This window comes from Coptis chinensis, chromosome 1, assembly GCF_015680905.1.
Source record: "Coptis chinensis isolate HL-2020 chromosome 1, ASM1568090v1, whole genome shotgun sequence".
Classification (NCBI taxonomy): domain Eukaryota; kingdom Viridiplantae; phylum Streptophyta; class Magnoliopsida; order Ranunculales; family Ranunculaceae; genus Coptis; species Coptis chinensis.
The window spans coordinates 4,331,448-4,450,041 of NC_141456.1; the positions used below are offsets into that span (position 1 = coordinate 4,331,448).

Consider the following 118,594-nt stretch of genomic DNA (forward strand, 5'->3'; position numbering starts at 1 on the left):
AATCTTCTTATCTCTTCTCTACACTATATGATAGCCGGATCTTTAGGAGGAAAATTTCTCAACCAAACTGTGTATTTGTAATCTCTCTATTTTTTGATTTTAGAACCACCTCTCTTAATTATTCTAATCAGCTCCCTCCTTTTTAAACAATTTACCAAAAACTCTCTCACTAATTTTATGATTTTAGAACCACCTCCCTTAATTATTCTAATCAGCTCCCTTCTTTTTAAACAATTTACCAAAAACTCTCTCACTTTATTGAAATTAGAATTAGCTTCATATTATTTAAAATAATTTAGAAAACCTTATTCACATCACTCAAATTATATTCAACTCCTCCTAATGTTTTTATATTATTTTTTAGATTATAACTAGAATTCAAAAAATCATACTATCAGAGAGATGTTAGAGGGGCAGGTTTAAAGATTTGAAAAAACACCGATGCGTAGCACGGTTCGCATACTTGTATATATAGATAGATAAGTTCGACCCATATGATTGTCCGTGAAGCCATTATATGTTATGTTATTGGAGTGTGATTGCAACCACCAGCACATGAAGCCTTATCCAAATCGGTTTTGGTTTTGATAACCATTAGTTCATGGATTTGGTTATGTACTAGGACTCTATAAGCGGAGTTGGTTATCATAACCAACTACTACACATGATCCTTATCTCAATCAGTTTTAGTTTCCCTTTTGCTTTAGGACTTGTATTCGATGGGAGCCTATAAATAGGACTCATCCTTAGAGTTTTATAATCACACATTAGAGAGAAACTTGAGAGCATAGATTACAAATTAGGTGAGCTATTTTGTGAGTGCTTTGTGTGAGATTGATTGAGAGAGATATATTAGTATTTTTAACTACTTTTTGATAATAGTGAATTGTGGTGCGCGCTTGTGGATTAAGGCAATTGCCTAACCACGTATATCTGTGTGTTCCTCTTCTTTGTTTATTTTTTATGAGTTTTCTAGATTCTAAATTTGTCGTGTTGGTTGGGGTAGATCTCTAACAACTGGTACCGGAGCGTAAGGTTGTACTATGGATCTTGAGTACGTTCATGTGTGAGCAATGACGAATGACGAAGGAAAGCTGAAGATCAAAAAGTTTGACGGAACAATTTTTGGATTTTGGAAGATGCAAATTGAAGATCATCTATATCAGAAAGATCTATATCTTCCATTGATGGGATCCAAACCTGAAGCAATGACTGTGGATGTTTGGAACCTGCTTGACAGAAAGGTACTTGGTACAATTCGGTTATCTCTAGGGAAGTCAGTAGCATTCAATATCAAGACTGAGAAGACCACTGTGGATCTCATGAATGCTCTCTCTATTATGTATGAACAAACCCTCTACCGCTAATAAGGTACATCTTATTATAAAGCTCTTTACTTTAAGGATGTCTGTAGGAAATTCGTTCAAGGAACATCTCAATAAGTTCAATGAGACTAGGGATCAGTTAGAGTCTGTTGAAATATCTTTTAGTGATGAAGTTAGAGCTTTGGCCATTCTTGGTCAGATGCCAGCAAGCTGGAAAGCTACAGTTGCTGCCATCAGTGGCTCTGCAAGTAAACACTACACCATAATAGGATATTTGCAACACGCACCTTTTTTGATTTGCAACGGTTATTTACCATTAGTAAGTTTCCAATGTTAAATAAGCGTTGACAATGCTGTAAAGCGTTGCTTTATTTGGGTGAATTTCCAAAATTAATTGCTAACGCTTAAAAAGTGTTGGAGAAGTGTTACAAATTAAAAACTTGAAATTTCGCAAAATAGGGAAACGAAAAAAATCGAAATATAAAACACAACTTTTTTTCTCTCCTCTCTCTCTCTCTCACCGCCGCATTCCAAGATCCCTAAAATCTTCATCAAAACTAAAATCCAACTAATTTTCGCACTCTTCAAAATTAATTTTCGGTGGATTAAAACTTTAAAGTTCTAGCTGTTATTCAATTTCTAGAGAGAGGAAAAAAAAGAGAGGAGGGAATCAAATTCTATATTGACCGAGTCAGTCGTTACTAGTAAAGAAAGAAGAAGAAGAAGAAGAAGAAGAAAACAAGGAGGAGACATTCATTCCTTGTATTTTCTTGCAGTTTGAGGCTAGATCTCAAGTCTTGTACGTTCTTCTTTTGAGGTAATAATCTTTCATTTTCTTTCTACTTAATAAGATGGAAATATTATTATTATTATTATTATATATATATATATATATATATAGGAAGCACTTGGTTTATGTATTCACAGATAATGTCAAATAATAGAAAAAAACATCCTTAAATTTGGAATTCACTTGTAATTTTAATGACCAGATTTATTGTCTACAGGTGGGTGATGGAACCACTAGAGTAGTTCTTTCTGTGGGAGAGTTTTTAAAGGAGGCCAAGCCTTTCATTGAGGATGGTGTCCACTCAAAGTCTTATATGTAGTTTTCGAGCTGCTTCCGGCCAATTTGGTAAGAAATTTGGATCTTTTGGTTTGATTGGATGGATATGTTCATGACAAATTGTTCTAGAAGCCATGAGTTTGCTACTTGTATTTCAGGCAATTAGCAAAATTAAGGAACTTGCTGCGAGTATAGAGGGGAAAAGTATGGAAGAAAAGAAGAGTTTGTTGGCAAAGTGTGCTGCTACCACTCTCTTCAAAGCTGATTGGTGGTGAAAAATTGAATTTTTCACATTTATGGTTGCAGACTCAGTTATTTCAATTGGCACGATGATACATTGTTTATTGTATTATTGTATTCATTGTTTATTGTAGGTTTAGCTGGTCTCGCTACAAAATATGAGATTTTTTTTTATTAGCAACCCATCAGCAACGGTTTATAACCGTTACAAACGAATTTTAAATTATTTTTTTAAAATTAACTAACAATTTTGCAACGGTTACAAACCGTTGGTAAAATTTTTAACAAATTACCAACGCTTAAAAAGCGTTTGTGAAATAAAAAACCGTTGCAAAGGTTTTAAATTTGTGCACGAAATAATTATAATAAGCGTTGGAAAGTTCTGTTTGCAACGATTAATAACCGTTGGAAATTTTTGTTTGCAACGCTTTTTAAGCGTTGCAAATATTTCCAACACTTTACCCACGCCATATTTGCAACGCTTAAAAAGCGTTGCGAAAATTATTAGCAACGCTTTTTTGCCGTTGCAAATAGCCTATTATGGTGTAGTGAAAACTAAGTTAGAACTCCTAAGGCAGAGAGGCAATGTTACTATTGTGCCACCAAGGGCAACTTCAGATATGAGTGCAGAACACTGAAGAGGGATGAGAAGAATAACTGTGTACATTAAGACATAGTCTGAAACGTAAACACAGCGGAGATACTACCGCACTAGTTGACGACCTAGTGGGAATTGTGTCAGATTGTGGTGTGTGCTGTCTTAATACCTCATGTTAGGATACAGAGTGGGTGATAGATACATGAGCATCCTATCACGTCACACCGCACAGGGAATTCTTCACTACCTACAGCTGTGGTGAATATGGTGAAGTGAAGGTGGGTAACGGTGGTGTCTCGAAGATTATAGACATTGGTGATGTTCATGTAGAAACCAATGTCGGCTACACCTTGACACTCAAGGATGTAAGACATGTCCCTGATATACGGCTAAGCCTAATTTCGGCTGGGAAGTTAGATGACTATGGCTTTGTAAACTCGTTTGGTAATAGGGTATGGAAACTGAGCAGAGGTTCCATTGTAGCAGCCAGAGGGAAGAAAACTTGCTCTCTTTACAAAACACAGGCTAGTTTGTGTAAAGCAGAAGTGAATGCGGTAGAAGAAGAAGCTTCCTCCGAACTGTGGCACAAGAGACTGTGTCATATGGGCATAAAAGGGATGGAAGTTCTTGCTAAGCAAAAGGTTTTGCCAGACATCAAAGGTACACATTTAAATATATGTACTCACTGTTTGGTAGGAAAGCAACACAAGGTGTCTTTCCAAAGATTCCCGTCTTACAGAAAGGACAATGTCCTTGAACTAGTGCACACAGACTTATGTGGTCCTATAAAAGTGAAGTCCCACGGGGGAGTTTCATACTTCATGACCTTCATTGATGATGTGTCAAGAAAGGTATGAACATATAGTCTGAAGACCAAGGATGAAGTACTTGGCCTGTTTGAGAAATTCCACAGCATGGTGGAAAGAGAGACTGGAAAGTTGTTGAAGTGTATTCGCTCAGATAATGAGGGTGAGTACATTGGGCCGTTTGAAGAGTACTGCCAGAGTCATGGGATTCGTCATGAGCAGATCGTTCCTAAGACACCACAACATAATAGAATAGCAGAGAGAATAAATCGTACAATTGTAGAGAGGATGAGATGCATGCTATCTCACTCTAAGCTACCTAGAACCTACTAGGTATAAGCAATGCATACAACTGTGCATGTGATCAACCTATCGCCATCAAAGCCTCTGAATAGTGATTATCCAGATAAAGTATGGTCAGGCAGAGATGTTTATTATGGATACTTGAGGGTATTTGGGTGTAGGGCATTTGTGCATATTTCGAAAGATGAGAGATCTAAGCTTGATGACAAAACCAAGCAGTGCATTTTTCTGGGTTATGGAAATGAAAAGTTTGGTTACAAACTCGATGATCCGATTAACAAGAAGGTAATCCGAAGTCGAGATGTTGTGTTCCCCGGAAGACCAAACCATAGCAGGACTTTGAGGAGGGTGAGAAGCTCTGAGGCTTTCACCAATGATCTTGTTGATTCGAGAACCGAAGTTCCCACCGTGGAGCGTCGCGAAGGGCATTGAGAATGCAGAGAACCATGAGTTTGAAGCTCATGATGAGAATCCTATTGCTCGTGATAGGATAGAACCTATTGGTATAGAAGATGTAGATGAAGTGCATGAACCACCACCAGAGCAAGCAGAAGTGCATCTTCCTGAGGCACCAGCAGATGGGGCAAGGAGGTCAAACAGAGAGAGATTAGCTTCAACCAGGTATCCACCACATACGTACGTTCTACTATCGGATGGTGGAGAACGTAACCTATGTACTATCAAGAGGCACTTGAAGGTACAGACAAAGAGAAGTGGTTGAAGGTCTTGCATGATGAGATGGATTCTTTGCATAAGAATCACACTTATGAGTTAGTTGAGAAACCGCAAGGATGAAAAATTCTCAAGAATAAGTAGATATACAAAGTCAAGCATGAGGAGAACAATCCTCACCCAAGGCACAAAGCTCGCCTTGTTGTGAAGGGATTCGGTCAAAGGAAAGGGATTGACTTTGATGAGATTTTCTCTCTTGTAGTGAAGATGACTTCTATCCGGGTGGTATTAGGTATGACCGCAAGTATGAACCTAAAGGTTGAGCAGCTAGATGTTAAGACAACCTTATTTCTTCATAAAGACCTTGAAGAAGATGTCTACATAGACCAGCCAGAGGGGTTTTAGGTCAAAGGCAAGGAACACCTAGTATGCAAACTGATAAAGAGCTTGTATAGGTTGAAGTAGACATCGAGGCAGTGGTACATAAAGTTTGATTCCTTTATGGCGAAGCAAGGATACAAAAAGTCTGCTTCCAATCATTGTTTGTTTGTTCAGAGATTTCCATATGGGGATTTCATTGTGCTCTTGTTGTACGTGGATGATATGTTGATAGTTGGCCCAAACATCAACAAGATATCCAAGCTGAAGAAAGACTTGAGTAAGTCTTTTTGAGATGAAGGATTTAGGTCAAGCAAAGCGAGATACTTGGGATCACGGATCACTTTCGTGACATAAAGAGTGGGAAGTTATGGCTTTCAAGAAAGCTACATTGAGAAGGTGTTGAAGAGATTAAACATGGATCAAACGCGAAGCCCGGTCGGTTATCCGCTTGGTGGCGATTCGCATGACCAAATAGATGTGTCCAAAGGGTGAGCATGAGCAGAGTCAGATGGAAAAGATTCCTTATGCATCCGCAGTGGGCAGCTTGATATATGCAATGATGTGTACAAGACCGGATATTACTTTCGTCGTTGGTGTTGTAAGCCAATTTCTATCAAATTCGGAGAAAGAGCATTGGGAAGGTGTTAAGTGGATATTGAGATATCTCAAGGGCACTTCCAAATCGTGTTTGTGTTTTGGTGGAAGTAAGCCCTTACTTGAAGGTTACACAGATGCAGACCAGGTGATGTTGACTCGATGAAGTCTACCTCCGGTTATCTGGTTACTTTTGCAGGGGGAGCAGTTTCTTGGCAATCTAAGTTACAAAAGTGTGTTGCCCTCTCCACTACAGAAGCCGAATATATTGCAGCCACTGAGTATTGCAAAGAGATGCTATGGATGAAGAGGTTCTTCGACGAACTAGGGCTAAAGCAAAAACAGTTTGTAGTTCTATGTGACAGTCAGAGTGCCATCCATTTGAGCAAGAATCCGAGTTTCCATTCTAGATCCAAGCACATACATGTGCGCTATCATTGTATTAGAGAAGTACTCAAAGACAAGCATTAGTGTATCAAGAATATCCATACCGACAAGAATGGGTCGGATATGATGACCAAAGTCTTACCGAAAGGTAAGTTAGAAATTTGCTGTGCTATCTTCGGAATGGTAGCAGACTCTTCTTGTTGATTTGGAAATGGCATAAAGGTATCCCCCATCACTGTTTGGGAGGGGGAGATTGTTGGAGTTATCCCTCACACGAGGAGAGGAGAGAAATCAGTTCAGCTTGTGTGGAAAAGTAAAGAAGCCCATCCCTCCGCGAGCCGATTCGAGCCCCCAGCGCTAAAGTATCTGGACATCGTCCAAGGCAAGAACGCGCCCCGCGCCTTCCACAGACAAATCTGAAGCGCGCCTGGACATCGTCTAAGGCAAGAGCGCGCCCCGCGCCCATTTCAACACAAGTCCAAGTGCGCCCGCGCCCATGCCTATTTTGGCAGGATTCTATTTTTGCAGAACCGCGAGTTTGGCACGATATGTTTGGGTTTTTTGGCAAAACCAAACACACGAGAGACAATACAAAAGTCAGAGAAAACCAAATCTTGAAAGCTATCAAGATTGAGATAACCTTTACAGAGATACAACCCTGTAAAGAGAGAGGAGTAATCTAGTAAGGTGAGAGACTGCAAGGAGTGATTGTAATCTTCCTTCCCACTTTATATAAGGACTAGCTCTTGTGGAAGTAGGCACTAATGGCCGAACCACGGTATATCTTTGTGTTGTGGTTTGCTTTTACTGCTTTACATTATTATCTGTTGTTAATAGTTGTTTAGCGAATTGGGCATATTAGTTTGGTTGTAGGGAATAATTAGATTGTTGTCTAGAGTTGAATTGAGTTCAAATACAAGTTATCTGTGTAGTGGGGATCGATTGGTATTGGTATTAACCCCAACACATTGTACAAGAAAACTTACACTATCAGTATTCACGACACCCATCTAGAAGGGAAGAGGTTTAACAGTATACAAGTACATGCTTGCAAAAATGGTTGGTTTCTACTGTCTCATTTCGATGATTCTACTTACAAACAATTGTTCTTATTTAGTCCCTTTTGCAATGGTAGAATCATTGATTTACCTCGATTAGATTCTAACTTCCAAATCGCAACATTATCTACTGTTGTAAATATAACACTGCGGAAACAATGTTACTCACTACAATAGATCAATCCTACATAAGGATCGATCTTTCTTACTAGACAAGACTTCAACACCCTCCAAAGTAATCCCAACACTTCTCAATATCAAATAACAAGTATCTAAAGTAAAACAATTAATATAAAAGAAGAACAAACCACAAGACGAGATATATCGTGGTTCGACAATTTGCCTACGTCCACACTGCGAGTTCCAAGCTTTACTAGATGTCCGGAGTAACATATTACAAGTCTCTCAATTCACTCACAAAGAATGAACACTCAACTCACAAAGAATTGCTCACTTATAATCTCTCTCTTTCTTTGTTTTGGAAAAGTTAGGTTTTTACAGAAAAAACCTATATTTATACTATTTCAAAAAACTTTCGAAAAAGGGCAAATTCGTGCTGAAATAAGGTGGAGCGCGGGTCGCGCCCTCAACCAGGCAAAGTTGAGCGCGGGTCGTGCTGAAGAGCTTGTAAGTCCCCAAAGTCATGAGTGCGGGTGTAAAGTCCTGAATTCTTATTAAGGGTAAATTAGTAAAAGACACGTGAACCTTAGGGATGATTACGTACGTGGCCAGTCGGATAGACGTTTAGCCTAACGTAACGTAAATTAATTTAACACCGACTGAGAAACCAAGTTAGTTAAGGAAAACCACTTGAAAAATTCTAAGGTTTCATATCATTAGTTACCTAGAATATACGAAAATAAAAAAAGAAGATAAATAATAAGTGATAAAATAATTCGATACATGGTAAATTCGTGTGTGCATAACTAAATACTCGCATAGTCAATACGAGTCTGTCGCCTATAAACCCGAAAAATTTAGAACTGGACAAGTCATTTGACGACAGCTTAGTAATTACTGGACAACGTGCGCTAACTTAGACCATTACACGCGAGAGCATGGGAGCAAACCTTGATTGATAATAGCTAACAAAGTAAGGGTAGGATGGTCTTATTACAAAAACCTTAGCTAATACCCATAGAAATCGCACCAAACTTATCGCACCAAATTTCTTTTCTTCTCCATTTCGCCAACTTAGAACCCTAAGAGAGAGGAAACCCAATTCGCCCAATTTCCATTGATCCAAACCTAAGGTTTTCACACCTAATCCTTAGAAACACTAGATTCAAGTGTGAAGATTCAAAATTTCTTGGAATTGCGTCGTATCACAGTGAAAGGTGAGTTTAATGTCGTCTCAAATAGATATTTAGACTTAATTTCGAGGGATTTGGGTGTATTGATGAAAATAATTGAATTTGGTGTGTTGAATTTCGACAGTAGCTAGTTGGTGAAGATAGAGTGGAGTGAAATTGGTGGAGCAGAAAGCTAAGGAGCTATTCTTACTGACTTGGTAAGAATTATTATATACTCACTCTAATTTAGAGAAATTTATGTTAGTTTCACACTTTGTTTAAGATCAGGTTGATTAATGATTGATTGAGAAGGAACACAACCGTAATTATTACTAGATTTAATGTGAATTGAAGGGTGTGGAATTGGTTTGTAGTTGGAGTTGGGAAAAATCTTAATCGTTAGTGGAATTGATATGATTGGTGTTGGCATAAGGTCCTACAGTGGCTGTAAATGGACTGCAGAGACCTGTCGGAAGAATATGCTAGAAATGACCTGTAACCGATGTTAACTGTAGTTAGAGGAAAAGTTGCTTGAAACCAAATTCTCAGCGTCGAGATTTCTTCTCGGCTTACGTTAGATAAGAATTTCTCGTTAATTTGATAAATTATAATAGCATACTTATGTATATGATGTTATAGGAGTTAAATAAGAGTGGATTCGGTTAAGTGGGGCTTGAGGAGAATGGAGCTGGCTAAGGTAAGAACTTACATACCAATATCTAGCATGCTTATTTTCATGCATGATTTGATTGGTTTAAATTGGTAAAAGATAGTTGCTTATCAACCATGCATATATATGTGATATTCATGTTTTGCATTCGTATTTTTCCTCGATAAAAACTAGATATATAGAGATAGCTTTTGGGTGAAAAATGAGTTTTGTGAAATCTGGGTAGTGGGGATTGTTTTCTTTTGTTAAAAGAGCAAAACTGGTTTTGGGAAGGGCTCTCATCTCTTGTCTCAGTAAGGAGACAGAGAGATGGATTTTGTAATGTGGGTAAGGATTACCCGGGTGTTTGTAACTATGTGTGAGGTTCTGGATTGTTCCATGGATATAGTTCGTTGTTATTTTCTATGATTCGCCGTTTGGGAATCATAGGTTGTCATTTACTATGACTGGCCCGTTTGGGAGTCATAGGTTGTATTTAATTGATTGTTGGAAATCCAGGAACTCACACATACAGAACCAGGAGTTTTAAAGGAAAACTAAATATGTATTTATAGTATTTGGAAATAACCGGTAATACGAGTATATATTACTATGCTTATCATGAGGGGATTTAGAAAAGAAATTGTGAATTCCTATAAATAAGGAATTGTTGTCGCATTTCCGGAGACGGCAATTCATTCTAGGATTACAACTGTGGTGTACACCTTTCGAGATGGTGGGCCATCTTTAAAGGGATGCATCACAGGATGTAGCTAGTCCAGGAGTTCCCTTTCTACTTTTCTAGATAACCATGCTTGTACGTGTCACGCTGTATGGTGTTTAGCTTGTGTGAGGTTACATGTTATCTCGATGAGGTTTAGACGCGAGGAGTGAGAGTTTAGTCTACTCCTGGACGTGTGTCAAGATCCTGAGCAGTTTGCAGTCGTCGAACGGTTGACCACCGTAAGTTAGGTGACAGCCTGTATGGGGGTCGTGGCCATAGGGCCCACCTGAGCCCTAAAAGTTTTGGGTTTTGTGTGTAAGATCACAACGACATTTCAGCTCCCTACCAGTAAAATCAGGAAAACAACGGTGCATGGTTCACACTGGGAAGTCTTGGCCGAGATATGCACAGGGCCGGGTTTGAGTACCCGGTCGTTTCACCATTCTAATAGGATGCAGCGACCACAATAGTTGTATGATGATTGTGAAAACTCTATTTTGAATATTAAAGAAGCATGCCGAAATGATTTCTACTAGTTAGTAATGTATTATATAGTCACGATATTTTGATATTATTATGGAAACCCTGCATGTTTTAAATGGTTTGCTATAAGTAGACTATTTATTGGTTTTGTGCGTTTCTACTGGGCATAGTTGTTTTGCTCATATTGCATTAACATTTTCAGATGAACCAGTTGCGGAGGAGACTATCCCTACCACTAGTGATGATGGTTATGGGGATTTGGGTGGTTTTCCTTATGCTTGACGAGGGACAGAGTCAAGTTATTTTGTTGTATAGGGCGAATCTAGCTCATTTTGTTGTATAGAGAGAGTATAGTTCATTTTTGGTTGTATAAAGAGAGTTCAGTTCATTTTGATGTAATACCCGATGTATTTGAGTAATAGTTACACTTAAACATTTTGTGGATATATATATATACATCACTGTTGTGTATAAAGTTGGTTTAATATAGATATGGTTGTTGGAAGGATGTAGTATATGATTCCAGGTTATGACAGGTTTTAAGTATACGAAACGTTGATTAAACAAAGGAAACTCCGCCGAAATTTCAATAGAATTGTGATAGTGACTACCTCGAGATTCATCTCCACATCCTCGGGATGTGTGATAGGTCTCGGCGTGACAATGAATTCGGCGCCTTGCCAGTGTAAATGGAAGCCGCTGGTCGCTACTCTTCACACCAAAATGAGAAAACATCTTTTTGCTCTACAATTTTCCACCTCGGTGAAGTTTTAACACATAAAACCGAGCCGAACACATCCAGCAAGAAACTCGCAGTCAACCGCCCCGAAGGGCCATGCCCACAAAGGGCTCATTCAAGCATGTAGGATTTGGAGTAAGTCCAAACAGTGTTGGAACTTAACTCCGGTGACAACCTTTGTCAACATATCAACAGGATTGTCATGGGTGTCCACTTTCTCAAGTGCTACATCACCATCCTCAACGACATCCCATATAAAGTGATAACGGACATCAATATGCTTGGTTCGAGCATGATGAACCTGGTTCTTAGCCAAATGAATAACACTCTGACTATCACAATACAAAGCAACATTGTTCTGCTCAATACCCATATCATCCAGAAGACCTCGAAGCCATAATGCCTCTTTCACTGCCATATACTCTGCCTCAGTAGTAGATAGAGCAATCAGAGCACCAGCATAGACCTCCAACCAACCGGTGCACCATACATTATAAACACATAACCATGTAGTCGATCGTCGCTCTATCTAGATCACTGCATAATCTGAATCCACATACCCAATTGACATAACAAGTGCCTCCACCATAAACTAATCCCACATCCAAGGTACCCTTCAAGTACCTCAATACCCATTTCATTTGCTTCCCAATCTTTGCTTCCCGGGATTAGCCATATACCGCTTACAACACTAATCGCTTTTGGAAATGTCCGGTGCGTAGCACACCATAGCATACATCAAACCGCCCACGGCACTTGCATAAGGAACATTTGCCATATGCTTTTGTTCCTCCAATCAACTAGGGAGAGAACTTAGTGAAAGCCTAAAATGCCCAAACTAAAGGTGTAGAAACCGACTTTGCATTCTCCATACCAAAACGAAATTATTTTACGAAGGTATTTCTTACGAGATACAACTATCCGGTAAACTTCTTCCTATCTCTGTCAATCTCCATGCCCAGTATCTTCTTGGCTCCACCTAAGTCTTTCATCTCAAACTCAGAGCTAAGTTAAGATTTCAACTTGTCTATCTCCACCATGCTTTTGGAAGCAATAAGCATGTCATCCATATAAAGCAGGAGATAGATGAAGTCATTACCACGAAGACTACGAAAGTAGACACAACAGTTATACTTACTTCGGGTGTACTCATGTTGCATCATGAATGTGTCAAAACGCCTGTACCATTGCCTGGGCGATTGCTTTAACCCATACAGTGACCGATTCAATTTGCATACATGATCTTCTTTCTCAGCAACAACAAACCCTTCAGGTTGTCTCATATAGATCTCTTCCTCCAAGTCCCTATGCAAACAAGTAGTTTTAACATCAAGTTGCTCTAACTCCAAGTTGAAGTGAGCAACTAAACTCAATAACACACGAATGGAAGTATGTTTGACTATCGGGAAAAATACCTCATTGTAGTCAACTCCTTCCTTCTGTGAGACCCCTTTGCTACTACTCTTGCCTTGTACCCAGTACTGTCGGACTCAGGAAAGACCTCTTTCTTTCTGAACACCCATTTACTGCCGATAATCCTTTTGCCCTTTGGCAATAAACTAGGTCCCATATGTGATTTTTATCAAGAGACTCCATCTCTTCTTGCATAGCAACCAACCAATCTCCATAATGAGCATCTCTAACAGCTTCCTTGAAGCTATCTGGCTCATCATCTTCGATATTCAGTGCATATGCCACTATATCCACGACCATAGTGTTTTCACCAGCTTCGTTGCCCATACTTGTGCACTTCTTTAACTTGTCTCTTTGGCCTGTGGTCACCAATACAAGTTCATGGATGCTCATGCTCTTTTTTTCCGTTCTTTGTGTGGTTTCATGATTTGGTACCTCATCATAAACCAACCAATCATCGATCTGCTGCATCAAACAACTCAAGCTCAGTGGCTTGAACTTCTAAAGACTCACCATTCTGCCCAGCTCCTTCCGACTTACTGAAAGATAACACGGAAGTATCATCAAAGGTAACATCTCTGTTGACCAGGAACTTGTGGTTTTCTAGACACCACAATCTGTATCCCTTTACCCCATTTGCGAAGCCTAAGAATATGGCTTTCTTAGCTCTAGGATCTAGCTTGCTCTCCCTCACATGGTAGTAAGTCAGTCGATCTAAACACTCACAAAATACTATAATCACTTTGGGTTACGACCACACCTCATAAGGTGTCTTGCAATCTATAGCCTTTGAACCGGTGACCTATTATACGTAACACGCCTATGGACACCGTGATCGCCTTAATACTCTTTGCCTAGGACCGCATTAGACAACAAACATCTTACTCTTTCAAGCTAGGTTCTATTCATCCTCTCTCTCGCCATTCCATTATCTTTGAGGTGCCCCTGACTGTCGGTGTTTTGGCAACTCCCCATTGCATTACAAAAACTTTTGGAAAGGCCCATAGGTATACTCAGTACCATTGTCAGACCCTAGTGTCTTTACATTCCTATCTGTGCGATTTTCGTTCAACCCTTGCCTTCCACTTCTTAAATGTCTCAAACACTTCATCTTTCATTTTAACACATAGCAGGTATGATCATCAATGAATGAGACATAATAACGGTTACCTCCCTTTGAAGCCACCCTAGAGGGTCCCTAAACATCCGTATGCACATAGTCAAGGATGCCTGTTGTCGTGTGCTTGCTTGACTTGAACTTAACTCTGCACTGCTTCCCATAGACGCAATGCTTACAGAACCCCATACTTGGTTTCTTCAAATTCTTCAAAAACCCTCGCTTGCACAACTAAGACAAACCCTTTTCACTCATATGCCCTAAACGCATATGTCATATCTTAGTGCACTCAGAATCATTACTACATTCACCCACTGCTACATCGCCTATCACCGTACTACCTATCAGAGTATACAAGGTTCCATGTTTTTGACCCTTTATAACAACTAAAGAGCCATTAACAATATTTAGGACTCCACCTTTGCCCACAAACTTGTGGCCTTTGGAATCCAAAGTACCAAGAGAAATAAGACTTTTCTTTAGCTCAGGAACATGTCTCACATCGGTTAAAGTCCTCACTACACCATCATATATCTTGACCCATATAGTTCCAATTCCTACCGTCTTACAAGCAACGTCATTACCCATCAAAATGGAACCACCATCAATGCTCTCATAAGAAGTAAACCACTTTCTATTCGGGCACATATGATAGGAACATCCGAAATCAAGAATCCACATTTCGGTCATATAGTCTTGTGTGGACACACAGAGACTGAACTCATCCCCTTCAGAGCCTGAAGCATAACTTGCCTCAATTTTTGCCTTACCTTTCTTCCCCATCTCTCTTTGTTCTCTTTTTCTTGGTGAGGACAATTACTTTATGTAATGTCCCTTTTCATTGCAATTGTAAAGACGTACATGTTTTAAAGGCTTCTTTGACTTGGACCTAGAATTCTCATTGCTTGTAGAATTCTGTTCATACGAATTTCCTCTTACCACTAGCCCCTGTCCTGCATCAATGATATTCTCAACTCGTGTCTTCTTCATCAACTCATAAGAAAGAAGCGCAGTTTGAACTTCATCGAGATCTACATCTTCTCTATTCATAAAGTTAGTCATTAGATGCTCATAGCTTTCTGGCAAAGAGAATATTAAACATGCCGCTTGATCCTCATCATCCATCTCCATGCTAACATTCAAATAATCCGCTAGGCGTCGACAGAACTCACTAATATGCTCTTGGATCGTTGAACCATCCACCATCATGTACCGATAAAGACGTTTCTTAAGGTACATCTTGTTAGTCATGCTCTTGGTCATATACATAGACTCTAGCTTGAGCCAAATACCGGCAGCGGTATCTTCTCCCATCACACTATACATAACCTCATTAGCAAGACACAACCGGATTGATGAACAAGCCTGTAGATCAAACTCTTCCCAATCATCATCACTCATACTTTCGCCGCGCCGATTTAATCCCTTTTAAAGCCTTATGCAAACCTTGTTGGATGAGGATGTCCCTTACTTGGATTCTCCAAATCCCAAAATTATTCTTCCCATTAAACTTCTCTACTTCAAACTTAGCATTTGACATCTTGGGAGCCATTTTTTCAAGTTACACACAATAACCAAAAAAAAAAACTTTAACTCAGGAATTTAATCGAACACCTTGTCTACCCAAATTCCTAAGTCGTAAACCCACGCTCTGATACCAATTGTTGTGAATATAACATTGCGGAAATAACGTTACCCACTACAATAGATCAATCCTACACAAGGATCGATCCTTCTTACTAGACAAAACTTCAACACCCTCCAAAGTAATCCCAACACTTCTCAATATCAAATAATAAGTATCTAAAGTAAAATAATTAATATAAAAGAAGAACAAACCACAAGACGAGATATATCGTGGTTCTGACGAATTTGCCTCGGTCCACACTTTGAGTTCCAAACTTTACTAGATGTCCAGAGTAACAGATTACAAGTCTCTCAATTCACTCACAAAGAATGAACACTCAACTCACAAAGAATTGCTCACTTATAATCTCTTTCTTTTTTTGTTTTGGAAAAGTTAGGTTTCTATAGAAAAAACCTATATTTATACTATTTCATAAAACTTCCGAAAAAGGACAAATTCGTGCTGAAATAAGGTGGAGCGCCCGATTCGGCCGCTCGACCCGGAGCAAAGTTGAGTAGCAGTCGCTATTTGAAGAGCCTAAGTCACCAAAGTCATGAGCGCGGGTCGTGCCTTGCCCAAGTGTAAATGGAGCACGGGTCGCGCCGTTCACAACAGAATGAGAAAACATCTTTTTTCTCTACATCTAACAATCCTACTGATCCAGACTGTTCTTTTATGTTCCTCACAACCTAGTAGCTCTATGGTTAAAATCAGCATTTGTCGTTGTAATGACAAGACATGGATTGATATCAATAAAGTTCTTTCGTGCAGCTCATCCCTTTCTTGTTTTGTTAATGTTGTGTATGTGGAAGGTACATTCTATTGTTCAACTACATCAGGAACAGTGGCTGCATACATCCTTGCTCAACAAAAGTTGCGAGTGCGTGTCATACACGAAGTTCTTAGGTCGTATAAGTGAAACTTATTTAGTCAGTTGTGATGGAGAGATTTTACTAATTGGCCTGTATTCTTACAACAATACTTCTCTGAACGCACCACATCAACATCAGATTTTCAAGCTTGATATTTCAAACTTGAGTTGGACGAGAATAAGAAGCTTGGGTGATCGAGTATTGTTTCTCGGTGGTAGCAATGCATGCCTTCCAGGGAAACGGGCAGGGAGAAAGCTAGAGGGAAAATTTGTGAATAGGATTTATTACTGTCGGGGCATTATCACAAAGTATTTCAGTGTTGATCCAAGTCCTTCTCGTAATACAAGAAGCTATCCATGTTCCAGGTATTATGGATCTCTTGCTAAAGAGAATTGCAAAAAGATTTGGATTGAAGCTCCTCAATAGGCCACCATAACTATGTCCATATTGCACTAATTTCAGTTACATCTACAGCCTTTCATCATGTACGTTTTCCTATCTAGATATAATTATATAACACCAAAATATCCATGATTGTCATTATGTTAGGTTATAGGTTTATGGTGATTGACTTATACATGAGTTCATAGATTCTATTCAAGAGAAGCGCACTTCTATCTATCTTTCAGCGAATTAGTTGCTAGTGTCCAACTACTGAAGAACTTATGCTATCAGTCATCAAATCAAACTCCCATAGTCTATCTCCACTTTCAAGTTTTATTAACACAAGTGACTACTCTCTGCAGCGCAAGTGCGTGATGATGATAGTCTAGGCTACTTATCAAGAATATATAACAGAACATTTTTATAGTTGAGACAATATTTTGCCCAAGTAACTGTAGATTGACGAAATCCCATCCCTTTATTTAAGAAAGAACTCTTAAATACTTTTTACGTGCAGCCGATAAGTAGGAACAACAAGCAGCGGATTGATCCTTGGCACTACTAAGCCAAAGCTCTCCTTTATGTCAATATCCTTAGGTGACATTCCATGTGGAAGCTCCAAATCAAAGCAATGCACAAACTGAGCAAGTACAAGTTGAACTGCTTTTAGACCCATTTCAATTCCTGGGCACTTTCTGCGACCTGATCCGAATGGTATAAGTTGCATATCACTTCCTCGAACATCTATATCGGTGTTGATGAACCTCTCTGGGTAGAATTTTTCTGCATCAGTCCACATATTGGGATCTCGTCCAATTGCGTATGCATTTATAATGATCCGCGACTTCTTTGGTATGTGGAATCCTTTTATTGAGATATATTCTATGGATTCGCGTGGGGCTAGCAGTGGTGCAACTGGATGAAGCCTCATGACTTCTTTCACAACAATGTTGAGGTAAGCCACTTTTGCCAAATCAGTCTCTTCGACCATACGATCCAACCCAACTACATTAACCAGCTCGTCTTGAACCTTCTCCATTATGTGTGGATGCCGTAGGAGTTCTGCTAAGGCCCAGTCAATTGTTGTAGCTGATGTATCCATTGCAGCTGCCAGCATGTCCACTATTATTGCTTTGATGTTGGTCCTATCAAGCTTCACTTCATATCCATCGTCGGATTTCATCAAGGACAACAGTATAGCAATGAAGTCCTTATGATGCTCTTGCTCGCCAGTAGTACCTTGTTCATATTCATCAATGATCTTCTCTAGGAAGTTGTCCATGGTTTTGTTAGCGTCCTTCATGTGGAGTGTCAATCCCTAAACACAATATATTGCAATTAGTGTTTGGAAACAGAGAATCATCACAAGAAAGAAAGTAAACCCACACATACCAATTATGGTAGTGATCGATGGGGAGGAGTCTATCAAAACTTGTACTCGTAACTTATTTATGGGAATAACAAAACTTTGCTACAAATAAAATAGTACCTGAATATCAAAGGCCCTCATAAATGGGATAAAATCAGCTGTGTTGATAGCTCCAATCAACAACAATGCCTCTTGTATACATGGTCTGAAGTCGAACCTTTCTTTGTATACACTACCAAATATCGTTCCATAACTAATTTTCTCAATCACGGTTCGCACTTCGGTACTAATATTCACAACTTCACCCTCAGCTGCTCCTACTCTCTTTATGAAATTCCTTACTTCCTCTTTTCTCAAAGGCCTAAAAGATTCAATCTTTTGGATACTAAGAAGATGTATGGTGCATAATTTGCGTAGACTACGCCAGTAAGGTCCATATTCAGAAAAACCCACTCCTCGGCTTCCATATAATAAGTATTCTGAAGCTAGAATCTTTGGTCTACTTGCAAAGTTTATGTCATGTGTTTTGAGGAACAACTCAGCCGCTTCACTCGTTGAGACAACCACCGTCGGGACAAGTCCTAGTCTTACCTGCATAATAGGACCGTATTTTTGTGACAATTTGTTAAGAGAGTGATGAGGAAGATCGCCCAACATATGAAGGTGACCGATAATTGGTAGTCCTAGGGGACCTGGGGGCAATTGGCCTGTATCATTTTTGTGTTTTGATTGCATAAAGTATAAGATGTAGGTGAAAGACCAGAAACCTACAAGGATCACTAACAAGAACAACATAGAAACCCAAGAAAACATTGGCAAAAGTCCTACAACTTCCATTTACCAGATAACTATGTAGTTTTTCTTTTTGTAGACGATCTTAAGAACCAAGGCTTCTCTTTACATATATATCTCTTGCGTGAGATGTTTGTCAATATGACTTATGAATTGGGTGGCTAATATTCTCCCCGCCCAAATCTATAAGCTCATTATGCCCCTCTATTCAATACCACTGAAACCAGCCGCATCTCATCTTCTTTCACTTTTGATATTCTGTCAGTTTCTTAAGTAGAGCACCTAGTTGGAATAATGAATTTTGTTGCTTCTCTTCTCTTGAACCCCATTTGACATCGATCACTCTCCAAAACACAGTTCCAAAATTGTAATGTAGTGATCTCTAATAAGAATAATTACTCATCTAATCTATCACTATCCGAACAACTCAGTTGTTAAAATTTGGGAAATTGGTTTTTCGAAACTATATAAACCAATTCAGACATTAACTGTGTTTTCCTAAGGCAAATTTTTCTTTTATTTGTTATTCAACCTATCACTATCCAAAAGTGTATATTTTGTTGATTTAAATTTGGGAAATTGAGGCTTCTTTCTTAAACAATATAAACCAATGATTCAGACATTAAGTTATACAATTTTGTTTACTTGATCAAATTCTTCAACTAGCCAATATCATGTCAATACAAAATGATTAACTTTTAATGGAAGGAAAATTGTGTATATTTTTTTGATTTTTGGGGCGGGAGCTTTGTTAGATTTGTGCATTGGTCTTGCCCATAACCAACTCTACATCCCTACATGATAACCTCTGTAATGATTAAAAATTCGGAGGTGAGAGACAATTTTGTTTAATAAAAATTGAAAAGCTAGTTGCAACAAACATCCCAGCAATTTAAAAAAAATCTAAAAAACCGAAAATGGAGACAATACAAAACGGATTTTTTTAAAATGACGAACTTTTAATGTTCAAGGAGAAGATCGCTGTTAGAAGGTTTCAACTTTTGGTATAATTGGTATTTTAGCTTTTGGGGCGGGGAGGTTATCAACTTGAGGGGCGAGAATATTAACACCATATGAATTTTAACATGATTTTGACTTCTCCGTGCAAGACAAGTAGATGAAACCGTTTGAATGTGTTGTTTTACATTAAGACAAAATAGTATATGTAGGTGCCCTCCACTCTCAAACACTTGTGTGGCAGACCACGTGTCTAGACTACAAACAGATCGTACATACGATCTAAAGTCAGATCGTCTAAACTGACCTAGGAAATGTAACCACTGCAAGCTAGTCAACAACATCATTAATGAGATATCATTATTTCGTAACGGAAGGAATAAAAGTAATCATCAAGACAGTGCAAAAGGGGATCTACGCCTATAAAAGGAGGCGTCTTCTCCATTCTCAAGGGAGGCCAATTCTCCATCTTCTCGATCAGCTATCTCCATCTCCCATCCAATCAACCAATCAAAAGCTGGAACTACGTCCGACTTGATTCGAGTTCACTAAAGAACTTGAGACGTAGGCAGTTCGACATAACCGAGTTCAGTCGAAAAAATACTACCTCTACATTGGCGCCGTCTGCCGGTTCGTCTTCTTGAGAAAAAACATTCAAACCATTTTTTCAAACCCACGAAACTTGGTAAAACCACTATGGAAGAACAGCTCAAAGTTTTAGCCGATCAAATGAAAACTCTCCAAGATTCTTTTACGACAAGCACATCATTGAAGTTTCCATGACGCTGGTGTTTATTATCAATGGCGGCAAGCGAAAAGTCAGCGTTCTAATAGATAAGTCTACATTCAACTATTCTTCATTTATACTAATCTTTAATATTTGGATCAGTTCGGATAATCTGTGCACACTTCTATGTTGCAAGATATACTTCTCACTTACATATCACTTGCAGTCGATCCAAGATCGCCGGCCGTGGTCTGCAACATTACTACTATATCACACGCCTTTTACAAATAATCGGTGATAATACAAATCCAGAATCCGAATTTTAGTGTCGCCTCCTTACCAGGTCAACTAAGGTGTTGGTTCAACCAATAATCTCAAACAGAAATTTCAGAGCATGTTAATCTATGGACCTATATCTATGAGGAGAAGCACACACCAACACAACTCATCATAGAGCTATATCAAAACCTCAGCCAAATCTCATGCAAAGACCTCTGCCAGTCGTCCATTAGCCAGGTCGTCATCAGTCATGTCGTCCTCCTCCAGGTCGTCCTCAACTAGGTCGTCCATCAGATCAGCACATCATCAGCTCAGGTCGGACAAAAATAGAAAAAGCAAGAGAAAATAGTGGATTTTGACCTCAAAATGGTCGCCATCGACGGTCTTGTATACCGAGATCTTTCCGAATTGGGGTCACACGCGTGATTCTGACAACTGTAGCCAAAATACCAAAACGCATCCAAACTTACTCCAATTAGCTAAAGATCACGATTACTTACCATCTTTGCGCTTATCCGCCAACTCATGATACTTTAGTACTATCAATGTGCAATCTGACAACTCAACATCATCTGACTCAGATCCTCCCCATCACTTTCGGCCAGTCGTCCAATAGATCGGTAGCATCACTTTCGGCCAGTCGTCCATCATCGGTAGCGTCATCAAGTCAGATCATCCTCAGATCAGCTCATCCTCAAGTCAGGTCATATTCAGATCAAGTCATCCTCAGATCAGCTCATCTTCAAGTCAGGTCGTGCTCAGATCAACTCATCCTCAAGTGAGGTCGCCCTCAGGTCATTCTCATTCTCCCTCGACTTAGGTCATTCTCAGATCAGCTCATCCTCAAGTCAGGTCGTCCTCAGACCAGGTCATCCTTAGATCAGGTCATCCTCATATTAGCTCATCCTCTGATCAGGTCGTCCTCAGCTCAGGTTATCCTCAGGTCAGGTCGTCCTCAGATCAAGTCATCCTCAAGTCAGTCGAGGCGGTCTCTACAACCGGAAGAAGCAACCAATATTCCAACTATCGGTTTAACTTTCGAACCATCATCATCGCCGGCCAAACGTACACGCCAATGTTGTCATCAGTTTATTGGAGCTTGAATGAACATCAATATTCCAGGTCGTCCCAGACTGACCACACCGCAAAGCTCACATCGATGATGTCAATCAATCTAAAAAGCTCGCTCGTCATGGAGTTATACCACACACAAAGGTTGCCAGCATATCTATCATCAATTGAAATAACAAATCAAAGGAAACAATACTTAATTTGTCGAATCAAGAAATCAACAATTCCAAACCGAGAAGCATCTAAATGTTCATGAATCAGATATAACAATTCAAAACATGTAGTTCCCTCCTCGACAGTTTGCAAATACTACAAACCAGTGAGTCACTCGAATTGCAAAATGGAAGTTCACTCCCTTGCAGTTTATTGCAAGCCAATCAAGCTGAGGGGCAAGCCATAGCCATCTCCAAACTATGACAAGTTATTGCCATCTAAACATGTCAATCAAGCTCCAACACTGGGGCTAAACAACATTAACACCCACAAAGGGCTGCTTCTGCTACGAACTGGGGGCTAGCTACAACCATCTCCGACCTGGTCGCTCAACGCTCCAAACCTGGGCCTAACAACATATAGACAATTCAAGACTAATAACCATAGTGACGCCCCCAAAAGGCTAGCTATCAACTATAGTGACGCCCCCAAAGGCTAACTATCAATAAAAATGCCCCCAAAAGGCGTACAAATCAACTTAACACCAACGCCATGGTTAAACTTGATTCAACTGTAATTACCACTCAAAGGCTAATTATCAGTCAAATCCAATCCACGATACCCCCAAAAGGACTACAAATCAACTTAAGGCCTCTGATATGGTTAAACTTGATTCAACTGTAATTACCACTCAAAGGCTAATTATCAGTCAAATCCAATCTACGCACTACGACATACGATTTACGATCTACGCACTACGAGCTACGATTTGCGCACTACGACATAGGACCTACCACATCAACTCACAAGAAAGCTCTAAGCAACAAACGACATCCAGCCTACAAACACAGAAAATTCAATTCGCAAAAATCTCAATTTTCAACCAAGTAAGACACTCCTTATTATTTCTTTACAAATTCAATGATATAAAGAAAGGGGGTCGGTACCCTCCACTCTCAAACACTTTCGTATGGACCGTGTCCAGACTACAAGCAGGTCGTGCATACGACCTAAGGTCAGGTTGTCCAAATGACCTAGGAAACGTAACCGCTGCAAGCTAGTCAACAACATCATTAATGAGAGATCATTACTTTCTAACGGAAGGAGTAAAACAATCATCAATAATCAAGGGGATCTACGTATGCCTATAAAAGGAGGTGTCTTCTCCATTCTCAAGGGAGGCCAATTCTCTATCTTCTCAATCAACTATCTCCATCTCCCATCCAATCAACCAATCAAAAACTTGAACTACGTCTGATTTGATTCGAGTTTACTAAAGAACTCGATATGTAGGCAACTCGATATAACCGAGTTCAGTCGAACAAATACCACATCTACAATATATAAGACAAAATATACTATAACTTGTTTTACATTATACTAGCATACACTATCCATATTCCATAAAGCCAGTAGAAATTGTTGACTTGAAAAGAATTACATTTTAATGACATTTATACCCCTTTTAAATACCATAATTTACATCTTAGACCGAGCATAGGAGGCCGTAAATAGAAAATAACAATGAGGATAATTTAGAAAACTAAAAAATCAAGTCGACCGACCCAGTATAGGAGGCTGTAAATAGAAAATAGCAATGAGGATAATTTAGGAAACTAAAAAATCTAGTCGACTACGCGAGCAATTTTCTTTACAGAGGATAGATTATGTTAATAGCAGTTCTAGAGTACGTTTGCTGCACCGGTACACACATGCATCTGGGCTCTTGCACAGTACTTCGTGATGCAATACACACACACCTTTTGCTGTGATGAGTGGTCTCGATTGACTACACCACTCTCTCTCCTGCGCACAGTAGATTTTCTCTTATGTTAATTTTCGTTCATGCCTGACCTAATGGGTTCTAATTAGTCCTTCGAAGATTGGACTAACCTTTGATGACTTTAAGATAATCTTAGCTATTTTGATATTGACCGAAATTTTGATCAGTTTGGGTTTGAGCTAGATTTTGTAAGATGGAGGAGATATAGAACAACAACTGAACAAGTACTCTGTTTATATATTTAAAGCTGAAGAACTTTAACATTCATACAGTACCATATACCTGTAGTCTAGGCTACTTATCAAGAATATATAACAGAACACCTTCGTAGTTGAGACAATATTTTGCCCAAGTAACTGTAGATTGACGAAATCCCATCCCTTTATTTAAGAAAGAACTCTTAAATACTTTTTACGTGCAGCCGATAAGTAGGAACAACAAGCAGTGGATTGACCCGTGGCACTACTATGCCAAAGCTCTCCTTCATGTCAATATCCTTAGGTGACATTCCATGTGGAAGCTCCAAATTGAAGCAATGCACAAACTGAGCAAGTACAAGTTGAACTGCTTTTAGACCCATTTCAATCCCTGGGCACTTTCTGCGACCTGATCCGAATGGTATAAGTTGCATATCACTTCCTCGAACATCTATATCGGTGTTGATGAACCTCTCTGGGTAGAATTCTTCTGCATCAGTCCACATATTGGGATCTCGTCCAATTGCGTATGCATTTATAATGATCCGCGACTTCTTTGGTATGTGGAATCCTTTTATTGAGATATCTTCTATGGATTCGCGTGGGGCTAGCAGTGGTGCAACTGGATGAAGCCTCATGACTTCCTTCACAACAATGTTGAGGTAAGCCAATTTTTCCAAATCAGTCTCTTCGACCATACGATCCAACCCAACGACATTAACCAGCTCATCTTGAACCTTCTCCATTATGTGTGGATGCCGTAGGAGTTCTGCTAAGGCCCAGTCAATTGTTGTAGCTGATGTATCCATTGCAGCTGCCAGCATGTCTACTATTATTGCTTTGATGTTGGTCCTATCAAGCTTCACTTCATATCCATCATCGGATTTCATCAAGGACAACAGTATAGCAATGAAGTCCTTATGATGCTCTTGCTCGCCAGTAGTACCTTGTTCATGTTCATCAATGATCTTCTCTAGGAAGTTGTCCATGGTTTTGTTAGCGTCCTTCATGCGGCGTGTCAATCCCTAAACACAATATATTGCAATTAGCGTTTGGAAACAGAGAATCATTACAAGAAAGAAAGTAAACCCGCACATACCAATTATGGTAGTGATCGATAGGGATGAGTCTATCAAAACTTGTACTCAGTAACTTATTTATGGGAATAACAAAACTTTGCTACTAATAAAATAGTACCTGAAGATCAAAGGCCCTCATAAATGGGATAAAATCAGTTATGTTCATAGCTCCAATCAACAACAATGCCTCTTGTATACATGGTCTGAAGTCGAACCTTTCTTTGTATACACTACCAAATATCATTCCATAACTAATTTTCTCAATCACGGTTCGCACTTCGGTACTAATATTCACAACTTCACCCTCAGCTGCTCCTACTCTCTTTATAAAATTCCTTACTTCCTCTTTTCTCAAAGGCCTAAAAGATTCAATCTTTGAGATACTAAGAAGATGTATGGTGCATAATTTGCGTAGACTACGCCAGTAAGGTCCATATTCAGAAAAACCCACTCCTCGGCTTCCATATGATATGTATTCTGAAGCTAGAATCTTCGGTCTACTTGCAAAGTTTATGTCATGTGTTTTGAGGAACAACTCAGCAGCTTCACTCGTTGAGACAACCACCGTCGGGACAAGTCCTAGTCTTAACTGCATAATAGGACCGTATTTTTGTGACAATTTGTTAAGAGAGTGATGAGGAAGATCGCCCAACATATGAAGATGACCGATAATTGGTAGTCCTAGGGGACCTGGGGGCAATTGGCCTGCATTATTTTTGTGTTTTGATTGCATAAAGTATAAGATGTAGGTGAAAGACCAGAAACCTACAAGGATCACTAACAAGAACAACATAGAAACCCAAGAAAACATTGGCAAAAGTCCTACAGCTTCCATTTACCAGATAACTATGTAGTTTTTCTTTATGTAGACGATCTTAAGAACCAAGGCTTCTCTTTACATATATATATATATATATATATATCTCTCTTGCGTGAGATGTTTGTCTATATGACCCTTAACATTTGTTTATGAATTGAGTCGCGATCAATTTTCTTTAGAGGAAAGATTATGTTATTAGCAGTTCTAGAGTACACTAGATTTTCTCTTTGTGATGTTAATTTTCGTTCATGCCGGCTGCACCGGTACGCATGCATCTGGGCTCTTGCACAGTATTTCGTGATGCCGACGTAATGAGTGGCCTTTTTTTTTTTGCTGGGTCGTAATGAGTGGCCTCGATTGACTACACCACTCTCTCCTACACCCACACTAGATTTTCTCTGTGATGTTAATTTTCGTTCATGCCTGACGTAATGGGTTCTAATTAGTCCTTTGAAGATTGGACTTGCCTTTGATGACTTTAAGATAATCTTATTAGCTATTTAATTTATTTTGTTCGTCTGTCACTCTCCCTCATCTGTAGTATCCACTAAAATTCATTAAACTGCAATGAGTTGCACGCCTCCTTAATAGACTAATAGTATGATTATTGAAGGGGAGTCAAGGAGGTTGACTGCAGAAATACTAAGCTACAACAATCTTTGCAATCACAACGCACTCATGAAAACATACCCACTACGCTACCACGCAATAACATCGCATACACCATTACACCAGGTTGTTATATGCCCCGAAGTTAAGACTCAACCAGCTTTTGGCCAAGTTGTCCCGGTTTCATTATAGACCGCCGTCAGACTTTTAAAATCTCAGCATATATTGATATATACCGATTCCATGAACTGAGAATATATCCAAACTAACACACTTAAAAAATATATCCAAACTTATAAACGTCCCATACAAAATTTCTTCAGATTTTAGCATATATCACAAAGTACCGTGACATTTCGCGATACTTCAAATAACAAATTCCATTAGGATTAGGTAGTTGATCCCTTAGGTATATTATACCTAACACCCTCATATCCCATATATATGTTTGCCTTATTTCTTCGTCTGTGTTATTATTGAAGAGGGTGTTTTTAGTTTCTAACTTGTTCCTTTGAGATTTTCCTTTTTTCCGGCCTGTCCAAATCATATTGATAAAGAAAAGAAGAGGATTATGTCTAATCTCAACGACGATGTGATTTTCGATATATTCAGTAGAATCCCAGGTTATATACTTGAAACTAATTTCAAATACGAATGTAAGAATTGGTTTAACATGATCTCAAGTTCAGTTTTCATCAAAACTCACCTCCTTCATCAAACCAAAGATGGTATTCTTCAACAAGTCACCACGGGTGGAATTGTGAAATTGATGTTCATTAACTTGAATGCCATGGAAGCTAATAAGGCACTGGAATTAATCACACTTCCAGAAAAATCTCATGTCGCGCGCAGTTGTAATGGTTTACTTTTGTGCCTAGATTCAACTTCTAAGAACATGTATGTCACAAATCCTGTGACAAACGAAACCGTAGCACTTCGACCATGTAATCATGAACTTCACTATGGTGTAGAAGTGCGGTATGATTTTGTGTATGTTCCTTCTACTGAGAAGTACAAAGTAGTAGAGTTATACTATGATTACGCGAACCATCATCCTGTGTTTCACATACAAACCTTGGGTGTTAATGGTTTAAGTGATTCATACAGACGGATTGAAGAACCAGCTTTTAAGTCAGCATTGCAGTACATAAGTTACTATGAAAGCATATCGGTTAGTGGAGTCCTGTATATTCTTGTTGGTTCAGGGAAGATAATATGCTTTGATGTCGGTGACGAGACAACAATCAAATTGTTGTCCCTACCCACTTGTTATAGCAACGACAATGGTGTCGATCTCACAGAGATTGCAGGTTCCTTGTCCTTCATATGTGGTACTCGTTACGATGGATTTGATGTTTGGAGTCTGAAGGATGTTAATGAAGGAGAATGGGTAAAACAATTCAAAATTTGCAAATTGCCTGCAAATATTAACAATAGAGTCCCACCCTATGTTAATTTAGTTGTTTTGGGGAGTTTGAATGACGGAGAAGTAATTACTTTTCGTGATGATAGAACAAATGTCTATGGTCAGAGAAGTATACAAATTCTCGTGTGAAGACAATGCAGTGGAAGCTGATGAATACCACGAATAGTTTTCAAGCAACACCTATGGTATACAAATCAACAGCCACACGTATCTCCGGAAAAGCTCCAATGACTTAACTTAATTAGTTGATTGTGGTCTTATGGGTTATGGGTAAGTTGCCTAAGTTTTCTCTTGCTTATTAAGAAACTGTTATAAGAGAAACACTGGTTGTTCTATTATATTAAAACTCCTTTTAAAATTTCTTAATATGGAGGACTCCGAAGTTGCCATCTTCTTATATATATATAGATAGATAAGTTCGACCCATATGATTGTCCGTGAAGCCATTGTAATTCTCCAACTTGGTTCTGAGGTATATATAGCTGCTGATATTGTTCGCAAATTTCATTACAATTTTTTTGTTAGTTCTGAAATAATAAACATAAAGATGAATATGGTTGCTAAGAGAGCAAGAACTAGAAGATGGAATACCAGCAAAAAGAAGAGAGAGAGTGCACAGTGGTCTAGTCTTCCTCTAGATCTGATGGAAAAAATCATGCGATGTCTATTCTACACTGATCATATTCGCCTACGAGCAGTTTGTAAGGATTGGTGTTCGATGTATGAAGTTTCACCACTAAAACAATTACCATTGCTGATGGCCTTCAATGAGGATTCATGGAGCACATGCAAACTCTTTGACCCATTGTACAAGAAAACTTACACTATCAGTATTGACGACACCCATCTAAAAGGGAAGAGCTTTAACAGTATACAAGTACATGCTTGCAAAAATGGTTGGTTTCTACTGTCTCATTCCGATGATCCTACTTACAAACAATTGTTCTTATTTAGTCCCTTTTGCAATGATAGAATCATTGATTTACCTCGATTAGATTCTAACTTCCAAATCGCAACATTCTCTACCAATCCTACTGATCCAGACTGTGTGTTCTTTGTATTATCCTCACAACCTAGTAGCTCTATGGTTAAAATCAGCATTTGTCGTTGTAATGACAAGACGTGGATTGATATCAACAAAGTTCTTTGGTGCAGCTCATCCCTTGCTTGTTTTGTTAATGTTGTGTATATGGAAGGTACATTCTATTGTTCAACTACATCAGGAACAGTGATTGCATACACCCTTGCTCAACAAAAGTTGCGAGTGCCTGTACACGAGCTCTTAGGTGGTATAAGTGAAACTTATTTAGTCAGTTGTGATGGAGAGATTTTACTAATTGGCCTGTATTCTTACAACAATACTTCTCTGAACGCACCACATCAACAGATTTTCAAGCTTGATATTTCAAACTTGAGTTGGACGAGAATAAGAAGCTTGGGTGATCGAGTATTGTTTCTCGGTGGTAGCGATGCATGCCTTCCAGGGAAACGGGCAGGGAGAAAGCTAGAGGGAAAATTTGTGAATAGGATTTATTACTGTCGGGGCATTATCACAAAGTATTTCAGTGCTGATCCAAGTCCTTCTCGTAATACAAGAAGCTATCCATGTTCCAGGTATTATGGATCTCTTGCTAAAGAGAATTGCAAAAAGATTTGGATTGAAGCTCCTTAGGCCACCATATTGCATTAATTTCAGTAACATCTACAGCCTTTCATTCTGTACGTTTTCCTATCTAGATATAATTATATAACACCAAAATATCCATGATTGTCATTATGTTAGGTTATAGGTTTATGGTGATTGACTTATACATGAGTTCATAGATTCTATTCAAGAGAAGCGCACTTCTATCTATCTTTCAGCGAATTAGTTGCTAGTGTCCAACTACTGAAGAACTTATGCTATCAGTCATCAAATCAAACTCCGATAGTCTATCTCCATTTTCAAGTTTTATTAACACAAGTGACTACTCTCCACAGTGCAAGTGCGTGATGATGGCATTCTTTTTGTTAGCCATGTGTAATGCATTCATCATGTTCATGCAGTATCTCATTCTAGATTTCCAGGCTATCCACTTCCAACTTCCAAGAATTCTTTGCAGAGGGGCATTCCCAAATTAAGTTGTAGATATCTTCTGATCCTGTTCTCAATGCACTTATGCCAGTAAGTTTAGTCCTTTTTGGGGCATGTATTTGGTCAGCGGCAGCAGAACTATTATACAACATGCGTCTACATTGATCTAACTGGAATCCCTGATCTAACTGCCCTGGGTGCACATGTTTTCCTATATAAGCCCTGATGTACTCAAATACTGCAGGAACAGATCGAGGAGCTTGCCTTTGATGTCTAGAAAACATTCAAAATTAGCTTGTAGTCTTCAAATGCAATACATAAACCAAATTCGGTTCCCACGTCCGTCACAGTTAGGGGTATTTAAATGTACGTGGTGACTAGATAGCGGATTTTTTTTCCCGTATTGCTATATTTATGTCAAAGTGAAAAGTGCTAATGTTTCAAGGAATTACAGTTTATGATATCTTATTACCAATAATTAAACAGCATTAGCAAAACAGTATGCATTATTCATTTGCATTGTGAAATTGTGATGGCAAGTTCACTCTTTTTTCTGGAGTTTATTTGTTCAGGGCGCAGCATCAGACAACATGCATCTTTAATTCTTCATTGCTGTAAACTTCCCTGGGTGCATATCTCACAAGTGCAGATCATATCCAACTTTACTTTTATTTTAGCCCTGATGCACTCAGAGATTGCAGGAACAGAGGAACTTGGCTTTGATGTCTGGAAAAAATAAATAAATCAGCTAGTACTTTTCAAATGCATGACAAAGTAAACTAAATCCGGTTTCCACATCAGTCAAACTTGGGGAAATTTGAATACGTTCTCTTCAGGAGAGCCCCTGGTAGCACTATTCACATGCGTTCTGCGTACACAAAACACGGTCAACTCAATACCCCATTCCCCCTAATAGATCATCACTATACACACTAATGTATTTTCATTACATCACTACTAGTGATGATCTATTACCCCCACCACCACCCCTACACAACTCAATTTGACTTTTTTTTTTTTGTGTATTTCCTACGGGCTGAAAGATAAGGATATCGTAAACACAAAATTAGGCCCATAAACACAAATTGAAGAATAGTTATGGCTCTACACTTATAATTATGGTTTTATGACAAAGTTAATTAGTCAAACTCTTCAATAATGGTTTTAGAACATTTTCGGGCTGAAATCATTATGTTTTTTTTTTTTTTTTTTTTTTTGGGTAAGTTAAATTGTATTAAAAAGAAAACAAAAAAAGGACAAAAAGTGTTTAGGGAGGCAACAGACTGCCTCTCTAAGGTCAGACTCAATCAAGCATCCATTACTTCCATTTATAACTATGGAGTAACCGAGTAAGGTACATTTCACTGAAATCTATAGAAAGTTTGGAAAGACCCTTCCCATTTGTGAATCCACTCTGGTCTGCCTTCACAAACAACTCTCTCATTCTCTGTAAGGGTTGTAGCAGTCTTTGCCAAGGTGTCGGCCCGATGAGATTGCCTTCCCTAAAGATAGTGGTTATCTTAAGTTGATGTGTGGCAGCTGTGCAGTTTCGTCCATCTTGCTTGGAGTTGCCATGGCACGTTACCACTGTAAAAGCTTTCGAGGCGACTTGAGTCCGTTTCTACCCAAAGCCCGAGCCATCCTCTAGATATGGCAGTTTCCACCCCTTCAAGGATAGCTAAACACTCTGCCCGAAACTTGTTGCAGTCCCAATACTTTTCCACATTGTCGACTTTGAAGTCTCCCATATTTCCTCTGTAAGAAACACCAATACCCTTGGGGCTGGATTGCCCGACGCCGCACCATCTCGTATTCAGTTTGATTACATCGGGTTAAGGGGGATCCAAATACATGTTTTGATCTTTGGTGCACCCTTTGCTCTAGGTTTGACATCCCAAAACTACTGAATTGAGCATTCAAAGCGAGAGTTGTAGCTATGGCTTCCGGACAGATTTCCTGTGATCTTTACTTGAGTTCTAACATAGTACTTGCAATCTACTATATTAGGTCCCTTTTCTTCAAACAAAACCTTATTCCTTTGCTTCCATATGCTAGCCAAAGACGACCACTATACATGCATTCCACATTTGCTTCAAATGAGGACTCCATTCTTTGTTCAGTATTCATAGCATCTTCACGGCTCATAACTAGATTCTTCTTGAAAAACTGCGAGAGATCCACTTGCCACAAAGATTTGGGAGAAGGAACGATTACCGAAAAAGATGGTCATTTGTCTCAGTTTCATTTCTACACAAGCTACAACGAGATGCCAAATGCACACCGACTTTTCGAACTCTTTCATCATTTGTCTCAGTTTTTTCTTTTGTTTAATACCAATTATGACATTTTTCTCCAACCAACAAAAATAAAATAAAATAAAAACTAAACTTGTAATATTTTTGAGATCTAGTTGTTTCCTTTTTTAAGATAGTTTATTTGTGTGTTGTGATTAATGATTTAATATATGAGAAAAACATTTACTTTCTGTTCCATCTAGCAAAAAAAAAACTCCAGCTCAAAACTTATAAATTTTTTCGAGATCTAGTTGTTTCCATATTTGAGCCAGCTGATTTGTATATTTAGATTAGTGATTTAAAATAGGAGAAAACATCTTATTCTCTCATGACAAACATTCTAACTTCTCCCTTTGCAATCTACTTTTTCACTTTTCAATTCTATGTTATTGTTAATTAAATAATAATTAGATCGATTTCAACACCGGTTCGACAAGCAATTGAATAACTATTGAATTTCCTCTTTTCAAATCCTTGAATCTTATGCTAATAAATCGTGTGATTTATCTTGATTTCAATATTATTATCATCGATAATATTTTTAAGTTGGGACTTGGGTGTAATAGTCCGATACACATGCACACACCACTATGCATGTATGACATGCACTCCATGTATATACCATTATGCATGTGTATACCACACATGCACACATCATGCATCATACATGTGTATAACACATACACTGCAACATACACATGTAAACATCATTATGCATGTGTGTTATACACATATACATAATTATGCATGTCTAACACACATATCATGTAAAGTTGCATTCTAAATTATTGTATTTATTTTTTAAAATTTTAATTGTCTTGAAAATTATTTTTAATTTTCATAAATTTCAAATATTTGTCGATGTTTAATATCTTGGTTAAATATTATTAAATCAAAATTGCAAAAAAAATTCATTTTGTGATTTTTTTTTTTTTTTTTTTTTTTTTTGTTTTTTAAAGTCTTTCTAGTAGGAGAGAGGAGAGGAGAGAAAGAGAGTGAGGAGACACTTAGAAGGCAAAGGATTTCTGTGTCGTAAATACAGAGGTCAAGACTTAAGAAGCCCACGTTTAAGAGCATTCCCAATGCAAGTGAATATCAAGGGGATGTAACAATATTCACCTCCAAATGGTCAAAAACTTTTGTCCAATGCAAAAGTAAATATCAAGGTGACTATTTTCCCAAGTCAAAACGAGAGTGAAATCTTCAACCGATCGAGATAGTGGTTGAGTTATGAACTTCGGATGGGATGTTGGATTCCGTCTCGTGTGTTTTTTAAAAAAAAAATCGGTTTTTTTTTCAAACGGAATGTTTCATTCCGTCTCACGTGTGTTTTTTACTTTTTTTTTGTTTTGTTTTTTAAACTTCAGACGGATGTTTCATTCCGTCCGGCTCGTTTTTTCGATTTTTACATTCAGTTGGAAATTCGGAATCCAACTTCCCGCCCAAGATTAATATTCACCTTTGCATTGGGCAGCCTCACCTTACTTTTCACCAAAACGGTGGAAAAAATGGAAAATTGAGCCTACGTGGAAGTGATCGAATAACATTGACATGCATTGGGAATGTTCTAAGGAGTGATTTTTTGCTCCCAGCGTTGGTTCCTCCAAGCGGATTTATCAGCCATACACGTTTCGTTTTTTCCACCAAAAAAGGGATGTTATAGCTCGCATAAAATCTTCAAAATTTAGGATTGTACTTGTTTGTCCCTCATAATATAATTAGAAAGGAAATAAAACGGAAAAATAAAAAGAAAAAAGAAGTATGATTAATATCAAAACACGATGGAAAAAAAAGAAAGAGTTGGAAGTTGGAACCAAAAAAACCGCCTCAAACCTCTCAAGTCTTCTTCACGTACTCTCTCTCAAAAAAAGAAAAGAAAAATACACACACATTGCTCCGCTCTCTGGTTTATTCTTATACTAGATAGAAAATGATGGTGTTATGGATTATGCATCTGATGAAAGTAATGACGAAGTGGATGTGGACTTTCGAAACAAGGATAACAAATATTCAGATAATCAAATTCCTGCAGTTGGGATGTTATTGGATAGCGATACAGAGGCATATAGTTTCTATAACAGATATGCAAAGACTGTCGGATTTAGTGTTAGGCCATGAATAATTTTACCTATTTAAATAATTTTAGTGTTTAGATAATTTTAAATAAATTTAAGCCATGAAGTTGAAGATACTGCCGCACAAGAAGGAACACGTTGGTTTATTCCACTTTCCTTTTTATTTTTATTTTTCTTTTTATTTCTTTTCTAATTATATTATGAGGGACAAACAAGTAAAATCTAAAATTTTGAAGATTTTATACAGGTGGAAAAAATGAAACGTGTATCCCTTGGAGCGCTTGGAGGAACCAACGCGAGCAAAAAATCGCTCTGTTCTAAGCTAACTTAAAAAGAGAAATGGGAAAAGTTTTCTCTCTTCATCATTTGATTCATTTCCCACGTCTTCACTAAATAGACTCGTTACTATCGTTAGTCATGCAGACATGCAGTCCAACGTATTTCCCTCGATTCACCGCCAGTCCGTAACCAGTTACACACTTACACCAATCTGGTGACTCCATTTAATTTGCAACCCGGGTGATTGGAATCCTCCTCAAAGAGGTCCTTTATATATTTTTTGCGACTACCGAGAATGGAAGAGACAGCTGCGGTATGGGTCGTTGTATGTTCACACTTTTGAAAACCTGTATGGACTTTAATACCGAGCAAGCGTTGTTTGATCATTATATCAAAACTAGTTTTTGAACCCGTCTTACAAACGGGTTGTGTTTTTTAATATTGTTTTCATAAAAAGTTATTTTTAATTATTTAATTAATAAATAATCATTAACATAATCTTCTTTGATTTTTTGTTTTCCTACACTATTATTTAACTAAAATGAAAAGAAAACAATACTTGTATACAACACACAATTCATTAGTGGTAGAATACTTTAGTTTGCACGCAATTAATTCCATTAGTGAGTTTTGTCCCATGATCAGAATGAGCTTGTTGTCATGAAGAAATGTGCATGAAAGCTATATATGTTTAATTAAATATGTTTAGACACTTGTTAGCGTGTTTTGTCTGTGAACTGCATTGCTTTTTTATTTTATTTATTTCTACTATTTATTCTGTGTTATCTAATATCATTTTTTTTTCATTATGGCTTTGCCATTATTATTTTTATTTACTTTCTATTATATATTTTGTAACGATAATTAAAAATACAGTTTATTTTATTTTTTTTGGTAAAAGTTTAAAAAATATTTATAGGTCGGTCCTGCTACATTGATAGTTAATGATCCAAAGCCCCCAAAGTCCACTTGAAAAAATAATATATGTACATTGATTGTTAATGGCTCAATAGACCAAAGTCCAATTGAATTAATAATCTATGTATTGATTTTTGAAGTATACTCCATTGATTGGGTTTTTGGTTTTAAAATTATTATTGTTTTTTAAAATTATTTTTGAAGTACAATGTGGTCGGGCATGTTTTTTTTTTCAAATCTATTATTTATTGGCCTGTTAATTTTTAGGCTTTTAATTTTGTTTGATGTGCTTAATGCATAAGCCCATTTGTTTGTATAATGAACACATGGTAAGATTTGATTTATTCCACATAAAGATAACACGTGTAAACTCACACTTTATTCTTAAAAAAAATTCACTAATAATACCTTCATCTGCATCTGCCCATCGTTGATTGTACTGCAAATTTCCTTGTTTGATTTTTATAGAGTTATTTTATTTTATATTTTTTGTTTTTATTTATTTATTTATTTTATGAATAATTGATTTGAGTGTGCAGGAAGGATTTGCTTCTGTCAATAAACTTTTTTTTTTCTTTTGTAATGCTTGAAAAAATTGATCGTTTAACACATGACACTTTTGCTAAATGTATTTTCTTTAGTTGATTTTGAAATTGTATTTTTACTATATATAATTATCGCACTGAGCTGTATGGCAGACTTAAATTAATTTATTCGAATACTTTCACGTTGGTTCCTAATTGATGGGGGTTTTACCTTTACTCACCATAGTGTCTTTTATGTAATAGGTGGATTTTTTCTATCTCAATGGTTGATTGCCTGTGTCAGTAATGATTTTTATTCGTCACCTGAACTTAAATAATTATCCTAAATTATCGCATTCAAGGGTAGTGGTATCTCTATTGCATGTTTATGTTAAGGAATATTTACCCGGCCATTGAGGAGGCTCAGTCTGTTGTGTAGCTTTGCAATACTATTTTCTTCTTTTTCCCGAAGATTCGCATGTCGTAACTCATAAGCTATCACTCAACACCCCCTGAATTCTTAAGAGTAGATTAAGGATGAATTTGAATACTGAAAAACTTGATTTAGATATGGAACACTTAAAGTAGCTCAAGGTTTCAAGAAGACTTGTTCAGATATATTTGCTATGTTCATAAATTATATTTCCCATGATTGGCTCAAGGGATGCAATGAATGCGTTCAAACTTAACACTTGCTTCTTATATTAGTACATGTATTTTGATTAGATATCATTTCTTCACCCAATCCTAAATGAGTGGTGTGTAGATATATATCCATAACATGTAACCCTAAACACCTATGACTTTAACCTCATGCACACCCATTTTTTTTATTAGTATATATTAAGGCTACTTGGGCAGCTTTTAAGTTATGCCTCTTCCACATCTCTAGCTCAATATCTTCTGTGAGCAGCTCCTTGTCCTGATGATCTGTCAATGACATGGCAACATCAATTAAAACATGCATAAGCTCTTGCATTGTGTATATCTTAAGCTGCATGCCTGCATGTCATGCAATCACTGCATTCCAAACTTTATATCTTGGATATACCATTGCTCACAAAAAAAAAATCAAATTTTCAGAGATGGCATAACTTATATAAATGCAAAAATATATATAAAAAAAAAACAAATCAATTAACGAAAACCAATTTCATCACTAAATTGCACGAAATAGGACAGACAAAATTCATACAATGAGTAGAGATGCTTTTCCAAATCCAAAGAGCACCAACCTTATTATTGATAGTGCTAAATTTTGGTTTTAGGTATGTTTAATCAATTTGCAAACAACCAAGAAATATTTTACGATGTGTATATAAGGCTATAAGCAATGGAAGTATCAAAAGTGTTCAAACTTCAACTGCGAACCATTTAGCAAAGCAACAGTATCAATAGTAACCACATAATACAAAACAATACAATTATCCAACACTTTCAGAAAGAAGAAGAAGAGAAAAAAAAAATCTTATGTTTTATATTATTTTTACCCAAATTAGTACAACTCACTATTATCAAATAAATCATACATAAGCTAAAAAGCCAAAATCTCATACCCATTGCTTATTAATCTATGTAAATCACTGGAGAAATGAAGAGAGAGGTTGAGTTTAATCTACTTAGCTTAAAGCCCTAAAAAGTTTAATCTAATTCGGAACCTGCCTATTTTATAAAAAGAAAAGAGGTGTGAGACCATAGTTCAGAACGACACATTGATTTTAAGTACTATTCAAATACAAAACCATAACAAAATTTAGGCCACCACTACACTGTCACGAAGGGAAATAATTTGGAGCTTTGAAATCTTGACAGGTTGTGCATTTTCTTTTTTTGGTAAATTGTATTTCTATGTCGACTATCTCTGTTTTGCCATACATGCATACTCTAGTTTAAGGACACTAAATACTCAAAAATGTGAAGAACCCGTGTCCTTTATAATGAAAAAAAAAATGAGGATTTATTTTGGTAACTAATGGAAATCTAAGCTATTTTCCATTCGTGCACATCCTATAAACAAATTATTCTAAGCTATTTTCCATTCGTGGGCATCCTACGACTTCCATTAATTTTATCAGACACATACCCGAATGAAGTGATCTAAAATAACCACTCAAATTAAAAGCAAACCCTCATCATCGTCGTACATCAACTCCAAGGTAGGAGGACCTATTCAAAATTAAGAAAAAAAGAAGAAGTAAATAATTAGGATGAATAGCTAAAGTACATGTTTTCTCCTATACCAAACTATCAATATTTGGTGCATTTCAACCATGCTAGCCTATTATTAATGAGTCGTTGAGGTGACATTAGGATATAAAAAACCTAACTGATTAAACAATGAGACGCCGACTTGAATAAATCCTAGTATAGATATCGCTCGATGTCCCTTCTTAATCCCTCAGTTAAAACTTTGATTAGCTCCATCTCATCTTCTATACCCATTTCCCATTTTTGTTGTTCAAAATGACGTGCTCTATGTCTCAAGTGAGATTGCAATTGCCTAAAACATCAAAGATCACTTTCCTCAGATTGGTGATATCTCAACCCCTCTCCTCAATTGCATTTTCCTCTTTTCCCCATGACTACATGCAAAATTACCTACAACATAATGGGTAATCCCTATTATTAGCTGATTTGAGTTACATGATTCAATAATACCATCTTTTTATTAAGATTCAATAGAATCTCACCTGAATATTTCCCATCTTATAGACTAAAGAGTAACAATCCACTGAGTACAATAATAAAACTGAATATTACCCCCCTACCAATGACTTGTTGGTTTCACCAAAATGATGCGGCTGAAAAGAGAATAACACATAATAATTAGTTTACAGATACATAGAGTAGAGGCCTAGTTGTAAGAAAGAGCAGCAATGTCATGAATACAAAAGAACAACTACAGAAATATTTAAATTTAAAATTAGTAGTAGTAGGATTTAATGTCCCTTTTTATTATTTGAAGTCAAAAGTTCTAATATGGTAAAGTTCTTTTATTAGTAGATGGTGAAGAAAATCCTTCCTAGCATGGTACACCATTCAAAGGAGAAATCCAACTTGCATCTTGGTAGGCTAATAGAGTGGGACCTAATTTTATGAGCAATAGTTGGTCATGGGCAGGATCCATTTCATATTTTAATTCCCATCCAATTCCAATTTAAAATTGAGCTCAGCTAAAATGCATCAAGTTTTACTTGTTGTAGAGCTGTAGAGATGAAGGCATTGATCTCCATGTTTAAGCATGTAGCACCGATGGCTCTAGAGTTGATCCATGCCCATTGTCAACCCACTACAAAAGTTATATGTGCCTACATAAAAAGGACAATGTACAAAGGTCTTTGAGAAGTGAAGGAAAATAGAAGGAACCTTACCTAACAGTTATTATACCCCTAAAAATATGGTAGAGGACCTTAACATCAACGGAATAGCTACAAACCACATGCGTGAAGTGCTCACTGCTAGACCCCATATCTTACAACTTTATGCACTTCTTTCAGGTATGCTATTTCTTACTTTTTACTAAGGTAATACAAAAAAGTCATTGATCGAATTATACCTAATGGAGGTTGATTACACGCTTGATCTGAGCTTCTAAAAGGATACTTTCTTATACTGTAGTATGAACCCAATATTAGCCTTTTTTTTTTATCGTTTCTCTATTGATTCTAGAAAAAATTACACCTCTATAAGACCAATGATGGAGCAGCTACACAGAAGCATTACAACTTTTTTACCTGTGAGACACCTCTTTTTACCTGAGTTTCATAAAGATCTGAGCCCTAACATGATACTTTCTTATACCGTTAATGTGGTTAAGCTATAACCAGACCATGTGTGTCTTACCATATACTTTATCATATGCGGCACAAAAGCTACTTTAAGCTACAAATGGAAGTATCTTAGTCGCAGTTTACCTGCATGTCAGAGTCATAATTTGAAAATAGATCGATTGCAGAATCATAGAGACCAACTGATTCGGTTTTCCAAAGTTTAGTCTGTTGAGCAAGCGTCTCACTTCCTGATAAACAATATTGGCTAAAGATTAGGTGTGTATCTCAATCAGTTAAAAAAAGAAGTCCAACTGAATAGGCTAATTAAGAAGAAAACGCGTGGAATATATATAATTTGGACAGAGAAGAATTAAAGTTAGAAAACCACCATCCCAGAATTCTATGAACACAATGAATAGTAGACATACGCAAAAAAACCAATTTTGGAGTTTTATAGAAACTGCTTAAAAATTCATTTGCACATATACATAATAGGGATTAAAATAATTACTTATTAAGCCTGTAATGAGTTCTCATAAGAGTGAAAAAAGAAAATCAAGCTTCTAGCTAGGATGTACTTCTAGAAAATCAAAAGGCTTTCTTGAGCAACCAAAATCTCCTAAGATAGAAAATAATGGCAAAAGCTTCTAGGGATATTGTTTACATTAGACTTTGACAATCATTCGGGAAAGAAGCCGTGGAATCAATTCGAGTTGATCATACATGTTAACTTCTTAATGTGCATTGTGATAGCTGAGATTCCATGTAATCTAGTGCATTAGTCCAAATTTATTTATTTCATAACCTACACAAACAACTTAGCAGCTTAACATATATGTTCCTAATATTACCATACCCTAGCTCAATTAACCTATCAAGTTCTAGAGTTTGAGAAACTGTATCAATAACTTATATATGCACCACTAATTCTTATAAATGTATCCATGTCTTGTGATTATTGTACTCTATCGCAGGAATAGATGTACTCAAGCTTCACATTATACTAATAGAAAAAACACAGTAACCACCTTTCATTTGTCTAGCTCTAATCTATTAAACTATAGATTCAATCCTTCAAGCTTTCTAGCTTCTAAAACTGAATAAATATAACGTAGCACCCATGTAGAGTATAGAAAAACATATCGACTCGCACAAAAAGTAAAGCAAGACCACTGGACATTATATAATAGCTGAAAATAAAGAATTGTACCTTCAAGCCATCGCTAAATTCGTAAACTAATCAAATCATTTCAATAGATAATAACCAATAAAAAAAAAAAAAAAAAAAAAAAAAAACTACCTAAGGTTTCCAAACCTAGAACACTTGATCACTGAATACGACCGTTGGTGAAAAACAGCTTCATTGCCAAGATTGATAAATCCCAGAATAACTTACAGTGACATTCCCTAACATTATTGCAAGTTCAGTTGCTGGCAATCATGTTTGTGGAGGAGGTAACATAAATCTTTTTTTCCTACAACCAAGGTATTAGGAATACAATTAAGTATTGTTGATTGAAGTAGAGCAATACATATATGAAATGACTTTCAATATAACCTTGAAAGACGAATTTCGAACTCTGAAATCTGCAAAAGGCTTCAAATATAAACAATAGCAGATTCGATTGAAAAACATGGATGATAAACCAAAACCTTCATGGATGATTTCATTCCTTGCGAAATTCATGAAGAAGACCCTCGCTTGAATCAAAACCCTAACTTCTTAAACCCAAACCTCGTTTTTCAATTGGGAACTTGCAAAAAACCAAAACTTCTAAATATTTGTGTGATATTCGTGGGAAACATGTACCAAATTTACAAACAAACTATCGACATAGAAGATGAGTGTTGAGACGATAGGGTAAATTAGGTAGTGTTGCAGTTGCGGGTTTTTTGTTTCCAAATTAAATAAAATACGTTAGAGTTGGGGGTTTTGACCGTATGAAAACTTTTAATTTTGCACTCCCACTTTTTCATAATACCCCTATGACATGGATAGCCTCAGAGAGCTCCAAAAGGGACTGCTAGTATATATATAAGATTCTGTAACAAAGAGACTATCTATTTTCTAACATGATGTACTATATAATCACATCGAATGTAACTATATTGGAAGATGTACTTCTACTGTTATTGATAATCTTATTATCATTTTTCATTGACTTACTATAAGAAAATACACTAATCATGAGAATTTTACAATAACAATTTGAATATTTATGTTACTTGTAGAGTGTACAACTGTAGAGTGTCATGATCTGGTTTCATATGGTTGTGTGGTTGTGTTCATGTAAAACACCCAGTCACCTACCCATCTATAAGTTTTATTTATATATATTTTTTAAATATTTTTGTGACTTTAGCATCAACAGGTTTGATGTTAGAATGCAAGAGAAGATGGGGTTTGGGGATAGTAATTGTTCACAGAGGATCAGGAAAATAAGCATGTTAGGCAATACTATGGAGAAATGGCTATACACATTCTTGTCTACATATTTTTTTCGTGCAAAATACATTTCACGTCCTTCAATAACCTTTTGATATTTTGTTAATCGTTTACCCTAACCCTCAATATATAATAGTCAGTAATATGAAAGTTTAAACTCAACTATAGCATAATAGAACAAAGCCATATATAGAAATGTGGCTATTTCACCAATATCCACTCTCTCAAGTTTAACCAAAGTAACAATATCAAATTAAAGCCTAAACATGTATCACCAATTGGAGAAAAAACATGCAATATCAAAGACTTATTACCAAAGCATTCTGAAGAAACCGATTGGAGATGATCCCTTCTCTCCTGTGAGTGCAGTGAAGGACTCTCGCCTCGCCCGTTTGACTTATGGCATCATCTACTTGTTTTATTCCTTTCTTTCTTTTTTACTTCATTTTATCTTGATAATGTGATAATTGTCCTTATGCTTAAAACGATTCGCCAAATGCTTGATTGAAAGAAAGAAAAAGTCAAAAGCATTATGAAGAAACCTTACAGTTCGTTGTCAGAATCCTCATGTAGAAAGCTAGGGTATTGAAAACTGGTCCAACTATTTCTTTAGCAGAGAGACTACTTGCCTCATAATTGATCACCTTCTTTATTCTTCTGCATATCAATTCTTAAGCAATTAAAAGAAAAGAATGTAACAAATTGCACAAACACATACAAACACCGAGAACAAAAAATTACGTATTTAAAAACTCAATGGTAAGAACTTACAGAAGTACGTAGAACCTTTTGTCTAAGAAAGATATAACTCAGCAACAATCGAAATATAGTGACACATTGCTTCTTCCACATCCATATCACCTAATTAATCTCTGCCATACATCACTTAATCAATATTCAGTGACAAAAAAAAACCTATGCTAACCAATAAAAAGATGGTTTGCAAACATCATTGCATTACCACAATTATCATTAAAAAAAAGGAACTTATGAAAAGGAACTTACTTCTGTCTCATTTGGTCTCACTTCTAAGTTACATGCTTTGTAGGTCACACTTCAAACAATGAGTGCACGTTAGGCTCTTCTTTCATTCCATTTTAATGGGTTTTAACTTAGAAGGAAAGATGAGTAAGTTAAATTATATGTTATGCATCACTTCTTCAATGTATTTCTCTAATATGGACAACTACGAACTATAAAAATCTGAAAAGGGGTAACCCTGTTTCATTTCTCTAGGTTACCCCAAAGCTACTAAACACAAAGGCATCGCAATGATCTCACTATAGCATTATATCATGTAGCTAAATTTATAGATAATGTACTAAATGTACCTCATCACGACACATATCCAAGCACTCCAAAACTTGGATAGCCTCTCCTTTCTCCCATACCCAAAAGATTCATTGACCTTATAGACATTTTAAAGAACTATAATGAAAGCAGGCACAACACAATGGATGTCCAATATAAATAACAAATAAAGCAAGTAAATGCAGTTTAAACTTAAAGAGGTTATACCTTTGCGCTTCCAATGATTGATAAACAACTTTCGATCTTTCAGGCCATTCCTAGCTCGAATCCCTTTCCTGTGAAATACCATCCCCAAAACCAAATGCACATGTGTCTTTAGCACTCGCCTAATGGTGCAAGAGAGATTAATGTACCTAAAATGTAGATTTAAAAGAAAAGGAGAATCATATCCTTTGATTCAAACACTTTGCTTTTGTTTTAGTTGATCATGACAGGTGAGATATCAAGACAACAGTCTGATTGAATACAATTCTAAAAATATTATTGAGCTAAATCATCTAATAAGATGAACTACCAACTTACGCAAGCACCACCAAATTCATGGTAAATACAATCACAATGGTAACTCACTGATTTTGTCTTGCTTAGATGGCAACAATGAGTACTTATTTTGGACTTGGGCAACAAAAGCACAGGTAAATATAGAAGTCCTCAAGCACTGTGCAACTGTGTTCCTTGCAACAGTGCATAGAGCAACTTAATTTTGGTTTTACCTAAGTTGTGATTTAATTTATACAATCAGCAATAAAATTTTCCCAACAATCTCTAGGATCTTTAAATAGAGTGTTAAATAAACACCAATAACAATGGATACCTCAAGAGAATTTTAGACTAAGCTACACTAACAATTGCAAACACATTAACAATGAGGGAATATGGAACATGTGAACTGCCAATATTCATATGTTGATGTTAATAAAAGCAAACATGAAGTTAGAATTGTACTTCCATATAAAGAAAACCCAAACAAAATACATTGATAGAAATAAAATAAAATGAATGGCATAGAAGCATACCTTCAAACACTTGTAGAAGTTGAATATGTTCCTAAGATGCCAAACCCATTGCTAGCTTTGATGAGCTAACTAATTTTGTGATCCTTCAGCCTCCAAAAACTCAGGACCATTGACACTTGATATATCTCTCGTTTATCGAGTATCCACAATTGTTTCCTTGGAAAACGATATAATTGGTGATTAAGGTTAAATGTAGACTTATATCTAGTAGAGTTTTTATATAATTCAACATCTTTAATCATTTCTAAACAATCCAATGACTGTTGAAGATGTGCATATAAAAAACCGCATGGATAAGAGCTTGAAGGAGCGGCATAGTTCAACCTTTAAAATTTTAATTGATGGAAGAGAATATATTTACACTGGGTCATTCGGTCAAGAAAACCGAATCAATTGGCTTTATGCCCAGCGATGCCTCCAACTCGAAATTTTGATTCATAGAACATGCCAGAGTTTCTTACATATATTCATGAGAAACATTGAGAACAAATATACGTCCTACTTGGATTGATTTCTAACTGAATTGAAGGGCTTTAAAACAATGCCTCGAGCCTATGTTCAAGCTGGGAATACCAGGGATATGAATTCCGCTTTTCAGGTTTTGTGTGGCCCCTAACTCCCGAAACTCTCGGTTCATCAAACCCGTCGAAAGGCCGATTCATTATTTATCAAAGACGGGTAGGAATCTTTACTGAGTAGTGAGATAAGTGTCCTGCCCTTGCAATCATTCTAACAATTCTATAACAACGCTCTGTGCACACACCGAAAGGAGAATAAAAAACTTACTTTCAATAGTGATTTCTGATTTCTCGTGCTCCAGTTTGACATAATCAGCAAGTTTGTTGATGAGAATTGAGGGGAAAAAAAGTGATTCAACAATCTTACCCTTTGATCTTCGTTCTACTCTTGAAAAAACTGATGAAGTGGAGAAGCGTTTTTGGGGTTTTGACGTGGGTTAAAAAAAGTACGTGTACGGTGTATCGGTTTGGTAAAGTTGTTTCACTATTTCTCCTTCCTTTCCCGAAATTGCTTTTTCCTAAATTATCGCCAAAATAACGTGTTTTTTTCTACGTGAAGAAGAAAGTCGGATTTTGTGGAGTCAAGTTCCGCTTTTTTCGTAATCCCCCTGTGATGTGGACACCCTCAGAGCGCTGGAAAAGGGATATATATATAGCTATTGGGTTACTTGTATATATATATAGTTATTGGGTTACTTGTAAGTGCACAACAGCATACCATCCTGGTGGAATTGGAGGGGGGGGGGGAGGGAGGGAGTGAATACCATTGATTGAGGGGTGGGGTTACAAACATAGTGCTTCCTTAAAGAATGACAAAGAAACTAACTAAACCATTGGAGGAGCCAGAGAACCCCCACTACGAGGGCAGAGAGAAACCAAGCGGATCACGTTCAATATAATCAATTTCTCGTCGTCATTTCATTTCAAGGAAAACTACTTGGTTATCAATGGTATTCAAATCAGGAGAAAAAAACTGCTGATAAAAAAGATAAACTAAATAGGAAGTAATAGTCCCAATTAATTACGATCAAGAAACCCATTTAAAACCCAATGATCTAGAAAAAATACTCCTTTTTGCTAAGGTTTATATATAACGCACATCCCAAGCGTACGAAGTTTGGTATAGAAAGGAGACTGACCAAACAAATTCTCTTAGAAGAAATGGGTAGAAAGGCAATTGATAAGATAAAACAAAGTATAAATATATCAACCCAAAGGTTTAAGCATAGTTCAATAAGTTAATTGGTAAAACCAACTCGTATCCAATAAACGCAACAACTATAGAAAACATGTTGAACTTTTACAATCAAAAGACAGCGCACGGATCAAATATCTGAATTTCGTAATTTCAATTAGGTTTCTAAAAAGCACATTTATACTGAATTTGGCATTCACATGATATTAACCAAACCTCAAATCAAACAATCGATTTACAGGTAAAACAATAATGAAATTGGAAAAGAAGCACCTTCAAACAGTAATCAAGGAGTTCTGAAGACCCCAATCTACATGCGGCACCCTTGAGAGCACGCCATGGCACCCAGCAAGACCCGCCAGCTACTTGGAGCACTTTGATCATGGATTGTTGTACACATAGAATGTCTTCTCTTGTCCACGTGCACATCACCAATGAACATGTCTCATAGTTCTTGCCTTTACTTGTGATCTGCAACTGCTTAGTTTTGTGGAACGGCCCCATCAGGAAGCAGAAGAGATCCTTTATAGTCAAGAGCTGACACTCTGAAAGGGCCTGGTAGAAGGTAATTACATCCTGGAGGCTAGTTCGGGGAGTTCGTGCTTGATAGAAAAGGGACAAAGGTATTTCTGACAGGTAGTCGACTGCTTTCCTATAGTCGTGATGAAAGAGAGAGAAGTTGGGAGGCTGGATCGTACGAAGGATTTATCTTTTGTACTTTCGACTTTTGACATTAGAAAACATAATTAACTGGACTCTTAGTTCGGCAGTTTTTTTCTCCACCTTTCTCATAATCCCCCTGGTGACGTGGATAGCCTCAGAGAACTTGAAAAGGGGCTGCTATTATATATATAATACTTGATGAATAACGTATCAAACCTGAAGTAGAATTCAATCTGGTCGTTAATGGCATCGCAGAGTTTGTACTCTAAATCTTGCAAATTACTTGGGTGGGGAGTCTGTGGAACGAATGCTACTCCTCCTATAGTATTCATGAAGCAATGCATTTTAGTGTGTAACACTTGAACTACACACCTTCGAACGTGGTGAGCATTAACATTAGAGGAAATTATAAAAATTTATTATAAATCTAGGAGTGAAGACCAATACAAAAAAATTTGCATTACCTTGGAAGTAAGGATTGTCGTTATACCCAACCGGCATACCATAACCTGGATAATAGATCCAATGAAGAGCATAAAAAGGAATAGGCGGAAAAGGCACATTGGCATCCAGAGGATGATTGTTCATCATGAATGCAAAATGAGGGTGTAGATATGGAGAATGTGGTGGCAGAGGCAACAGTCCATGAAATCCAAAATGATCATAGACATATCCAGGCATATGGCTCTGCCAATTTACAGGAGCTGGTGGGGCATTATTGTGTCCCCTATTAAAATTCCTGTCATTATATATCCATTGTTGGTGACCCTTATTTGAGTATCTTTGCTTCTGATGATAACCAAAATTGTACGATGAATTGTGGGTTGGTCTTGGTCTATGTCCAGGTGGATTACTTAAAGAATGCTTCTGTGCAACGAAATCTCGACCAAAACTATTTTGTTTCTCTGTGTTAGGCTGAGGGTCATCACGATTCTTATCGCTTGTAGCTCCCTCAGTTTCCTGCAATGTATCCTAAACACCCAAAGAAAAATCATTAGGAAAAAACAAAAACTATTAAAATTAAACCTTACAATTTTTAGAAGAAACAGTTCAAAACAACCCTATTAAACGAAGTAAATCACAATGAAGTTAATATAATACAAACACATCAATCCAGTAAACAAACCTGAGATGAAGACAAAGCAGCGAAATTCTCTTTAAAAACCGCCAGTGCATCATCCACAATAGCACTATTTTCACTATTCATTTCAACACTACAGGAACAGTCCATTAAAGCTTCTCCCATTGCATCCTATCACACCCAAAACGAAATAGGAAAAAACCTAATGTTATTTTCATTCAAACAAAAAAACCCTACTTTACATAAATATTTGGTTTTTTAATTTTATCTTTGAACTTTAAATCTTGGGTTTTGAGACAAACCTGAATAGAGCATGGTTCCTTGGAAGCATCAGAAAGAGATGGCAAAAAAGGACAACCCACAACAGCTATTGGTTGTGGGCTGTTGGATGATTCATTAAGTTTCTTCCATGGGGAACCTCCGGAAAAGGTTTTGGGGTTTTTGAGGATTGGGAATTTTTTTTAGGGTCGCGGAAGAGAAAAGAAGAAAGGTTTTGGTTTTTTAAATCGCGGGCTTTTTTTTCGGGTTTAGATTTCTATTTGAGTGGGAGACTTGAGGGCCAGTTTATCGGGCAGTTTTTTTCTCCACCTTTCTCGTAATCCCCCTGTGGACGTGGACACCTTTACATGGCTTGAAAAGGGACTGCTATTATATATATATAAAGACTATAGCTTGTGTCGTTGGAAGCGAAGAAGAGGCAAAAAAGAGAATATACTTCGCATCGTGCGAGTTAGGGATGGGGCTTGGTTTTGGATGGAGTAACTGTAAGCACTTTTATCGTCAAATAAGAGTGCCGGGTGTTCTTCAAATTGAAGAAGATTTATGTATTGAAGATAGGAGCAACATGAGTCCCCAGTCAGTCGCCCAACGATTCACTCCAGTCAATCAGAATGGCTCATTAATATCTTCAGTTATCATCATCTTTCTGAAAGGAAGTTGAACTGGAATCATTAATATAAAGAAACCTGAAAGAGATGCATTATAATATTTTACGTTTGATTTGCGCTTGTGTTAAAACGTTAGCGGGTGTTATTGGTGATATATATGAAGCTCAAAACAGAATCTACATATTAGAATCTACATAACGCGGTTGTCCGATCACATTGGGTTTGGCGCTGAAATTGATGAAGAGATGGCAAATAATCGTAAAGGTCTGCCTAATGTTCTAAATATGCTTCCGGATTTTGCATTTGATGCTAAGAAGCAGATTCATGGTTGCCTACATATATGCTGAGGGAAATCTGGTTGGGGTTGTTTGAACATTAGCCCGTGTCAAATGCTTAACAAGTACTATACTGATGACAGCTTGGAAGAATTAATTGATCAGAATTAATTGCTTCCACGCTACAGATTGATTGCTACTCGTAAAACTCTAGCTACTGTTCTTTGAAACCGTAGAGAAGCCGAGGACATAATTTACGGGATTGGATGCAAGTGACTTAATTGTTTTGCCCCGAAAATTGCCTAGGATACAGCACATACTCCAAATAGCTTAAAACCATGCCCAGTGTTGTTACTGTTTTTCGGGAAGATAAATATACTATGATCTAAATGACTAATAAATGTTTTTCGAGTGGCCTATCTGGTTTTCTTGCCAATAGCCCAATACCAAGAATTTCCTCGGCGAAATACCTTTTGCAATCCTGTTAAGAGAACTAAGAGTCCACTTCAGAATTGCAGAGTCAAACAGAATTCTGTCAATATTATGTTCGTCCAATTAGGGCATCTCCAATGGGGGTGTAAAATTACACCTCCACCTAGGCTCCACGTAGGTGTCATTAGGATTTTATACCTCTAATTGTATAGTATTGTATAGCTCATAAATATCCACACTCTATACTCTCCAATGGAAGAGTGTAAAAAAAATAGATTTTAAACTCGGACGTCACTCCAAGTGACGTCCCTCCAAGTGACGTCCGAGTTAAAAAATAAAGCTTCAAACGTGTGTTGAAATAACGTCCGAGTTTTTAAGTTAAACAGACGTTATTTTAAGTGATGTCCGGGCTTTTTATTAACTAATAGCGAGAGGGAGAATTCCCCACCCTCTCTATTAGCTAATACACTATTACCTACGGTTTAGCACCCCCATTGGAAAGAGTTTTTTTTATTTTGAGGTGTAAAATTTCCACTCTATACGGTTTACACCCCTCATTGGAGATGCCCTTAGGGGAAAGTTACCACTAATAAGCACAAAATTTCAGCACAGATAGCAATTTGCATTTGCATCTTAAAGCGATCAATAACTGTTAGTTGTTTATTGTACATTTGTACTAAGTAATGTAACAGGAAAATTAAAAGAAAATCTCTGGTGAAATCACGTTTCATGTTACTTCACAAGGAATGCAAAAGCATTCCCTTGTGCTACAACAAATGAATAAGTTTATGCCATGCCTAATTGTTACTCTATAACGCTCTGACAACACAACTGTAGCAAATTACTGGTGTAAAAGCTACGTTTTCCTTTTGATGAAAATAAAAATGTTTCATTAATATGCACTCATAATCATACATGTACAATACATATTCAGATTACAAGAAGGATGGACTACAGACACTACGTATTTACAACTATACAAACTGTGAAGCTGGAATGAAGTGAGCTATTAATCCTTAATCTCATGAAATTCATTATCAACCACAAAAGAATATAAAACCGTTGTACATGAACAATCAAAATACTTTCCTGTTGAAGACAACACCAACTTGGAATTTGGAGTCACTGATGCCCCGTTCCAGATCTCTGCTACATTCACTGACTTAGCACAACCAATCTGAGAGTGGGCCAAGTGGTAAAGAGATGCAGATGGAAGCTTTCATCTTGTTGCCATTTAGGATTCACCATACGCATACGTCATTTGAATCTTAATCCTCACTATCACAATTCTTTATTTCTGCTTTACAACTCATAATATCATCCTGATTCTGATTATCGGTCTTCTTTTTAGTAATACCTTTGTCTATAATATACTCATTACTAATTAGATCGTGCTCGTCATGTGTCACCCCATCAACATTCTCAATGCAATGGGGTCCTGAAGTGTTAGTATGTTGATAATGTGCTCCCAAATTGACATCCTCCAAGCATTGGGGTTCTGAAACATCTTGACCGTGTTCACTATGTATTGCTGCATCTGAATCCTCATTGCGCTGGGGTTCTGAAGTGTATATATCGTTCCTATAATCGACGTCTTTCGCCATACGTTGACATCCATTTTCTGGGGATAGTGCATTGACATTTGGCTCTTCTGCAGTCTTAAGAGGTAGGGAATTTGACGCTACATGATACTTTCCACCCATTTCACTGTCTAAAGGCCTATGTTGTATGTCTTCTTCGGAGTTATCACCACATAATTCCTCTCTGCCACCAACATTTTCAACTTCAGGGGATATCTGAGAAACATGGTCCTCATTTCTTTCTGCCTCCTCATACCCATCCCAATGGAGAACAGATGGCTCAAACACACCCTCAGACAGTGAAGCCTCGTTCAACTCTGCAACATCTACCTGTTCGCTCTGGCCCCTTAGTATTGTCTCTGCACCACTTTCATAATGTTGTGCATCACTGAACTCTTTGACGTCTCTCAGACATTGAGGACTAGAGTACTCTTGAAAATCATCAGTGGAATCAAAATTACGCCCCAAATTGGTAGAAATATCAACTGAATTTAGTTCTGCTGAAATCCCTTCCATTTGTGAATTTGCATCAGCAGTGGCAGGAAATGACTGGAAAGCATCCCAATCTTCCTCTCCATCCGAGCTGCTCTCAACAGGGAGCATTTTAGAAGATGCCGGAGCAGAAGCTTGATACTCATCCTTCTTACTTTGCTCGTTTTGCACTGGTATCTTAATGATAAGAGGAAGACTAGGCTTTGCCATTGATGAATTATCCACAGTAACAGAAGCACGAATTATTTCCTGGAACGGTAGCAACTTATTTAGATATTTTTGCACCCTTGGAGTAAAAGCACACAGAAAATGTCATGTACTTCAGGAACGAAGAAAACTAGTCATGAAACATATGCAGTGTAGATTATAATACAATAGTCAAAACTAGGCGATCACAAATATTAGATGTTCAACTACAATCATGGATGACATAAATTCGGAAAAATATTACTTAGCTAAAAGAAACACAATAGCTAATGATTAGGATCAATCTATCAGATGGTAATTGTGCTGCCACGTTCAAGTCCCAATCTTCAGTGAGTTGTATCCCCTTTTCTAGGGCATCCTATCTGAGCATCTCAAGTATACAAAATAATACTGGACTGTGCAACTGCAAGATGTATACTACACCAAATACATGTTATTTTAGGCACCTCATTTAAAAAAACCAACAAACAAACTGCAGCCAACCTTTCTATTATAAGCTTTTCCACAACCAGTATAAGTTTTTTCAAGATGCCGGTCATGTCATGTATATCAGTAGGTGTCACAACCACTTCATAACGTTAAAATATTCTAGTGTTTGTCTTAATTCAGTCATGGTCTTAGTGCTTGTGACTAAGATATACGAATCCTGCCAACAACTTACGTCTATCTGGGGAATTGATCAAAGCTAGGCTAAAAAGAGTTGGATTTAATAAGGAAGTAATTGCGTTATATTTTAAAAGAACACCTGAAGTTTCTCCCTACGGTTGACAGGCATAGCTAACAAAACATCCTTGAAATGATCAGCTGAGGAAGGAATTTGAGCAAGATGAGAGACAAGCCTCAGTGCAGTGCTCCTGATCTCATTGAGTTCCTGAGTAAGTAGGAACAATGCCGGGAATAAAAAAGACTTTACAAATAAGTAAAGGCGAGAAATTTAAGGTAACAATTTGAAAGAGTAACAACACTCCTCACTGCACCTGTGAAAAAGGCTCAGAAGATTCAGAAACAATTATAACTATGATATCCAGCAGAAGATTCATAATCTCTTTTTGACATTCACCAACTTTAGACGATGTCTGCAGTAGGACTAACAGTCTCAAAGATTCCCCAGCCATAGCCACTGATTCCCTGGTTACTGGCTTCTGCAAATTACAGTATAACATGGCTCCTTTAGGAGTGTCTGAAAGAAATGTTGATATTTGACATAACTAAACAAGAAACTACCTTTATCATCTTCAGGACAAGGTGAACAATGTCCCCCAAAATCTCTCCAGTGAAAAACATAAAGAAATGGTAGTTTTCCGCTTGTGACCCTTCACCAAGTTCCGTCTGGGCCAAGCTTTTCAGAACGTGTAAACTAACTGTTTGAACCTAAACCAGGAAGCATATCAGTACAGAATAAGTGACACAGGAGGAAATAGTTATTGAAAAAAAGTCGGATTACCTGCATTTCAAAGTCACTCAGGGTCATCTTGAAGCATCTAATGCAGTGTTTGTAAACTTCATAAAGACTTTGGTTTTTGTCTTTGTTTTCTCGAAGATGTTGACTTTCATGAGACAGTCTGACAAGTGAAAAGGTATGCTCGAGACAAAAGGAAAGCTTCTTTTTCAATAGTTTGGACACATCTGTCTTCTTATTCTCCAGCAAATGTATGTTCCTAATGCAATCCTGCGTCAATGTAGCATTCACATTTTGCCAAGCTCCCAAGAATGTTCTCAACTGATTCAAACCATCACCCTCACATATGATTTTATCTGCAGTAGAAATTTGATACCTCTTCCATTGAGTTTATCTTACTTGATATTATGTAGAAGTTATTAAGTATATTTTCTTACTTGATATTACGTAGAAGTTATTAAGCACATGCACTTTAGCTGTTGATGATAGTAAATTCAAAATTAATAGAAAACTATGGCTTTATAATAGGAAATCAAACACATTACAGCATGTGGGAGAATTACAATGTTTATTCAACCAATGAGAAGAAATGCATGAATGATATCTTCCTGACTTCCTTTAGCAGGGATGATAGGACCATTGCATATATTTTACTGAAATAACCAATACAAAGAGTAAAAAAAATTTAATTCAATTTCTTTTAAACTTCAAGGGCTACAGTCAACCAGGAATATATGTTTTCTTCACCAATATCCTTACCAATATACTTCTTCAATAAAGGTTCAGTATTATGGACAAATGCAACAGCTTTTGAGAAGGATGATTCAGTTGAAGCTCCCCTAAGACAATTATAACTAGTCATCAGGAATGCCAGCATAGTTGAAACTTGCATCTGCATTTTAAAAATAAGTTATTTATTGTCTTATGTACCAGGGATACAAATTTGACATTAGAGAAGTAAAACAAGATATCAACAAGAAAGTCATCCTATCTCCATAGAAGAAGTCTTAAAATTTCATGTCATTTTAGTATTTTCAGTATGTATATCTACTGATGCTTTTTCAGCCAAAAGAAAATCCTATATCAAAATGTTATTCGGAGAATGTTAAATATCAAGATGTCTCAGCTGAATAGGGAATGGAAACTGATTATAAAACATGTCGGTAAATAATCTCAATCCAAAGAAAAGACTTGCATGATAATTGTAGGAAGATTTTCAACACAACATCCAGGTCAAACATGCATTGGAGGCGTATGAAAACTAAACACACCTGAGGCCTGTAACGCTCTAGTAGTGTCTTCAATGTCATAAATAAAGCGGAAACCAAATCTTCATCATTATGGTGATCATGTGAAATGGCGCCACTTCTGTAATAAAATAGTGAAAACTATCGGTAAATATTTAAAGCATAGACATAAATACAAATTAATGTCTAGAGAGAAGAATCTGCTTGGATGTTTTCATCAGGTTTTATGAAAAAAAAGTATATATTCATGCCACAGTGGTACCTCTGGCATAGCTTCTGAACATACGCAACACAAAGTTCCATTGCCAAAGATCCAAAACCTTCTGATTCAAAAAACTCATCAGGGCACACCTGAACAATCTGTTTAAACAGGAAACATCATTACACAACCAATTCCATGCTAATAAGAGATGTAGTTCAAAATATTAACCCTTAACTGGGCTAATAAATTTAGACGAAATAGGATAAAGTGAATTGAAAGTTCTTTAGATGGCAGACACACTCAACAGTTTCACTTGTTATAAATACAAGGACACCTAACAGGAAAGTGCCGACAAGACATGACAATGGCATATAGCGACTACCGACTCTTACATTCTCATACATATACAAAACCCAAAAAACTAACTGCAATAAATTAAAAATGTATGGTTGCTACACATCAGCTAATTTTGGGTTCTCAAAGGCTCCAAGATTTCATCAGAAAAGCAATTCTCTCGATACAAACTTGAAGGACTTGCGTGCAATGAATGGACATAATGCAAAGAAGAATCACAAACTGGCTGCTTGCGAGCCACTACGGTTGTTGTGCCCAACAAGTGGACTTGCAACCCACAATGGAAGAAGGGAATCACAAAAGAAACCTTGCAATCAATTAAACAAATTTACACACGAAGAGAAAACCTTTCTCACCCAAACACAATTTAATAATCAATCAACCAAGTATGGCCAAAGGCCTACAACTCAATACACAGGCTAAAGGAGCCATGAAATCTGAAACTAGCCTTCTAATTCATATTAAGAAACTGAAAAAAACCTAATTTATAAAATTAAAAATAATCCTAAAAAATTGCAATTAAACAGGCTTTGGCCAATATGAGATCCAAACAAGGGTTTGGAACCCTTGGATACATCAAGACTAAGGCTGTGATTGTTCACAGGGATAAAATTTCTGGAAAATGAGACAAGGAGAGAAGAAGAGTGAAAAAGTAAAAGTTACTCCAGCTCTTGTGGAAAAGTAAGTAATTACCTTCAAATCATTTAAAAGAAGTGTTGTTTTCCTTTAATTTCATGTTGAAAACCACTTGCTCTAAAACTCAAACATGTAGAAAGGGCAAATTCCAAGAACATCAAGAGGGGGCTCGGGGATGACATAGGTAGGACACACTGGTGAAATAATCTAAAAACTCCGCCTCAGCAGGACAAGCGGGAAATAGGTGGGAACTTCTTTTTCATTTATTTACTTTGTGCAACTGCACCTGGCAAGACTCGACCTCTTATAACCTGAGCAATGATACCAAGTCAATTGTTCATTACTCTATAAGCTCGAATTTGTGAAGGGGGGGGGGGGACTTTGACAATGTATATCAAGGGTCAAACAAATGATAGGCACAAACCGCACCACAAACATGGAGTGGACTCTGTTAACATTCTCACATATTGGTATCGCGGGTCACACACATCTGACTACATTTCATACCCTTGAAAAAAAAGTTGTCATCCATTTGGGTTCCTCTCTTAAAATCTACATATGATATTGTTTACAATCTCTACCCATGATTTCACTTGTATGTTCTATCTTTACAAAACTACACTTGATTTTCCAAGAGTCTTAATTTTTGGTATCAAATTCAGCCCAAGTTTCTCACCTCACAATAATATGTTTTGCAAGAATTTTTTCGGTAAATACACCAGTAAGTGGAACACTCTCAACTTCAGCTGTTACACACCTCAAACAAATCCTACAAAATAAAGAAACTGGCCGAAATATCCCTCAGAGGGTTCTTCTTCACATCAACCTTATCGATTTCACATATAAAAGAATATGGATTTAGTTTACATCAAGTTGGTAGTGCGCATTGCTTTCTTTTAGGAAACAACCTAATGTTTTACGATTTCTGGGCAAGCTAAAAATACTAACCTAACAGGTTTGTCCCCACTTAAGCTTAATTAATGAGCGGTCACCCCATGCAAGAAATCGCACCCAGATTTGAGTAATAATTTGATAGTGATTATATTTATTACTAGTGTTATTACCTGCATACAGTTGCACACAACAGCTTACTAGATCTAACCAATAATTGTTTCCATAATGGGTATGGTATACTTGAGTTTGCTCCTATTCTTCTTCAACTAGTGATGCAATTTCAAATAGAAATGTGATATACTTCATATATAGAGAAATAATCAAGACCAATATGATTGCAGAAATGGTTATGGTATATTCATCTTGACCCTTCAGAAGAAATTCTCCACAGTACCTGTGATAATACAGGAATCACATGATTGGTCCACGAATGTTCCGTCTGGATGTCATGAGCAAATACCTACACCAATTATATAGATGAAAGTAAGATGAAATGGTATACTTTATGAGTGAAAAAGAGTCATCAGAATTTCCTAATTAATACTGGACCCGATAGATATAAATTATAAAATTATAAATATTTCTGGTATATCAATGTAAATGGATGTGGTCATGCAATTGAATGCATATGCAAAGAATTTCGTAGTTGAGCATAACTTTCTTGTTTCTAGCAAATGAATGTCCTAGACAGTTGGCATGCAAATTCTAGTACTTTTAACATAAATTACTTGTTTCTAGCAAATGAAGGTTCCAAACCATCAGCATGCAAATTCTAGTATTTAAACATAACTCTCTTGTTATGACTGTCAGGGAAAATGATGAAAAAAATAGATGGCCAACTCAGACATGACTTTGATATTATCTCCTGCCCATCTAGCACTGTAACCAGAATATATTGACTAACTATTCAGGGAAGGATACACAAAAAGCCAATAGAACTGCGAAAAGCATATAAAACCCCTAAGAAGTTGGCATCCACGGAGACAAAGTTCTGCTCAGTGTGAGGACGAAAGTGATGGCAACTTCGAACAGTAATAAAGGTTTGGGTCTCCTTAACCCAATAACTTCAAAAAAAAAACTTAGAACAGTGACAGGCGCACATAATAGTTGAGAATTTTCTGATGCAACTTGGTCTTTGACACAAGACAAAAGCAAATAGTGACAGTAATAGCAACACCGCAACCAGAGTGATAACCTACTCTAGAAAGGACAAAACTCAGTTCCTTATTCTGTGATTACTAAATTAACATCTCTACTGGGGATGTTGCATTTTATTTATTGACTTAAAAAAGGTAGATTTCATAAGTGGCAGTTTTCTGATAGAAATAAACTCCCAAACGATAAATTTTGTTGTGTAAATGTTTGTCCATCTTGCATCTTCTGATCTTCACAAGGCCAAGACATGATGTTAATAAGTGCAAACAAGACTTTTGGGGAACACAACTGGGTCAAAGCAAATTATTACAAGGCGTAAGTACATATGAAGCAAAGCAGTTAAAAGGGCCAATACAACAGTTGTTAGAGAATTAGCACTAAACAATAAGGACCCAGAAATTAAAAATAGATTATAGAATCTGTAATCAGGTCCCTTATTTTTTTACTAGGTTACATTGACACGCCGTATTGGACACGGATACGAATTGTCGGACACGGCAAAATATCAAAATTCGAGGTAAATTACATGCAATATGTGTCCGACACGGACACGTGGATACGTATCTGATACGAATTTTTTTCAAAATATGGCGTGTCCATGTAACCTAGTTTTTTTATATTTTTTTTGTAGTGTATAACATGGGAATGCTAAATGACAAATTCCAATACTTCAGAACATAGATTTTGGTTTTTGGTAAAGTAAAATATCGTCGTTAAATAAAAGAAAGAGATGATAGAGGTACACCAATACGGTAATACCTGCAGTAACTCTTTACATCTGTCCAGAGTAAGAAATCCCGATCTAAAAAATGCTTCTGTTGATAGTGACTGTAATACCATGAGTGCAATTTCGCAGCACCTTGAACCAAGAAGAGTTGATTCTTCAAGCATTAAACCTTCACTTAATTGAAGTTCAGGATCAATGCGCGGAATCACTTGCCTGCTTATAACTGAATTTTTCCCCTGAAAAAGTATAAATAGTGCTAAGCCCCAAAGAAATTGATATTCTTTTGTCTCCAGCTCGACCATTCTATATCCAGATATTAGAGTACTTTCTGTTTCAATTTCATCAACTGCAGCAGAAGAGACATCTATTCCGTGCTTCACTGGAACAGCATCTAGTGCAGCTGCTTGCAGAAGTACAGGCCAGGCTTCTTCTAGACATCGCTGCAACTTTGAAAAAACCAACGGCGATTGAATACCTTCGAGAAATGGTTTAGACTGTGATGGAGAAAATTACCATATTAGGTAGTCAAAAAAAGATACATCCAAAGTATTTTGCTAGTTGATCGAACTTGATTATTAAAAGATTCAACTTACAATGTTATTATCTTGCAAGTGGAAGCAAGTATAACTATAGTCCTTTAGAATCCAAATCCAGTACTTCCCCAGCACACTTGAACTTTGTGAAAACTGTGGTATGAGCGCTAAGTACTCGTCTGGAACTCTGCAATTTTGTCTCCTCAAGAATGCATACACATAAGATTTGACTGAAGCGTGGGCAGCCAAAAGTCTCACCTTGATCTAGGATGAGTTATAAAGCTTTAGTTAGAACTTTCTTGTGTGAGAAAATGAAAAACAGAAAGATGGTGCACAAGGGAGAAATTTACAGCTATTACAAGTATGGAAAAGATAAACATTAAACACATGGTGAAACTGAAGAGTTTCGAAGACCTAATACAATTTAAAAACCATGCACGCATACCATACCTTGCACGCAACCCATTCAGCAAAGGACGGATAATAGAGGTCCTTGAAATCATTTAATGGGCGCGATATCAGTGAGAATATACGTTTAACTGCAGCTTGATCCCCACTGATAATACTGCTAGTTAAGATCTGTACATTAAATATCCAAATCAACTTCACACGACAAACTAACTAACAATTCAGAAACCTGAAACTAAGAACTATCCACTTCCAAACCTTGGTAGCAAGGTGCAGCCCTGCTTCCAAGAGTAGAGGACTGGAGCATGTGTCTAAGGAAGTGCGTACTGCAGAAACAAGCTGAGCCTGGAACCATCACACAGATGATGAATTTACTCCCAGGTAAGAATATTCTCTATACGATAAAACATCTCATGATATTTAGAACCATCAATATTTATGTGAAGGAAATTATGAATGAAAAGACCAACTGAAAGAAGGTGAAAGTTGAAATAAATCGTCAGATGAACCTGATACTGTTCCATGAGAAAGTGTCCTGGAAATTCTGGATCTGGTATGTTTTCAAACTGAAAGATAAAATAATAAAGAGATGAGATCTTATGATAGTTGTGGTAGTGAATATATTGAAGATAACCTTGTAATAAACATCCAGGAGGGAATAAAAATGTTTTTATTAGCCACTAGCATATTAAGTGAAGTGGTTGGTGGAGCATTTACCTATAGCTATTGCTTGGAAATAATGGAGGTAGAGAAATATGAGAATCTGTTTTTAACAATAAGAAAAGGATTTGCACAAGATAGTGGGGGTCAAGGGAACCTCGTTCTATTGGCATGCCTATCTTCATGTTTCTGAGTAAATTTTGTTGACTCTGTGTCGTTGGTATTTTTTACATGATTGTAGCGGAAGGGTGTGCCTTGGATGGCTTTGTAGCATGTTGATTAAAGACAAGAAAAAATAATTAATAATAACAAGAGTTGACTTTGGCGGATGGAGCGTGAGTCAATGGAACCACAGTAGGAACAGAAGAACATATGTCTGGAATCATGCACCTGGATCTGGTTTCAGAAAATTTTAAAAAATAAATAAAAATAACAAAAGAATGCTCCAGAGACTGAAGAATTGTACCTTGTCCATAATGGTGCAAAGAAGTTCAACACCAATTGGTTGCATGTTCTCAAACTGGATTGTGCTTACCTAAAACAGAGAAGATGTAATATCAGAAAATCAGTATTACTTCTTAATATAAAGATCAATGCCCAATACAATTAAGACACCATAGTAAAATTAAGTCTACAACTTTGGACAGACCTGATAAGCAATTGCAATAAGCTCCTGTATGTGCAATACCAACCAATCACTGTTGGCTTGCCCTTTAGCAGACAACCTCCTTGCTAAAGAGAGATCAAAATGAGCAGGTTCCTTTCCAACAGCAACAGGGACATGGCTCAAACACCTAAAATTAACAACTTTATCAAAAGACAAAAAATAAAAACGAATGCAGAATAGTTTACAGTTGCCTGATAGTTTACAGTTGCCTGACTTGCTGATATGGATCTTGATGCTACTACTTCCACCGCTAAAGTATGTATGATGCTTACAAGTGACATGATTCATGCTTATTAACTCACATGTTTTATGCTTATAAGTCAAAGAAATTCAAGCAATACGTACACAAAATAAAAGCTCATTAACTAAGTAGGAAATTTCCTCGCTTCTGAATTGGCAAAGGAGTCAAAAATTATTTCCTGATAACTGCAATTAAACCAAGCTACAATAGTATAACTAGGCCTATAACAGATAATCACATCCCTCGAGACTGCCCCCTCTTTGTGATAGATTTTTCATTGATGATTTCTGAAATTTTTCTTACAAAAAACTTTGGGGCGGGCGAAAAATACAGACTATCTAGGCATTTAACATAACAAATAATGCATTTAATACTGAAGTATATCTAAGATCAGCAAGCTTAACAAGGCATGCTTGTTCCTTGCAGATCACTGATTGTGCATGACATTTCAAAGCATGACCTCCCTCAATTTTAACATAGTTTAGCCATTACATTCACATCTCACATCAACCCAACTATCAAACCTTTAGTAGGGAGTCTAGGAGGACTGGGCCTTTGATGAATATCTTTATAAGCCGATAAGGAAACCATATGAAGGTAATATACCAAATCATATTGCAAGTTACCTACAGAACTCATAATTAACGCTTCCCACATGCCGACAACACATCTTAGTAACCTCATTATAATTGCATTTAGAGTGAGTTGTTGTTCGAGGCAGGGACATTTACATTTATGAAACAGACATAGTAGCCTAATAATCATATGTAGGTAAACAGCTGAAACCAAGATCTTATAAAGTACTAAAGAGCAAACTGAGTTTTGAGATAAAGTCATGTCACGAATATCAAGTTACATACTCTGCAGCGAATACCCTAGTTCGATACCGAAGATGATTTTCTCGTTTACGATCAATGCCCAAAACATCAGTAGTGGAAAGTTTTATCTTTCGGTCCTGTGCACTTGCAACCATGTTTTCATCATCTTCGCCAAAATATATGCCAGAATCACCCTCTGAGCCAATTGGAGGATCATTTCCTGATCTGGTATTTATTGTTGTTGACGTAGCAAGAATCTGGAAAGAGTATTAAGAATCCTGTTAAATTACAGATCATATTAACATCAGATACTAAATAAAAACAACCACATTCGGTTGAAAAGTTATAAAGAAAAACATGTCTTCAAATCTTGAATAACAGTTTTCTAACTTACTTTTCCAGGCATACATTGGGCTGGGGGTTGTAATTTGTTGTTTTGGAATAAAGATCCCCCAAAGAACACGATAGCATTTTCAAGATAGAGTTAACCATGAGTTTTTATTTGAAAAATATCGGATTCAAGATGATCCATATCAATATGTTGTCATCACATACATAGTAAAAATAAAGAAAAACGCTATTCGTATGTGGTGGTTCGTAATCAGAGTCGAAAATTCCAATAACCATGTCGTATTTTTCTTTTAAAAAAAGGATGGAAAATCAATGGGTGGTAACACTGGATATTTGCTGAAACTACGTAAAAACTAAAAAGAGAGGAGACACCGAACTCACGAAAGAGAGATAAAAGCTACTTGTCTTCTTCCTTTGCAATTACTTTTTCTTTATAAATTTGATCTAATAGATCTTAAATAAAAAGTTCCTTAGCAATATATCTAGAACAATACAACTCTAGTCCTTGAAAAGTATTATTTATTGCAAATACACTAAAAGAACTGTGTACAGTACACTAAAGAAAAGTAAGATAAATTTTGTCAGTGGAAGTATTTGAATTTTAAAGCTCAAGAATAATGATGTCAGCAAGAGATTTGAATGATGTAAAGATACGAAAATTACCATGTTCCGGCATATTGATATCCAATGTGATGGGCATGAAGAGCAAGAGGTATAAAGCAACCGAGTTATAGTGGCACGCACCAAATTTCCAATCCTACATAACACAAATAAAAAAAAAATTAAACTCAAGTACTTACAGAAATCAAAACCAATGATAATAATTATTACCTTCATGGTTGTAAAACTGTAAATAATTATCCAACTTTGTATACGTGTATAATTCCACGCTTCTAGAAAAGCATAGATCACTATAATTGGAAAGATAAATTGTTTTTTCTTTTTTCCTTTTTAATACCAGTTAATAACCTATTCCCTGAGCCCCTAAATCCCCTTTACCCTGATGAAGGTGGGATTCAATCCCAAAGACCAAGGGCTGAACCTCCCAAGACTTGACCAGTAAGCCACTGAACACCTTACATTGATGTTAAAAAAATATTGAGCCAAGACTCGACCATTGTAAAGTACTAAGTCAATGTTGAATTTGTCAGCAAGCCAAAGGAGAAACAAATCCACAGTTGAGAACGTATAAAAATTAAGGGTTGAGTAAAGATACAAATAATTGAGGCAAAGGCTCATACTCTCCCAAATTAAACCACAGACGACCTTCTCCATTTGTGGTCATGCTCCTTTGTGGACATTAAGGGTGTTTCCTGTTGCTATGTGGGTGATTTTGGGGAGGGGGGGTGTTAAGCCTCTTCATAGGCTCTGCTGGTGGGAATTTTGATGCAATTTGCTTTGTACTTGTAGAATATCTAAACCTCCATTTCCTTTTCATTTCACAGTTTTCTACTTGATTGTTAAAATAAAAACATGGAGCAAAAAGAATGCAGTCATGGTTGATAAACTTCAACTGTGGTGATAAAATATTGAGCAAACATCACGAAGCTAACACAGAACTTTCTCTTCCTTTTCAAAAAAATTCACAAAAGAAGAAAGCAATGGAAGAAACGAAGCAAGTAAAGTCTGACAAAATCCAATTTCTACATCCACTTGCACTGGTCATATTATTAATTATATCAAAACCATCAACATGTATAAAACATGTCATTGTTTCTTCTATACCATCTAATTTAAAACTTTTTTACTATTTCCTCCTCAGTTAAGGAACGCCAAATAATCTTGTGCTCTACCAAGCTAGGAAACATTATTCCTAAAGCATTTCTTTCACAATTATCTGTCTCAAAACTCAAAATGCAGGGGGTTTCGACGCATTTCGTGTTCTTTGTATAGTTAAAATAATAAAATGCCTTGCTCCAACAAAGGGAATAGTACGACCCTACAACTGACAATCAGGTGTACTGTTTGAGGACTTTGTCCAATTAGTATTAAGAAATAGGGTATGGACCAATTCAAACTTGTACTAAATATCAATCAGATAATAGACACTCACAATAACATAAGAACATCAGACAAAAACAAAGAAAACAACAACACAACAAAGGATTGTGTTTTAACCTAGGTTACATGGACACGCCATATTTTGAAAAAAATCAGTGTCGGATATGTATCCACGCGTCCGTGTCGGACACATATTGCATGTAATTTACCTCGAATTTTGATATTTTGCCATGTCCGACAATTCGTATCCGTGTCTGATACGGTGTGTCAATGTAACCTAGGTTTTAACATAACAAATGCAACTTTTAACTACAATTATAAACATTTTAACATAGATATAGCTGTACATACTCAGGATCCGTTTCTTCATCAAGCATACAGAATAAGTCCTCCTCTATTTTCTGAGCAATAATGGCAACCTGAAAAGTAAATGTCAGTTCTTGTTCTTAAATCCGGACAAATATCAAGCAAAAAAAAAACTTCACAAGTTAGATAGTTTCAACGTAAGTATTTTTCTGATTGTGAGTCGTATATATATGGGGGGAGGGATAGAGCCACTCCCGAGCCACTCCATCGACTTACAAATTAAATTAAGACCTGATTTTTTGTGGATATGATGTTCTCACAATAGATAGCATGCCTACAAAATTTCATTCTATTTGGATGTCTAACCTTGCGAAAACTAGTGTTCAATTTTGAACATTTATCTAACGGTCCAGAATTTTCCAATTTCATAATAATATTTGATTAAGTTAAAGATATTTGAATGGGCCGAAATTTTGTGGGCATGTTATTCATGGTGGGAGATCATCTCTACAAAATATCGGCCCTTAATTCAATTGATAGGATGAGATATGGTTTTGTATGTTTTGGGAGTGGCTATAACTGGAGTGGCTATATCCCTCCCTATATATATATATATATATATATATATATATATATATATATATATATATATATGTGTGTGTGTGTGTGTGTGTGTGTGTGTGTGTGAATGTAACGTTCACCGAGAGGCTTATTTATGTGGAGTTTGTACTATCTGGTCTTCCTCTCATGATACGAAAATTATGGAGGTTTAACAAGGAAAGAAGCTTTTGTGAGACATAAAATCTCGTTAAAGAAAAAAAGAAAACTTGTTAAGTTTTGTGCAGCTTCCAGCTAAGAGCCACAAAAGTTTTGATAAAACAACTCATTAAGTTCGATGGTATCTTCCAAGAGAAATATCGTTAATACAAAAAGGGAAAGCACAAAAAACATTCAGTTTCCTCACCGGATCTTTTTCAATCAGATGCCGCAGAGTGGAAACAGCTAGATGCCTAAGTATTGGCTGTAAAAGGCAAAATCAAACTGTTTAGTGCTCATTGGCTCCAAAGTAAATAAATAAAGTAGAAGGTGTATATAAGTTTTTGAAATTGCAGAATTACCTGTCTTGAGGAAAGAGTAGGAAGAAGTGTACACACATGGGAGTGCATAGAAACAGCTTGTGGGGCGAAAAGAGCAAGTTGTTGGGTGAACCTAACACTCCTACAAAATTGATGGAGGTCACCAAACTATGCCAAAAGAATCAGAACTTAGTAGGAGAGAATTATTTGACAGACATACTCAAGTAGTGTCGAAGTTTCTTTCCCTGAACTTATTTCTGCTACAACAGACTGAAAAGAAAAGGAAAAAAAAAAAGAACGATATAAACATTATCAATGACAATCACACAATACAAAGAAAAGCTTAAAAGAGAACAAGCCAAAATAAAATTTTGAATTGCTGAAAGTCATTAATTTTGACATTGTGTTGGACAAGAGCAGCACAATATGAATGTTTCACAGCGATGCAATGTAGTTGTGTTTTCATATATATGTATTTTTAAAAAAAAAAAAAAAAAAAAAAAAAAAAAAAAAAAAAAAAAAAAGTAGTCATAAAAAGCAGTAAATAATTGACCTTGCAACGTGAAAAGAAAATGCTTCCAGGAGAAAGCTCGGGACCAAGAACAGCAACAATAGCATTTATAAGGCGGCCTATCCCCTGCCGAAGATCAACCCATCCATTCTCCTCAGATAATAGGATTTCCATAGCAAGTAAGAGTGTTGCCTACATTGATCAAAGTTAAAAGGCGTGAATAACTGAAGTACTATCACAACATCATGAAGTAGAACAGGAGAAAACCAGTACAATAGCATGGTATAATTTTTGTAGTGGAAAATAGATGAAAAGTTTTCGCTAAATGTATGAAAATGAATCTGACAATCTGCCAAAAGCTCTTAATAAGTGGCCCCCACTAACAAGGGAGGATGGCAAAAAAGATGCAGACAATAAGTGGTTCTCAAATTTTAAAAGAAGAAAAGCAAATAAGCAATAAGGTATAGAATTGTGATACTTCAATACTACTTTTGGCAGAGAGAAATGTTACACTGGTTTCAGTAAAAACATGTTACCATTTCACTCAGTTTGAAGAATAATTTAACTTAAGCCTAAGGTAATTGCAACCGCAAAGTAAAGCTTTTCCAGGAGTTCAGTTTAATTTTGTGTATAGTGAAAGAAAGTTGTTTACATGCAAAGAAAGAAAGTGTATAAATCCGGCCTCAACAAGAAGAAAGAAAGAGGGAGACATAAAGAATAGATAGGAAAAAGAATACGGCCTTAATAAGTTTTGGCCCATCTCACACACATAGATACAACCTAATAACTTCGGATCATGGGTGATAGACAAGGCCTTCGGATGCTCTTTGGCAAATCTCCCATACATTAATAGAACTCTAACATAAAGGATATAACAGATTGCTAAGTAAAGACTAATGATGCTCAGAGAGGATGATAATTCTGGTTTCTTTCAAGGCTAATAATTGGACAACTGCTACACTTGGCTTTGTCAGGAGTATGTCCTCCAGTGTGAATATTTACCAGGACTTAAGCACCAACTTCATAAGAATGATTTTGGAAATGTGCAATGTTAGTTTTCTAGTATAAATTTTCTTAATGAATGCAATCCTATTTAAAGCATATCGCTTCAACAACAAAAAAATGCAATGGATTACTAAGATAGTCCCCTCCATATATGAGATGGAGTAACCCCTTTTTACAGAAAGAAATTATACAGAAAAGATTGTGCAACAGAAGTTCAACCAATATCTCACTAATTCCTACGTACCTGCACTTGGGACACAAAGGACAAGCCAGCAGCCTCTATTGTCAAAAGAAGTCCATGCAAGGACCAGATTTGCAAGGAAGCATTGTGACTTTTAGCCAATAATGATATTGAGCTCACAGTTGCAGGCACCAATATTGACAACGCCATTCCTCCTGCACTGCACCCAAAATAGTTCAAATGAACCTAATAAACTATTAATCATTACTCTCAAACAAGAAGAACAGAAAGTGGGAAAGGCATTATCAGTGGCACAAACAAACAGCTATGGTCACAAATCCTGGTTGCCAGGGAGGAAAAAAGTAAAAATGAATATGCAAGACAAAGAAAGTGTCTTGCCCCTATAACTTTTTATCCATTCCATAGCTGGAACATAATAAATAAATAAATAGTGATTTGTGATGAACGAAGATCCTCTTCAAATAACATGTACACATGGATAACCAGAATATAGATCAATGGCTTGTACTACTCAGTGAAAAGTTGAAACTCACCTGCAGTGAATGCAACCAAGTGAGAGTGCAATGGATCCCGTAAAGTTCGAATCAGTTGCTCCAATTAGATCCCCAAGCAAAGACCGCGTCTGTGTATCACTACAACAATTCAGCTAGGAACGTAAAAGTGAGAGAATAAATTGTTTGAAATGGTGGAAATTTTCTTTTTTCTTTCTCTTGATTTAATATAATGACAAAGTTTACCAAACCTAGGACCAACAGACCCAACTCGACACCCCCACACATAGAAAGCTAAAAGAAAGACCACAAGGACACAAAGCATCAACAAAGAACAGTAAGAGAGCCCGGGGGGTGGATTAAAACAGATAGTAAAAAACACAGATAGTAAAAAACAATGAACACATAAAATTAGAGGGAGGTCATGGCTCCTAGCAATTTGTGTATCACTGATCTTAACTTGTAAGAAAACATAGTTGCTACACTAACGAAAATATTATTATCAAAATATCCTAATGTGGAACACACCAGCCTAGCTGTATAGATGTCATTCCCAAGGCGAGCTAATAGACCAAGACCTTCCGATGACGCTCGGCGTTGGGCTGCACAAATGTCCCCCTCTGAGAGAATACCCTGCAGTAATTGAAACAATTATATACGGACAAAGGACTAAAAATGAAAGAAAGAAAAAGAAACCAAAAAACAAAAACAATCTGAGAAGCCCATAACTGGAAATCAACCTGGAAAATAGCCTGCACAGAACTTAATATATCCACTCCCAAGGGTTGAGGTCGTAGAGCAAGCAGTGCCTGAATAAGGACAGGGAGCCTTCAGACAAACATAAACAACCATTTCAAATGCACAAAGAATAACCAATGCTGATAAGTACCTTCAACCCAGCAAGTAATCCCACACATGCATTGGTGACACTCGCTGAGTGCCATGATTGCTTTTTACCAGATTTTAAACATTGTTCAATCAGTCCAAGAAGTGAGAGCTTTCCACCACTATCCTGAGACAAATCCTCAAGTATTAGCTGGACATAACCCCAACCATGCCCCTAAAATAATTATGACACTAAGGATTCTGCCCATTTACCTGAGTAGCAAAGAGGATCCCAAAGCAAAGAAGCATCTGGTTCACCAACATCTTGATTGTAGTCTCCGGCTTCAATATCAATTCCAAATTAGCAATCATTTAGAACAAAATGAAAATTAATATTGTAACGGAAGGCATCTCTGCAGAAGCACTGAACTACAGTTCAAGTATGGAAAACATGTACAGAACAGTATATAGAATAGTGGCCAATGGAGAACTACTATCCTTTATTATTATTTCCTGCTTCTAGTTGTGCCCCACCTATTATCATTCTACGGGCCTCCTTTCGATATCAGAAAATTCGAGTTTTCACAGTAATCAGAGATTTAACATGGAAGGAGAATTATTGAGACTTACTATTACAATCCACTTCTAGGTGTGTTACACACTTCTACCTATGTTCTACCCCCAGATAAAATTTCACTCGTTAGAAGGTGAAGCTTTAAACAGGTAACTTAGTGTATTGGGGGTTTAGCTGTTTCGAAGAGTATTTACCCTCCACAAAAGACATTGGATTCTTTCATTTTTTTTTTTGGGACCAGAAAACAAAAAGCACGAATTTCATCCAGAATCACATTACATCCCTATATGGAAGCATAATGCATGTTGCATCCACAGTTCTTTATGAAAAACTTTGTTGTTTTTAAGTTAAGAAAAAGCATTTTTGGAGTGAAAATCACTTTGGACTTAGATTATTTATTTTAGCATTAAGCATCCATCTCACAACAGCCTTGCATCCAGGTAGCCTGGTGCAACATGCATGTTGCATCCATCTAACCTGTGTGCATGTTGCCTAATGAACACAAAAACATATTTACACTGAGAATATTAATATTGGCGGAAAGAGATATGTAGAATACATTTGTACCAAGAGGCGCACAAAAAGCACCATAGAGATATTTCCATAATTATGTGTTACTGTGTTTTAATGAAATATGGAGAACATCAACATGGAATGAGATCTATAAAACCCCATATTTACAAAGAGATGAACAAAAACAAAATAGATGAGAATTCCATAATGTGTCAGAGAGACTTGTTACCACCTGAGGAAAAGTAGACAATTCATTCTCCCATACACAGGGCATCAAGCCATCCTTCCCTCCTTGAAATGCTCGAAGTTCATCTTCAAACCAATCCCTGTGTAAAATCATATGGCGTTGTCAACAGCATCAGACAGCTTATATTTTTCCCAAGTTAAGAAGACATTGGCAATCAAACTTCACAGAAGAACGAGCATGAATAAACGGATTAAAATTTGATTGAATCTAGTGTGGGAATTTGTGTCACCTTCCAGGGATCCAAGGACCCAAACATGCATCTCTTTTGTCCAACAGCAACCTCAGACATGAGCTTTCTTCACATCCAGAAGGATCTCTTTTTTGTTCAAGCATTACAAAATATCCCGACCAGAAAACATAAACAAAACTTTATCAGTTTTCACACTGTCACACATTTAATGAGATAATTCCTTACTGCAATAAGCATCTTATCAGAATTCCACAGCTCTGTGTATACTAAGCTACTATGAGTCAGAAAATATATCTCAATTACCTAAAAGGAGTGGTACATATTTGAATAATCTGAGGGTGGTCGCTTTTATAAGCCATAGGATCAGAAAGAGACTGATAAGCTATTAATATTCTGATAATAAACAGGTCCAGCGCAGGCTTCACTTCTGACAGTTGTTTCACTGCTAACAATGATATATAAGACAAAGCCCTGCTTACAAAGAATATATCAAAAAATCCACAAAAGGGTGACCAAGAATGGATAATGAAATGAAGACATTACATTATGAGAGTTCTCAAGACCACAGCATACAGGAATGCAGGAAAAAGTTAAACAAAACAATTCTCATAATGGAACCTTACCTGCCAAGGTACACTAGCACTGGTTGAAGCAAAATCCCATTATTAAAATCCACCATGTTTGGAAAAATGAAGCACTTTATAAACGATGTCAGCGCATCAACTGCAGCAGACCATACCCTACATAGAAATATCACAAAAAGGTCAAAGTCTTCATTATTTTTAGACGGCCAAAAAAATATTGAGTAGTTCTAGGCAGTCATCTTTATGCATTAATATTGTCTTTATCCATGAGTAAAACTAACTGAATACTTGAGTTAAACCATATAGCTGTAAAAAGTTATCAATATCGTGAAAAATAAATTTCTTGGGTTGAAATTAAACTACTTGTCAATCACAAGAACATAAAACAAGATCCAAAGCCAACTTGAGACAGCATCATCTTGCTTATACAACCATAAAGTCAACAGATGGAACAGAAGATTTTTAATAAAATTATGAAAAATATAATAAAGAACCAACCGTATTTCAGAAGATAAATCTTCTCCTTCCTTCAATAGATAGTCAGAAATTCCACCAAAAAGAGGAGCCCAAAGTGACAAGATATCAAACACCTGGTCTTCAAGTTCCTGTACACAGCACAAAAGCCCCTATGAATCAGAAAGACCTAAGGTGTCCAGTGACCTACAGGTCAAGAATCAAGACTATGGAGGTTGGGCCAAGGCCTTGGTTCGATTCCCACCTTCACCAAGGAAAGGAGTTTAAGAGTGTGTGTGTGTGTGTGGGAGATGACAGTTATACAAATACAAGAAGATGAGTAGGTACCTCCTTTGGCATAGAGGCTATAAGTGATGCCAAAAGCAACCATCCAGCTTCCTTCTCCACAAATGAAGCTACTGGGTTCCGACTAAATTCAGTCAACATCTTCTTTGAAACTTCAAGCACTGACTGAGGCAATCTGGGTATGTCAATGTTGCAAAAACATAACCATTAAGGAGAAGAAAATCCGGAAGGGGATTCAAGACTCTATGCACTTCAGGCTTCCCCAATACCTCTAGATGAAAAACAACTTAATGATTAATGACATACAGAAACAGATAAATAGTAACGATTGTTATTGTTGTCATTAATATTATTATTATTACTGTAATTATGATTACTACATTTTTTTTGTATCGGTGAACTGAAAGAGTATATTAAAAATAAAGAAGTAGGTCGAGAAAACCTACAATTACTATTAAAGAAAGAAAGAAAGAAAGAAAGAAAAAGACTGCATTCTTATTATATTGTTATTGTTACTATCATTATTAGTATTATTACGATAAAATGGCATTTAAGACACAGACAACAATCAATCAATCAATGAGAACAAACTTCAATAAGCATATAAAACGATCAATTTCGTACAGTAAGTCTTGTAGATATAGGCATGAAAAGAAGACTGCTAGTAAAGAGGTTTCCAAAATCACACCACAGGCTTAAAGCAAAAGGGGATACATCAAAGAGAAAAGAACATATATATACAAAAATAATCTAAAACAGAGAAAAGCATACGCCTAGCCTAGAGAAGTAAAGAAACATTTTGCGTTTTGAAGTCACTGAATAAGAAACATTGGCTAATATAAATTTGTGCATCTTGTACAGAAAGGAAGCATCCACTGAGGCACCATAATCCCTTTGTGAATCTCTTCAATCCCCCAACTCTCCAAAAAAGACTGGGTCATACCATAATATCCACTGAGGCACTCGGAAAACAAGGGCGCAACAAAACAAAAACCAAGAGTGAAAAAACAAACAAACAGGGACGCAGCATATAACAAGAACCATGCAGTGATGTGAAAGGAAGTATCTACTTTAACTGAAAAACAAATAAACAAATAATAAATAACAGAGAAGAAACTTTTGCATGGTATATCACTACCTATTTAATAAGCTAGGGTTTTTTTGGGCACTAGAAGACAATAATAAACAAAGGATGCTCCAGATCGATTCTAGCACCATAAAACGGCTCCTGTGTGCTTATTTTCCTCAAGATATGTGTGATCATTAATAAAAGTCTCCTACATATCGCGAAAGTTCCTTAGTACCAGCGGTCCGTTGGGCGGTTCACAGGCCCGGGTTCGAGTTGTTCTATTGTCTTTTTTGTTTTTCTTTTAATTTTTTTCTATTCCATTTATGATCAAAAGTTAAAAACAAAATAAAAGGGTGAACTGGGGGGACTTGAACCCAGGTTCAATAAAAGGAAACCTTAAGCAGATAACCAGCTATCCATTATACCACTTGCATTAAGGTGGAAACCTTTTACCTCATATTCTTTAGCGACATTTGCTTTTCATTGTTCTAAAATGTGTTAATCTTTACAGGGATTTTCTTATCATTGTTCTGAAATGCGTCGATTGCTCGCGCTGATGAGTGCTTTTTAAGGCACGGGGCATATACTAGTATCTACATAAGCAAAGGAAAGCTCACCTTGCTGGATAACCAAGAGGTAGCTTTGGGGAAATGGATACAAGAGCTGCTAGAACTGTGGCTTGACCATGCAATGAATCAAGCTCAACTTTTAAACTGTTTCCCTGTACAACATAATAGCACATAGTTAATTTTTTATCCTTACTTTCATGTATAGGAATATGCATATCTTTTAAATGCATCTTAAAGAAAAATGTTGAAATAACCCTTAAAAGAAAATCCCCGCGTGCGACAAAACAAGATTAAAGTGTTTTGTCCATAACAAAATATAATACAATAACTTTGGTTCAGAATTAGGGAGATGTAATAACATTTCCAAAATCCATTGATCTAGCACTGTACAAGACTACAAGGATCCACAGTCACAAAAATGCTAGGTTACATGGACACGTCATATTTTGAAAAAAATCTGTGTCGGATACGTATCCACGTGTCCGTGTCGGACATGTATTGTATGTAATTTACCTCGAATTTTGATATTTTGCTGTGTCCAACAATTCATATCAGTGTCCGATACGGACACACCTACCCGTGTCATGTAACCTAGCAAAAATGTTATATAAACTTATTCAGGCCTACCTTTTCAAACGAAATACTTTCTCTTAAAGCATTTAATGTCGTCACTGCATAAGAAATTAAACCTCCAACACAAGTGGGATCCACCTCTGCCAAAGTGCGCAATGTTAAAGCAGCTTCAATGCGTACCTACAACCAAGTATCTAGTTAATGTCTTTTCACTAAGAAATAAATATGACACAAATATCAATAAATGTAGCAGCACGGCAACAGAAATAGCCCAAAAGAATTTGAAGGAAATTTTCATGTTCAAAGAAATTGAGAACTGCATACTTTGATGTTAAGCTCAAAGATCCTGAAGTTTCTTTCCATCCATAAAGTCAACAAAATTGGACTTGGAATATGATCCACTAGTCATTTGGCCTTGCTATATAGTGGGCCCACAATAAAATTATTCATCAACAGTTCTTTAACATTTATTGGTGGCTCCGAAGGTTTATGGAATGATAAGAAGTATACATTCGATACTGCAATTGATTGTTGGTAATTCACAAGGAGGTTACCAATGCTTTCCTCCACCCCTTTGCAAAGTGAGCAAGCAAGGGTTTGGTAGTTTCATTCAACTCTGGTTAAAATTATCACTCGCTTCTTCCAAGTAAGCAAGCCAAGGTTGAATGGGATAGAGCTTCTCCAAATCCTTCCCATGGAAAATTCCTTAGCCGAGATCAAGTAGAAGGATTTAACATGCCAAATAGTTTTTTTTTCTAAACAGGTATTTACCAGAAGAAAAAACAAACAGTTCATTATGTCAGTGAGATACTTACAAGTTGCTCAGAATGAGACAATGCAGCAACAATTGTGTTATCAAGAACCCCCTTGAATTCAAATGGAACCTGGAAAAGTTGAAATGTCTTACTTTCCATTTGGGAAAATAAATAAAAAATAAAGTTTAACCCTAAGGAGAAATGGAGATCCCATCACATAATGTAATTACAAAACCAAATTTCCGAGTGTTCCACTCTATTTTGCAATTTCTCCATTTAAAAATGTACATTTCGGGACATCAGACGAACAAAAGTAAAGTAACTTCACAGATAACAAATGAACAGCACTCGTTAAGTATTGATAAGAACATATACTATTAGGTAATATGTGCATTAACTAAACCGGAGCTCTACATACCACTGTAGTAATTACAACTCACCTCTCCTAAAGTTGTCAAAATATATGACAGGGTACGTAATACAGCAACTTTCATCGATGCTGTAAGATCAGAAGATTCCAGCTGCGAAGTACCAAAAATGTCTTATTTTCAGAAAATAAGAATATGCAGTACAACACTGAGAAACCTCAACTATATAAGAGTCAGATAGCAATAAGATAAACCATTGCAATTCTATATACAAATACATAAGCTGCAACCAACCTCTCTTCCAAGAAGAACCAAAAAGCTCCTTTGAGTGGTTTCAATCATCTGATCAGTGATGCCTACTCGCAGAATATACAAAACACATGCCTTCAAAAACAAAAATAAGAGATAATGAGATTATATATCGTATTATTGCACAGAATAGGTTCAACACAGGAAAATTGAGAACCACAAATCCAATTTTTAATATTACAAACTTGAAGATACAAATTAGATCAAGCTTTTTAGTTAGCTTGCTTTACACTAAGTTTTAAACAAGTGGAAATGCTTGATTTTAAGTACTATGATAGTATTCATATCCACACGAAAAATGGTGGGTATTGCTGATGAAGTAGCATATGTCCTAATGTAAAGTAAATTCATCTCGACATCAAATTTTACACTAAGTTTTTAACAAAGTGAAAAAGTTTAATAATGTAAAGCTTAGACCCCTCAAATCCACCGTGACAAAGTCACTCGCAATTTCTAGTGTGAATAACAAGTAAAGAAGAAGCAAGAAGTTGAAAAGGGATAGTACTAGTGCATGTGCATCCACAGTAGAGGTTCCATGAAGCATGTTGATTGCCTGCAGTGCAAACTCTGGAAGTTCACTATCTGGATGAAGATATCTAAGACGAATCGCCTGCAAAATAGAAATCCCAACAGTAGCCAGTGAGAGTTCAACAAAGCTACGGAGAGCACTTGCATTGACCAACGATAGATCAACAGTCATATCAAACAGAATCTTAGTTAGCAAGAAGCCTGTGCTGATGACGCAGTAACCTGGCTGTTTGTATGCTAAGTTCGGGGCCAAATCTAAAGGTTCCATTAAATAAGTAGATGAAATACATTTCAAACAACAGATCAGCCTCAAAACAAGAGCTATCATGACTTTACTCTAATAAACTCAACAACATAAATTTTGCAGTACAGATAAGTCCAGATTCATTCAGATATCTCTTTACAAGCAGTAATTACTAATTAGGAAGCAAAGACCAAACAAAAACATTTACACAAGAATAACTAAAAAAGCGAAAGTAGATTTTGAATGGTCATGCACAAGAATAAGGAACAAAAGATGGGCCAAGAAGATTTACCTGTAGAAAGAATACCCAGGACAACGTAAGTCCAATTCTCACTTCCTTCGAGCGCACTCCATTTGCTGCATTACAAAACATTATTAAGAAGGATTTCAATACTCAAAAAGTAAATTACTATTAGAAAATAGTTGATGAAAAGATAGCAATTATGCATTGGTGGTGTGTGAAATTGCCCAAAAGCAGTTTGTATTTTCATCCACTCTCCATTCCCCAACAGATGTCACTATCTCTTCTCTTTTCACCTCAAGCAATCAACTTACATTAGCAAATGACAAATAAGTTCTAAAACCACATGAGGAATCTCACAGTTTTTGTTGACCTAGCATAAGTATAAAAGAGACTCCTTTAGTAGTAATTGGAAGCGTTCATAAAGATAGCAGTCTTATAGATTTTTTTTTGTTTGGATAAAAAGAGGGAAACTAAGCACAGAATAGTTTTCCAGGTATATTCGGAATTTGATTGATTCAGTTACAAATGACTGACAAGACAGGTAAAAAGGGCCCCTTCTGTGCTATAGAAAATGAAGTGGCGGTGTTTTCATGAAACCAGAGTAGAATTGTTGTTATGATATCCATCACAATAACAGTGATCAGTTTTCCAGAGTAGAATAGTTTTCCTTCATACCAGGCTAATTACAATAAATGCTTGCAGTCAAATGACCCAGGAAATAATATTAGATTTGTGAATAACAAATATTGCCTAAAAAAATGTAATTCCAATCATTGGGTGATAATAATCAACTGTAGCGGTACCTTTCACAAATGGTCCTACTAAATGCTTTTGCAAACCACCTTCTAGTTTCCTTGCTGGAAGAGATTGACTTTTCCCTCTTGGTTGCACCTAAAAAAGATTTTAAAAGAAGTAAGAGGAAACCTTCCAACGTAATGCAAAATATACATCAGTTAAATATATACCTGTGCCTCTGGATTCATCCCAAGAGCAAGCAGTGCACCCAGAGCTTCAGCAAAGGCATCTCTAACAGATGATAGAGGATCCTCGAGAGCCTAACGCACACATCACATCAGTATATATCATCTCAAGATGAGTAGAGAACTGTGTTGCACGGTACGGGTGCAAGTGTCCAATTTGGACACGGGTACGGAGATTTGGACACGGCAAGGTGTAAATGTCAGACACGGGGACACGGCTACTATTTTTTATTATATTTATTTTTTTAATAAAATAAAAAACATTTGATAAGACCCATTAGCCATTTAAACCAGTTAATACTAAGTTTAGGTCTTGAATATAATACCCATTCCAGAGGAAAGGCCCAGGTCCACGTTTACTGTTGAAGGACTAGCCCATTTAATATTGTCCATCCATTTTATAGATGTCTTACGTCTTCCTTCACTTTGAATGTTTGGCGCAATTTTTCTTTGAAATTGAAAATCACTGACTTCCAGCGAATCTGTGTCGAGTCGGTGTCGGTGTCGACACGGGACACCAATATCGCCGTACCCATGCAACACAGGTAGAGAATAATACAACAAGGTTATGGCAGCACGCTATTGAGAAGTTTTGAAAGATATATAGCAGTAGCACTTACCTTGACACAATAAGAAGAAGAATTTTCAAGTTCAGAAACTCCTAATCCTGGCCCCCCAATACTAGCAAAAGTCTTCAAGCATCTTGCCGCAGAAATTCTAATAGTAAATGATTTATCTCCTACACCAACTCTCATGATAAGACGAAAAGCTTCTGCATAAGCTGCAGAAGCACCATTACCATCTGAACCTTCCAACGCATTCTGAAGCATTTCAAGGGCTTCTTGTCTCACGAAATCCTGAAATTAAGTCCAATTTTGGCATTGAGTGGTTAAGAGGTTGAGTGAAAAGCAAATAAGAAAGGATAGCATATGGTTCCAGTGTTTCGGTCGGATCGGAATATGGGTTTTCGGTTTCGGATTTTTTAGAATCTGATAAATTGTGCCGAATCCGATCTGATCCGATTTTTTCGGAATTTTCGGAAATCAGACGAAAATCAGAATTCGGAAAACATCGGACAATTCAGATAAAAATCAAAAATTATTGAAAATTCAAATATCTTTATATTAAATCTATTTTATAACTTGTACAGTAAATACTAATTCTAGGGTTTTTAGTTTGTTTATACTATATATTGATTAATGCAAGTTATTCCACTGTAAATGAGCAAAAAAACGTGGGGTTATATTAAAACAATTTTAATTACATTAGAATTTTAGATATATTGTATGTAATTCCAAATAATAATTCGGTCAAATCGGATCGGATCGGAAAAAATCAGAAAATCGGAATTTAAAAAATCATCTGAAGCCGATCCAAATTTAAATCAGATTTTCGGAAATCGGACGAGTAATACTGATGCCGAATCCGGAAAAAAATTCGGATCAGAATTCGGAAAAATCGAAATTTCGGGAAGAAGTGGCACCCCTACATATGGTACAGACACACTCACATGCACACGTGCAAAAATACTGCCGAAGGTATCATCACACTACAAAGTTCCTCAGAAGCAGAAATAGACAGACGTGCAAATGCCTTACTGTGCGCAATTTAAGCAAAAAGAAGATTCTGAATTTCGATAACAAATGACGAAAAAATAATCAACAGAGACAAAAAGTTTACAGATATTGAAACACCCCACCCCGATTGATGATTTAAAAAGAGATGTAGTACAAATAAACCTCCAACTGTATCATCCCCCTATTTTTGTATACATTAGAACTTTGGTGTAAACATATAGCACGTATATGTTTTTTATTTCTAACCTTCGAATAGATTCTTATAACATAGAATTGTATGCTAACTGTGCTTACTTCATGAAACTTCATCAGCTTTGCTGCAATGGTAGTTGTTTCTAGTAGACCTGAGGTAATCCTTCTCCCAAAGTGGCGATATAATTCTCCCAAGCATTGGGAAGCACCTATTGGACAGTTATTCAAGACCATGAGCATTGAGCAGTTGGGGATAGCAAATTAATGAAGAGAGGATAATCAATATATTCTCTAATGAGTAACACAAGCAAAGAAAATATCACACTGAATGAAGGATACGCATATCTGACAACTAGTAATTAAAGCTTTAAGGAACATTTTATAGCTGAAGAATGCTAAAGGTTTTTTATTACTTTTCATGGTTAGGAATGCTAAAGGTTATTTGCAACAAAACAGATAGAAACAGAGGTTTGATAAAACAAACATTAGTACCTAGTCACATTGACGCGGATATGCGTCAGTGTCCAACATGGCCAGCTATATGAAGTAGGACATGGGGACACAGCTAACATAAAAGATAACTACTACTATTCTGCAGTTACACGACTATTTCTTGGGCTACTCGGCTACACCTTACCCTTACAAATAAATTACAACACAAGTGGCATATCATAGACTCTGTGACTATGTTAATAGATTACATTCTAAGTCTTTTAGCGTTTAAGAGAAACTCTAGTTTGAAACTGTATGCATAACATGTCCGTGTGTCTGACACGAGTGTTCAACATAATATAAAGTGTACATGTTACATAGGTAACTACAACAGAGCATCTGCCATTCATTTCACGTGGAGCCCACACATTGCTCAAAAAACCATTGGTGGATATTAAACGTGCACTTGATTAAATGTTACTTTTATAAACTACTAGCCATGTCTTCTATAACAGAGACACATCATAAACCTCGACACCGTCTTTTAACCTATCGCTAAAGCTGATATAGCAACCCACAAGAACGATTATATGCTAAACCCCAAAGGCCACTATGTCTTGCAAAAAAAATATCTATGAATAACATGTCAAAAGTATCCTAACGAAGGTACATCCTTAACTAATGTTCTCAATTGAATAATACCATAAAATATTAATGCAACAAATTACACACCGTGAGTCCGTGATCAATTAGATCAACATTACATCATTTTTGTAGAAACAAAATGTTAAAAACTAACCTGCGGCACGAAGAGGTTCACTCTTTTTCCCATCAGAAAGAAACCCTTGAAGACTACTAGCTCTGGAATAAATCGAAATCCCATCTCCTTTCGATATAATTCTCGACATAGCTAACGAAGCTAAATGTCTCACCGGTCTACGTGCACCAAGTATAAGTAACGAATACAACGCATCTTCACATTTCCTTTGCCATAACAATATCGATTCCTAAAATAATTAAACAAATTGAGATTATGATTCGGTTTAAATATATTTTTTAAAAAAAAAAGGAATGTAAAGGAAAGAGAAAACATTACCTTAGGTTCTTCATCGATGGAAGAAATGAGATCTGAGAGAAGATCGAAACAGAGAAGAGAATCAGGTGATTGTTGAGCTGATGATGCTACGATTGATTCTAATTGTGCTACTAATACTCCGAATCGAGATAATGGAACATTTTCTCTCACGAATTTTTTCGCCATTTCGAGAAAAGAGGAGTGATCTCTCCTTTTCAAGAGAGAGAGAGAGAGTGATGAATGAGGAGGTGGCTCTATTTATATGCCACAAGTTTTCAGGAATAGTTTAACAGTTTGTTATTTGAGATCCAACCTTCTTTTGTCTTGACGGAATATGGATTCGGGTTGATCCCGGTCCACTACTTTACTAAGCCCAGCCCAAGTTTCGGTTCTTGATGCGCTAGCCCGGCCCTCAAACCATAAAAGCCCCCATGACTGAGGGCCGGGCTGCCAGCCTAATATATGTTGAGGGCGGGTCGAGTAGGGTCAAGACATAAATACCCAAACCCTTATCCGCCCCTCGGGCCTCAATTTTGAGGGCCAAATGAGGACCGGACTGGGCCCAATCAAATTATACACTACAAATTTACTTAATTTTTTTTAGTAGTTTTAATTTTTTTATTATACTTTTGATTATGTATATCAATTTCAACTAAGGATATAAAACTTATTGTTATATATTTAGAAAATGAAATATAGAGATGGTTGAAGATATGAGAGTCTTACATTTTCAATATTGAACTATGTTACTACATTACAATTGCATGTTAACTTTGTCTTTATATAACGTATATATCTCTCTTTCATTTAATTATAAAAAATATATATGTTATGTTCTAATCTACTTTTTATTGAATACTAATTGTAGAGAAAAAAGTTGATATAACCTAGATAATTAAATTATAATACATATATGCAATGTAAAACAACAACAAAAATTATGAGGCCCAAATGAGAGTTGGTGAGGGCCTAATGAGGGTCGGGCTCATGTTTCAAAACCTAAGCCCTCTCGCCCCTAATAAGCATGAGGGTTGGGTAGGGCCGTCCCTCAAATCTATGAAGGCCAGCTTTTAAGGGCTTTTGCAAGCATTTTTTAGGGCTTGAGGGGCTGAATTATCACCCCTAAATTGAGATCCAACCTTCTTTTGTCTTGACGGAATATGGATTCGGGCCACTATTTTTCTAGGCCCAGCCCAAGTTTCGGTGCTTGATGGGCTGGCTTTCAATACTTCGTATGCGGCCTCAGGCCCTTGGTCAAATCGAACCGTTTCCACGTCACACGACGTTTTGAGACGACACGTACACCACTTCCCTCTCTTTTTTGCAATTTTATAAGACCACTTATATAACTGTCAATTCAACTGCTTCTGTCTTCGAGACAAACATGCATTCTCCTGAAATAAGTGTCATTCATAATGAGGAATCACAATTTCCTTGGCCGACGGCGCCGCCACGACCTACTCGTTTCGAGTATCCACCAACAGCCACTGGGATTCCAGTTAATTCCAATCCTTTAAGTAACAACAATAATGGGACTACCGTTAGTGTTGTATCTAAACATCCAGTTCCTTGGTCCACTGGTTTTTGTAATTGCTTTGATGATATAAGCACTTGTGAGGACGTCTATTTAACTTGCATTTTGTTATTTGTTTTCAAGTAGTCCGATCCTTTTATTTTCTGTGTTATTAATGAAGTATATTTTGGTTACAGGTTGCTTAACATGTTGTTGTCCCTGTATCACATTTGGTCGAATTGCGGAGATGGTTGATAGAGGAGGAACCTGTAAGTTTAAATAGGCCTACAGTTCTCTGGTGCCATGGTGTTTTTGTTGTATCATGCCCTCCGTTGCAATGTTGAAACATAATATCTTAATGCATGTCACATTGAATGTCTCTTTAACACCAAATGCTGGTTGATATATGTTAATAAATTCTTAATTATTACTAAACAGTGCGCACTGTGAAACTTTGCAATAATGTCATTTAAATTTTGTTACAAATGACACAATGTTGGCGCACAATGCAACAAAAATCTTTAAAAAAAATGCGATTATCACTTAGTTGCTTTAGTAAACTTTTCAAATTGAATAGGAATTTGTCTAACATGTTTTGCTTGTGCTTCTGAACAGCTTGTGGAGTGAGTGCAGCCCTTTATGCCTTAATTCTATGTTTGACGGGGTGTTCGTGTTTGTATTCATGCTTTTATCGATCCAAATTGAGAGGACAATATTTCTTGGAGGAGAGTCCATGCACAGATTGCTGCATCCATTGTTGCTGCGAAGGATGTGCATTGTGTCAAGAATACAAAGAACTCAAGAGTCAGGGATTTGACATGTCAATAGGTACCTAAAATCCCTGAACTGTACATATAACAATTGGAACAGATTGTGTCATTGTGGGCTATTTAGCATGTGTTGCAATCCGGATCACTAAAAATCAGTCAATTTTTTGCTGAAAGTGGCGTGGATGGGAAATTTTGACACATAGGGATGATATATAATTAGATTTCTAATCCTTACTCTCCTTGGCATAGAAATCCTTTTTCACGTAAATCCTCTTGAAATCATGTTAACTCTGTTGAAACTACTACATCTGTAGGTTGGCATGGAAATATGGAAAGACAGAAGCGTTTGGACGCAATGGCACCAGTGGCACAAGGAGGAATGAGACGCTAGACTGGATTTTGTTTTGTGAATTCATTTTATGTATCAGTTTGGAGGATAAATTATAGTATTGACCCCCCACATCATACTTGCTACACTAAGTTGCTAAACTATGCTACCAGTAGTCTACCACCCTTCTTGCTCAGCCCAACTTGTCCCGACCAGTGGGGTTTCTATGAGGCTTCCATTTATGTTATGACCGTGGCCCATTACCGTTTCGCTGGCTATACCCAACTTACCAACTCTTTCTTCTTCTTTCTCTATTTTCTCTCCCCGACAAGGAACTAATTTAATTTTTTATATGAAGTTGATAAGAAGACACATCCAATGATCAATGCTACATAACAATTCTGATCACAAAGATTTTCTTTATTCTACTTTTAAAATTTAAATTGACTAGTATTAAGTATAATGTATAGCCATGGGAGTTACACTCCACGTGTTTTTCGCCATCTTTAAGTTGCTTCGTACAGGAACTCAGTCTTCAAATGTGATGTATTTTTATTTGTAAGGTGTAAAGCAATTGTGTGGGAAGGTTTCTATCTTCTCCCTTTGATAGGATCGTTTGACCAGTTTAGTTTTTTTTTTTTAAAAAAAAGACCAACACATTTAACTTCGTTACTTTAAGCAATTCAACTTGAAATATGTTGAGAAACTATGAATCTAACTCCAAGCCAGTTTCCTTGAAAGCACAAGGTACAATTCTTCAGTCTGCAGCCTAATCGTTCATGAGTACAATAATCACATTACTTGAAAGATTGTTCTGGTTTACAAGAATTCCCGCAATCAGATGAATTCCCTGGACTCGGCCATAGGTCATATGGAGCAGCAACTTGCTCGATTAGAACACAATATCAGGTCTGAATTTTCTATACGTCAAAGCCTTCGGTTAACTGGAACTGATTTTAACTGAAATGGCTAATGTTGAAATACTCAGAACTTTCGTGTAAGGTCAACCATATCTACCAGGTCAGACACAGTCCTGTATCCAATTGATTAAGAGGAGGTTTGCTTTTAAGACTACTTCAATATCACCAGATATGTTTCCATTTAAAAGTACCATAAATATATTAGTATACAGTAGCAAATTCGATCAAGGATCTGTTAGAATAGTTGTATGAACACAAAGAATCCAAAAGTAGAACGTAATGAACGATGAAAATGAAGAAACAAGGACAACAATAACCTGGAAAATAACCAAGGCGCTGATTAGGTATCTTTAAGGAAAGATTTCGCCCCTTCCAATGGTGCTTAGAAAGGCAAATAAGGCGTCTTCCTCACGAGATTCAATGGTTAACAGCACTTGACTTTGCACTAGAAACGGACTACCCTCTGTAACGAAGAATATAACTCTCTGGCGGGGGAAGAAAAGAGAAGAATAAAAGGATTTGGTTTGAGTTTTACTGTTTCTCGAGTTGAGTTTCGATCAAGTCTATTTTCTCTATGGACTCACAAATCCTATTTATAGAGGTTAGTAGAAAGAGAGACCAACTCCTAATAGAACACCAAAACTTGTTGCTTTCAAGAAAAAGCAAAACAAGTTTAAAGCTATTGGTCAAACCACTACCCACAACAAGAAGCCCAAGCCCAGGGCCCTAACCCTACCCGATGTGGTGGATAACCAATTATCTACTATGCACTAAAGTGGCGCGAATACCATTTGTTCATCTCCTCCACTTTGCACACACACACACTAGTTATTTAGAAATATACAAGAGATTCCAACAATCCCCACTATTTCAAAATACTAATAGTCCCCACTATTTTGGAATAGGATATTACAAAAAAACGGGTTAACGAAATGCCGGAGAGAATCGAAAAACAATGCATAAGATATTGGTGCTTTACTGGGCTTGAACCAAATCCATAGGGTAACATGTCTTATAATACGTGAAAGTGGTGGATTAAAAAATCTTTGAACCAACATTCCCTTGTAGTAAAATAGAGGACATGCACCCACATTGCTCTTTCATTATATATATGTTTCCTTGTTAAATTTTTTGGCCCTCATACGCTGTGTTATGTGAATGCTCTAGAGTACTTGCACAATACTCATAAGAACCGACCCAATTCTACATTCACGTAGGTGGATATCCATCAAGTGTACATAGCGGTTAGAATACACTATCTCATAAAAAATAATGGACTATGGATTCCATTAAGAGTAAAATAACTCGGCCTTTTTCTCATTGCTATTCAAGTTATACAAAGTATACAATAATGCTATCTAGTCATAGGGTGGGGCGCCTCAAAGAAAGACAATAGCATACCAGGAATTTGGTGACTTGTTTTTCCCTTTGAACCTAATTCATGGGATCTCCAATCACATAGGTGGGGTTGCCGTCGATTAATAAGCCCCTCTATCTAAGGCAAAAGTCTCATCCCCCTCGACGATAAACCACTTGCCTTTTAAAGAAGTGGTACGCTTAGACATGTGGCCAAACTAAGTCCAACCTAACATAATCTCTAACCTTAAGTTATATCTCAACTTACATGTATTCTTTTCCCATTGCACATAAGATAACATGTCTTAGCATTGCAAATGAGACATTGCAAAGCATATACACATCAGAGGTCAAGTTTTAGAGCCAATGGGAAGATTTGCCAAGAGGTTGCTAACCCACTTTCATCACATGCCTTTTCTAAATGACATTAACTTGGATGATATCCAAGACACTCAATTTCCACCAAAGGTAAACACATAAACATTACCGATCCAGGTTTATAACATATTACCCTTCTAACAATGATGGAAATCTACTAAATATCGATCCATAATCAATGGTTCCTCTATAGTACTTGGATAATCGACAATATACATCAAAGTTCCTTATAAGGACACAATGGGTTATCACCAAGATGCCATTAATGTAGGCAATGTCATGTCTCACATACATTATCCATCAAGTACAATTGGCTACCAATGATATTGACATATTTAGTATGAGAAAACACAAGGAGATTATTTTTTTTCATAAGATAGATATTTGCCACAAAATGTGTTAACACATGCTTACTATCATAATACCCATACTTTTCAATGAAAAATATTTCTTCTAAGTGCTATAACAATATAATGAGACCAACATGAGTTTTAATTCCTATATTCACTAGTCATTCAATTCAGTGTGCCCGAATTCCCCTATACCATCCGCCGGCCGGTGGCCAAGGCCTTCAACCATATTCAAACGTCAACATCTTGACAACCTAATATAGCGATTCTGAAATGAGTTTAACAACATAATAAACTATCATTTTCAATGACGGTTTATGGACGTGTTTCAAATAGAAATTTCTCTCTCTCATACACATTCTCAATGCTAGCACTCATGATATTAAATCATCTAAACAAAGAGAGATTAACACATATGTCTTGCTTTTGCTCTAAAGAAAGTACACATTTTTTTTTTATCAACAACGGTACTTTGACATCCATATGACACTAATATGTTGTTGAATTGCTCATGCCATTTATAGGCGCTTGAATCAACTCATACAAAGATTTAACTAAATTGTATACCTTCAGCTCATCACCTGGTACTACTTGGTATTGTAGTTCCAAGACAACTACTAACTAGAGTCTTTAGAATTCTGTAAAGAAATTCTAGTTATATGAGCAAGGTTTCAAAAATAGTATAAATTTTGTCTCTGATTGAAACCCCTTGGCTATTATTATTAACATTGTATTTTGCAATACAACTATCACGTTTTAGTTTTCTCTTGAAGATCCAATTCAACCTATAGATCCCCCAATAAATCAAGAGTCCAGTTTAGAGGAGTTGTATCCTTAAAAAAAACTTCTCATGCATTTACAACTTCCTTATAGGTTAATGAATCTTCCTTAAGAAACATATAAACATCATCACCAAGTAATGGTGGAAATACTCATTGATAGTCTTCCAAATTTCTTGTGCATAAATAATGTGATTATCTTATGTAGTTCATTATGAACATTCAACCACTCTATGCCAATTTCTCGAGAAAAGCACAACCTCAAATAAAATTAGCATATAAGACATTCAATAATAGTGTGGTATCTACAAAATTGTTATCACTCATGACAACCTAAAACAAACATCACTATTATGAGTTTCACCAATGAACATCTACTTGATAATTTAGGTCTCAAAAAAAATATATATATATATTTATTTTAGATTCATTCACAATAGCCTTGGCAAGACACCCCCCACATTTTGAAACATTTTTGGATAGGCCCAAGACCTTTCCATACTTTGTAGTTCAGTGTCTTTCCAATTATCTTGTGAGATGAACTATGGTAAAACATTGTCATGCATATGGGTCACTACCCCCACAGTTCAATGGTTACTTTCAACCTAATCAAACTTACATGCAAAACACATTATACCGCTACAAACACTAAAAGAAACAACAACAATAAAATGCACTCTTATGACAAGAATATACTTTACTCAAGTCTATGATTCGGATCATATTAAACATAGTCATATTATGTTCATGCTATCTATATGAAAGGAAATCCACAAGTGATTCAAATGAATTTTAAATAATAGAAGAATTAGATGAAAAAGGTTTTACCCGAGATAATATCATTATCATCCTTCTTTTCATCATTCAACATTCCAATCACATAGGAGCCAATCCACGACTTGTACATCACCTTGGCTATTTATCCATAGTCATAGGAGGATAATGCCTAATAAGACAATCTACAAACGTTACATCTCCTCTTGTCTAAAATAGTCAGTGGAGGATATTGTCTAAGAAGACAAACCATTACCTTACATCTCCTTGACTAAATTAGGTTTAAGAGGATATTGATTGTTTCCCCATATTGTTTCCTCTCTGAGACAACGATGCTCATTACTTAATAATATATGACATGGTTAAACTTCATGTCAATGTTAAATAATACATTCATGCCAAACATGGTAAATATCATATCATAGGTTCGGAAAAGTAAACTTTAAATGTAGCCCTCACAACAAAAAGTATACAATATTTAAGCAAAAATCTAGCCTTCAATATGCAAAACAACCGGGACTCCACCTCCTTATATGAGCTCAAGTAAGATAGAATACCCTATCAACAAGACCTCAAATACTACCACAACATCTAATGGCTCAATCCATTAATGTCTTCAACTAGAAAAATTTACCAATAAACTATTATCAAGTTTAAAGTAAATCCATCGATGATTAATATCCAAAACTAGCATGCTACACAACTTTAACATATGCTATATTGGATATAAGCTACAAGTTACTTCATCTAACATGTATTTTCACAACAAGATTTTATAACCATCGCCTAACAACACGTTCACTCAAATAAAGATAAGCAATTATGCATTGAATACATTATAATTACTATCCAAGATTTGAGTGTGGTTGATATTAACTATCTTAAGGTCTCTCTTAGACCATCTACATACATCTACATATGTACAAAGAAAATTAATATCAAACTACTTCTAGTCAAACCAATTAATTCCTCAATGATAAACACATATAATTTGTTGACTAGGTTATTAAAGAAGTTTAAGCTTAGGGATTTCCCTCCTAAGAAAAACTAGCATGCAACTCAAGGCAAGAATATCACCATATAATCAAACCAAAAGAATTGCAAAGAGTGAAAGAATACGATACCTAACCGATTGAAAAATTGGATTACCATATTTTCCTCCTTCTAGAAAAAATAGTTCAAAAGAACTGTAATTCTGAACCAGCCCAGGACGAATTGGGTATCAAGCCTTATACCACTGGAAAGCTCTTTGAATAAGCTATCCAACACAAGAAGCGGATTGCAAAACCGAGCTCTGAGCTGAAACTTATAGCCGTTTCCGTAACGAGTGACGCAATCTACAACCATATAGGGTTTGATAAACCACAAAAAGATCAATAAATATTCAATCTTTAATTGGTTTCCTACCAAAAACGAAATTATTAGAAAATTTCTAAAGTCATAACCCAATAACACAAACAATAACTCAAAGTAAAAGACTTGTCTTTTGATTGTTAAATATTAAAAAGCTCTCTTTTGTTCTACTACAAAAATTCTTTCCTTAAGATTGTTAGAATAGTTGTATGAACACAAAGAACCAAAGTAGAACATAAAAGAACAATGGTGAATGAAGAAACAAGGACAACAATAACCGGAATAACCAAGGCGCGGATTAAATTCGTCCTTTGGAAATATTTCAGCCCCTTCCAATGGTGCGTAAAGGCAAACAATGGCGTCTTCCCTCACAGGATTCAATGGTTAACAAAGCACTGACTTTGCACTAGAACGGACTACCCTCTGAACAAAGAATATAACTCTCTCTACGGCCGACAGGAAGAGAGAAGAAAAGGACTGGTTTGAGTTTTCTCGTTTCTCAGTTGAGTTTCATCAAGTCTATTTTCTCTATGGACTCCAATTTATAGAGGTTAGTAGAAAGAGAGACCAACTCCTAATAGAACACCGAAACTTGTGCTTTAAAAAAGCAAAACAAGTTTATACCCACAACAAGAAGCCCAAGCCCAAAGTCCAACCCTACCATGTGGTGGATAACCAATGTGGGACTATCTACTATGCACTAAAGTGGCGAGAATACCATTTGTTCATCTCCTCCACTTTGCACACACACACACTAGTATTTAGAAATATACAAGAGATTCCAACAGGATCTTCGCACTAGCTCAAAAGTATGTACTTAAAAATAGCGTCTGAAACAAACTACATCTCAGAACTATGGCCTAGTGACCTACAAATCGTACTTTTACCTGTTCTGAAATGTCTTACAGTTCCAAATGAAACTACACTGTGATAAGACGTATTTGTAAATGAATACAACTGTATAAGTTGTATGAACTACACTGTAAATTATGATTGACACAGGTTATGTGAACATTTAATTTTTCCGACAGATGTTTTCTGACCAGCTCGCCTATAATCATCTAGCATTTGGTATACATCAACATCAACAGCAACTGATGATATCGTTATGCAGTGCTGTAGACATACTCACTTTGATCCACCAATTCTATTTTAGAACTCATATTTTTCTTTGGTATAGCTTGGAAGCGTGCCTGCTGCATCTACTACGCTCTTTCCTCTTGCTCATGGCTGTATGCAAGCATGTACCGATCCAAATTAAGAGGAATGTACTCAATACAAGAAGAACCATACTCAAATGGCCTAGTTCACTGTTGCTGCTGTGTTTGTTCCCTTACTCAAGAGTACTGGGAACTCAGAGTGCGTGGTCATAATCCCTCCATAGGTAAGTATACCAAAAGCAATTAAACAAGTGCTTATTAAAACACAACTTTCTTTGCAAACTCATGTTTATATGATTCATGTTACCAGTGTTTCTCATCTTTATTGTTTTCACTTGTAAATTTTTGGTTTAATTAGGTTGGAAAGCTAATGTTGAGAAGCGGAAACAAGATGGATCTAAAGCATTCCTGACCATTGCTTCAGGCATGCACCGTTAAGCTCTTCATGGGTCTACTATAGTACTATATGCGTTTTTATTGACCGTGTAATGTATTATTTCTCTATATGTGTAATGTATTGTTAGTGGTTGTTACTTGTGTCATCTAGTCACCTACTTCAGTCCACACTCCCCTACCGGTTGTAGAACCTTAAACCTACCAGAGTCATCAGCTGGACTTCACATGGCAATGCATGTCTCCTTTAGGACCAGTATTAGACGGTTAATCCTTATATGTATATATATGGAACAACTGTATCTTCCGTTACCTATATTAATCAAATAAGGATTGAAGATTTGTTTAACTATTGTTTGACTCTACACTGTACAAGAAAACGTTTTCCTCTCATTCTGTCTATTTTCTCATGCTTTGTTGTGAGCAAACTGCCCCTGATCCACTTCCAGGGACCTAAGCGACAAATAGTACTGCATAGTTTCTTATTTTGAAAGTACTACAATCCAACTAACCTTTCATCTCATTTATTACCAAGCAAGGGATAGAACTTTATTACCTCATTCATTTGAAACTATAAGTTATAACCACTAAAAACCCAACAGTAAAGAATAACGAGAACTAATTACCATTTATCGTAGTATAAAACTTACTTCTGATCCATGTGCATGCCATTGCATGATCACTAATATTGGATACCTCAACTAATTAGATAATCTGAACAATGTAATATGCTGTCTAGAGTTGAGACATTCTCATTTGAAGAAATAATGCTACTTTAAACAGTCTATAATTGGTAAGAGCTACAGAGAATCCGTGGACAACTTAGATACAAATAAGATACTACATGGGTTCATAAGCTAAGATGCAGGATCACCTACCGAGCATCTTGTAGTTATGAGCAGTCTTATCACGAAAACTTTTCAAACTGGTCTAAAACTTTAGAGAGATTTGCTTATAGATGAGGTTACTGAGTAGTCACTACTCTCTACTCTCTAGGGTGTCATCAAATTTTGAGGATGTGTTAGTGAAATAATTCCATATTAGTCCCTAGGACGTGCCAGCCATAGTGAACTGAGTGCTCTCAGCCGTGAGAAGTAATCGCTAATAACAAGCAGGGAACGAGCTGCTTGACGGGTTGTCAATATGCGGTGCAATTGTTGCAATGTTTGCTGGCGCAGAAGGTCAGCCTAATAACACGTTAATGAGAGCTTACCATTACCATTCAATATTAATGGGTACAAGGAGAAGACAATGCATGTACGGATTTACACGAAGATTTATGATTGTGTTACCTGGTGAAGGAAGCACTCAAGAGTTGCCAGTTTACCCATTGCCAGTGCCATCTGGCCCATGTAATCTGCAACGTTTTCCGAAGCTGAGGGACCAAGAGAGCCAGAAGAGAGGCTATCTGCTAGAGATTGTTGCAAAACTTCCATCCCTTGAGACAGGGCATCCTCTGCCTGTTGAGAGGACTGCTGTAAATTACATATGCCCAGTAACTGTTGATCTGTCAAGGGTTCGAAATGATTTCCAAGTATCTGAAAATTAAAAAATATAAACCTAATAAAAAAGTTACTTTCTTTAACAAAGATATGTTCCACAAAACAATTGATCAATCACCTTGAGAAGCTCAGATGAGCGGAACCCCCCTAGCCACATGAAAAATCTCTCAGCAGGGGTCTTCCACATTCCAGAAAGCATGTGGAATATATCACACTTTGCACCTATGCCTTTTGACCTGAATAGGTCATCATAATGTGCCATAACTCCATCAACAAGAAGACGCAACTCATTATCCCCCACTTGAGAATTTACAGCTGATCTGAGATCACTGATCTGCCGTTGATGCTCATCAAGCCACCGTGCATATACCATATCAAACAATGAAGCCCCTGAAAGATATATCCTTAAATAAAATGACCAAGAAAGACAAGGAGAATATAGGAAATATATGCACATGTTGTGCATCTGCAACCCCATAGACAGACAAGGAAAATATATTTTCATGTTGTGCATCTGCAACCTCATAGACAGAAAAGGAAAGTATATGCTCAGCGGGTACACAACAATATGCTCTCCATATTGTAAAATTCAAATTCTTCCTAGTAAATTAATTCTCCCAAATCTTCATTCTCCATAGACGAAACATTAAAATGAGATGTGTTTTAAAAGGGATGCATGGTTCTCTTAAACACCCCCATGACAGCTAATAAAAGATTTCAGATGGGCAAAGCCCCGGTTGCAATGTTCCAGTTCCTAAACACCACAATAGCAGGTTGGGAGAACAAACGACATTATGAACATGTTTAGATAAATGCTTACCATTTCCACCATTTGAATGACTTTGATCACCTAAGCCTCCACTTGCAATAAGTATTCCCTCCAAGAAAGAAAAAATATTGAAACAGTGAACTCAAAAACTATAGTAGGTTAAAAAGTAAACATTTAAGCCGATAGAGAGAGAGAGAGAGATGTGCATTTTATATATATTGAAATCGTTCGAATTTCATACATTTTGCTGAGACCTAAATGTTTGGTCCTTAATTTATAAGTGATAAGTTCATATGTTTGACCGTCGTTACACCTGGGAAATGAATTAGGGATAGCCAAGAAGTGCACCTGCTGACGTGCTTGTTGAAGCTCTTGCTCTACTTGATTGAGTCTTAATCGGCTATTCTCAAGCTGCTGAACATAGACCTGCCAATGACTCAAGCTTATAACAAATTAGTGGCATCCGTTAGACTCAGTTCTAAATCAACCTACTAATAATACGTATGGAGTTTCCCATAACTTTTCCTCTTCTACACTGGAGATCCAACAATCTGTTCCCTCTGGCCAATGGAATAAAAATTATATAGATACCATATATATTTGAAAAGAGATAAGGATGGGAGTGGTGAAAACTTACTTTCTTCCTTAACCGACTCTTGCGTGCAGCTTCACGATTTTGAGCCAGCCTACGATCTAACTGAAAGGGTGATTCATAAATGCAATAAGTATCATCCCCTAACAACAAAATTGAACCTAAACAAATATAAAATGGTATAGGAAAGAATATAAACCTTTTGGTCTTCATTTATCCCACTCGGTTTGTCCATCGATTCTTCAGATACAAGTGCTCCATGTTGAACACCACCTTGAAACTAAACTGAAACGAAATTACTACTGATATTTCTAATAAATTACCAGTGGTATGTATCTACTTAGTATGGTGTGAGCTTAAAGAGAAAATGTGTTTTACGATATTGAGAAAACTAAACCTGAATTCTACCATCTGTATCAAACTCGTTGGATGTATCAGTTAGTAGACTTGCGTCAGCAACACCAGAATCTCCCCAGTTTTCATAAACCTCATTTCCCAATGGCAAAGGGAGGGACATTGTAACTGTTAAGCCTACTACACCTGCCCTTAAAACTTTTGGTCTGCTAGAATGTTGCAAAGTGAAGAATGAGTACTTGTTAGAGAAAGGAGGGCAAGGAAAAAGTTAATATTGTTTCCAGCAGCAGGAGGTGGCGTATGAGTACTGCTATGGACTTGTATTTTAAGTTGGTCTCCCTGGGTAGTAGGTACTAGACACAAATGTGAGTGAATAACTTCTCTCTTTTTGTACGTCTACTTTGCTTCAAAGCAACCTCAAATCCTCAATAACTACTACAGTCTGCTCCTTTTTCTTCCCGCCAATTGCGACTACGATGATTGAACCAAAACGCCAACCCGTGCTATGGAGATTCGTTTTGGGATTTGTTTCGGACCGACAGAATCTGCTAAGGCCCAGCGGGTAAATGGGATCGTGTAACTGTATGAGTTGAACCAGAACAATTTTTGGGGCTTGCTAACTGGCCTGGACATACAAAAGTAGGGCCGCAGTTTTGTACACGCTAACCCAACACGAATCCGAGTTGGGAAAAAAAAAAAAAATACCCACCGAACCCATAAAATAAATGGATTGGATTAGAGTCACATATATTAACCCGAATAACCCGTTAGTAGACCCGGTTAGTTTTCGGGTCTAATGGGTCAAGTCATCAACTCGTGACCTGTATAACATGTTTTAACATAAGTTTCATTATAACAACCTAAAATAAAACTACTAAAAGGAGAAGGATTAGCCGTCATATTTATTCATTCGATAAATATATGTTTTGTTGTTCAATTTTCATTAATATGTAATTAAATTATGGATGATTTTTTTTTTTTAATTAATATATATATATTTTTTAAATATGCTTTTTTGATAAATAATATTTTGAAATACTCAATATTTTGCATACAGGTTGTCTGAATCCGATCCAAAACTGATCTAAAATCTCATCTATCATCCCAACTATTTAAAATAAACGACTAAAAGGAGAATGATTAGTTGTCATATTAATTCATTCGATAAATATATGTTTCATTATTCAATTTTCATTTATATGTAATTAAATTATGGATGGTTTTAATTTGAGAATTAATGCATATTTTTTTTATATATATTTTTGATAAATAAAATCGTAAAATACTGAATATTTTGCATACAAGTTGTATGTGAATCAGATCCAAAACTAATTAAAAATTGACCCACTGGCTTAGCGAGTCACCCATTATATTGGCGGGTTGGGTTTGGATTTAACAAACTCGATACGATTAGTAATTGGGTCGGGTTTGGGTTTGCTTTCCTAACACGTTATCCGAATATAACACGACACGAACCCGACCCAACACAACCCATTGTCACCCCAATGCAAAAGGTTATTTATAGTATTTTATTATAAAAAGTTATTGTAGAGTAAGGAGAACTTATATGAGTTATCGCGGGCTTAGAGATTAGATTGGAATAGAGATGCTAGGAGATTTAAAGAGATAAAACTTAGATTGAAAACGAGACAAAAACACAAACACATTGTGACAAAACACGATTGGGGCCACCTTCTTTAACGTAGGAGTTTCACTATCACTATACCATAACAGGATATTACTAACGGCAAAAAACTGTTGCTAATAATTTTCACAATGCTTTTTAAGCGCTGCAAATATGGCATGAGTAAAATGTTGAAAATGTTTGCAACGGTTAATAAGCGTTGCAAACATAAATTTCCAATGTTTATTAACCGTTGCAATAATAATTTGTAACATTTTTTATAACTATTTTGTACACAAATTTAAAACCTTTGCAACGGATTTTTTTATTTCACAAACGTTTTTTAAACGTTAGTAATGTGTTAAAAATATTACCAGCGATTCTTAACCGTTGCAAAGTTGTTAGTTAATTTTAAAAAAATAATTTAAAAGTCGTTTGTAACGGTTATAAACCGTTGAGGATGGGTTGTTGATAAAAAAAAAATCTCATATTTTATAGCGACTAGCTTAACCTACAAAAAGATGCCCCTCTTGCACCATCATCCTCCGAGTCAAGGCAATCAACAAAATCATTACGTCTTGTATCATTCAAGCTTTGCAACTGCAACAACTGACCCTCTAATTCTTGAATCTTCGAAACATAACTTTTCACTAAATCGCAGTCCTGAAATGCATACAAAAACATCAATATCAATGACCAACCAACCAAATTTGAAATTAAATATAAAAAACAAAGTTTACATTGTAAAATAAATAATAACAATAATAATAGTACTAATATTTTAATAATAATAACAAGAACAACAATAATAATAAGTGTGTCAAACCTGCTGTTTATCCCCACTCTCGATCTCATCCCAGGATTTACCATTTCGAACAAACTCAATTTTCAAAAACAGTTTATCTTTTTCAACCTGACAAATTCAGACAGTTATTGTAAGACTAAACGTGGAGATATAAATGCATATTAACATAATAGTCACAAACAACAGTTCATACCATTATACAAAAGGAAGTCAATTCAAAGTTTTTCAATTTTGTTCTCAAGTATATGAATAATAGACTCTATGAAATACACGTGGGATGCTTACTGAAACAACAATAACAACATTGAAAAAAAATTGTCCAACAAACCTGAGCATCAAAAAGCACGATGTGCTAGCTATTCACAGTTAAGTTGTCGTTCTCTAAGCTCCCGATGTAGTTCTGAATTACTTGCTTCCAGCAATGAAATTTTGTGCCTAAGAATCTAAGGAATAAAGAAAGTAAGAATTTTGGCAAAAGAGTATTGTTACTCTGTTAGTCAAGTTCTTAACAACGGCTTCATACCTGAAGCTCATCTGATGGTGTACCACCTTCTCCACGAAAATAGAGAAGCTCAGCTTGCAATTGCTCAACTTGGCTAGGCATTCTTTGCATTTGAGCTGTCATTGGTGTTAGAATAGTTGTATGAACACAAAGAACTAAAGTAGAACAAAAAAGAACAATGAAGAATAAAGAAAACCAAGGCGATTAAGTCAGTCCTTAAGGAAAGATTTTGCCTTCCAATTTGGCAAAAAGAGATTCAATTTAACGTTACTTTTGCACTTAGTCAAGTTAACTCTTAACAGCGGTTTGAGTTTTACTTTCATACCTTTAAGCTTTTCATCTGATGGTGTACCACCTTTCTCCACGAAAATTTAGATTCAGAAACCACTACCCAGCTTGCAAACCCCAACCATGCTCTAACTTGCACTAAAGGGCATTTGTTCATCTTTTTGCATTTGAGCTGTCATTGGGTCACGATTTATCCATGACACTTAGTTGAATAACATGGTATAGTAGATGTATTTGTATGCACTTATCTCAAAATCACGACTTACGATTGCTTTGTTCTGAATGTTGTGAGCACGATTTGCATATTTTTTAAGGTGTTCAGTGTCTCCTCCACATTTGAATCGGCAGGACTTACACAAGCTAGTTAAACAACATATAATATATGAAAAGAAATCTAATTACACACCTCTAAAATAAGCAAATAAGTTAGATCCAATCAGAAAAGGTTCAGATGACTATCATCCCATATTTCAACACTCATTTTCCCATTAAGACGCAATCCTCCAGTACCATTTAAACCTCAAAGTTTCATCTACCAGTCTCAGTAGCGATGGAGCAGTCAATCTCCCAACATCCATCTTTTCAGTGATGTTCCGCAAATATTTTAAATACCACCATATGCACAGGCAGTCCACATGGCGGCCCACATAAGATAATTAAAAAAGTGAGAGTAGTCAAGTTGGTAAGAAAAAGAAAACCCTAACTGTCATACCAATCATCCGTAATGTATCCTCATTGTTGATTCCATCATATATAATTATGTCAAATTTTGATTGTGGCTGGTTTCTCTTGGTTGCAGTCATTCCTAAGAACCCTACAAACTGGTTAAGTTCCAAGGCAACAAAAATGGAATCCATCCCAGGTAACACCCCAAGCTCTTCACCCACAACCTAATAATTATAGAGTCAAGGGGTGTAAGCAAAACAATACATACAAAGGGACTAATCAAGGCTAACTTGACTTTTGACAAATGTTAGTTTCATATAATAAAAATGAGATCATTACGTACCCACCCCTTCAAGAACACCTTGGGTCAATTTAAGCCTAGCATCTGCTTGCTTCAGCTGGTTAAGAGGTCCAAGTAGCATCTGCACATATATTAGTTTGTATTGAGTCCTATTGATGGAAATGTAACTATTAAATTGAATAAAACAGGAAGAAAGGAAGCATCACACTGCACACACACTGCACTTTAGTGGTCTCCAGCCTAACAGTCGAGAGGTTGCTTTTGCATACAGTAGGAGAGGTAACAATCTTACAATCCATGATATATTCAACAGTTGGGTATTGAGAGTGAGTTACTAAGCACGTCTTGAGACCATCACGCATTTGCATAAAAGTAGGCATCATATAATGAAAGAAAAAGACAGACCCGTTAATTCAACAAATAATATTGTTTTCAGCTATCCAAATGACCAAAAAAAGGGAAAACAATATATATTCTAAATTGAGATTCTTATATTTAAATTCAAGGGACAAGACAACTGTACCTAAGTTGCAAGAACAGCGGAAGTAGTTTTCCCTGAACCACTTTTATCCAAGAAAGTTACCAGTCTTGTCGTATTCTACGACCCAGTCTCCTCCTTCGAACCTACTGCCATAATCAAACCCAAACACTTTTTCCTACTTCTTAAACTATATTTGGAATTAGGATTTGGTTGTATGAAAGACGACGAAACTGCAAAAAAAGAGGATGACCAAGAAATAGTAGCCATTTTCATAAGCAAAAAAGTTTGTCTGAAGAGTTGGAAACATCACTGTCGGCTTGGATATATGCATACAGAAAACCTCTTGGGGGCCAGGGGTACGCCCATCTGTTTAGTAAAATATGGATAGAACAAATCTGGGTGTGTGGGGAATATGGACATGTTTATTAAAAATAAGAATAGGAGGATACTGTGGGAGGGGGAACATAAGACTAATACCTTGATTGGCTATTCATGCTATGCAGCCATATCCTCCTTTTGTTCTAACTTCTGTTTCTCTTATTTGTATTGGATTTCTGACAGGTGCAGCTACCTTTGTTGCAGAGACTTCAAGCAAATCGAATACTTATTTAAAAATCTTTAGCACAAAAACGAATAAAAACAAAAATTCAGCTACAAAAAACACAGTCAACAACACAGCTTCAAAAGTTATATTTCAAATGTTAAACTAGCTCGCTATAAAGAGAAAGTGCAAATGGTTTACCTCAATGAATGTCATTTTGATTAGAAACCCAACATTGTCTTTCATATCTCCAATCTTCAAAAATATAGTCTCCATCACTTTTGGAATAATCCCACCACTATGTCTCTCCCGTATAATTGGTTCCCATAGTGTAAGTCTTTCCATAACCAGTCTAATCCAGACACCCAAACACAAAACAACGTTTTAATATCATACAAATTAATAAACAACACAAGCTACAAACTAAAAAAACAACAACAACTAACTATACCTGGACGTAAGCAAGACCAGTGGCATTGTAACCATGGAATAGTGCATCAACCAACGAAGCAGAACCGCATAATTGTCCACCATTTTCTCTCCTCCTTTATCCGGCTTGGGACCAACAGCGCAAAGACTTTCATTACTTTGCACTGGCAGAGTTAAAAACGGGGTTGTTGTCTCTTCAACCTGCAAAAAACAAAAAACTTTCATAATATAACATTCAGACAATAAACATTCTTATAAACCATCTAACCATTATAACAAGCTATAATGCACAAGTTCGTTATGTCATTCTTACATCTTGCAAAAAGCTCGTACCATTACTTACAAAAAACATACTCAAAAAACCAAAATAGATGAAGTCTGCATATCCCACACAATAGATTACTCATACTGCAACCTTGATTCAAGCCAAATCAAAGGCCCCCCTTCAACAAAATCACTAAGGTCCGAACAACCAAATTGATCATAAATAGGAGCATTGGGAACCAAGACTTCTTGGATGTAGATCTTTTTCTCCCCTCCAAGGATGACTCTGCCATGGCAAATATTAGCAGTGGTTGTCATAGCACATTCCCTAGCAACCGGAACACCATCTCTACCTAATAGGGTAACCTTAAGAGGTGGACTCAACATTTCAGCAGGAGGGTTCACATATTCAAACATATTCATTAAATTATATTAAGACGAACTGAGTTAGAACCAACATCGGTTCCGGGTGTTGTATCCCCATGCGACAGTTGACTATTTGACATTCCATTGTTGGTTACAAGCTTAAGCACAGCCTGCCAAAATGAATGACAAAACTAAGATTTATATATATGATGAAAGTAATAAGTTTTATATTTAAGACAAACTCACCATCAACACACCCTCAACTCTAGCTATGGAGGACTTCATCTCACTCATTTCACCCTTAAATTCAGAATTTGATGAAGACCTTGCTTGTGCTAATATCACCTTCGCAATACTTGTACGTTTTAATTGATTCTTAGAGAGGTTAGAGCTAATTAATTCCACGAGTCATATTCCTTTTGTCCACGTACTCCTAAGACTTTGGTCAATTCGTCATTATCAAAATCAAGATAAGTTGCACCGCCCTCTCCACTTGAAGTTGCATTTTTTATTTTCTTTTGAGCAGCCTCCACCAATTCCTAGTGTTTTCCATGGAAATTAGTTAAAAACTAACAAGTTAGTACAAACTTAAGGTAAATCAGTCGAGAAAAAATTGTCTATAATAATAAAGTAACGAACTAACAGCCTGCACACTAGTTTGTGCATCATTTACAAATGGAAATATTATGCCAAAGACTTAACCAAATTATAGTTGGAACTCAAGTGAAATGCAAACTCACAAAACGGGCTTGAGTGCTCTTCAAAATAGTTCCATTACGATGTTCATGTTCTGCTTTCCAGTTGTCTACCTGTCCGTGTATCTTGCCAGGATTTTCTTTATTCTACATGTACATTGGTAAATAATTGTTAGCATATCGTGATCAAAATTTAAAAGTTTATGGAAAGACACCTACCATTTTATGCAACATGTTGGCATACGTATCCCACCCAAGTGCATGTCGAGAATCATTCGGTTTTATATTCTCACCATTATTCGCATTTCTTGCCATCACTTCAGGAGTGTTCTCATATAGTACAAACTGTTCCCAATGATTTGGATCAATGCCAGCTGGGCATGTGGTGATTTGTTTTTCCAAGGTCTTAAACTTACTCAATATATATTTTCTCAAGGCCCATTTTCATATCTAAACTTAGTACAAAAGTTTTTTTTCTGCATATGAACGAACTAGTGTTTGGTCGACATTTGTAACTTCAAATTCTCGCTGTAAAACACAAATTATATAGTAATGTGAATGAAGCTAGAACTCAAAATGTCTAGTATGCATTAAAAAAAATGAGAGGTAAACCTTACCATTAAGGCATTCCAAACCTTATCCTTGAAGTCAGGATGTACAAGCCTCCAATCAATGTAACTAATTGGGATACGAGCTCGAATGAGACTACCATCACGAGTATTCCATCTGGCGGCATTATCATCAACGACAACACCATCAATATCAATCAATACAGGTAATTTCCCAACATTTTCTGATTCTTGCATGTTGTCTGAAGGCTGAGATGCATGTGAGCCAGAAGATTGAGATGCACTAGGTTGTGGTTGACCTGATACCATTTCAAATAAAATCCTAACATATATATATTGCAAAATAGTCTATTAGTAGTCTAGTACTAAAAAATATAATCATGAAAGGTGAGAAAGAATAATAAATAAAAGTATATACACAATTCAATCCAAACAAATTAAAGTATTTCATTACCTTATCACACATACCACCAATCTAATAAACCCCAGAGAGATACATAACAAACAAAATGAATAATAATAAAAATATACACAATAGCATACATATTAAGTATGTAAACTTTAAAGCAAAAAATTATATCATGGTTTGGAAACTACAACAATTACAATCAGGTTAAGCATTTCATCAAAGGATTCAAATTAGGTTGGTCTTCAAGGGTAGATTGGAAAACAGTTGGTACATCTAGGGAGTCAACTCCACACGTCAATCGCCTCGGTGAATGGATGACTACCGACCAATTAGGATTTTTCAAGTCCTTCGAGTAAAACACTTGACTAGCTTTGGAAGTGAGAATGACCGGCTCATCAAAGTACTAATCAACACTTTTCATCTTATTAAGATTGACTAACACCAAATTAGAGTCTAGACAAAGCTTGCAGCCATTGGTTTTGTCCTCCACCCTTACCTAATTGCAATAAAAGGCTACTTGTTGAAAGTCTATATAGTCCAGCTCTAATATTTGTTTAATATTAACCCCATACCACTTCATCAATGCATCTACTGGATTTTTGTCTTTCCTACTTGATGTAAACGAAATGATTGCCTCCATGCAAACACCACTATCTTGTGTGGCAATTGTTTCGTCATGTGACTTAGTAGAAAAAACAAAACCATTGATATATACGGTACTTTCTATACATTTTAGCTTGGTGCAATAGTCCTTCAACTAATCGCCATAAGTCACTCTTGGTTTCGTTTGCAGCCAATAAATGTAAAAAACGATAGTTAGAAAGCTATTATTACTAACTTATGATTTCCTATTTAACTAATGGATGAATTAAACAATACCTTGTTATATAACCAGACAATGAAATTTGTTTGTATATGCATTTCTGACTTTGCAACCCCTTTTCCTCTACCACGAGATTGTAAGGAGTGGTATTCACTACAAATCGTTCATGCAATTACGCATGAGTATTTTCATGTAGAGCACTAGAGTGGGTTTAGAAACCAAATGTATCAAAAAAACACACACCTATAGTAATCATCAAGCTTTTCGACGTCTAGTCAAAACAGGACCCATCTACGTATTTGAATCCATTGTTTAACACTTAGGGTCACAGTCTTACCATCAAGCAAAGGCCCTTCTTCACTATACTCGCCATCTTCATCCAGAAAGGTCACACGCTTGGATTTATGATTTTCATCTAGTGAATTGGGCATATATTCCATAACATACCTAACTGACTCATAAACAATATACTACTCTGCAATGGACCATTCAACATATCGTTTATTGCTGGGAATATTTTTACACTTTTTCATCGCCCTATTAGAATAAGAAATTTAAGTATACACTTTCAAATTTTAAAATCCAATTAAAGAAAAAGCTAGAGAAGATATTAAGGTAAAAGTAATTTACATACCATTCAAATGGAAACATCCACCTTTGATGCATAGTTCCACAAAGTAGCGCTTCATCAGCCAAATGCACCATGAGGTGGATGTTGATATAAAAAAAAAAAGGTGGAAAATATTTTTCAAGCACGCACAATGCTTCTGCAACCATGTACTTGGCCTCTTGAATATGTTGTCAGACTAAGACTTTAGAGCACAACAAGTTGAAGAATAAGTTTATCTGATGAATAGCTCTTTGTAGGTCACGATGTTTAGGAAAAGCATGTTGAAGCAATACAGGTAGCAAATAACACATAATGACATGATAGTCATGTGATTTCATTACGAGCAAACCAAGTGGATTTAAAGTGACAATGTTGCTCAGATTTGATGAGAAACCATAAGGAAACTTTAAGTCCTTCAAAATTTTACAGAAGTTTAACTTCTCGTCTTTAGTTAAGACAAATGGAGCCTTTGGTTTTATTGGTTTCCCTGTGACTGGGTCTGATTGCATCCATTGACCACTATGAATTCGCATCTTCCTCATATATTCTCGCGCACCTACTATATCTTTTGACTTGTCTTTCTTGTCTAGGATGTAATTTAGTAGATGTTTTGCAACATTTTTCTCAGTATGCATCACATCAACAACATGTCGGGATTTATGAGTGGGCCAATAGGGCATATCCCAAAAAATAAACCTTTTATACCAAGCTTCTGTAACTTGAACATCTTCATCATCTACACTATCATCCAAATTCACATCAGATGTGCTTCTTTTGCTACCTGTTGGGATTTTACCCGGCTTATACTTGATATGACTCACCTGTTGCATAACTTTTTCACCACTTAACCTAAGTGGAGCAATGTTCAACTCTTCAGTCTTAAGTCCCAAGTATTTGCCTGACCGAAACGGGTGACCCAACAGAAGAAAGATGCGATAGTTTGTGTAAACAATCTTTTTTGCATGCTTAAGATATATCGATTGAGTGTTATATGAACAAATCGGACATGCTTTATAACCATGTGTTATGCATGCCGCTAGGTTTCCAAAAGCAGGAAAATCATGAATACCCCACATTAGCACAACTCTCAAGGTAAAACGCTGTTTTTTATGCATGTCATAAGCCAGCACCCCTTCCTTCCACAACTGTTTCCAACTCCTCATACAATGGCTAGAGAAAAACGTCGATATCTTGACTTGGTGCCTTCCGCCCAGGTATCAGCAAACACATCATTTGGAACTCTGGTTTCATACATAATGAAGTGGGGAGATTATAAGGTACCAAGCAAGTAAACAGGCCAACAAATAGCTAGTGGATTGTATTCCACGGGGATTGAAACCATCAGTTGCAATTCCAAGCCAAACATTATGCCCTTCCTGAGCAAAATTAGGGCAACTTTTTTTACATGTTTTCCACTGGATTGAGTCGATAGGATGTCACATATGATCCCAATAAGGTGTAGCTCAGTCGTGCCATGTTATTTCGTTCGCTATCCATGGGATAGTGTACAACCTCTTGAGCCTTGGAATCAAAGGAAAATGTCTCAAAACTTTATTCAACTATTTTGTTTCTTTCTTACCTATCTTTCCTTCTTTCACTTTGTATCTAGGTGTTTTACACTAACGACATTCCGTTAAATTAGCATCATCTTTTCAGTATAACATACAATTGTTCTCACATGCATCAATACTTGTTGCTTTCATTCCTAGATCTTTCGGCATTGTTTTCATTACAGGGTACTTTGATGGCAAAGTGATTCCTTATGGGAACCATATCCTCAAAAGGGACAAAAGTGCAGACACACTAGTTCCCGACCAACCATATTTTTTTTTCAAGTTATGAAGGTCAACAATTGCCGAAAGTGTAGTAACAAAAGCCTCACATGAAGGGTATAACTTTTGTTATGCCATATTCTTGTATTCATTGTATCTCTTCCCCAAATAAGGTTCAAGAACAGGTGGTGGTTCAAAATCCCCCATATTATTTTCTTCATCCTCATTCAAATCACCTGCAACTACTTCATACACTCCATAAGAAGCCTCAACAAAATTCCCTATCCCAAGCCCTTCAGTCTCAGTGTTTTATTCTTATGTCACTGCCTCCACCATCGATCCGTACATGGGTTCTCACCATGTAAAACCCATATACGATAATTCTTATCCATCCCGTACCTGATCAAATGTCTAGAGATTGTACCAAACACAAAGCTTTTTCCATTTTGGCATTCTCTACAAGGACAAGGACACGTGGTCAAGCCGCGGTTGTTCACAGTCGGAAATTGAATGAAATCAGCCACCCCTCGTTTGTACACATCTCCAAATCTGTTCAATTAATTCATCCACTCTTTCTAAAAAATTAGACATGTGGGGGGGTTTAACAAGCACATTATGTAATTTAGGATTCAACGACTTATGAAAAAGCCTTACTTTTGATCTAAGGCTTTTGCGTAAGTCGTTGAATCCTAAATTTGACTCCAACTACATCAAAAGTAAGCTCTAAGTTGGTTCAGTGCAGCTGGCCTAGGTAGCAAGCAACACTAGTATTCTCGAAATTCTAGATAAGTCTATGATATTAAAGGAATAACTATAAATAGACTTAATTAACTACGTAATTGGTGTGTACACTACCAATTAACTCCTAGGGATACATAAAACAAGTATACATTGATCCACAAGTGTATAAATACATGAAACTTCTTAGCCTTAAAAGTACCCTTCAAACGAATTAAGTGAGTATCAACAAGGCAAGGAATCAAAACTAATTCTACAGAGTAATCAAAGACACAATTAAGCCAAATTCCAGCCACTAAAATCTACAAAGACATCCTTGACAAGCAACATAACAAAAGAGAATATGCAACCACAAAAGAAAGTTTTAATATAATGATAATATGCAAATAATAGAAAGATGTTCATGTACCTGTATTCACCTACACAGACTTGTCTGCAAACATACAAAAAGAATATTAGTTCTTAGAAGTAGAGCACTCGCAGCCTAAAACGTAAACTGGCAAAGGTTCAAGTTTATAAATAATGTAAAACAAAAGATTAATTAGTAAAGGTGAAACCCTAGTCCATCAATCATTCAAATACTAGAGAAATCATTTACTACAATAAAACACATATTTTTTTTATCGATTAAAAACAAATCACAATTTCAACAAAACAAAAAGTTAAGCCCATAATCAAAGTCGACGGTTTTCTGGTGGTGGGCGATAACCTAAAAATCAAAATCCCAAACCCAAACCTAAAGCCGAAATCAAAGCTTTGAAATTTAATATGTATAATGAGAAAAAAAAATAAATCAAAGCTTTGAACTTTATTTGGTTTTTTTTTGTGGGAAAATCTACACAGGAATATGGAATATCAACAACTTCCAAAATTCACTCACACAACTACCAATTTAACAAGGTGAGTATGTTTGGTGTCCAACTGGTTCTTTCTAACTTAAATTTTTATACTACATAAGTGCATTGTTATTCGTTTTTAAATATTTTTTTTTCAGTTTTCGTCCCTAGTCAAGATAAACACGCTTATAAGATTTCAGTTATTTGGATAAGCCAATAATGTTTCATCATCTCGGTACATAAATTAAAAATTTAAGGAGTGATGGTGGAAAACATAATTAAACAATCGAGAGATGATTTCACAAATACAAATATTATGACCTATCAACTATCCACTCCTTTGTTGACACTATACTTTTCACTTCATAACATAATGAACTTGCAGGTCATTTCACTTAAATTTGGTTACCATTCCATCTCCTTAAACAAACTTTCTTGCATCAAAATAATCAACTAAGGTTAATTATGCTAATCAATGCGACACCAACATCTACAAAGCAGCTTAAACACAATCACAATCGTACATCCATCACATCATGCAAAGGGACTTCAATAAAGTCAAAATTTAAGCAAGCCCAACAAAAAGATAAAAACTTTGAGTTACAAAAACAGCATTATCATACTTGGAGGCCAAAAAGATTAAAACTTTGAGAGAAGAGAAGGGAGTGGGAGATAGAGATAGAGAGGATAGCGGCAATGATAGGGAGAGGAGAGAGAGAGGTTGTGTTTTATGTCCTTTATGTTTCGACGAAATAACGAGTGCGATTTTATTTTGTTTCCCTCTTTCGCCTAAAATTTTAAGTTTCTAACACTTACCCTACGGTTTGCTCTAATTTGAAAGCGTTAGCAATTAATTATTGAAATTCCTCCGAATTAAAGCAACACTTATCAACATTCGCAATGCTTACATAGCGTAGGCAATTTACCAATGGTAAAAAAGTGTTACAAAGTTGTATCAGCCTAATATATGACTACTAAGACGACTGGTGTGTTCGGGGCTGGGGCAACATAACGGAAGAAGACGAATGAGCACGGGGTATAGTCCGCGAATAATGTGAAGGCCGCGGACTCTGGAAGTGCGAGGAGATCAGTGGAGTTACTATGATTTGAGGGAGATGTTGGATAGGGAAAGAAAGAGTCGAGAGCACGAGCCAAGACACGATCTCGAGGAGAGATTGTGGGGGCGGTTCCAGGACGTGGGGCATGTAAGGAGATCATGGAAACAGAAGAACGGTTAGAGAAGATGGGAGTGGTTAAAGAAAGAGGGCGGTTAGGAAGTATATAAAGAGGAGGGATGAGAAAGAGAAAAAAGGACGAGAGAAGAGAGAGAGGAGTTTATAGGTTGTAATTATGGACAACACATTTGGCGCCGTCTGTGGGGAACGAGAGGAAAGCATACGATCAAGTGATTGATAAGAAGAAGGTGTGAAGATGGCAACCATAGCTAAGAAAACAAGAGGGAGACCCAAAAAGTGAGGACCGAGGGGTTGATGAAACCAGAGTGTGGAAATGGAGGGATGGAGGAGTTGGAAGAGGAAGTTCCCCGAGGTTGGGGGAAGCAACCAGTTATTCTGAGGAAGAGATAGGAAGGTTGAGAAATGAGAATGAGAGTCCGAGGAGAGAAAGGGAATCCACGGGGAGGAGGAGATAAGGGAGCCAGAAAATAGTGAAGTAGAAGGCCAGCATAAGGAAGTGCGTCATAAACCACAAGGCGATACGGGGGAAGGCATTACCATGGAGATGGTCCAAGCGATGATCGAGAAAGACAGAGAAATGAATCGGGTGGCGGAGAGGGAAAGTCAAGTGGTGGTGAAGAAGGTGGTGGCTGGACTCAATCAGAATCCGCTAGCCGATGCAGTCTGGAACGCCGAGGTGCCCAAGCGATTCGCGCAACCAAGATTCGAGAGATACGACGGGAAGGGGGATCCTGCGGACCACTTGCACCATTTCAGGCAACAGATGCCGTTGTGGCAAGAGATTAAATATGATGGGCTCCGTTGCATGATGTTTCCCGCCAGTTTGAAGGGTGGAGCGTCAGACTGGTATTATAGGTTGGCATCGCGGAGTATAACCAAGTTCGAGGAGTTGGAGCAAGCATTTGTAGACCATTTTATCCATCAGAAACGAAGGGTAGTGGATATTGCGGATCTATTTAACGTCAAACAGAAGTCCGGCGAGACACTCAGGGAATTCTTGTGTAGATTCAAGGAGGAGACCCTCAGGGTGGAAAGTATGGACGAGCACACCGCAGTCATTGCTTTCCAGCATAGACTGAAGCCGGGAACTAGAGTCCACGAATCTGTATCCAAAATCGAGGTTACAACGTTGCATGCGCTGTATCCAAAAGTGGAGAAGTACATCCGCTATGAGGATATGTTGCAGAGAAATGCTAAGGAGCCGAGGAAGTCAGAGAAGTCAATACAGAGTGTAGAACAGGAAGACCGGAAAGACAAAGGAAAGGCTGCGATAAGAGAAGGGGGAGCCTATAGAGAGGCGGCCCGCAAATCGGAGAGAGGCAGAGATCAAGTTAGGAGGGAGATCCGCGAACGAAAACCATATCGCGATGTAGAGTCCACACCGTTGAACAAACCATTGGACGAAATCTTGCCACTGATTAAAGGGATGCAGCATTATGAAGGTCCGCGAAGCATACCCAGGGAGATAGAAGATAAACCATTTTGTACTTACCATCAGATCCGAAATCATACTACAAATGAGTGTTTCGCACTGCGATGGTTGATAGAAAGAATGGTAGAGAAAGGATTGTTAAGGGAATTTATCAAGGAGATACACCCAGTGGACAGAGCACCAGCCGTGGCCAGAATATTAGGAACAATCAATGTCATATATAGTGGGGAGACAATGGGGAGGAATGCACACAGGGATAAGGTGCGGAGAACTGCCAGCTTACAGCAGATAAATGAGGTTTCGTGTGTTCCGCGACCAGTGCCAGGGAACGCCCTAGGCGATGGAAGGATAGAGTTCACCCCATCCGAAGCGAAGAATCGCCTGCACACGGATGCATTGGTGATTACGGTAGCAGTGGGTAATTATATGGTGAAGAGGGTTTTGATATATTGTGGGAGTTCAGTAGATTTGTTATTTAAAGGCGCGATGGAGGAAATGTGCATCGAACAGAGGCAGATGAAACCCCCAAGAACAAATTTGTTTGGATTTAATGGCAGCCGAACCGAGCCCATGGGGGAATTATTATTACCAGTAACGGCGGGACCGGTGACGGTATTCACTCGTTTCATGATAGTGGACGCCGCTTCACAGTATAATGCAATTTTGGGGAGAAGATGGATCCACGAAATGAAAGCGATTCCATCCACATACTACCAGGTGATCCGCTTTCCGACTAACGGGGGAACGTATGAAATAAGAGGGGATCAGGTCGCAGCTCAAAATATTCACCAGGTGGTGGTTAAAGAATTGACCCGCGCACCGGAGAAGGAAGTGGAGGGGGAAAGCGAGTCCCCAGCATAGCAATTACAGACTGCGATGGCTAAGGGAGATGGGTCTGTGGGACAAAAGACCTTGACGGCGATCGCTGCCGCGAATCAATGTGAGGGGAAGAGGAGAAACTGGTGTCTGTTGGGGCCGAGTGGCCAGAGAGTTGAAAGGCAAAGTTAGTTGAGTTGTTAACAGAGAACATCGATGTTTTTGCGTGGTCGATTGAGGACTTGATTGGATTGGATCCCGAGTTTGCGTGTCACAGGTTGCACATGAGAGAAGAGGCCAAACCCGTCCGACAAAAAATGAGAGGAATAAGACCGCAGTATGCAGAAGGGATAAGAGAGGAAGTGCAAAGATTGAAAGCCGCAGGAATCATCCGAGAGTGTCAGTTTACCGAATGGCTCTCAAATATCGTCGCGGTACCCAAGAAAAATGGGAAGGTAAGAATGTGTGTTGATTTTACTGATGTCAACCAGCAGTGCCCAAAAGACTGTTATCCTATGCCACGGATAGACGAACTGGTGGACCGAACGGCCGAGTTCAAATTTTTCTCATTCATGGACGCCTCCATGGGGTACAACCAGTGGTAATGTATGGCCCAGACCAGGTGAAGACCGCGTTCATTGTCGAGGGAGGAATGTATTGTTACACCAGAATGCCTTTCGGACTAAAGAATGCAGGGGCAACTTTTCAAAGGATAGGGGAGAAGATGTTTGAATGCAAAATCCGGAGGAGTATGGAAATATACATAGATGATATGGTAGAGAAGAATATGACTGAGGAGGAACATCTGGGGGGATTGAAAGAAACCTTCGCGATATTATTAGGTCGAGGTTGAACCCCCGAGAAGTGCACATTTGGGGTGACTTCTGGAAAGTTTTTGGGATATATTGTCACATACCGCGGAATAGAAGCTAACCCGGACCAGATCAGAGCGTTGGTGGAAATGCAATCACCCCAAAATGTGAAGGAGGTTCAAATGCTTGCGGGAAGAATTGCGGCCCTCAATCGGTTCATTTCCAAGTCGTCAGACAAGTGTAGACCGTTGTACCAACTCTTGAGAAAAACAACTGACTTTCAGTGGACCGAGGCATGTGAACAAGCTTTCCAAGAGTTGAAGATTTATTTGGGAAAGGCTCCTATTTTGTCGCGACCGGGGCAAGGGGAAAAGCTGTATTTGTACTTGGGGGTGTCAGAATATGCTATTAGTTCTGTGTTAATAAGGGTGGTGGACAAGGCAGAGAGGTCGGTGTATTTCCAGAGCAAAACAATGTTAGATCAGAGACCGACGGTACGAAAAGTTGAAATTTGCATTGGCATTGGTGTTTTCTCGCGTTAAAATTGAAGCCTTTACTTCGATGCTCATTCGTGGTTGTGGTGACTAACTTGCCTCTCAAAACAGCGTTAAAGGTAGACAAATCGTGAGAAATGCTGAAATGGGTCGTTCTTTGAAAGTGCATATGACATTGAATTCCAAATCGACAAATGAAAAAAGCACAAGCTATGGCAGAGTTTTGGCGAGTTCCCCACCCAATCCAACTTGGGGGACAATATGATCATGGAGCAGGAGGGAGAGATCAAGCAGGATGTGTTAGACCCATGGGACATGAGAAATGGATGGAGGGTATTCACAGATGGGTCCGCAACGGACACAGGAAACGGGATTGGAGTGGTGGTAGTCACCCCGGAGAATAATCGACTTGAATTATCGATGAAGTTGGGCTTCGCGGCTTCAAACAATGAATCTGAGTATGAAGCGGTGATAGCTGGGCTAGATTTGGCCACGGATCTGGGAGTGAAGGAGCTGACAGTATATTCCGATTCCAACTTGGTAATTTGTCAGATGAATGGAGAATTTGCTGCCCGATGCCCCAGGATGGCAAAGTACCTGGAGGTATTACAGAGGAAAGCGAGTGAGTTTGGCAAAATCCGGTTCGCTCATTTAGGACGCGGTGAAAATAGACATGCTGACGCATTGGCATATGTAGCCGCGGTGCTTCCTGGGTCCGAGGGCAGATCAATTGAGGTCAGGGTGTTAAGCAAACCAAGTACCTCCGGGATTGCCGAGGTAGGAATGACCATGAAGGAAGAGCCAGGGGTGGATAGAGCCCATAAAAAATTTCTTATTGGGAGAGAGATCGAGGATAGACGAGGCGAAAGGAGAATGGAGCAGGTATCCCAAAGATACATTTTAATGGAAGGAGACCTATACAGACGGAATGTCAGCGGACCGTTGTTGAGATGTTTAGATTCGCGTCAGGCGAAAGAGATCTTGGAAGAAGTTCATGAGGGGGACTGTGGGAGCCATTCGGCAGGAAGAACGACGGCGTATCGGGTGTTGTCCCAGGGGTATTTTTGGCCACACCTGAAGAGAGAAGCGATCGAATATGCTAAGAGGTGCGAGAAATGCCAGAGATTTGCACCACTGATACATGCACCCGCTAAACCTTTGCACAAGGTATATAGTCCTTGGCCGTTCGCGATGTGGGGACTGGATATTGTAGGACCGCTACCGATGGGCAGTGGTAAATGAAGGTATATGCTAGCAGCGACTGATTATTTTACCAAGTGGGTAGAGGGTGTGGCACTCCAACAGATCAAGGAGGAACAGGTGAAGAAATTCCTATGGGAAAATATAATATGCCGGTTCGGGTTGCCACACACCATAATTGCCGATAATGGGACTCAGTTTACGGGGGGGGAAGGTGCGAGAATTCCTCCAGGCGTTCAAGGTAAAACAAGGATTCGCGGCTCCTTATAACCCATAAGGGAATGGGCAAAAGCGTAATCCTCCAACAAGACAATCATGGATAATCAAGAAGAAAAACGGAGGATAAAAAAGGGTTCATGGGCGGACGAAGTTAAATCATGTGTTGTGGGCATATCGAACTACACCGCTAACGCCCACTCGAGAGTCGCCATTTGCCATGGCATATGGGGTAGAAGCGATTCCGGTGAGAGATGGTGGCAGCTACAACCCGGACAAGAGCGGTGGAGGAGGGATCAATGATATGGTAATCGACCGCTGGATTTGAATCTTAGGGAGGAGAGGAGAGACACGTACCGCGATCCGATTGGAGGAATATCATAGAAGATTGCAAAGACAATATGCCAAGAGAGTGAGGCCTCGGCGGTTTGGTGGGGATCGCGTTTTGAGGAGAAAGTGACACCGTCGACTAGAAAGGAGGTGGACGGAAAGTTAGGGGCCTAACCGGGAGGGACCCTATACCGTGGCAGAAAAGGGGAGCGCAGGAACATATCGGCTGCATACACTTCAGGGAAAGGATGTCGCGAGGCCTTGGAACATCAGAATGTTAAAAAGTTTCCATGAGTGACAACATGTAATGTGTGGGAATCAATGGCCAAGGTAGCGGCCTCTAGTGATGTAGCGACATTTTATTATAATGTTTAGAGTATAAAATTTATCAATGAATAGAGTATCATTTTGCCTATTTGTTTGCTGCGTTGTTAATTGCAAGGGTGTAGAGAAATTGCCCATGGATGATGAGGTCCCACTTTAACTTGGGGCAAATTGAGTTGCCTTCTGCGTTTCATGGTTTGACCGAGATAGCGGGGGAGCCCTTCATGACACAGAGGTCCAAATCTGACTTGGGGCAAATTGAGTTGCCTTCAATCAGAGCCCATCCGGGATAGCGGGGGAGCCCTTCGCGGACACAGAGGTCCAAATCTGACTTGGGGGCAAATTGAGTTGCCCTCAATCAGGAGCCCATCTGAGATAGCGGGGGGGGGGGGAGCCCTTCGCGGACAACGAGGTTCGTATCCAACATGGGGGCAAACTGAGTTGCCCCCAAGGATCTTCATGTAACAAGAGTTTAAGTTAGGGCAATTGAAGCGAGTGGTGAAAACAGTTGTATAGTATGGTTCAAACACAGTGCCACGAAATAAAAAGAAGAAACTACCGCGAGCGGGATGGTTAAAATGAAAACATAAGTGTGAGCCCGCTGGGATCACCCAGAAATACGGGACATAAAGTACATACAAAATGAGTGAGAACAAAATATGGATAGGGCTAAGCGAACACAAAGAAACAATCTCTAGTTTAATGTTCAGCAGCAGCGTCTTGTAAAGTGGGATTCCCAGCTACGTCTTTATGAGGAGAACCTTCAGATATTACCACCACAGCGTCTTCGCCCGCGGAGCCAGTGTTGAGATCACCCCCAGGGGGCGGCGAAGAGGCCATTGAAGGACCAACCTCTAGAACCGGGGCCGAAGAGGGCGAGGGGAGGAGTCTCCCAGCAGCAGTGAGATCGTTGAGCTGACACTGCAACTCTCTGGCTATCTTCTTTTCAGCCAAAACACGGAAACGATCGGACGCAACCTTCAGCGATTGCTCCAGTTTTGCTTGGGCCGCCGCCTCGTGGGCTGTCTTCTCGCCCTCCATCTTGGCCCGCAGCTCAGATAGTTGTTGATTGAAGGCCTCCTCCGCGGCTGCTGAAGCTTATGGGATTTAAGAGCGGCGAGGCGAGCATTATCGCGATCTTTCTCTAGACGCTCATATCGGATTTTCCAGCCTACGGGCCCATGAATTTCCTGCTTCACTGCCTCCAAAGTTTCCAGGGTACTGGTGAGACCGCGGATGACGTAGCCTACATCCGTGCCACACCGTATTACAAAGGAGACGTTAAGTATATTATCCACAAAAATACCAAGATAATAGGGACTAAGACATACCTTCTCCCACCAGATGGCATGGCAGCGGTGGGCAAAAGGTCCCAGAGTCGCCATAGGCTTGGTCACGAGGTAGATGGGGGCTGAAGAACAGAGTGGCAGCGACTGCAGCGTTATCCAGAGCTGAGTCGCGAGTGGTGACCGCCCGATCCCTAGCTTTGAATTCAGGCCCAAACCTCGGGAGCGATCAAGCGCTTTTTCTTTGACGACGAAAGAAGCCGAGGGTCAGCGATAATATCGTCGCGGGAGCACAGGCGGCAGAGGAGGTTCCCGCCATTCTGCTTCTCTTGGCTGGCGGGCTCTTGGCCGCGGAATCAGATTCGCCCTCTTCTTCGTCACTGTCCCACAATTTCAACTTGGTGGCATCCATAGCTGGGGCGGTTGGGGAAGTAGGACCAGCAGCTTGAAAATCGTCCTCCCAATCAGCGATGGAAGAGTAAGGGGCCGGGGCACTGTGGGTGCTGTTTGGAAAGGTTTCAGAGGGGCGTTGAGGTTGTTGAGCGGCCACAGCCCGTTTGGCAGTAGCCTTGGAATGGGAAATCTTCTTGGTATATCCCCTCTTCTTGAATTTTGGGGGGGGGGGGGAAGCTTTGGGCAACCTTTCTTTGGGAGGAGGTAACCGGTAGAATGGGCCTTGGTACTTGCCGAAGTCTTTTAGAGACGGGTCCAGAAGAAGAGGAGTGCCTTTCTCCGGATCAATACCTAGAACTTCACACTGATCACTTCCCAGGTCGCGAAGATTCTGGAAGATGGCGGAATTGACACCGAGATATAGCTGGGAGTGTGAGTCTGGTCTCCAACCTGTGCCCATGCAAAGAACATTGGGGTGAGCGATGGGAATACGTAAAAAGAAAACATAGGCGGGCGGTCCATACTTACCGCTCGAGAGAAAATGTAAATGTCTCAGAGATACTTCAGTGGGAAGGTCAGCGGACAGGAAGCTCCCGGACACATACAACGGATAGTGGTGCCACACTTTGTCGGAAGAAGTGATGTTGAGAACAAAGGACTTCTTTCGCGGACGACTACAGAAGGATTGGTAGCCTATACTACCGAATTTGGTACTCTTTTTTAGGTAATAGTGGGAGATAATGTCGTGGAGTTAGATGGTTGGGGAGTTGGTTTTGTTATAGAAATTGGCGGCGTACATAACACGCCAGAAGTTTCCAATACCCTGACGCGGTGGGATATTGAAATGGTTGCAAACTTCAACGTCTAATAGGGAGAGAGGAAACCGAAGACCGGCCACTATTTGCCCTACGGTAGCGACAAGAGCGCCTGGCCGAGGTTTGACCAAGTGTGGGAAGTGAGTAATCCCGGGCACATGCTCCAAAATCACATCGCCTGGGATACCATAAGCCGCCTTGACCGCAGCCAAGTTGGGTCGGCGGTAGTGTGAAGGGGGCGGAGGGAGTTTGAACGATCTCCCAGACGTGGAAGGGATAGCGATTGGGGAGTCTGAATCTGAGGCCGCGGACTCAAATCTCACAACAACAGGGCTACTGGATCTGGAGGAAGGAGAACTAGATCTAACGGATCTGGCGGCGGAGGTGCTTGCCGACTCAGAAGCCGACATGATGCAAATTACACTAGTCGTAGAAGGGAAAAGATGAAAGGACTAAGCTACGCAAATGGAATAATCCACAAAGCACTAGAGAACAACCAAACCAATGGTATAATAAAAGTTCGAAAGATAAAGGAAAGAAGAAACGAACCTGATTTACGAGGCAGCAGCGAGCAAAGAGATTAGTAAGAATCGAATCGGGAGCAAAGGCAGTGGAGATTCACCGAGAGGAAGAAGGAAGATAGTAAAGCCAGGCGATCCCAAAATGAAAAACAGAGTGAGATGGCGTTGAGAGGTTTAAGTGAGAAGAAACAAAAGGGAGTGAGAGAGAAAAGGAAGGGTTTGAGAGAGAAAAGGAAGTGTTTGAACGAGTTTCGAAGCGGCAGGGGTAAAGCAGTAATTTCCAGAATACAAAAACCGAAGAATCAGAAGGAGGGGCCAGCAGGGGGTGACACGTGGAGGGGCTAAGAACGAGGCGACAGGTTCCGCACGCTATCATAATTGCTAGAGGCGTGCGAGGCACGCGAGGGGTTTAGAGCTCTCAAATCAAAATCAGGAGAACACGTGGCCCTAAAGAAAGGACCCAACACTGGCTAACCGGACCCCTTCATCTGGCTTGGTGATGGGCTCTAGGACAGGTACCAGAGATCCGCGGCTTCAATTGGCAGAAAGTATCTCGGACCCCGAACTAAGGGTCCGAGGACCGAGAGGGGGCATCTGTATCAGCCTAATATATGACTACTAAGACGACTGGTGTGTTCGGGGCTGGGGCTAACGGAAGAAGACGAATGAGCACGGGGTATAGTCCGCGAATAATGTGAAGGCCGCGGACTCTGGAAGTGCGAGGAGATCAGTGGAGTTACTATGATTTGAGGGAGATGTTGGATAGGGAAAGAAAGAGCTGGAGCACAGTAGGCAAGACACGATCTCTGAGGAGACAGGGGGACGGTTCCAGGACGTGGGGCATATAAGGAGATCATGGAAACAGAAGAACGGTTAGAGAAGATGGGAGCGGTTAAAGAAAGAGGGCGGTTAGGAAGTATATAAAGAGGAGGGATGAGAAAGAGAAAAAAGGAAGAAAAAGGACGAGAGAAGAGAGAGAGGAGTTTATAGGTTGTAATTCTGGACAACACAAAAGTAAAGAAAGTGTGTGTTGCAAATAGCCTATTATGGTGTAGTGCATGCTAACATATGAGTTGAGTGAGCATGGACAATTTGAAAACTTCATTCGAACTTAAACATATTGAAGGCTAAGTTCACTTTGTTAGGCTCGGAGTCCAACCTTGTCTAGATCCAAATTGGAAATTGTTAAGGATCTTTATCCTGTATTCAACACTGTCCATGTGATTCAAAAATCGTCCAGCAAAAAATAATATATATGTATTTTTTTCCAGCAAACAAATACAAATGAGCTTATAATTATTATTTATGCTTTGCAATAAACAATACATATAAAAGCAATTCTAGGTTCTCCAAACAACTGGTTTGGTAGCAATTTGCTAAAAATAATAATCTTTAGGTGTTAAATTTTTTAGTAGCAAGCAGCTGTTGGTCGCAAATTTGCACATATGGTGCGCCACTCCAACTGTGGCATGATTTTATTTTATTTTATTTTTTTTTACTTTTCAACCAAAACTCATCCCCAATTTTGAAAGAGAAAAATAAAGTTTTAAATGTTGAAAAATTAAAATGAGACCACTTTAACCAAGACACATATACTTTTTAGGATATAGAGTTTTCAAATAGTAAGCAATTGTAATAGGACCCACCTAACAACCTTTTAACAAAATTAATTTCTTAGATTTGTATATATGTGGGGATATTATTTGTTACCAACTTTTGTTACCACCTAGAGATGACACTCTTTTGGGCTAACAATTTGTCAAACTTATTTACAAAATTTGCCAGATTATTGCCACTATCTAGAGATGTTCTAAAAATTACACTAACTAAACTGTAATATGATTTCACGTGCAATATAATGAAATTTGTTGAGGATAAATAAACTTGTTGTTACATCATTCTTTAGCATAAGCTTGTTGTTCTAAATACTACAAGAGCACATGTGTGTTGTGTAGTTGAAATGGATTTAATCGTATGTACTACGTGCTCTTTTTATTTTTTTGATTTTGGGGGTTTTTATACTTTTAGTCAAATAAAAATATTCGATAACATGTACTACGTTGATTTCCTCCGTTATTTCAACAGTTAGAGACCAGTAAACCTCACAACTATAAATAGTGGTTTTGTTAACACGTAGAAAAAAAAAAAAAAACAACAGCCTTGGAAAAAATATATACTTCAAAACTAAATAAATTGTCTTCACTTATATTTTGGAACTTTTATATCCTA

At 37.5% G+C, this 118,594-nt stretch overlaps 8 protein-coding genes, 2 long non-coding RNA genes and 1 pseudogene across 22 annotated transcripts; 4 read left to right on the forward strand and 7 right to left on the reverse strand.

Moving 5' to 3' along the window:
- Positions 1-17,189: 17,189 nt before the first annotated feature.
- Positions 17,190-19,165, reverse strand: LOC147521470 (cytochrome P450 71AU50 pseudogene; annotated as a pseudogene).
- A 4,913-nt stretch (positions 19,166-24,078) lies between these two features.
- Positions 24,079-26,124, reverse strand: LOC147521471 (cytochrome P450 71AU50-like). Its single transcript, XM_086568457.1, has 2 exons — positions 25,256-26,124; positions 24,079-25,083 (listed from the first exon to the last, which is right to left on the reverse strand). Exons 1-2 carry the CDS (start codon positions 25,970-25,972, stop codon positions 24,262-24,264), a joined length of 1,539 nt encoding a protein of 512 aa, XP_086424583.1. The 5' UTR covers positions 25,973-26,124; the 3' UTR covers positions 24,079-24,261.
- A 2,415-nt stretch (positions 26,125-28,539) lies between these two features.
- On the forward strand, positions 28,540-29,664 carry LOC147521472 (putative F-box protein At4g22060). Its single transcript, XM_086565772.1, has one exon. It carries the CDS (start codon positions 28,540-28,542, stop codon positions 29,662-29,664), a length of 1,125 nt encoding a protein of 374 aa, XP_086421898.1.
- A 7,110-nt stretch (positions 29,665-36,774) lies between these two features.
- Positions 36,775-38,838, reverse strand: LOC147521473 (uncharacterized). Its single transcript, XR_015199807.1, has 2 exons — positions 38,240-38,838; positions 36,775-37,086 (listed from the first exon to the last, which is right to left on the reverse strand). It is a non-coding gene; the product is annotated as an uncharacterized LOC147521473 (long non-coding RNA).
- Positions 38,839-42,915: 4,077 nt separating this feature from the next.
- Positions 42,916-49,174, reverse strand: LOC147521474 (uncharacterized). Of its 5 annotated transcripts, none has more exons than XM_086568689.1 (10): positions 48,459-49,174; positions 48,202-48,327; positions 47,540-48,047; positions 47,292-47,394; positions 46,686-47,064; positions 44,700-44,855; positions 43,891-44,036; positions 43,704-43,780; positions 43,144-43,244; positions 42,916-43,026 (listed from the first exon to the last, which is right to left on the reverse strand). In XM_086568689.1, exons 2-6 carry the CDS (start codon positions 48,319-48,321, stop codon positions 44,832-44,834), a joined length of 1,134 nt encoding a protein of 377 aa, XP_086424815.1. In that variant the 5' UTR covers positions 48,322-48,327; positions 48,459-49,174; the 3' UTR covers positions 42,916-43,026; positions 43,144-43,244; positions 43,704-43,780; positions 43,891-44,036; positions 44,700-44,831. The 5 variants fall into 5 exon arrangements, with proteins under 5 accessions (XP_086424815.1, XP_086424689.1, XP_086424867.1 ...); XM_086568563.1 differs by having other exon boundaries at positions 42,916-43,029; XM_086568741.1 differs by lacking the exon at positions 42,916-43,026 and having other exon boundaries at positions 43,891-43,958.
- A 1,443-nt stretch (positions 49,175-50,617) lies between these two features.
- SWEETIE (HEAT repeat-containing protein) lies at positions 50,618-80,789 on the reverse strand. Of its 3 annotated transcripts, none has more exons than XM_086568947.1 (49): positions 80,542-80,789; positions 80,245-80,452; positions 79,116-79,222; positions 77,865-78,101; positions 77,230-77,319; positions 77,068-77,155; positions 76,313-76,377; positions 75,754-75,858; positions 75,234-75,323; positions 75,012-75,092; positions 74,632-74,700; positions 73,871-73,996; positions 73,292-73,395; positions 71,648-71,780; positions 71,345-71,451; positions 70,886-71,002; positions 70,566-70,733; positions 70,302-70,388; positions 70,058-70,151; positions 69,012-69,080; positions 68,803-68,925; positions 68,654-68,722; positions 68,442-68,546; positions 67,956-68,044; positions 67,465-67,621; positions 66,258-66,407; positions 65,925-65,974; positions 65,747-65,846; positions 65,593-65,649; positions 64,674-64,741; positions 62,985-63,078; positions 62,013-62,227; positions 60,894-61,038; positions 60,711-60,779; positions 60,094-60,150; positions 59,843-59,929; positions 59,627-59,755; positions 59,237-59,440; positions 58,857-59,137; positions 58,676-58,775; positions 57,156-57,221; positions 54,938-55,035; positions 54,700-54,796; positions 54,188-54,320; positions 53,474-53,784; positions 53,254-53,400; positions 53,007-53,171; positions 52,775-52,900; positions 50,618-52,071 (listed from the first exon to the last, which is right to left on the reverse strand). In XM_086568947.1, the coding sequence occupies exons 1-49, from the start codon at positions 80,704-80,706 to the stop codon at positions 51,019-51,021; spliced, it is 6,855 nt and encodes a 2,284-aa protein (XP_086425073.1). In that variant the 5' UTR covers positions 80,707-80,789; the 3' UTR covers positions 50,618-51,018. The 3 variants fall into 3 exon arrangements, with proteins under 3 accessions (XP_086425073.1, XP_086424987.1, XP_086425024.1); XM_086568861.1 differs by adding an exon at positions 53,866-53,904 and having other exon boundaries at positions 58,676-59,137; XM_086568898.1 differs by having other exon boundaries at positions 58,676-59,137.
- A 1,096-nt stretch (positions 80,790-81,885) lies between these two features.
- Positions 81,886-83,309, forward strand: LOC147521476 (protein PLANT CADMIUM RESISTANCE 2-like). Its single transcript, XM_086558927.1, has 4 exons — positions 81,886-82,133; positions 82,231-82,302; positions 82,649-82,861; positions 83,118-83,309. The coding sequence occupies exons 1-4, from the start codon at positions 81,905-81,907 to the stop codon at positions 83,192-83,194; spliced, it is 591 nt and encodes a 196-aa protein (XP_086415053.1). The 5' UTR covers positions 81,886-81,904; the 3' UTR covers positions 83,195-83,309.
- A 546-nt stretch (positions 83,310-83,855) lies between these two features.
- Positions 83,856-91,152, forward strand: LOC147521477 (uncharacterized). Its single transcript, XR_015200377.1, has 3 exons — positions 83,856-84,040; positions 90,222-90,425; positions 90,560-91,152. It is a non-coding gene; the product is annotated as an uncharacterized LOC147521477 (long non-coding RNA).
- A 213-nt stretch (positions 91,153-91,365) lies between these two features.
- Positions 91,366-94,869, reverse strand: LOC147521478 (transcription factor PERIANTHIA-like). Its single transcript, XM_086569027.1, has 8 exons — positions 93,855-94,869; positions 93,657-93,737; positions 93,503-93,562; positions 93,214-93,291; positions 92,917-92,974; positions 92,215-92,486; positions 91,887-92,132; positions 91,366-91,781 (listed from the first exon to the last, which is right to left on the reverse strand). Exons 1-8 carry the CDS (start codon positions 93,972-93,974, stop codon positions 91,635-91,637), a joined length of 1,062 nt encoding a protein of 353 aa, XP_086425153.1. The 5' UTR covers positions 93,975-94,869; the 3' UTR covers positions 91,366-91,634.
- A 70-nt stretch (positions 94,870-94,939) lies between these two features.
- LOC147521479 (ATPase GET3D, chloroplastic-like) lies at positions 94,940-101,638 on the reverse strand. 7 transcript variants are annotated; one of them, XM_086569433.1, is made up of 9 exons: positions 98,521-98,532; positions 98,215-98,341; positions 98,044-98,118; positions 97,743-97,920; positions 97,297-97,390; positions 96,764-96,858; positions 96,569-96,683; positions 96,262-96,348; positions 94,940-96,098 (listed from the first exon to the last, which is right to left on the reverse strand). In XM_086569433.1, exons 3-6 carry the CDS (start codon positions 98,116-98,118, stop codon positions 96,837-96,839), a joined length of 369 nt encoding a protein of 122 aa, XP_086425559.1. In that variant the 5' UTR covers positions 98,215-98,341; positions 98,521-98,532; the 3' UTR covers positions 94,940-96,098; positions 96,262-96,348; positions 96,569-96,683; positions 96,764-96,836. The 7 variants fall into 7 exon arrangements, with proteins under 7 accessions (XP_086425559.1, XP_086425238.1, XP_086425390.1 ...); XM_086569112.1 differs by lacking the exon at positions 98,521-98,532 and having other exon boundaries at positions 98,204-98,499; XM_086569372.1 differs by lacking the exons at positions 94,940-96,098; positions 96,262-96,348; positions 96,569-96,683; ... (1 more) ...; positions 97,297-97,390; positions 98,215-98,341 and adding exons at positions 98,956-99,063; positions 99,221-99,371; positions 99,471-99,649; ... (1 more) ...; positions 100,819-101,301; positions 101,391-101,638 and having other exon boundaries at positions 97,778-98,118; positions 98,521-98,708.
- A 6,626-nt stretch (positions 101,639-108,264) lies between these two features.
- Positions 108,265-110,019, forward strand: LOC147521480 (uncharacterized). Its single transcript, XM_086565781.1, has one exon. It carries the CDS (start codon positions 108,265-108,267, stop codon positions 110,017-110,019), a length of 1,755 nt encoding a protein of 584 aa, XP_086421907.1.
- The last annotated feature ends 8,575 nt before the right edge of the window (positions 110,020-118,594 follow it).

What these genes read in the sequence shown, in the direction of transcription:
- LOC147521471 (XM_086568457.1), bottom strand. Translation starts at nt 25,972, where the DNA reads ATGGAAGCTGTAGGACTTTTGCCAATGTTTTCTTGGGTTTCTATGTTG. An exon ending in TGAGGGCCTTTGATCTTCAG is followed by an intron (nt 25,084 to 25,255) that starts GTACTATTTTAT and finishes TATTGTGTTTAG; the next exon opens with GGATTGACACGCCGCATGAA.
- LOC147521472 (XM_086565772.1), top strand. Translation starts at nt 28,540, where the DNA reads ATGAATATGGTTGCTAAGAGAGCAAGAACTAGAAGATGGAATACCAGC.
- LOC147521474 (XM_086568520.1), bottom strand. Translation starts at nt 48,321, where the DNA reads ATGGGAGAAGCTTTAATGGACTGTTCCTGTAGTGTTGAAATGAATAGT. An exon ending in CTGCTTTGTCTTCATCTCAG is followed by an intron (nt 48,048 to 48,201) that starts GTTTGTTTACTG and finishes TTGGGTGTTTAG; the next exon opens with GATACATTGCAGGAAACTGA. An exon ending in CAGATTGAATTCTACTTCAG is followed by an intron (nt 47,065 to 47,291) that starts GTTTGATACGTT and finishes TCACGACTATAG; the next exon opens with GAAAGCAGTCGACTACCTGT.
- SWEETIE (XM_086568861.1), bottom strand. Translation starts at nt 80,706, where the DNA reads ATGGCGAAAAAATTCGTGAGAGAAAATGTTCCATTATCTCGATTCGGA. An exon ending in TGAACCTCTTCGTGCCGCAG is followed by an intron (nt 79,223 to 80,244) that starts GTTAGTTTTTAA and finishes ACTGTCCAATAG; the next exon opens with GTGCTTCCCAATGCTTGGGA. An exon ending in ACTTGCAAGATAATAACATT is followed by an intron (nt 59,138 to 59,236) that starts GTAAGTTGAATC and finishes TCTCCATCACAG; the next exon opens with TCTAAACCATTTCTCGAAGG.
- LOC147521476 (XM_086558927.1), top strand. Translation starts at nt 81,905, where the DNA reads ATGCATTCTCCTGAAATAAGTGTCATTCATAATGAGGAATCACAATTT. An exon ending in CTTTGATGATATAAGCACTT is followed by an intron (nt 82,134 to 82,230) that starts GTGAGGACGTCT and finishes TTTTGGTTACAG; the next exon opens with GTTGCTTAACATGTTGTTGT. An exon ending in GGGATTTGACATGTCAATAG is followed by an intron (nt 82,862 to 83,117) that starts GTACCTAAAATC and finishes CTACATCTGTAG; the next exon opens with GTTGGCATGGAAATATGGAA.
- LOC147521478 (XM_086569027.1), bottom strand. Translation starts at nt 93,974, where the DNA reads ATGTCCCTCCCTTTGCCATTGGGAAATGAGGTTTATGAAAACTGGGGA. An exon ending in ATACAGATGGTAGAATTCAG is followed by an intron (nt 93,738 to 93,854) that starts GTTTAGTTTTCT and finishes GTTTCAGTTTAG; the next exon opens with TTTCAAGGTGGTGTTCAACA. An exon ending in GCTCATCTGAGCTTCTCAAG is followed by an intron (nt 92,133 to 92,214) that starts GTGATTGATCAA and finishes TTTAATTTTCAG; the next exon opens with ATACTTGGAAATCATTTCGA.
- LOC147521479 (XM_086569112.1), bottom strand. Translation starts at nt 98,380, where the DNA reads ATGATGCCTACTTTTATGCAAATGCGTGATGGTCTCAAGACGTGCTTA. An exon ending in CCCAAGGTGTTCTTGAAGGG is followed by an intron (nt 97,921 to 98,043) that starts GTGGGTACGTAA and finishes TATAATTATTAG; the next exon opens with GTTGTGGGTGAAGAGCTTGG. An exon ending in GGATACATTACGGATGATTG is followed by an intron (nt 97,391 to 97,742) that starts GTATGACAGTTA and finishes TTGTTTAACTAG; the next exon opens with CTTGTGTAAGTCCTGCCGAT.
- LOC147521480 (XM_086565781.1), top strand. Translation starts at nt 108,265, where the DNA reads ATGGAGATGGTCCAAGCGATGATCGAGAAAGACAGAGAAATGAATCGG.